This window comes from Onychostoma macrolepis, chromosome 07 (assembly GCF_012432095.1).
Source record: "Onychostoma macrolepis isolate SWU-2019 chromosome 07, ASM1243209v1, whole genome shotgun sequence".
Taxonomy (NCBI): Eukaryota; Metazoa; Chordata; class Actinopteri; order Cypriniformes; family Cyprinidae; genus Onychostoma; species Onychostoma macrolepis.
Genome location: NC_081161.1, coordinates 33,745,568 through 33,889,746, shown reverse-complemented (window position 1 = coordinate 33,889,746; position 144,179 = coordinate 33,745,568). Strand labels below are relative to the sequence as shown.

General features: G+C 37.3%; 2 protein-coding genes across 13 annotated transcripts; one reads left to right on the top strand and one right to left on the bottom strand.

The window, feature by feature from the left end:
• Positions 1-60,857: 60,857 nt before the first annotated feature.
• On the bottom strand, positions 60,858-138,403 carry dysf (dysferlin, limb girdle muscular dystrophy 2B (autosomal recessive)). Of its 11 annotated transcripts, none has more exons than XM_058781241.1 (57): positions 138,027-138,403; positions 132,677-132,732; positions 132,453-132,544; positions 130,661-130,766; positions 129,687-129,801; positions 129,331-129,548; positions 128,362-128,490; positions 128,202-128,264; positions 128,059-128,109; positions 127,802-127,832; positions 127,500-127,615; positions 127,271-127,397; positions 127,091-127,194; positions 126,937-127,005; positions 126,813-126,856; positions 126,628-126,710; positions 125,187-125,219; positions 124,783-124,898; positions 124,342-124,455; positions 124,056-124,233; positions 123,105-123,229; positions 122,883-122,989; positions 122,602-122,797; positions 122,051-122,197; positions 121,816-121,947; positions 121,246-121,412; positions 121,035-121,149; positions 120,743-120,848; positions 120,489-120,631; positions 118,525-118,698; positions 116,521-116,608; positions 116,345-116,422; positions 109,993-110,174; positions 108,875-109,015; positions 108,418-108,447; positions 107,873-107,908; positions 107,710-107,751; positions 104,761-104,862; positions 104,439-104,600; positions 101,868-102,033; positions 100,387-100,460; positions 93,381-93,437; positions 79,295-79,393; positions 76,529-76,657; positions 72,757-72,912; positions 72,063-72,154; positions 71,562-71,732; positions 71,052-71,194; positions 69,376-69,515; positions 68,858-68,946; positions 68,676-68,771; positions 68,251-68,392; positions 65,999-66,098; positions 64,992-65,164; positions 63,781-63,890; positions 63,487-63,634; positions 60,858-62,554 (listed from the first exon to the last, which is right to left on the bottom strand). In XM_058781241.1, the coding sequence occupies exons 1-57, from the start codon at positions 138,112-138,114 to the stop codon at positions 62,495-62,497; spliced, it is 6,351 nt and encodes a 2,116-aa protein (XP_058637224.1). In that variant the 5' UTR covers positions 138,115-138,403; the 3' UTR covers positions 60,858-62,494. The 11 variants fall into 11 exon arrangements, with proteins under 11 accessions (XP_058637224.1, XP_058637221.1, XP_058637222.1 ...); XM_058781238.1 differs by lacking the exon at positions 138,027-138,403 and adding an exon at positions 135,917-136,268; XM_058781239.1 differs by lacking the exon at positions 138,027-138,403 and adding an exon at positions 135,917-136,268 and having other exon boundaries at positions 79,295-79,390.
• A 2,013-nt stretch (positions 138,404-140,416) lies between these two features.
• Positions 140,417-143,704, top strand: LOC131544459 (E3 ubiquitin-protein ligase TRIM39-like). Of its 2 annotated transcripts, none has more exons than XM_058782666.1 (6): positions 140,417-140,998; positions 141,453-141,548; positions 141,674-141,907; positions 141,990-142,140; positions 142,498-142,848; positions 142,930-143,704. In XM_058782666.1, exons 1-6 carry the CDS (start codon positions 140,420-140,422, stop codon positions 143,463-143,465), a joined length of 1,947 nt encoding a protein of 648 aa, XP_058638649.1. In that variant the 5' UTR covers positions 140,417-140,419; the 3' UTR covers positions 143,466-143,704. The 2 variants fall into 2 exon arrangements, with proteins under 2 accessions (XP_058638649.1, XP_058638647.1); XM_058782664.1 differs by having other exon boundaries at positions 140,420-140,998; positions 141,749-141,907.
• Positions 143,705-144,179: the final 475 nt, after the last annotated feature.

Here is a 144,179-nt window from a genome sequence, read left to right as displayed (position 1 = left end):
CCACGGATTCAAATGTTAAAGTTGACAGTTTAACAGCTGAGCCCTTTCTCCATTACCAATTCAAAAATGTCACATTAGAACTAGTAACGAAGGAACATTGAGATGCTTAATTGAAAACTTATTGTATAATTGTATTAAAAAGCTCACTGTATTATGTAGAGTTAAGTATTATGAATGAGAGATGGACTGAGCGAGTGTGATTACCTGCATCTGATACAGCATTCATTCTTCAGCTCAATCTCATATTCACAATAATACATTAGTTTGGATGACCACTGAGGAAAGCGATAGGCTTTGTTGTACCATCCTTTCATCTGTTAAGGGTGATTTCCGATGACAGTGCTGCTCAATGCATTTGTCGGCTGCATCTTACAAGGTGTTGTTGAAAGTAAAAATAACTTTCTTGTTTACAACCCAGTTTTAGTCTCTTTTAACATAAAAGTCTTTACTGCTCACTCATAAAAACAGTCTCTTGTCACCATATAATGGCAGAATAATGTAACTAATCACCATCACAAACACACATATACACACCATTTCCCAAAAATTACTCAATTCTGTTATTAACTACTACTATTATTTATAATAAATATTATTTATTGAATAATAATATTTAATAAACAATAACAGCCATCATAAAGGCTGCTATGCAGTTCAGTCAAAAGTACAAAGGCAATGCTCTAAACAGCATGGAAATTAAGATTTTGGGTAACACTTTATTTTGATGGTACCTTTTGAACATTCTGTTGACACTAAGTAATGTTGCAACTACATGTCAACAAACTCTCATAAGAGTATTAGTAGACTATCTGCTTCATATCTACTAACTCCTTATTGTGTTGGTCTCCCAACAGATATTCTACTGGTTATAAGTAACTTTGCAAGAACGTGTCAACTTAATCTAACCCTAACCCTACCAGTCAACTAATACACTACTAACACTCTAAAGAGAGTTAGTAGAAATGTAGGTGCAACATTACTTATAGTAAACAGAATGTGTTAAAGGGACCATCAAAATAAAGTGAAACCAGATTTTGCCCTCAGCCAAAACTATCTGCTCTGGAAAAAACAACAGAGTAATGAGAGCAAAGACTGATTTATCCAAATTGAATTATATCACTTGTTTAACCACTATAGAGACATCAGAGCCAGCAGTAAATTCCAGAAGATCTGGCCGAGGTGAGGCCAAGCAACAGTGAAGCAACTGGAGTTCCCATATCACATGAATATCGCACTTCTCTCAGCCAATCAGATTCAAGGACCAGGGGCCGGATTCACAAAACATTCTTAAGAAGAAATGTCTTCTTAACTGCCATTTTCTTCTTATTTTTTAACTTAAGAAAAAAGTTAAGAATATTTTGTATTCCCAAAAATTCTTCTTAAGAATATTCTTATCTTTTTTCATAAGATTGTTCTTAAGACAAAACCTTAGAAGAATTAAAATTCTTGAAAAGAATCTTCTTAAAAATAATCATAAATAACTTTCTTAAATTTAGGACAGCCCCAGACTTGTCTTAAATCCAAAACAGTAAGAATTATTTAATAAATGTATTGGGTTATTTCAAATTAATTGTTATATTTAAGCATTACAACAACATTAGCTACATATAATACATAGTAGGACTATTAATAGGGATGTGCGCGAGTTTTCTGAAGTGACAGCGATGACTGATAATGTAAACAATGATCGGTCATGAATGACTAGCCTATGTGTGACTTGCCTATTTTTCTGACTTCAAAACTCAGTAGCAACTCTACAAAAACGAGTCAGATAGGAAGCTTTAATTGGACGCTTTTATTTTAGCCTATAAATACGACATAATCTTTGGCAGTATGCAGCGCATATGAATGCGCCGATACACAGGACGCGTTCGCTGTAGCAGCGCGGACACACAAACCGGAAGCCTTCACTCGGATGAGAGCACAAAAGCACAGCACAAAAACGAATGAAACAGATCGCTGCAGCTTGAGACAGACAGGCTGTTCAAAAACACGCCGCATTAAAAACATGAAGCTGAGCGCCAGTCAAAGTCGCGACAAAAAGAGTGTGCGGTGCTTATTATGATTATTATATGGTAATCTGCAGGAAGCGCAGTGAGTTTATCAGTGCATCATGTTTTCACTCAGATAAAGACTGTCATTTTCTTCTTACGAAAAAATTAAGATGTTCTTAAGAATATATTTGAGAACTTATTAAGAATTTTTCAAGAATTGCACATTCTTACGAACTTCGTGGAATTTATCTTAAGAAATTTCTTAACTTATTTCTTAAGAAGATTTTCGTGAATCCGGCCCCAGAAGGAACTGTTGTATAAATTAGTGGTCGACCGATATATCATCAAGGCCGATATATCAGCCCATATCTGGCATTTTTCAAATATCGGCATCAGTTTGGCCGATGCATTAGAAGCAGGACTTTTATTTTGACGGCGCTGAGAAAGGCAGCGCCTGAGCACACAGCGCTCACATTCTCCCTCTTTTTCGCTGTGGGTATGCCTCACACATCCTAAAAAGTGAAGCTGCGGGCTCTTTGATCGCCCCCTGGTGGCTGGCTGCAGTACAGGTCATAAACCCCACCCTCTCCATGTAAAGGAATGGGACTTGAGTCAAAATAAAAAAATAATTACACTTCCAATACAATTTTCAGATTTTTTGTCGTTTTTGTGATAAGTTTGATTTTAGCTAGTAATTTGATGCTATAAAAACGGGGTGTGACGTTATGGTTGATTGTGTCTGTGGGAGTTTGGGCGGAAGTTTGATACCGTGGCTCCACCTCACGAAACTACTGCGCAGACTCTGGCTCCAAACGAATCTCTGCTGTGCTGGCTCCAAATGATGTCATTTACTCAAGATGGCAGCGACTATACTGAGATGCTTTGGCTTCACTTCACTTTTCTTTTTTTTTATTGAATGCTTGAAAAAATAATAACAATTGTCATCATTGTCAAGTCATAACAATACAACAACAGTCCAGGGTCATTCAGTCTTTCAGTCCAGAGGAAGTGCCAAGTCCTTTAGCAAAGCCACTGTTCTTATTGATTTTAAGTTTGTAGAGAACTCGATAGATTCAAAATACATTTTCATTTCAAGTTAATTTCAAATCTTAAAAAAAGAGGTTTGCATTTAGAAAATTCACATTTATGAATATAATATTTAGCTAACAGGAAAATAAGGTTATTAAATAATAATCACATTCATGAAAGCCAAAAATTACATCTCTATAAATAAACTCAAAATTAAGATTCACATAACATTTGATAAATACAAGAATGTCACACCAAAATGATGTTGTGCAAGAGCAATTCCAGAATAAATGTAAAGAAGTTTCAGGGTTTTCTAAACAGAAAGAACAGTTGGTATTAATATCATTCTTAAGTCTTTTAAGAGAGCACTTATCCGGGTAAATTCTATGAATCAACTTAAATGTTGTTTCTCTCATTTTGTTAGTAATTAAATATTTGTGAGGTAATGACCAAACTTTCTTCCAGGGAATATCAGTTACAAAACCATTCCAATAAGAGATTACATAAGGCACAGAAATAGACTCCATCTGAAACAAAACTCTAATTTTCTTATTGTTTTTTTATTTAGTTGACAAAAGGCACTGTTTTGTCAAACATACGTTTTACAAAGATCCACTAAGTGACAGGAGATTGGAAAAGAAAGACCTCTAAAAGCATGAGAACTCCATGTGGCACTGCATCAGCAACAATTTCAAACTCTTTTGGACTAACAGGAATTCCATGCTTAACTAAAAGCTCAGAATAATTACAGATTGAACAATTTTGATTGAAAAGTTCAGACACAAAAATAATAAAATTTTTAAACCAATTTTCAAAAAAAAAAAAAAGAAAGAAAAAAGAGAGAGATTTGTGTTTATACAGTAGGTCCTTATTATTCCAGATTAGATACGAGTGAGGTGTGAAATTGTGTTTAAAAATGAGCGACCAAGCTAATAACATTTGCCTATGAAAAAGAGATAATTTGACAGGGATCTTCATGATGTTGTAGTTACATATTAATAAGAAACTTAAACCACCTAGTTTCTAAAAAAAAAAAACATTAGGGATCAGATTCCATATGGATGAGGGCTTATTGATACAGTTTTTATCCAATTTATTTTAAAGGTGTTGTTTAAAGTGGTGAAATCAATCAAGTTTAAACCCCCTTTCTCAATGGTGTTCATGAGATTTTCTAATAAAATGAGTTTTATTCTTCCAAACAAAGTTGAGAAGCATTGTATAATTTTTTATGTATTTTTTAAGAATGGCAGTGTCAACATTCAAAGAGAGAGCAGCATAAGTTAACCTTGACAAACCTTCAGCTTTGGCTAGTAAGATTCTACCCTTCAATGAGAGATCACGCTGGAGCCACATTTTAGTTTTTCTGAATACTCTCAATTAATGGATTAAAATTTAAGAGCATCTTTCTAATTCATTTTTTTGTTATAATAACACCTAAATAAGATACTTGATCTTTGATTTGAATATTACAAATTTCTGACAAATTACATTCTTTGATGGATATCAATTCACACTTTGAGAGTTCAAGAACAGGCCTGATGCTTTGGAGAATTGCTGGATATACTTTAGTGCAAAAGGAACTTGGTTAGCATCTTACAAAAAAAGTGTGGTATCATCAGCCAGTTGACTGATGAGTATCTGTTTGTCAGCAATAGAGATACCATGAAGACCACTACTAGAAATATAAGAAGCGAATATCTGGGAAACTAGTAAAAATAAATAAGGTGATAATGGACACCCTTGCCTAATACCACATGACAAGTAAAATCTAGGAGAAGAACCATATTTTAATCTCATTGTGCTACTACAGTTGTAATATAGAGTTCTTACTGCCTTACAAAAATATTCACCAAAACCAAATTTTTCCACTGATTTATATATAAATATAAACTGAATCAAAAGCTTTATAAAAATCCAGGAAAAGAATAAAACTATTATATTACAGCAAATCACTATAATCCAATAAGTCTGAAACTAATCTAATATTGTTCATTATATGTTGGTCCCTCATAAATCGAGACTGAGTCTCATCTATAACAGTATCCAAACAATCTTTAAGTCTTTTAGCAAATATTATGGCAAAAATTGTATAGTTATTGTTAAGGAGTGTGATGGGTCTCCAGTTGTCTAAGTTGGTAAGATCTTTCTTAGGTTTAGGAATTAATGTTATGATACCTTGCATCAGTGTAGGAAGTAAAGCCTGTTTTTCAATACTTTCTCTAAAAACCTGAGTTAAAAAGGAGTTAGTTCATCAGCAAATAATTTGTACAGCTCAGCTGTAAGTCCATCACACCCTCTTTGTACCTCCTCAGGAGTAACAATGCTATCACAAAAATTCTATCACTTCCAGATACAACCTTAACATAATTAACTGAGTCTAGAAATGAGGACGCTGTCTGCTCTGAATACCTTGTACTATAAAGATTCTTATAAAAACTAGCACTGTAGTTTGCCATTTCCTTTGGATCTTTAACAATTTTGCCATCAACACATAGTTGTTCAATTGTTGAGAGGGTAAAATTATGCTTTTCAAGCTTAAAAAAATATGCGGAATTGAGTTCTCCCTCTTCAAGTCATTTTTTTCCTGGATCTTATATAAGCACCCCTAGCCTTTGATAAGTATAATTCATCCAATTTCATTTGCAAATCTGCAATTTCAGATTTTTCCTCCAGAGACATGCAATCAAAATTATTAGACTGAGATAATTTCATGATTAGGCTGTCTTCAAAAACCCTTCTTTTTTTGGCTAAAAGTGTTCCAACTTTTCTTAAAGAGGTCATATGATGCGATTTCATGTTTTCCTTTGTATTTGGTGTGTTACAAGCTGTTTGTGCATATATAAGATCTGTAAAGTTGCAAAGATTAAAGTCTCAAACCCAAAGAGATATTCTTTATAAAAGTTAAGACTTGTACACGCCCTCCTAAAACGGCTCATTCAAACACGCCCCCACATGTCTACGTCATGGTGTGGGAAGATTTGCATAACACTGCCCAAACGTATACGCAAAGAAAGAAGGCATGACTTTTATTCTCGATGTAGTATTGTTGTTGCCGCCGGCCATGTCGTGGAGACGCTGTGTGTTTCTTTGTGAAAGCGAAAGCACTTTGTTTGGCCTTCCAAATGAGTACACGACTAGAAATCAGTGGTTAAGTTATATTTACAACACTGTTCCAGAACAGTACAACGCAAATATTTGAGTGTGTGCAGCACATTTTACAGAGGACTATTTCCTGAACCTGGGAGAGAGTAGCCTACAATGTGAACACTTTGAATGGCTGTGATAAGAAAACTATAAAGTAGGGCAATTCCAATGTTGCAAGGACAGTCTGGTACTTCTGACTCACAGCCTGAAAGTACGTTTCGATATTTAAAGAATTTGTTACTGACTACTCAAACGCGAGTTTTGAGAAGTGCAGACTAGTACTTGTTTGTTGTTCTAAGATCACAAATGTAGACATGGTGTTATGTTTAGGCGGCGTGGCGCAACGCGTAAAAAGACCATATGAGTCAGCCAATCATAACGCACTGGATAGCTGGCCAATCAGAACACACCTTGCATCTCAGAACGATGAGCTTTGTAAAAATCGGCGTGTTTCAGAAAGGCGGAGCTTAGAGGAGCATCAATAATGTACAGTATGTGGAAAATAATGAACCTCGAATCATGTAAACACATTGCATTACACCAAATACACAAAATAATGTTCTTTTTAGCAACATCATATGACCCCTTTAAATAAAGACCTATCTCAAACTTAAGAAGCTCCCAATTGGTACCAAAAGAATTTTGAATTGTGGCTGCTTTCCAATAGCTAGCAATTAATTCTTTAATTTTATCCTTTACATCTGGTAATTCTAACAGTGAACGGTTAAATTTCCACAAAGAAGCTCTGCATTGGCCTGTTGCATAATCTGTCATTAAAGGGGTACAATAAAGATAGTTTTGTGGTCGGTCAACAGGGTGCACGGGGTTTTCATATGAGCCAATAATCAATATACGAGTCTTGATCCAATTTTATTGCCCCAAGTAAACTCTAAATTTATAGGGAATCTATCGCTCCAAATGTCCACCAATTCAAACTAAAGCCCCCCTAAAAATGGCCTAGCGACGCCCATGGCAAACATTATAATACTTTCTCGTTTGCCTTCAGCATTCAGCAAATGCGCATTTATATAATTTAAACAAATCTTTGAATGACTAATGAACATTTAATTTCACAAACCTTGCAGACTAGTCGAATCCAGCTGTGAGATCTTATAAAGTGTGCATTTGTAACCTGCATGATCGCGTGTTCTTTGCGTGACGGTCGGTCCGTGCGAATTGAAAGCGGACAGGAGGAGAGTTCAGCTTCACTGGAGACGCGTGAACGATTTGATTTCAAATAATGCTGCACTTTATGCTTTTGCCCACTGCCATATTCATGTCATTTTCACTGTGTGCTGTAAAATGAGCGTTACCTTGGCTTTATTTGAAAAAATATGATTCCCAATGCACCTATTGGTTACAGTGTTTCGTTCCTTTTTAATTATATTTTTATTAAATTTGTGAAAAATACTTTGTCATCTAAAGTATAATTATGTTTATTTTACACATTTATTTTTTAATTTCTTAAATATTAATTAAAATAAATAAAAATATATCGGCTGTCAAAAAACCAATATTGATCGACCACTATATATATATATATATATACACATATACATTTTTTTGATTGATTTTATATAAATTAATTTGATACACACACATGCATATTACATATTTCAATATTAAAAATGTGTAAATGGTTCATAGCGATAGCATGTGTGTGAATTTTTTGAGATGGGAGCTATCATTAAAAAAATGAAGAAACAACAGTTCATGTTGTGTCATCATCAGTAGTTAATGGGTGACACACTGCCAGCATCATCCTTCTATAAACAGAAAGATTTTGTCTGACACTGAGCTCATGAGGCCAGGGAGAATTCTTTGGGGCTTGTTACAGAAGCTTGTGTTTTTGGACACAGCTTTCTTGGAGACTGTCATCTCATGCAGACTCGTCTCAACCATTGTTCTGCCCTTCCAAGGCCTCCAATGCACTGGTCAAGCTCCAGGCTCAATATTTTCTCTCATATCAGTCTGAATCGGGACGCATGTCCACCAGGCTTCTGTCTAACAGAAGAAAGATGACGTGGGTTTGAAGTCAAACACACCTCACTGTCCAAAGCACATATTCAGGAGGCTTTAGCGGCTCATGCAGCGTGAACTCAAGGGTAATGGCCATCACCAGGGTAATGGACATTCACGGCGGTTGAGGGCTGTGATCCGGGAAATATGTGGCGAAGCAAAGAGGAAACAGAGGATTGTGATCTGGAGAGAACCATGCAGAGATTTTTTTGGAAATCGCTATGACAGTATTAAGGCAGCAGTTCCCTAAAAATATTACATTTTGAATTTTGCCTCTAGTAGGGGTAAATATGCAAATAATGCCAACAGACTGGGTGGCCAAAATGAGGAATGTGTGCAAAAGCCAGAGTCTCATGCAGTTAACTAAAAATATATATAAAATAATATTACATAAACATACATAATTAACTAAAAATATTGGTCCCACTTTATATTAGGTGGCCTTAACTACTATGTATTTACGTTTAAGTTAATAATTTGGTACAATGTACTTATTGTGTACATACATGTTTTTACATTGTACTTATATTTTTAAAAATACCTATATGTAATTACATCTGTAATTAATTTATGTAATTACATTCATAATTACACCCATCCCTTACACCTTAACCCACCCTTAAACCTACCCATACCACCAAACCTGTCCCTAACCTTAACCGTATCCCACCTCAATAGCAGCAATAGTGTTTTGCAATACAGTATGACCACAATAAGTACATTGTACTTATTTTTTGATGTAAGTACATAGTAGATAAGGCCACCTAATATAAAGTGTGACCAAAATATTTATACATAATCAGTATAACAAAAAAAATACCTTGAAAATATGCATATAATATATACACATTTACATAACTTAAAATGTTACATTAAAAAATAATTTCACATTTAATACAGTCATTAAGGTATACATAAATTACTATAATATTGAATTACTATACAATATATGAATGTTCTAGTAACTTGTACTATATTATTATAATAAATATATAATACAAATAAAATAGTAATTTACGCATGACAATATCTTAATATACAATAATATAGTAAATAATAAATGACGGAATAATGGTTTTAAAGTATTAAATGTGTATTAATTGTACTTTTCATGGTATATATTTAAACGTTTACCTAACCTCATGTTCACCCCCCACAAGGTCATCATTTGCAAATAATGCCTGCATGTACCTCAGCTGCCCATACTTAAATATTAACTTTGCCTGCGTAACTGTAACTTGATACAACATGTAACAACTTTGAGTGGTTTTGCAAACATGATTGCTGACACATCTCTGGCCTAGTAGTGTAAAACTGCGGTAACTCTCAAGGCCATTCATTTCTGCATGGCCCTAATACGCCACTCCTGAGGCAGCTATTAGAAACTCACTGGCAGTAAGTGAGTCCCAGAAGACCCCTGAAAGCCTTGACTCTTCCACCCCCACCCCACTTTTCCTCTCTTCCATCTCTTTCTTCCCCCTAGTCACTTTTAACAGGACTGTAAAACTTCCTTGCAAGGGTGTGAGGTCGGTTTACTGGTCTCCTCATCAGAGTCATGAGTGTTTATTTAGGCACTGGTCACTTGAACTTACGTTTGTTACATTGAGAGTATCTCTGGTGTCCACACCTTCATTAGACTACAACAATAATACAATACATTACAGTGTGAAATTTAGATTAGCGATTAAGATAAAATGTTTAATGTGTGATTATGCAACGTAATTAAATTTCTGACTCTCTACATGTGCTCTACATCCAGCATTTCATATCACCAAGGCACTGAAGGATCAAGCACACTGACAAATGTCAGAAGATGGAACTATTTACAAACTATTCAGTTTTTCAAATGACTCAGCTTGGCAGGTTAACATAGGCTTTACAGCATATTATATTATTTCATCCATAAACAAGCTAATTACAAAAAGCAGCCATGATTGTGGCTTACTCATTCTACCCGTGTTCTGTCCTCCATGACTTTCCAACGATCAGGTCAAACTTTCATGAAGACACTAGGACTCTTTCACTGCAGTGAAATTACAGTAAGCCATCAATGACAAAATAGCACAAACATCTGTGTGGATCAGACCATCTAAATTGTACTTAATCTACAAAGTTGCACTGGGACAATTACGAATTTATTCAAAATAGAGAAAGAAATATGATAGAATAAATGATTTTTCAGACCATCAGTGTATGTGTTCTTGCCTAACTGGGTTAAGTTAGTGCCTGTCAGAATTACTTAGCAGCACGGACCGGCTGCTGTTGGGCCCAGCTTCTGGTTTGGACTGGTTAGGATCCGAGGGCGGATATTCAACCCGGTCAGTGGTTTCATGCAGCCTGCGGTCAGTCTTCAGTCCAATATACTGTAGGCTGCAATGACACACACTATGAACGTGTGTGTGTGTGTGTGTGTGTGTGTGTAATCCACAGAGGTCCCTGACCACCCAAGCACATCCATTCTCAAATGAGCTGAGAAATGTGTTATTGTCTGTCAAAAATGATACACATTTGACAGATTCAAGGTTAAGGGAGGGTGAAAGCTAAAGCACGCAAGCTCCTGGAAGTGCAGTGGTTGTTTCCTGTAATGGTAAAATACTTTCTCAATTCTCATGACCAAATCTGAAGAGAGACAAGCCGAGTTTAATCAGTTTAAAGTGTACCTGAAATATCTTAAACAGCTGATTTAAATAAAATAACCTTGAAGATTTTTCAGTGTTACACTGGCTAACTGTGACATTATTACTCCAAATATTTATATTCAAAATGTTAAAGTCTATATACCTACACTATTGTTCAAAAATACAGCAAAAAAAGTTGCAATTTTAAAATAACTTAAACTTTAATTTTTATACATTTTATATACCGTAATATACAATATATAATGTATTTTATTTTGATGGCAAAGCTGAATTTTCAGCGGCCATTACTCCAGACTTCAGAGTCACATGATCCTTCAGAAATCAGTCTAATATGATAATTATTAGAATAAAGTAACATTTCATATTATTATCGATGTAGAAACAGTTGTGATACTTTGTGTTCTTTAGTTATGTTCTTTTATGTATATAAAATGAAAAAGAACAGCATTTATTTGAATTAGAAATATTTATACTTTAATTTATTATTTATTTAATATTTGTAACTTTATAAATGTCTTTACAATTTTGAGCAATGTAATGCAACTTCACAGATTAAAAAAAGTTACATGAACTAACAGTTAACTAGAGCATCAGCTACTTGTGCTGTCACTAATTCTCTCCTTTGCACACTCAGACAGATAATGTTAACGTCTATATACCTATATACCTACACTCTGTATATATATATATATATATATATATATATATATATATACAGAGTCCACACACACATATAGTATGTAAACATGAACTTTTATTTTGAATGCGATTAATCACGATTAATCGTTTTGCAGCCCTAAAATACTGTAGTAGTATTTTGATGCCACTTATCTGTCTGAGTGTGCAAAGGAGAGAATTAGTGACAGCACAAGTAGCTGATGCTCTAGTTAACTGTTAGTTCATGTAACTTTTTAATCTGTGAAGTTGCATTACATTGCTCAAAATTGTAAAGACATTTATGAAGTTACAAATATTAAATAAATAATAAATTAAAGTATAAATATTTCTAATTCAAATAAATGCTGTTCTTTTCATTTTATATTCATAAAAGAACATAACTAAAGAACACAAAGTATCACAACTGTTTCTACATCGATAATAATATGAAATGTTACTTTATTCTAATAATTATCATATTAGACTGATTTCTGAGGATCATGTAAATACAGTATATATACTGTATATGTATGTATGTATACATGTATATATATATATATATATATATATATATATATATATATGTGTGTGTGTGTGTGTGTGTATGTATGTATGTATATATACACATACATACATACACACATATACATATACATATATACAGTCATGGGCAAAAATATCGGCACCCTTGGTAAATATGATCAAAGAAGGCTGTGAAAATTAATCTGCATTGTTCATCCTTTTGATGTTTTATTTATAAAATTCACGAAAATCTAGCCTTTCATTGAATAATAAGAATTTAAAATGGGGGGAAATATCATTATGAAATAAATGTTTTTCTCAAATACACCTTGGACACAATTATTGGCACCCCTAGAAATTCTTACGAGTAAAATATCTCTGAATTATATTCCCATTCATATTCACAATTTTGAGCACTCCAGGGTGATTATGAACATGAAATTATCCAGCCATGGCTTCCTGTTTCACATAAATATAAATAGGAGGGAAAACAAAGCCCAAATTCCCTTAATCATCCATCACAATAAGAAAAACCAAAGAATATATTTCTGATGTGCAGCAAAAGATAATTGAGCTTCACAAATTAGTGAAAAAATGACCATTTCCACCATCAGGGCAATAATTAAGAATTTCCAATCAACATAAAATGTTACGAAATTGCCTGGAAGAGGACGTGTGTCTATATCGTCCTAAAGTACGGTGAGAAGGAGAGTTTGAGTGGCTAAAGACTCTCCAAGGACCACAGCTGGAGAAATGCAGAAAATAGTTGAGTCTCGGGGTCAGAAAACCTTAAAAAAAAATTGTCATACAGCACCTACATCACCACATGTTGTTTGGGAGGGTTTCAAGAAAAATTCTCCTCGCTCAACCAAAAACAAACTCCAGCATATTCAGTTATCAGACACGACTGGAACTTCAAATGGGACTGGTTTCTATGGTCAGATGAAACTAAAAAATTAGCTTTTTAGCAGCAAACATTCAAGACTGGTTTGGTGAACACAGGGATGAAAAGTACCCCATGTGTACAATGAAATATACTGCTGTATTTTTGATGTTGTGGGCCTATATTTCTGCTGGAGGTCCTGGACGTTTAGACACATGGCATCATGGATTCTATCAAATACTAACAGATAAAAAAACAACAAGTGACTGACTCTGTTAGAAATCTTATAATGGGCCATGTTTGGATCTTCCAACCGTACAATAATCCAAACACAAACCTCAAAAACAACATAAAAATGGGTCACTGAGCTCAAAACCAAGCTTCTGCTGGCCATTCCAGTCCTCTGACCTGAACCCTATAGAAAATGAGTGGGTGAACTGAAGAGAAGAAGCACCAACATGGAGCTGGGAATCTAAAGGGTCTGGAGTGATTCTGGATGAAGGAATGGTCTCTGATCTCTTGTCAGGTGTTCTCTAACCTCATCAGGCATTATAGGAGAACATTTAGAGCTGTTAAATGGAGGTTTCAAAAAGTATTGAATAAAAGGGTGCCGTTAATTGTGGCCAATGTGTATTAGAGAAAAACATTTATTTCATAATGATATTTCCCCCCATTTTAAATTCTTATTATCCAATGAAAGGTTAGATTTTTGTGAATTTTTAAAATAAAAGATCAAAAGGATTAACAATGCAGATTAATTTTCATAGCCTTCTTTGATCATATTTACCAAGGGTGCCGATATTTTTGGCCATGACTGAAGGAAAAATCTATTAGATTTATATATACAATATTTATATAATAGAAATATATAATAGAAATATACATACAAATATTTTATTAAATATATACATGTGTGTGTGCATAATAAATATACACAGTACACACATACAGTATGCAAACATAAACCTTTATTTTGAATGTCATTAATCGTTTTGCAGCCCTACGGTATTTATTTACAGCACACAGCTCTTCTGTTTCAGTTCAGCCCAGAGATGAATTGAGTTCAAATTCAAAACTGATTTGATTTTACTTCTTTGAAATGTACTCAATTACAGTGAATGGGAATTTAAAATGTCTTGAGAATGGGTTTGGGAATGTCTGAATAATTATATCAACTTTACTACAGTCAGGGGACAAAAGAAAAACAGGATGAAAGAACATCACGTAATCAATAGTAGCAAAAAAGCACATACCAGTGGTAAGGAAAAGGAAAGGGATATCTTTAAACGTGTCACTCTGCCCCGGACATGTGGGAGACACGAAACTTCCCACCACTGTAAAACGAGGGTCATTTTCAGTAAAATCTACATCGGGATTAGTCAGTCTAAGAGTGCATGTTTTTGGAAGGAACACTCGGCCTTGAGGTCAGAGACCTTTTGCCCACACAACACAGTTTCATCCTGTACACGGGCTCAAAATCCCTCTGTATATTTTTCTCTGACATTTATGACCGCAGTTAACATTGCATGCAGTGAACGCTTACAAATGCTGCATTGCTTCCCATAACACCAAAGTTTATGGGCCCGGTCTATGAAAAATACACTAAACATTGGCTCTGATGGTAAAAAGTCACTTCCTATAGAGACAAAATGCTGCCCTGCAGCCTGGCACACGGATCAGAGGTCAACTGCTCCAACCGGGATTATACAATACGATTGGTTAGACTTACCGGAGCAGTTGTTAAAAATTAACCAATTACTCTGACCCCAAAATTACAGCTGCGGGCTTCCATAAATATGACCTCTTCACTTCTCCAAACAAGCTGTTTCATCCCCTCCCTCATCTCTCTCTCGTTTTTTTCTAACGAGAACAGGGTGAAAAGTGCAAAAACATACCACAACAGAGCAATAGCGAGTATTTACTGTGAGAACACAAGCCATTATTTTAGAGCACAGAGGCCTGTGAAATTCTGCCAGAGGACGGTGGCGATGTGTGCATGCGTTTGTGTATGCGAGCAAGCAGGGGGGTTACAGATTTACAGCTCGAGTCAAACGGCCCCAGTCTCTCATTAGTCCTTATACACACACACAGAGAGAGCGTTCCTCCCCTGTGATAGTTTTAACAGACCCCGGCTGTATGAGCCTCGTGAGGGACACCCGTGGGTCAAAGGCCAAACAAATTTTCTGTCAGATTTACAGGCGGAGCAAGGTTGGTGGCAGTGCAGTAAAAATGTTCAGCACAAGTTCAGCAGAGCAACCCGACCGTGCAGCCTGCAGAGGCCGATGGGACTGGGACAAAGGGTTTTAACTCCAAATAGATCCATAGCGGCATTTACCATATGGATTTACTGTCAAAATGGCCATAAAGTATGTTCGTAGAATGGAAAATACATGTTGGGTTTCATAAGCACGGGTGTTCTGTATGTTAACATTATGATTATGAGTTGGTGTCTACATTAATGAGCGTCTGGTGACCTGCCTTTGACCACAGTGGACCTCTGATTTAGACACGGCCTATTGCTGACCCTGACACACACACACTCATTCACACACACACACAGATCTGTTAATGGAGTGCTGATGAGGACATGGGTATAGTGTTAACCTATCGCTGACCCTCGCCAGATTTCTCTCATGGGAAAGAGTAACACACATGGATACTCACACACACAGAGACATTTACAGTTTTCATACTCAAATAAACCTAAACCTCACAGAAATCTGTTGACATTATTAAAGGGACAGTTCACCCAAAAATAAAAATTCTGTCATCATTTACTCACCTTCATGTCATTCCAAACAAATTATTTCCTCTGTGGAACACAAAAAAAATGTCAAAGTATGTCAGGGTCCAAACAACACTGGAGCCCACTGACTTCCACTGAATGGACAAAAATTGTGATTGTCCAAAAGTGATTTGGCCAATTTATGATCATTTCAAATAGTGAGAATAACAAAAATCAAACAAAAATCCATTTTTGACATGTTTTACTATTTGTGAGGACATTTTCAAAAATATGTCCCTCTTTTTTTTCCCTCTTCTCACAAGAAAAAGATTTTACATTATTTCTGGCTCTCATGTCTACACTTGACATCACACAAGAATTTGTAAAAAGCAAGTAAATGGTCCCAGAGTGAAAGGTCAAAAGTAAAAGGTCACAGAGAAGAAGCCATCTAGTTCAAAAAATTCCTCAAATTGTGGATATTACATAAAGATGCTGGCTGCTAACACCAATATGCAGATTAACAATATGAATAAAAAATGTATATGCTCATTTGGGCTGCATCTTTAATTCATCTTTAATACAATGTAAACAAACACACACACACAAAAAAAAAAAGTCTGACTTTCAGTCAAGTGACTAAATTTGCTCAGAGAAGAGAAGAACAGAAAATACGTTGCTCTGGGATGCATCTCCCAAAAGCAACTATGGTCGCATGTTCCGTCTCTAACAATAGAGTTCAACTTAACTTTGATTTTGGGAAACTCATCCCGGACCCTGATCAATCTGTATTTAATGCCTAAATCAAAGACTGTCATCAAAATGATCCTCCCTGAAGTGTCTGACACTGACACAACCAGTTTTGCTGCAGATCACTAGAAAAAGAGTTTTTAGAGCACTCAAAATGCAATTTATGTTAAAGGGATAGTTCACCCCAAAATTTAAATTCTGTTGTTAATTGCATATCCTCATGTCGTTCCAAACACAAATTAGGATATTTTTGATGAAATCCGAGAGCTTTCTTAACCTGCATAATGCAACTGAAACATTCCCAGGCCTAGAAAGGTAGTAAGTGGTTCAACCGTAATTTTATGAAGCTAAGATAATACTTTTTTGTACTTTTTGTATGAGAATACGACTTTATTCAACATTTCTTGTCTTCCGTGTCAGACTTCGACACACATTCACGACAGTACCATGACACATGCATGAGTAATCCTCTGCTTGCAAACAAGCCGCAGTGTATCAGTGTTCCACATCAGAACACCGGCTCCTGTGTCAGCAGCCTCACATGCATGCAAAGTGGTACACTTGTGAATGGCGGCGAAGACTCACATGGAGGAGAAGAATTGTTGAATTTTTCGTTATAATTCTTCTGCGCTTTAATGTTTGAAACATTTGTTTCCTTTATACATTTTTTGTGTATTGCTTTATTACATTTAAATGTTCAGTTTTTTTTGTCATAAGAAAAAAGTTATTACACTAGTTATACTGTATTATGTCAACACTTTTTTTGTAATCTATTTCAATTTCGTGAAAATACTGTACACCGTGATAAAAGCTTTGACAATTATCACAACATGAAAATTTGATATAGTCACGTGCCTGTCTGTCTATGCAGGGTCAGAAAGCTCTCTGATTTCATCAAAAACATCTTAATTTGTGTTCCCGAAGATGAACAAAGGTCTTACTGGTTTGGAATGACACGAGGGTGAGTAATTAATGACAGAATTTAAATTTTTGGGTAAACTATCCCTTTAGATAAAAGAGCCACATTTCTATTTTGCACATATATTTAGAAGCAAGGATTTTGTTGTGGAATGCTTCCTTGGTCAATATACTGAAAATCTTTTCAAAAAAGTACAGGGGGGAAAAAACCAAGAGAACAGGGTTCAAATATCAATATTTCATCCATTATTTCAAATGTTCTGTACATCTTAAAAAGGCCGATTCAGGGCATAAATCTCCTGCTTGTTTTTAAATTTCCTGACAAAAAAAAGCCTCTATGGTCACAAATAGCCAAGTTTGGTTTTGTACAGAAATATTTCCTTTGTTTAATGATTAGGATTGATGATGCATTCGAGCTACAAAGCCTTACAATGATCAGGAAAACTTTTTAAGTGTAAGGGCCAGCAATTACCGCAGAACCACCTTGGGCTAGAGTTTACATCAAAATTCTAAATGTTTGTCTGCTTGTTTATTTGCATATGTGTGCATAAAATAATGAATGTGTGGTGAGAATCCTTTCTCTTTTTTATTGTCTTCTAGTTAAGCACCCACCACCGTTATGCTGACTGGTCTGGCCAAAGTAAAGACAGGAAACACATTTCCATTGACGTCAAAATGCGAATCTTTCCCACAAACTGTGGTTTTGTTGTGGGATTCTCATAGACCACCATTATTAGAGGTTTCGGAAGGGTGATATATAGAAAATAAATATATAAATAATCGATCCTGCATCCAAGAGCCACAACAAAATGCTTCCATTAGAAATAGAACAAAATGATGAAGGAAAACAATGACGCCAAAGTCATTTTCAATTAATGGTAAGAGTTCACGTGGGATGCTGAGGTCCCAAAGGACAACTGGGTGAAGCATGCTGTGCTCATCAAATAGCAATAAGGGAAGGAACTTCAAATCAATATGGTATGTTAACTAGATGAGCTGAGCAGTACACGCCAATCTGTTGTTTTGGCTCAGACCTTCGTCTTGAACAAAGTAAAAAAAAAAAAAAGTTAAATCATTTCCAACAACCAGTCCCAAGTTTTCAAGTTTTTTTGCCTGTGGTCTATGCTAAGATTTGTGTGCGGTCTACAGACATCCACAGAGACTGTAATCACATTGCCTCCAATTGACAGACTGGCTGATAAGGAGTATTACAAAAAATATAATCTTCTTATGTCTCATGTCAAGTCCTGAGCGAGAAGGCTAATAAGAAAAGATTGACCTCTGTGCTGCTTTGCAATCCCCATCCTCCCCTCAAATGCCTTTATCTGACTCTCACACCTGGGCAAATCATCTTTACATCACTCATCATCTTGGCATATTTCTAGACACCTGCTGAGTCTGATCAAAACAGCTCATCACAAGAGGTTTCATTACAACCAAACTATTTCAAGTCGAATACTCCTCTTTGATCACTGGACTTTTTTGTATTATGTCAGCACTCCAGAGATGGTGAAAGGTACATGAGAGGGGCCGCCAGGAGTGTTTTGTAGGTGAGCAGGTGGAGTTGGAGCTAGCACACCACACACAAACTGTACACATGCACATAGTAAAACCGCTGAAATCCTACTCCACTTACACCTTGTCAGCCTGCTTCCATCCCAAAAGCCTGGATCCAGTGTATAAACTCAATAGGTCTCCAATGTTGTTTTGGATCCCAACTGATATTCAATTTATGGACCGTTTATTTAACCGTTACTGATAATAAAATTATACTATACTATATATTACTATAATTTATTGTATTAATATTAGAATTTTATTTTTCAGTTCATCTGAATGGATGCGCAGTGCAGCTGTATTTAACGTACCATAAACTCTAGTGTGTGAAGGCGCACGGCTCGCCGTCGCTGTCTCACACGCGCAAAGAAAGATACAGAGCAAGAGAGTCTTTCAAAACATGCAGAATTGACGCGCTACATGTAAACGATATTCTTTGTTGTATTTTCCTGTCAAAATAACGGAGTTCCTTTGGAATTCTTCAGCGTTTCAGAACAGCCGGGTTCCCTGGTAGCGGGCGGAACTAATGCGCAAAGGACAATCTCATTGGCTGGCGCTCACCTATTATCGTCCCTGTTTTGATTTCAGCAAATCAATTTGAGTGAATGCAGGCTACGTGATTAATATTCATGAACCCACCAACTCATTAATCCTCCTCAGTGCGTTTTATATTGTTATTAGTAGTAGAATTCGTAGTAGTTTTGTTATCTTATCAATTTATTCCACCTTTTTTTATAGAAATACTAAATGACAAATAATATAGTAAGCACTACCACCAGTCCTAAGTTCAGTCAACATGACAAATATGCATTCATCCCTGGTTATTCTAATTACTAAAGTTCTATCATCATATAATGCTAAATTATCATAATATCATATTATAATGCTTGACTGACTGATGCTAAGTGTCAGTAGATAAATAGTGTAGATTAATGTACAATGTTTTATAATAATAATTTATTCTATTTAGTGTCCATTTCATTTATTTAACATATTTAATATTGGGGGCATCAAAGTTATTTGACATTTGAACTTTTTTTTTTTTTTTTAAGTAATGCAATAGTTTCTTTCCCTGGTAATTAGTTACTTTTATAATGATGTAACTCAGCTACTAACTCAGTTACTATTTGTGACAAGTAACTAGTAACTATAACTATTTACCTTTTTTAAAGTAATATGCCCAACACTAATAATAATCTGATCTCAAAAATGGAAGTGTGCTTAATGGGTACGTGAGCTTAATAGGTACGTTTACCCTAAGTAACAAGTCTGCCACGTTTGTTCTGACCAACTGAGGAAAAAAGCATTACAATAAATCGTGCTACCAATGGTAATTAAATATAAGGATCGGTTAGCTCATATCACATCAAACCGTGCAAATTATTATTATTGTAATACTTTGTTCTCAAATTATTAATGTTAACAAGTTAACAACATCAGCATTGCGTGACAATGAGTATAGTGTGTATTAGAGTGTAGATTTCAATTTCTGTACAGTCTAATCTCTAATTGTCATACCATTCGAATTTCATATTTTCATATAAAGACATTATTTTAACCCAAAAAGCAAACTATGCTCCCTTCGAACTGGTTTTCTTTAAAATACAATCTTGTGTAATCCCAGGCTATCTGTAATCAGAAGCACATTTAAAACTGGAATATAATTTAATTTCATTCACATGTGTTTCATAAACACATAATCCTTTCTGGATTACAATCCGCCATCAAAATGATACATTTAATTATTCTAGCTGCTATGAGAAAAAGCTATAAATGATCCGCCACCTGCAGGATCCTCACATGCGATAGCCTACTAGCCGGGACAACTTCTTTATCTTTACAGATGTGACGTAATGACACAGCAGCATGCTCGAATTTCCCGCAAAAACCTACCCGTACCACTCAAATTAGAATACATTATTATAAGCTAACCATTGTGAATCGGGCTAATGTAATGTGATAGTTTTGAACACTGGCTGGTTATGTACTTGCTCAAATATTGATTTCGGATCATTTTTAACCCAAAAAAGTTACAGACTGCAGCTTTAAGTAACGCCACAAAAATGTCATTAAAAATTAAGATTTACAATTAAGTTTAATTACACTGATACACTAATTAAACCTAAAAGTTTGGGGTCAGTAAGATTTAAAAAAAAACGCTTATTTGATCAAAAATACAGCAAAAGAGTAATATTGAGAAACAGTATAACAATTAGTTTTTTTTTTTGTTTTTTTTTGTTTCTATAAAAAAAATTGAATTTATTCCTGTGATGATAAAGCTGAATTTTCAGCAGACATTACTCCAGTCTTCGGTGTCATGTGATCCTTCAGAAATCATTCTAATGTGCTGAAACATTTATTATAATATCAATTACCAATAGAAAACAGTTGCACATCACAGGAAGGGAGATTATTTCTACTTTTGCAAAAATCCTGTACGCATTTAGTTTTTAAATAATTTTGACATTAAGAAGATTTGTCTCTGATAAAGTGGATTTGTGGACATGAAGCAATCTATTTACTAATCTCCTTCCATCCTCCGTCACTACAGTTCAAGCTGATCTGTGGTTAAATGTCTGCTGCAGACTTCTGCTTGAGGAGAAATGGTGAAGCACGGTCAGCAGATGTTTACTAGCCACTGGTTTCTCAGATCAACTGTGAAATGTAATATTCCATTGAATTCCGAAGATGCTGAACACAGTATTTCTTCTGCTGTTTGTGGTATTTTGGGAACTAAGCAACTACGACAAATTGTAAGCAAACATAACCTGCAAAAAGCAAGCCGCATTATTTTGAATCTTAAGTACCTCATATAACCAAGCACAAGCAGTCCATACTAGATCAAATGAGGCCAGTGTGTCTTATGAAAAGGATATTTTACTTTAAACATATTTTAGAGTGTTAAAAGAAAGGCAGAGATATTAGTGAATAGTAAAACACAAGAAAAAAATCCTACATGGTTCAATTAAACAGCTGGATAGATGGTTCAAAAGTATAATAGAAAAAATAATATCTGAAAGAATAAATCAGTGAGAGCAAATTCCAGCATTTCAGTGGGTCATCAGTAAATGTTTCAAGAATATTAGTGAACTTAGCCAATTTTATTTAATAGACAAACATTGTGTACTATTGACACCCATTATAATGGTTAGCTTACTGTACATAAACCTTAGAGTAAAAGCATAGTAAATGTAAAGAATCTTCCTGGTAACATCAAAGATCTAGATAAGACTTCTATTTATTTTCAGCCTGATTCAATCTTTAACACACATAATTAGCAGAGCTATCAGTTAATGATCTTAATATAATTTAACACAGGGAATCAGGCACTGAGGATTTACAATCCCTGTTTTGAGTGAAGTAAATAAATGGAATGTTTTAATTATGTGGCTCTGATTGGGTTGGTAATGAAACCACAGCACAATATTATGGCTGGCAGCAGGTCAAAGCACTGATGACTTAATCCTTGAGAGCTCTGACTTATTTACTTTCCTCCTCCTGTTTCAGGATTGAGGGAGATGGAAATGAAGAGAGCAATGGAGCTGCAGCCACCAGTGCTGCGGAAGCCCACCCTTTAGCTAAGGCCACAGACGGCATGTTTCAACAATAGACAGTTATTCGGTCAAATGATGTCCACAAACGCTGGAAAATCTCATCCAAATGCAGCTTTCTGACATTTGATTCATGTAATATACAGATCTTCCTAAAGGATTCCTTATCAAAACACACTCAGGCCTCTTGATGACGGATTGCAGCGTCACAGTTGACTTAAAGAGAACGTCAGACTTGCGGTCCTGGTTCTTCTCAGCAACCACTCCACAGAACAAATCAGCGATCAGAGAGGAAGGAAATGAGTTTAAAAGGCAGATTCAAAAAGAGGACGGGTTCAGAAATAGCCTGGGGAGTCTGATGGAAAAATCAACAGAAGCGGTCTACCAGAACTCATCTAGATGTACAATTAGTGCCTCAACAAAGGTGAGAGAGGGTTGAGAAATTCCAGCAAAAGAACCTCGGTTCAAATAACAAAATGGTATTTAAAAAAAAAAAAATGGTGTATGATTTACTTTAAAAAAAAAATGTTCACTCAGAAACCAATAGTACATTTCACAAATAATTACAAGAAAAGGCAAGTAACACATTGAAATTAACATTACTTTTTAAGTAGAAAGACTGAAACTGTATTTTCTTCCAAAACAATGGAAGAAATAACCTTAATTTACAACTTAATTTAAATTTTTTTTTTTTAATTACAGTGTAAGAGAATTAGAACCAAATTGGCCAAAAATTTATGAAATAAATTTGACAGTAAGTCTGGAATGTTTTATAGATTTCATATAGATTTTTGTTAAATACCATGATGTTAATGTGTGCAGAATTTTCCTTCATTTAAAAAAAAAAAAGACAATATTTCTCTTCTGAGCCAGTTATTTTTAATGATTCAGTCAAATTTACTGCCTGGTGGTTAATAATATACTATAAAGAAATATACATATTCACAGCAGGTTTTTTGGTGTATAAAATTAATTATGGTATTTTATAATAAATTAATAAAGGTATTGCTTCATTTAAATTTTTACAGAAAGAGAGATAAACATTTCTTCAGTAAGACATAAATGATATGAAAAGAGGGTGTGATGAGGGCAGACACTGGACAGCACCACAACCCAAATTTAAACCAGTTTTATAACTTCAGGGGATGAAGGTTCCTTGCTGGAGCCTTTCTCCCTCTCTCTCTCTTTCTGTGTCCTCTCTTCCTGCAGGGTTCTGGAAAGTTCAGGTTTAATGCTTCATTGACTGCAGATGTTGCAACCATTGCGAAATCTGGAGTCTCCTTTCTCTCAACGCCAGCTCATCTCCATTCTTAGTCTGGCTTGGTCTCCTCTCAAAGCTCCTCTGAAGGCTGATTGAGCTCAGCCGCTCAAATCGATTCTCAGCTCGTAGGATATGTTGTTGTGGTAATGATGAAACAGCATGTTTGCTGTTTCAAGTCTTCACTAGCTAATGTGATTCTGGTAAATGAAGCCACAAGCCTAATTAGGTTCTTTAGTCTGTATAGGGTCATCTTGAAGTAATTTGTGGGCATTTTGAGGAAAATATATAAAAAAAAGAAAAAAGGAAGAAGAGGGTCGAACAAAGCAATGTTAACGCTTATTAAAAGAACATTCAAGTTAACTTGATTTAAAAAATAAGATTGATAAGCAATCGGATAATTATCCTAATGCAAATGCCAATTTGTTTGGCTTTAAATCCATTTAATTAAAGGTAAGACTGAAATTTCACAGAGAACGAATCCATTCAGCTAAGGAGAGAATGACTCACATCTTTTGAATCTGTTCACCAAAAAGATCAAGCAGTTTCATTGAACAAGCAGTTGAATTACCTCCTTTGAGCAGATTTCACAGATTTGTTACAAATCATTAAGTTGTTCACTAGGGGTGGGCGATATAGCCTCAAAATTATATCATGATATTTCAAGAATATTTGCGATAACGATATTTATGACGATATACAAAAAATATGGAATCATTTCGGCTGCAGAACAATCGGTGCATCCCTAGTAAATACGTCATCGCGTCGCTATATCACTGATATCGCGATATGACACTTTTTTATCATGTAAAAATACCAGTATAGTGCACGGTATGATATGGCACACCGTATTATCCTTTGTTAAAATGTGCATGTCTACAAATCTACTAAGTACGAGCAGGTTCACAAACAAGACGCCCCAGTTATTCAGTTTGTTCGCTACTGCAAATCGTGTTCGGCCCGAAAACACTGGCTCATTCAATAAATGCTGTCCAGAAATACAAATTAGTGGATGGACATGAAATTAGTTGTTAGTCTATTATACAGTTTAGTGCCATTTTTTAAATACATTCTCAAATATTTGACAACAGAATTCTGTGACTGACCAATCAAAATCAATTTGTCCAGAAAGCTGTGTAATTAAAATATTTAATGTAAAGAAGACGTGACATCCATCCAGTTCATGACTCCTTTAGCAGTTTGTGTGAGAGTCATGGAGAAAAAGCCATACCTCAAACTTCTCTGCACTCCGTTAAATGTTGGGATAAACCTTCTTTGACTCAATCTGGACTCGATCTAATCTCACTTTCAACCCTCAACAGCTTTTGTAAATTCCTCAGTACCCCCTTCTTCGATGCCACCCTGCACTGAATCCATTCACTGGCAAAATGCCTTTTGCGTTTTTACATCTCTCCTTTCTTCTCGGCTCCCTTGGCCTTCTGGTTGTTGTTTTGAACTCAACAGGGAATGCCTAGAAAAAAATGTTTTTTTTACTGCAGAACATGCCTTGAGCACATTGTTAGTGAGCAAGATTTAAAGGACCCTTTTAATCAAACCCAGATCACGGTTCACGGCAGGGTCAGCGGTCCGTCTCTGCAGGGCACCCAGCGCTACACCACGCCTACAAGTCTCTCAGAAACTGCAAATTTGTCCTTCGGTTGGACATCCAGGTGTAAGGATGAGATTTTAGGTCGTAAAAGCTGCCGTGCTCCACGCCGCCCAACAGTCCTATGAACTGAACTCAAACACTGAAATTATATAGCTCCACTAAATACAGCCTACTGGCGTAGTATTTTATCAGATGCATTTTACTAACCATATTAACAAGAGGTGAATAAAAAGGAAGAATGGTAAAACAACAGTTAAAAAAAAAAAAAAAAAAAGTGCTGACAGGCTCCAGCCACTAATGAAGGTACGATTTGTTCCTGACTGTTTGTGGGAATTTTGAGGGTGTCAACAAGTTAGCATCCAGATGGACTGCAACTATTGTAGTAAGCAAAGATTCATTTTTTTTTTCGTCTATGGATTAGCCTAGATACGTACTGTAAATAACCCACATTAACACATTTCAAAGGACTTAACAGTTTTAGTAACTAGATTGAGGAAATGTCTGCTACATCAATACATTTAGGAGCTCAGGTAACATCAGTAGTTATTATTACAGCTAAACAGCTCCATAAATATATTGGGCCCTAAGTGAGTAAATTAATAACTGCAAATGTTCTGTTAGTGTCACATTCCTCACCTCCAGCCCTCCTGGGTGAAGGCGTGAGATACAGAGCCCATGTACCAATAAAGAGTAAATGAGATCAAGCCCCTCAAGCTGGCCACTTTTCCTGACAGACCTATGTGAGAACCAGATGCATGGAAAGCCCCCAAATGGAGGTGATCATTTAGAGCAGAACTTCTGAACTGCTGGGTCATGACCCAAAAATGGGTCACAGGTCTGTTCTGATAGGGTTGTGAAAAATAATGAATAAACAATACTAAATGCAATGAATAAAACAAAACTAACCAAATAATTGTGCATATTAGTTACAGTGGCAAAATAAACAGTCTTATCAACTTTAAAAGGGAGGGAAAACATATTCATATCAATCTGTATACTGATTTATGAGCATCTGGCCTATGTGAACAACATCAACAATAATAATAATAATTATTATTATTATTATTATCCAGCTTATTTTTCCCATAAGAGCAGGCACGACCATTTGTAAAGAGCTTACTTCTGTGTTGAAAAATATGGTGGATAGTGTTGACACTTTGCAATCTATTACATAATACAAAAAAACTGCCTAGAAATTTAAGAATAGTATCAAATACACAATATAATGTTGAGTTATTGGATATAATAGTGAGAGTTGCTTTTGTGGTTACCAAACTACAAAATATTTAAAGCCTGTGTTACTTCTGTTCCTGCACTAATGAAAAAAAGCACTGTACTAGTACTATGGTAACGTGATTATTTAAAATGGTATTACCATGGTAATTTGATACATACCATGTTATTCAATGAATACCATAGTCATATTATATGTAGACAGTACTCCATTGTACTGTAGCATTACCATGGTACATGTAAACATACACAACACAAGGGTGAGTGCTAGTAACCTAAAATTGCCCTCTTGATTACTGTCCTGATCCATAACATATGGCACACCTTGAGTAGGGTAAAACTAGTAGACTGAGAGGTAAAAATAAAAGAGAGAGCGAGAAATGGAAAAACGTTCATACAAAGTTCTCTTTCTAAATCTGCTGTATTCAATCGAGAACAGGCGCCTGTGTCTCAGGTATCTTGGATAGTATAGTGGAAATTGAATACCTTGCTATACTGTAGTATGAACATGAATAAGAGATGTGGGTTTGAGAGCTGCATGTGTAGCTAGGGTGATGACAGGTGGAACAGAAAAGAGGCATATGGATCCACATGGAAGCCTGCAAAGCACTCAACACAGAGAGAAAATCCAGCAGTGTAACTTTCCTTGACTTAAGGGGGAAACAGATTCAAAAATATTCCCAAATGCTAAAAAAAAAAAATCCTCTAATAATACAAGTCTAGACTGAGGAGCCATCATTGAGGGATGTACAACTGGCACAATATTATGTAAAATAAAGTAACAAGAATTATAATGTCTCGCAGGATATGTTTATATATCATTAGACCATATTTGGTATGATTTATGATTATTAGCACACACACATCCGTCTCCGACATATGACATTCATACCAAACACACACACACACACACACACACCTAAGGCCCAATGCGGCCAATGGCGCAACTAATCTTAATAAAAATGAAGTAGAAAACAAGCCTTACCACACTCACAAGGACAGCATGTTTCTGATAAACACTTAATCACCCATTATAAAATTCAATTTGCTAAAAACTGAGTCGTATCAGCAATGTCACGCAAGTAAGGAACAATTGAAGAAAATCGGTTCGTCACAAGTGAAATTCGTGTACTTAGATATCAGATTTTTGGATTTACTGCATAGCGCCTGACTTTTTAAACTACTCTCATGAGTGGAATAAGAAAAAAAAAAGTGAAAATGGAAGGTTAGTCCACACATTACCACTTTTTCTTAAATAAAATTGACCCTACATATATAGCACTATAGCCGATGTCCAGACTAAACGTTTCTTTTTTTCTCTCTCTCTTCTCTCGAGGTGTGTATTATAAAAGTTGTGATATTCGCCTACTAATAATATTAACTGCTGCTGTGCTTTGATAATAAAGCGTAATTTTGTGGCAAAAACATGGACATGATCTGTTGTTTTTATCACTTTGTTTACTATATTTATTTGTTTAGCCAGTGTCCTTGTGGGTTTTAGTTATTTTGCTGTTGTAAGACTCCGCTGTCTGGTCAAGAGCTGCCTGGAACTACGTTTGCCGTGCGTTACCCTGAAAATAATTGCACACCTTAGAACGTTGGTCAGCCAATCAGGTTCAAGCATTCAACGGCCCTGTAGTATAATGTGAAATAAACAATAACCCGCATAACCTACCTCTAAAAACGTTGAAGGTTCCACGTTCGAAGTTAAGGTCCTCTTTAAAACATTATCCTTCCTGTTGTGCATTTTCATGCTACATTCTTTTCAAAGTCCAGCGGAACTAACTGCACCTTGTTGGAGTCATTAAACATTTTGCAAATAACCATTCTTGGCTGTTGAAACACAGAATGCGATTAACTGATACACCAGTAGGTGGCAACAGTGAATATATTTGTGTTATGTGTTATGAATGAATCATTAATAGAACCCTTTAGTGAGCCATTCACTCAACGATTATTTAGAAAAGCCAGAGTCATTCAGGACTGAAACCAGTGAATGAAAAATAAGAGTAATTAAAGATTTGTTCGTTCTTTCTGATTGGTTACAAACTAAGTACTTAAGTGCGAAGTAGTGGTTAAGGTTAAGGCTAGAAGGGATACAGCTCTGACCGGAAACAAACAATTAAATTAATTTTCTACCTATTAGATCGTGTTTTATTAACATCTACACCTACCCCAACCCTAAACCTACGCCTTACAATAATGAAGAAATAGTTTATTGTTGTACAGTGTGACAAAAATTACGCTGTATTGATGTGCGCATGCCCAGTAGCGCCATACATATCCCTTCTAGCCTTATAAATTACGTACCCTAACACTAACCTAGCCATAACCCCAAGTAGCTCAGCGAGGTCAGGTGTTCTAACGATTTGTGTTGTCAGATTTTGCTACTTCCCATTAAAATAGTTGGTAGCCGTGCATTTTACACCTAGGCCTTCAATGGCATCCTACATGAATTAATCCACATCTTAATACCATCACAATGATGCCACGGCTACAGAAACCATAAATATTACACAGAAATGCAGTGTAACAGGGCATTGCATCACAGACAGGTATCTTATGTTGCGAGAATGAATGCTATTACTAAATCTAGAAACCCAATTAACACAATTCAACTAGTTGCCGAAACTGCGCAATGCATCATCTCTAGCTGAGGCATTAACCTGACAAAATGACAGAAATTGAGTCCACCTGATGTTCTTACAGACATTTATTAACTCAAACGTATTTATACCTTACAGATAACATTGGTATAAAACAAATAAGGCAATTGCATGTGTTTTAAAGTTGGCCTAACAATTTAACGAACTCGTACTGCTTTTTGTCTTCACAAGCCTCCCCGCCGCTCTGCCCGCGTACTGCGGGAGGAAAATACTAGTTAGCACAGCTTTACTGGGAAAGTGAGCAAGTAACATTAAAAAAAATCATACAAGACGATGAAGAAAAGCGTATACATGTGTTTTTACGTACCCCTAGGACTCTCATCTTCAAGCCGAGTCTCCCCGTCGGTCTGCCTCTCTGCCAGCGGCGCTGCGGCCGGAGGAAAAGTCGGAAACTGAGATATTCTTACGGAAACTTAAACCTGGTTTTATATCTTGCAAATAACACCAGAATACAACGCATAAAGCAATAAAAAAAGTCAAAAATGAAATTTAACCTACCGTACTCTAGTGGTTTTTTCATCTTCACGAGTCTTCACAGAGCCGGTGCTGAGGAGGTGTGTGGTTGTTTTTCATGGTCATTTAGTACTTTAGTATTTAGATTTACAGAAGGCGAATATTTTTCAGAATGCACTGAAAATATACAATAATGCACTGTACACCGCATATACAGTAAGAAACCTGAGAAACATTAATAATACTGTGAAAACAAAATGATTTACAGTGATGCTGTTAGCTAGCTTTGACTACACTCTCTGAGCATCCAAACAAAGGACGAGAAAATGCTGACGCTATCGTAAGCCTACTAGATGGCCCTGGTGCTGCCATCTCGGAATCTGATTGGTTAAAACAACGGTTTCATTGTCATTGATTTTAAGCTACAGACGCCTGCACTGTTGATTCTGAAGGCCTTAGGCAGATTTCTTTGACCCTGGCAACACAATTGCTGAAATATGATTGGATAAAAGCTCTAATATAAACATTCACTACTGGAAACAGCACAACCAAGAGAAAAGCTACACTGTAAAAAATGTCAATGTTAAATTACAGTAAACTACTGGCAGCTACTTTCACCAGTATAAAGCTGTTATTCTACAGTGTACCTACTGTAATCGGCAACAACAGTTTATTACTGTAAAAAATATTACAGTACCGTGCCATAGAAAATATAAGCTTTACAGTATAATACTGTCATTACACTGTTATTTTAGTATTCCAGCTGTAATTTCATTAGCTCTTTATTACTGTAAAATGTATTAAAGTACTGTAGAATGTGATCTTAACATTGTTACACTGCTAGAAGCTAATGATTTAAAATTTACATTCTAAAATTAAATACAACTTAAAATTACTTGAACACAAATTGCTCAGACAAGAGATGGCTTTAAAACATTAGTCTTTTATTAAAGCATTATTAATGACACTGTTTCCACTTAACCAGTGAGACTGGACTGAACAGAACAAAATGCTATGACTTGACATGAACATATGGTTGCAGAACATGTGACTTCACCTTACTAAATACCGTCCCACTCAAAGTTCATAAGGTTTTTTTTTTTTATAAAACCTTGCCCTGTCTTCTTCGACACCACCGTCACTTGGCTGGCTTTTGTTTCCCTCTCATGGTTCACACCAATGAAGTGCCTAAAATGTAATAATAGAGGAATATGGGATGTTAGGTGTGGCAAGTAAAGATTAATTGAGGTCCTATACTGTGTTTGAGAGAAAAAAAAAAAAGAGAGAGGTGGGGTGGGAGGTAAAAAGAGATAACGACAATTTCTGAACAAAGCTGGGAAGAGGGGCAAAAAAATCCAACAATATTTACCTTTGAACAAACTCCAATGTCCCTGTAGCTTTCTCTTGGTTTTGTAAGTTGAAGATAGCAGCTGGGGAAAGCTGCAGCAAGCTCTGTGATGAAGCTTTGCTGGATGCCTTCACATGATGTGGCTTTCAATACTGATCATCCAACCACTAATTGTGACTTTGTCACCAGCAACTGATGCAGACAACAATAATAGTTAATGTTCAGAAACATTATGAAATATAGGTATCAGCCTACACACCGTAAAGGCAAAATCATTTTACTAGACCAACACAGACAATCTTTAAGGTTCTCTCTGACAGAATAATAAAATGAGTATGGTATAACTATAACTGTTAGCATAACTTTAGTACACATTTCAATAAACCCCACAACAAATGGTAAAATAAAGCCCAGTTTATCACATAGATTTTACCCAAAAAAAAAAAAAAAAAAAAAAAAATTCAAAGGATGATAACATATACCACGGACATTTGATTAGATTTTAAAATAACAAAAGTTAAACTCGAATGAACAAGCTATCTAACTTAGTTTGCTGATTTGTTTACCGTTCACTGGATATATATATATATAAAAAAAAATAGAATTATTATTGGTATCTTCATTCAATAAACAGTGTTTAAATAATATCACAGGCTAAAACTGACTTTGATAAAAATCGCAACTACCTTAGTCGGCGAGTAGAAAAGCAAGCCGGTGAATGCGTCGTCCATTTCGATGCTGGCAGCACATAAAACTCGTCTTTAATTCTGCTTCTTATTCCTCTTTCTCTCGTTAATAAAATATTGTAGATCAGTAATTTGAAACCTGCATGAGTGCACACCTCTTGACAGTTGATGGGAGCTGATGCGTCGTGGTCGTGGCTCAGATGAGTTGTGAGCGGACTCAAGCAACAACGTGACACATCTAACTAGACTAAACAAATACTGTATTATACCGTTAAGACTGAACAGTAGATTGCTGTTAATATTTTATCATCATTTACAGTATTTAACTGTATTTAAATAGAACGGTACATTACTGTAGAAAATTCCCTGTATTTTTACAGCAATTTTTAGTGTATGAAATGAAGAGAATAGACTATTGGAAATAATTTAATACACATTCATGGAAAAAATATATATATTAAAACTAAGTCAGTGATTCTGATAGTGTTTAGGCCAGCAGAGAAGGCTTTGCTGGCCCTGACGGCCCACCACTGGTTGGTAGCATAATTTGACAGCAAAAAAAAAAAAAATGCTACCTATCAGATTTTGCTTCCAGCATGATGTGGTGTGATGCTATATTAACGTGTGCACCTACCCCAATCCTAAACGTTCCCTTACAGTGGGCTATTAAAAATACAGTGTTGTAGCATAATCTGACATTGTTTTGTCAGAACACTGGCCTCTCTTGAATGTTGAAATTATAATCACCCAACTATCAATTAAATCTTACTTAACCTACACCTTGTACACGTCTTGTTGATTATAATGGGAGCATATTCACAACAGTGTCTAACTCAGTCAGTGACCACACACTGAACAAACCGCTGGTATTTGGAATGATATTGAGTGGATCTCTTCCACATTGTAAGGTAAAATTTCCTTCTGAGCAAGGCCTGTTTCTTAAGCATTAATTTACACGTATCTCAGCAAACACAAGGGAAATACCAAAAACAGCATGAATCTGTGAATCAGAGTCGAACACATCAATAGAAACTGCTGTAGTTACAGATTGGCTTATAGACCTTTTTAAATGTCTCTGATTGGTCATTCATGGGACCAACAGATATCTCTGTGATTGGTTACAATGCCTTAAAAACACGTTGTTAATTGAAACCTGTCCAGGGCAGTAGAACTATTTATTCTGAATGCTGCAATGCACACTTTTTACAAACAGATAATGGCAGCAGATGCAAATCAATTGTACAAAAAGGCCACTGACAAAAATCATTAAGTCTGAGTTTAACCAACCTGACATTCAAGAATGTGGACATGCTTAAACATGCAACCAGTGACACACTGCACTTGTAACCCTTTGTCAAATGTTTTCTCTCCAACAACCGTAATCACTTCATCAGAGTGCCAAAAATGTTCCTAGTCTGTAAAGACATGCATTTAGTTTATAGAACATCATATTGATTTAAATAGATTGTACAAACAATATTTTCAGAGAGATACTGTATTTTAATTGTTTTATTTAGAACACACAATTGAACCAATGCCTTACCTGGAGAATTAAAGCCTGCAGTGATGTCCATCTTATGTATATTTTTCATTTATGACTTTTTCCGATCACAGAAGGAGTTGAAGGGGAGGGCACATTTAGCCCATAGGGTAAAGGATGGGCACAAAGTCCAAATCACCAGACCAAATGGGTTCAACCACTGGGATGCACAGCGTCTCGGAACATTTAAAGAAGCAAGAAATCAAACAAAGCCACATCTGACTGGGAGAAGGCTTTTACGGGGCCCTCAGGAGGAGTTTTAAACCATACAACAGTGTGGTCTGGAAGAGTGACCATCCAAGAGAGGGATTCTGTCATTGGTGGAGAGAGAAAGGAGGACGTGAAAGAAAGGGAAAAGCCATAAATCATCCTTACAGGGATAGCCTTTGTGGTTCAAACCTGATGGGAGACTGTAATTTATCAAATATCTTATAGCAGAATGATGGACCTGTGGTGGGCTGAAGAGTTTTAATGACTGATTTTACTTTATACGTTATGGGTGTGGTTTCAACCTGTAAACATGAGGACAATTGACTGAAATATTTGGAAGTCACCGAAGACCTACAAAATCTTGGCATGAGATCTGTTAAGGATGGCGGATTAGTCATAAATAAAGACTTTAATCTCTGCATGTCAGCATAGGGGCAGTAATAAATGTCAGCTGAGGGTCAACCACCATATCACTTATCACATAAAGTCATCATTGTTATTGTCCTTGTATATCATCTAACTGAACAGAATGACAGAGAGAAATGACCATATACATGTATGTGTAAGAAATAAAAAAACATTTTTTTATTATTGTGTTGGTCAGAGCCGGATTCCTTCAACAAAGCTCCAAACATTTTACTTGTTCAGCCTATGCTTGTATTTGCAAATACATTGTACTGTGGAAAAAAGTAGGGAAACAGCTAATGTCCTGGCAGAAAATTACCAGTTTCCCTATGGAAAGGTAACTCCTGTTGCGTCGTCATTGACGACTGCTTTGGGGAAACTCCTGTTTTCTCTGTTACTGAAGCCTGATTGGTTAACGTTTGTGTACTGCACAAACCAATGGCGCTCGAGCCCGCCAGAAGGGGTGGAGCCGACTTCTACGTTAGTCGGCCCAGAGCGCCATGTCATCAGAATCTTCTCCTTCAGTGACGAGACCATCTCTTTGCTGACTCTGCAATTAAGAAGCCGAAGAGAAGCTCAGCCTGCAGCTCGCCGCCGTAGAAGAAATCTCCCGGCAGCGGAAGAAGCGAGAAGCCTCCCCTGCGGCTATCCGGCTGGTAAGAGCAATGCCTGAGCAATTTCTCTGCTATATTTTTGCAAATGTCACATCGCGAGTGTGCAGGGAATTCTGCACGATGCAGAAGGGCAGTGAGTGCGTCACCTGTCTGGGCAGCGCCCATGCAGAAACTGTGTGCTCATTGAGACGGAATGCTCTCACAGAGAGCACGAGTCTTGCTCTTCTCCGCTCGCGAATCGCTTCATAAATGAGGCAGCCCCGCTCTCCCGTTTCTCCTCTCTCAGCGAGCTCGGAGAAAGAAACGGTGGAGTCACGGAGCTGAGCAACCGGGTTTGAATGATCTCATGCCGACAAGAGCCCGCGTGCTCATTCTCCCCCGGCACTTTGATCCGCCGGTGTGTGTCTTGCATCAAGCGGCTCAATCCTAGGCGGATCAGAGTAAGAATGCTGTCACCAATGATTCAGATCGCTGACAGCTTCGCATTTGTGTGTGCATTGCTGAGGCTGCGCTCACTGAGACGGGCTGCTTTCACAGACGAAAGCGAGAGTTTGTCCCTGCATCGCTCACGGATCCCATTCTTCAATGAAGATGGCCCTCCCCTGCTCTCGCGTTTCTTCTCTTCCAGTTACCCCGTAGAAAGAAACGGCTAACCCATGAGTTGAGCGATCAGGTATGAGTGATTTATGCGTGTTTCACTCTTACCGCAGCAATTTGATCTGCCAGCGTGTTTTATACGTGAGGATCAGCGTCCCTCGCTTACATCGAGCTGCTCAGTCCTTCTAGGCGGATCGGAGTAAGGACTGTCACCAGTGATTTCACATTGCTGACAGCCTTGGATATGAGTGTGCCACTCGCCTGGGTCATGCCCATGCTGAGGCTGCACTCACTGAGACCGATCATGAGAGTGTGTGTCTCACTCTGCTGCGTTCGCGGTTTGGCTTCTTGTATGAAGGCAGTCCCGCCCCTCTCCTCACGTTCTCCCCTCCCAGCTGCCTCGGAGGATGAAACAGTAAAGTCACGGGGCTGAGCAACCGGGCTTGAATGGTCACACGCCGGCGCAGTTCCCGCACGACCCACTCTCCCCGCGGCGCTTTGATCCGCCAGTGTGCTTTGCCCATGAGGATTAACCCCTTGTTGCACCAGCGGTTTTATCCTTAAAGGCGGATGCGCGCAGCACTTTGATCTGCCAGTGTGTTTACACATGAGGATCATCAGCACCACTCATCTAACGAGCGGTTTGATCTTTTTAGGCGGATTAAAAAGAGAATACTGACAGTTTAAGATTAGACTCATCTGGACCACGGCCACTCTGACGTTGCGCTCACGGGGGCTGGCTGCTCACACTGAGAGAACACTGAGTCTAGTGAAGCACACTTTTGAGAGGAAAAGGAAAGGATAAATTCTCGCTGAGGCCAGAACTTCATCGAAGAAAGTTCACACTCGCTCTCCATCTTTCTATTCAAGCTGGGCTTTTCATTCAGCGCGTGCCCAAGCAAACTACCACTGTGATAGTGGACCCACAAGAGCAATTCTCCTCGCACTGTGAAATGCCAGTTCTCGCCCTGTGCCGTGAACTGCCATTAGTAGGAAAGTAACCACTTGCCGACTGGCTTTTGGCTTGGAAAGCCATCCCTGGCTTGTCAAGCTGGATTCTAAAAAAACCCCCTAAAAAAACATGGAATGAGGTTACTCGCTCCAGTTCGCTCGCCGGCCACCTCGCTTCAGAGTTATTATTCACACTTCAGTACCGGACAACGCATGTTCTTCGGTCCGAAGTACATACTGCTTACAAAGGTGCCGTGGAAAAGGTCCCCTTAGTGAACAGCGAGTCGGGCTTTTACAGCCGATACTTCCTTGTTCCCAAGAAAGACAGCAGACTCAGACCGATTCTTGATCTCAGACATCTGAATTGGGCTCAAGCAGACCTCAGGTCATTCTCAGGTCTCTTTGTAGCTCAGGCTTATGGAGCCCTCGCTGAGTGTTCCTAGGCTCAGCTCACAGAGCAGGCTTAGTTCTGCATCTGATTATAGCACGCCGTTACTGGATGCGCTCCCCAAATCAGTCGTCAATGACGGGAGTTACCTTTCAATAGGGAACGCTCCGGTTACTCATGTAACCCCGTGAACTACCAACCCCTTGACCGGTTACTTTTAGACAAAACCTACGCTCCCTTTCTCCCTCCCATCTTTCCTCTGTAGTATCCTCCTCTCTTCCCTCATCTACCCATTTCTCATCTTTGGATGTGAATACAGCTACTGACACTTTACACTCTACTTTAACCTCTTGTCTAGACGACATTTGTCCTCTCTCCTCCAGGCCAGCATGGGCTGCCCCTTCTAACCCCTGGTTATCCGATGTTCTTCATGAGCATCGGACAAAACTCAGAGCAGCAGAGAGAAAATGTCACAAATCAAACGATCTGTCAGACCTGAGTTGGTATCAGTCTTTGCTCTCATCTTTCTCTGCTGAAGTCCACACTGCCAAATCCTCACATTTCCACAAGATCAACAGCGCTCCAGTTCTCTTCAGAACATTTAATTGTCTCCTCTGTCCCCCTCCACCACCTCCTACCACTTCTATAACAGCTGATGACCTTGCCACTTTTTTCACAGACAAAACTAGAACAATCAGTAGTCCAGTTCTCACCTCCACACACACACGACCTTCAACCAATCACATCCGCTGCTAAAACTCCCATCTTCTCCTTCTGTTCCCTCACTGAGGCGGAAGTATCCAAACTTCTCCTCTCCAGCCATCCTACAACGTGTCTTCTAGACCCAATTCCCCTCATACCTTCTCCAAGCAATCTCTCCCACACTCTTACCGGCACTCACACACATCATCAACACATCAGCAGGCTCGGGTAACCCCACTGCTCAAAAAACCTACACTAAACACTTCTCTGATAGAAAACTACAGACCTGTCTCTCTCCTTCTTCTTGTCTTCAACCAGGTATCATTGTTTCTTTCACAGAACAACAAACTGGACGCTAAACAGTCAGGTTTCAGGAGTGGCCATTCAACTGAGACTGCGCTACTCTTAGTCACTGAAGCCCTGCGAATTGCAAAAGCCGATTCCAAATCATCAGTCCTCATTCTGCTGGATCTATCTGCCACTTTTGGCACTGTCAATCATCAGATCCTCCTGTCCACCCTCTCATCACTGAGCATCACTGGGATTCCACTTCACTGGTTTGAATCCTATCTCACTGGTATGTCTTTCAGGGTGGCTTGGGGAGGGGCGGTATCCAAAGCACATCAACTGGTCACTGGGGTTCCTCAGGGATCGGTTCTTGGATCCCTCCTCTTCTCCACATACACTACATCACTGGGTCCCATCATACAGGCACATGGCTTCTCCTACCATTGCTACACTGATGACACACAGCTCTATCTCTCTTTTCAACCAGATGATCCAACGGTAGCTGCACGGATCTCAAGCTGCCTGATGGACATCTCGGCATGGATGAAAGAACATCACCTACAGCTCAACCTGGCAAAGACTGAGCTTCTTGTCTTCCCTGCCACTCCAACTCTACAGCATGATTTCACCATCCAGCTAGGTCCTTCTACAATTACCCCATCAACTTCTCTTTGATGACCCCATCAAAAACCTTTGATGACCAGCTGACCTTCAAAGAGCACATTGCAAAGACTGTTCGATCTTGCAGGTTTGCACTACACAACATCAGAAACATCAGGCCCTTTCTGACAGAGCATGCTGCACAACTTCTTGTCCAGGCCCTTGTCATTTCTAGGTTGGACTACTGAAATGCTCTTCTGGCTGGACTTCCATCAAACACAGTCAAACCTCTACAAATGATTCAGAATGCAGCGGCACGACTGGTCTTCAACGAGTTCAAAAGAGCCCATGTTACACCTCTCTTTATCTCCTTGCACTGGCTAACGGTTGCAGCTTGTATCAAGTTCAAGACATTGATGCTTGCATATAGAACATAGACTGTAAAAAAAAATGGACGTAGTGTCCGTGACGCTGCCATCTTGGAAGCGCGTCACCGCGCGTCACTCCCGGATAATCGAAAATGGGCAAAAAGGCGGGACGTGGGTGAAGCTGAGCTGAAACCACGCCCCTCTATAGTGACAGCAGTGCTGCCGTGCAAAGACAAAACACCATAACTTCGTTTTTGGTCGAAAATTTTTGGGACATGTGTATAAGTATCATGGAGAAAAGCCCCGGAGAAACCAAGGCAGAACACAGTATAACATCAGTTACCGCTCTTTGATTTTGTTTTGGAAAGCTCAATTATTTGTTTGCATTCGTTCGTCAATACTGTGCCGGCCTGGAGTTATACGGTATTCTGCCTTTGTTTTACTGTCCATTAAAGTCTACCGCGTTTATTGTGTACTTCTATATCTGTTGGCACTTCATTAGACAAACAAATGAGAGCGATCGCGATCTCCATATAACAAAGCACTGTAAGCAATAACGATTCGATAACTTGGCACCAATAATTAATCGTAAATAATCTTTAAAGTGTCTGGGGCTGCACACTTCTGTACATGAGGACTCAAATGCCCTGACAGCGTATCACACATAAAATCAATAACTGTTCGCAATTAAATCCTTTTCCTTCCTTTTCTTGTAAGTCGACAAAATCCATTGCAATGAACGCCATCGGAGAGGTTTAATTCACAATCATTCGGTTATCCCTGCTGGCGTTCACATCAATCCACAAGTCGTTCTTATAGGTTAAGCTATTTTAATTCAGTTCGATGTAAAAACAATAGGCTAAGTATATCTGGCATCCTTTAATGTTAGCGAACATTGCAAATAAATTAGTTGCAAAACGGTATCCACTCGTGTTTAACTTTGTCTGGTTGTTATGGTCAGAAAAAAAAAACCCTGAATCACATTACTAGATGTTATAGCCTAGCCAATGATCACTAGATTTGATCCAGATGTTACTATAATGATTCTATAAATGGTGATCAGCACCCAAATATAATGTGGAAGAGTTACTGCCTTTTGCCTTGGTGTGACATCTCACTTTTTGCAGACAGTGCAAAAGCAGAGTACAATATCAATATAGCCGTAAAAATCAAGTTTGAGATCATTTTCATTAAAACATCTAATTGCCAGATTCCCAGTGTCCTACCTATAATTATTTTTTCTGTACAAATACAAATCTTTAAAGCCAGTTTTCTAAGTTTCACACTCTGGAGCAGAGCGGCAGTCCACCTGTCACTCAAGTGGCCACGCCCTTAATTATGCAGAACTTTAAGGCTTAATATAATTTAAACGGATGAGTTATAAAAAAATTCACCCCCCTCACAGTTGTCACGAAGGGCAAAATTAGCTAAATAGACCAAAATAATTTTTTGTACCAGGCTGTAAACATGTTTTTTTCTGCTGTAAAGTTGGGTATTTTAACATGGGGAGTCTATGGGATTGACTCCCTTTTGGAGCCAGCCTCCAGCGGCCAGTCGATGAATTGCAGTTTTAGTCACTTCCGTGTTGGTTTCAAGAGAGGAAGCGGGAGGTTGCCGCTTGGTATAGAACAACCACAGGCTTAGCACCCGCCTACTTCCTCTCACTATTACGAATCTACATCCCCTCCAGAAGTCTGAGATCTGCTAGTGAGTGACGCCACGTGGTACCATCACAGAGAGGCTCAAAATCGCTCTCCAGAACATTCTCGTTCACCGTTCCTGGCTGGTGGAATGATCTTCCCACCCCTATCCGGAATGCTGGATCCCTGACAATCTTCAAGACAAACCCGTCTTTTGGATGAGACGTTAAACCGAGGTCCTGACTCTCTGGTCACTAAAAATCCCATGGCACTTCTCGTAAAAGAGTAGGGGTGTATCCCCGGTGTCCTGGCCAAATTCCCTTCACTGGCCCTTGTCAATCATGGCCTCCTAATAATCCCCATCCACTTGATTGGCTCTATGACTCTCTCTCCTCTCCACCTGTAGCTGGTGTGTGGTGAGCGCACAGGCGCCGTTGTTCTGTAGCTGCCGTCGCATCATCCAAGTGGATGCTGCACACTGGTGGTGGTTGAGGAGAGACCCCCCAAATGATTGTAAAGCGCTTTGGGTGTATGGCAATACACAATAAAGCGCTATATAAATGCATCATTCATTCATTCAAGCAACATCTAAAAACTAATCTCTTCCGACACTACTTGACTTCATCCTAAACTTAAAAAAAAAAAAAAAACTTTATCTTTCTCTTTATTTATTCCTTCCCTTGGTAGCTTGTACTTATTTGAACAATGCCTGAGACTTGGTGTTACGAGCACTTCCTCTGTCTGATTGCCTCTTCAAGATGAATCACTTTATGTATTCCCCAATTGACTAAATGTTCCCTGAGATAAGGGAACGAGCATTGCGTAACTGGCCGTGCTATAGCTGCACGTGAATCGATGGCTGTCGCTTCAGCCTTTGATTTTGATGAAATGGCGCTCTGGGCCGACTCATGTAGCAGTTGGCTCCACCCCTTCTGGTGGGCTTGAGCTCCATTGGTTTGTGCAGTACACAAACGTTAACCAATCAGGCTTCAGTAACAGAGAAAACAGGAGTTTCCCCAAAGCAGTCGTCAATGACAACGCAATGCTCGTTCCCTTATCTCAGGGAACCGAGGTTACGTGAGTAACCGGAGCAATCTTTTCCATTCCATTATGGATATATCCTTAAAACACAACACAATGCAACGATTAACTGAAACACTGGTTAAAAAAAGAAAGAAATATTAGCATGGTATATTGGCCCTTGTTATATTATTACAGATCTTTCTGTGAAACTATTACAAATATTTACTGTATATATTTGTATTTATAAATTGTATGTATATATATGCCCCTGCCCTCTTTAACACCCAAAACAGTGTTGAGTGACAGCCTACTGCTGTCAAATATTACACTGTAAAAAAAAAAAAAAAACATTTTGTAGACTAGAAGTTTATTTTGTGTGTACTGAACAAGTATACTCTAAAAATGTTGCTAACAAAAGTTGCTTTATTTGTTCAAAACCTGTTCAAATTTTGTCCGGACTTTCTAAATGGAGTCATCTGAACAAACAACTTTATATTGAACAGTCTTTTGCAAGTTTTCAGCATGCAGTGCAGCTTGTAATAATTATGTGGTAATATTTTACTGTTTTACATTTTACTGGCTTAATTTATGCTTCTGTTCTTGTCACTGTTCATTAGTTATCACATCATTCAGAGTTAATATTTTTATTGAATTAAAATTAGTAATATGTTAGCCTTAAATTTTATGTCATTGTCTTTACTTGTATAATGCCAACAGCTTTGAAAGTCAAACAAAGAAAAAAAAAAGTGGTTTGAAGCTCCTTGCATTGCTAAATGTTGAACAATATTTAAATGCCTTGACAAGAAGTTCATTAGATGAACAAAAGTTTTCAGTTGTTAACTTAAAAAACTGACTTTAAGAAGTTGCTTTATTTTTTAAGCTATAGGTCAACTTTTTGTACAGTGTTCATCATGAATACTGAAGATGATAAGTGAAAAATATAAAGAAAGAAACACTGAAAGAATGAAATACTAAAAGGTAAAAAAAAGAAAGGATTAAGGGGGGAAAAATAGAAAAAAACTTTTTTTTTTAAAGTTCAAGTCTTGCGCAGACAGAGAGAGGCAGTCAACCACTTGCAGAGATGGTAGATTTTTCCATTCTAATTTGTCTGTGAGAATGACAGCTAATAACTTTTGAACTGAAGCTGTGTGCATTCACTTACACACACTTACACTTACACACACACAGGGCCAGTTTGTTAAAAGGCTTGTCTCTAATGGAACTGGCTGATGCGTGGTCATAACCTGCTCCAGCTCTTGTGATTTTCCTCTCTGCAATTATCATCCTCTATTCAAATCCACTCTCCCTCTCTCTTCTTCTGCTTCTTCACGGGCCAGTGCCGCAGCAGCCGCAACAGTCCATGTCTGGTTACCACATGGAACAGTGACCTGGGGTAATATTATAGTTCAGCCAAATACAGATCGCTTCTCAAACAGTGTGTTAAATATCCCCTCATATTCTTTTAGCCAAGCGCTGTGGCTAATTTGGCTTGCTAAATGACAGATATTGTTCCTGAATATCCATGCTGGAACATCAATGTTTTATTTTATCTGCGAATCATAAGTATGATGAGAAGGTACTCGGGTCAGAGGCATTTTGAGCTTCCATGCAGACATGACCTTTCATTACTCGCCTAAAATATGGCTTGTGATCATAGTGGTTTAAAAGTCCTCAGTCTGCTAAACAGATGCCTAATTACCTTGCTCCTAAAAAGATTCTGTGTCCCACAAAGGTACAAGTTTTTATTCAGGCGTAGAACTTTGTCATAACAAGCCACTGCTAATTACCTAAAAACAGGGTAAAAAAAAAAATGGTCATTGACGTCTTTCTAAATCTCTCTTTTGGTATTTAATATAATCAAAAATGTAAATAATAATGACATGCTCAGATGGCAAAATTTCCAAGGGGGTTACAGGCAGACTGTATGTAACCTCCTGTAACTGTGGATAGTGGTAAAAGCAGTAACACTGTTGCAGACATCATTTTACCACAATATAAATTTTGCAATGTAAAGTATAATATGAACAGCATGCATTTATTTCATAGGCTGAGGTAAGTACTTTTCTTAAGAGTATAGCTGCCTTCATTGTGGTGAAAATCAAGCTTTTGATATTGAGCATATGTCTATCTTGTTTATTTAATATGCTTAAAGGACCATGTGAACATGGTTTTTAACATTAGCAACACATTTTTAGTTGATAACATATTAGTTTGATAACATAGTCAAGCCAAAGGCATGATATCAATTATGTCCGATACTGTAGAGAATGCCAAAATTCCTTGTGGAATTATCCGAGTGAAAGTGGAGTACAAGTCAGAGCTGGTGTGACTGAGTCAAGGTGGGGTATCACATCCAAGACATTTAATTTAAGGCATGGAATTTTATAATTTTTTTTTTTACAGGGGAAAGAGATTAGTTTTAAAACAATTAGTGACTCCAGGAGGACTAAAAACTATAGAATTGAGCCTACTTGGAATTTATCTGTTAACAGCCATTAATTATATACCACTCATTTTTGGGTCTTATCATATTTCAAATGTAAGGCATAAATATCTTTTCACTTTTTTTATTTACTGCTATTTCAGATGTTTATTATTTAGCTATTTTCCTTTCAAGGAAGGCATTGATTGAGGACTTTTCAAAGTCCCCATTATGTTTTTATGGTGCTGAAGGCATGGCTTCTATAGGAACAGAATTCATTAATTATTTTCAGGTTACCTAAAAGGAAAGATCGACTTTTCCTCTTCTGTGAATGAAAGGAATTACAGACCTGTTTTACAAATGATGTGGAAATAAAACATCAAACAGTAAGAGGTAGTTTGGAAACAGCATGACTTCATGGGTGTGTAGGTACTGTCCTGGGCCTACTAACTTCACCAAGAATGGCATGGCTTATAGAGAAAGACATAAAGAAGGAACGGAGTGTAATGCAGACCTATAGGGAGGGATGAATTTGCACACAACTGTTTGGAGCACTGTGAATGGCTTTTATAAGAATACACTGAAATCTGCAATACGCTGGAGTTGAATAAAGACACTATTGCTTTTTTTTTTTAAAGCTGCTTTACAGCAGAATTTAGATTTGTCATGTATTTGATGAAGTTTGCATCACTGATTCTGTTACATCCCTGTTTAATACCGTGAAGCTGCTTTAAAAACAATCTCTATTGCATAAAGTATAAATAAAGGTAACCTGATTTGACTCTTAGTTTAAAGAAAGACATTAACTGGTGCTTACACAGATGAAAAGTGTGTGATAACCTTTAACTTTGAGGTCCAAAGTAACACTTTCTTCTGGGTTGCTCTCTAGTATAGAAAAAGCATCACTCTGCTAATGTATCACTTGAAAGATTTGTACAACGTAGGGGGAAATATGGACAGTGGAGTCGAAGAGGAAATACACTGGGCATACTTGTGGAAAAAATGTCTGTTGATTAGAACCAGTTCTGAACATGCTTCTGCAAACCACCTTACAAGAACAACATGAGTTCAAAAAAGACTGGAATACCAAGTGAAATGTCTACAGGGAAAAATCATTAGTATAATGGTGTAGATTTAGCTGGAGGAGGCTAAACCCGGGTCAATATGTAGGCGAGGAGTGTACTCATTAATTGAAAGGGACAAGTGGAAAATAGAGTGACTGTTATTTACTATTATATTATTTATTGCACATAATGGTTCTAAGGCTTTGGCTTTGTCCTGTTCAGAATAAAGTTATTTTAGTACAATTTAGATGTAAAAAAAATTATTTAAAAAAAGCAAGAGAAGGGTTGCTTTGGGCATTAAATAATAAAAGTCATTAAATGAACAAAAGTCCAAAGTCCTGCTCTGACTACAAAACACATAGATTTTTCCATGCCTTTTCTGAAATTTCTGAATTAAATCTACACAAATAATATTTATCTGCTTTGAGATGATCCACCAATACAAAGAAAACATTGAAAAAAAAAATAAATACATTAAATAAACAGCATATTATGGATGCACAAGAAAAAAAAAGATGACATGTGTCAATAATTATGAGAGCTATATGTTGGCAATGCATGTTATTAGTCTTACCTTAATTTTTTCCCAATTGTTCTTCAGTACAGGTATACAGTCTGCTTTCTGAATAAAGAAAGTCTTGTTCTGCAGAATGTGGGTGGCTAACAGGCACTTCTACACCCTCATTCTACACCCTTCACTTCCCCACAAAAAAAAACAATATTGGAGACTTGGCAAAATGTGAAAAAAAAAAAAAAAGAGAAAATGAGGGAGAAGAATGAAAACAGACACCCAGTCATATAGTGTCAGAACGACACGTTTTGGGCTCCATACTGAAGCAAAGTAGCCTGTAAAAATGTCAGGTCAGGTTTTCTTCACCTTTTGGTTTTATTTCTGTAGAAAATGGGAGTGTATAGTGATGAATGAAGGAGAAAGTGGCAAGATTTAACATCACATATAAAGCTGGCGATACACTCGCTAATTTTCCACAAATTTTTTACCTTAAATTCATGCAAGAGAATTTTTGTTTGTTTGGGGAAAAATAAATATTTAGTATAGCAATAAGGCCCAAGAAACCGTGGTTTACAGTGAATTTAGAACAGCTAAAGGGCGTTCACCTGGTTTATTGCTTTTATGAAACCGTTAGCATACACTTAGCCCACCCATTAGCCTACGTCAAAATTCACAACAAAATCTGACATTTTCAAACTATTTCTTTGGCGCAGTAATACTGATGCAATCCCTTACGAAAATGAACCATGGTTTTGCTACAAAAATAAATAAATAAAACGGCACTATTGTTAAACCATGCACAAATTAACTATGGCTTGTTTTTATTGAAAAGATACATAGTTTATTGACACATTTACCTGCTTATATAGTTAAAAATATAGTGCATATATATTCTTGGCCTATATACAGTATTTTCATTTTTCTTTCTGTTTTAAAAAATCAAGTTATCTATTCATAGCTTCTCCATATATTGTGTGGGAGTTGAAGGGTTGTATACTCTATTGCAGTGCTGTTGTTTCTTTGATTTATACTGGTCTTGCATCAGCACAGCTTTCTTGAAATACCATATCGCAATCAATCATTTAATCTCAGACACTCTGTGTTAAAACAAAATAAGGCTCCCTATTGGCTATTGTAAAGTTATAAATACAAAGTTTGACTTGATGGCTTGCCATATTAAAATTAAAAACGGTGAATATAATGAATGTACTGCACTTGTTTTGACCTTGAAAATACATGCAATCGGAGGCCCAGGACACAGTTAGGAAAACAACACTTCATTACCCAGACATCCTCAGGGTATCATCAGTCACTGTATGACCAATCGATCACCTGCTTTTGGCCTGAGTGCCTTCCCCTCTCCACATACACATATGCACACCTGTGTACTCTATGCATGTAAGTGTGCAGTATGCATAACCACATACACACACTGGCAGCAGAGGACTAATCAATTTTTGGGATTTAGCACATAAACTCGTCTCCCTCATTTATACGCACACTACTAACACACACTGAGACAGACACACACCCTGAGTAATATCTCAGCATTAATTTTCCTCCTGAGACACGACCTTTCTAAGTGGAATAGAAAACAAAGGCAGCGCTTATGCGCGCTCTCTTTTCCAAGTTTCACATGTGATTTATTGTGATAACAGCAAAAACGTTCGACTTGGCAGTCATCGTTGTACATTTTTTTACAAAGGTGATTTTTTCCCTCCGCTGTTTGTTTTGGTCGTAAGCTAATAGCAGGGCCTCCGACCAGGGTGCTTTGAATTTCCAGCTACTGAGAACATGAATTCAAGTATTTTTCTAGCTACACTGGTTTCTATCAAATAAATGATTATTTTCAATGGCCATTGTATGAATTTAATCATGCATTTCAACTTTTTGGGGCAAATTTTCCCAATATTTTACTTTTGTTTTTTTACCTACTACCCGAAAGCAGATACTCTGCATCTCAAAGATCAAACAAGGAGATGTTTTCTGCTGCCACGCATATTTGATTTGAGGTTAGAGCAGAAATAGTTCTATGACGCTGAAGATATTTATGTGAAAACCTCTCTATGGCCTGAAATATGAATACTTTATTTTATTATAAACTTGGAGTTCAGACAAGCTTGCGGTTTATTCCTACAAATTTACAGCCATGCTAATATTTCATAATTTCTAAGGAGCTAAAGCACTGAGAGAAAGACTGGGAGGTCCTGCAAATATAACTATTCTTAGACAGGAAGAGAATGACAGGAGGGATGAAATTGAGGTTAGGTCTCTAGACTGAAGAGTTGGTTTGATTTAACGCACACAGGCATAAAAACCATGCCATTTTTTCACACCTTACTTGGTTTTCTCTTTCTAATTTGCACACATCATAAGAAACAATTACTGCATATCTTCTAAATCCTCAAAAACGCATGGCTTTAAGTTATTATTCATTCAGAATTGATTCAACTAGCATAAACAGCTACTGCGCAGTCCCTGGAGCTCTGCTTCTTCCACTTAGTGTGTCCTGGCCAAACATGAGAGCATTTCAACAGGCCTGATTGAATGAGGATTGGTTTTGAAGATTGGTTTTGTTTATGCTGGCTTTCCATTCATCGTGCTAATGGTCCATAGTGAAATAGCTGAAGAGACGAGGGCATGTTCCAGACATACTGTAAGACTAAAGTGAAGAGAAATATAGTCTGAAATAATGATTTTCTTAGCCAAATGCTCTGTTGCCCCGAACTGTGACATTTCCAAAGACTAACAGTGACGTCTGTCATGTCACTCACTTTTTGTGGCGGTACATTTGGTGGTATATTCTTATATATTCTATATTTCTCTAAAAAAATTGGATACTTTTCATCACATGATCATTGATGATCATTGTGATCATGGACATGGAAAACAATTCACGCGAACATAAAAAGTAATCTTGTTCCAAACCTGTGTGACTTTCCTTTTTTCTGTGGTTCTGTGGTAAAGAAAAAAAATGAAATGATGTAGGCTACTGATAGCTCATTTCCACGAAATTATACAAATGGAGCCCAGAGCTTTCAAGTTTGAAGAAAAGACTCAAATACACAATAAAGGTATTATTAAAGTGGTCCACATGATTCATGCACTGTATTTCTAGTCTTCTGAGATATACTGTACATACAAGATACTTTCCGTCATTTGATAGTTTTGTATGATGAACAGACCAAAAGTCATTATTCATTGATAATCAGCCCTTCCAGCATGCTGTTAACTACTGCAAATGGGTCAGTAGGTCAAAACATTGAGATTAACTCAAGAACCAAATCACTCTGATTCGTGAACGACTCATTTGTAAAGTTTCTCCGTTCTGACTTAAAAGAACAATTTGTACAAACATGGCATGAATACTACTTTTATGATACTTTTTTATGGTACTTTTTTGTTTAGTTGACAGCTCCAGTTCTCATTCACTTCCATTATATTGAAAAGAGTGATCATGATATTCTTAAAAAAAAAAAAAACCTTTGGGATTTACAGAAGAAAGAAAGTCATACATGTTTGGAACGACATGAAGGTAAGACTATTGACAGAAATATTGACAGAATTTTCCCTTTTGGTTGACTAAAAATATTAATGTCAAATAGACCTCTCATTATTTGTATAATTTATAGCCTAAACCACAAAACAACTGAAAATGTGAGCACGCTGCATTTTTTTTAAAAAGCCATGGTCCAAATCAAACATACAGTAAAAACAAAAAATATTTCCTTTTTCATTCTTTGTAATGACCATGCTAATCTTTATATGTCTAGCATATAATGTGAATATTATGACTCGACTGTAAAAAGTACACACCCAAGTCCAAACTATAGCATTTACAGAGCTGTAACAGATTAACTAAGATTTGGTTTAGCACTGAACTCTAATAAATGCCTGCCTTATTAAGAAATTGCTATTTGTGAATGGTTCCAGAAATCCAGGAGTACCACCCTGTGAGAGGGCAGTTGCTGGGACTATGAACACAACTGTGAACCTTGACCCTGGCATCCATGTTGATTGGTTCTCCGGGTTGATTATTGGGTCTCTGCCAGACTGTAAAGGACCATATTCTGCACATTACCTCGACTTCTAATGTCTTAACCCAGCATGCAATGAAATGTTTTGTGGCCTTTTGGGAACGACTTACGGAAAATCAGAGGAGGCGAGTGGCCATTAGGCCCGCTTTGCAACCAACTGGTGCCAGAATCGCAGCTTTAGAAAGGCCGACTCAAATGAGAAAAAAGGAGCGAGACAGCAAAGAGATTTTGCTGTTTTCCAGCCCCACCGGGACCAGGACTCTCTCCCTTTCTGGATCCATTTCTTGGTGAAAAGTTGTCTGTCATTTTATGCTTGGCATTAAAGGTTCGTCTCACCCTGTTTTCTCCATCCCTCATGTTTTAACATGCGGTAAAAGAGATGCTGTTGTCATGAAGGATTCTTGCGGATTTTTCCATTTCAAAAGTCCATGGCGTCATCGTAACCACACAGATTCCTGAAAACAGAATGTGAACGCTAGCACACTGTTCGAGTCGGTGGGGTCAGTGTTGCTGGAGGATGATGGGCTTTGTTTTAGATTGAGGGGGACAAGACAGTGTTGAACAGTGGTTTGAGTGCATAACATCAGCCCCGGGAGAGTTGGGAGTAGGATTGGAAACCGAGAACCCGTTCTTATTTAAAACCACGGTTCCACTTTTTAAAAAAATGTATTAAAAAAATACCAGAAACGAATGATTTTCATGACATTCAGGTCCAGTAACGGTTTTCGAGCTTGCATTATTTTGCCAATGTGGATGGAGCACCATACCAAAAAACTCTGAAAGTGTTCTTGGCATTAATACTCTGCGTGTAACATACAGTGCAATCAGAGAAGTCTGATTCTGGAGCAAAAGTGTCTGCCCTTTCTTTTAGTGAAGGAAAGCATATAGCGTAATCAGTGAAGTCCGATTCCTGAGCAAATGACTCTTAAGTGACCAGTGAAGCCAGTTCTTATAGGGTGCTTATCAGTGTTGGGAAGTAACTATGTAACTAAATTACGTAAATTAATTACAAAATAAATGTAATTGTAATCAGTTACAGTTACAGAGGAAAAAATGTGTAATTAAATTACAGTTAGGCCTTCTTATGAAAATGCTAATGATTACAAAGGGGGTTACATCTGATTTTTTTTTTTTTTTTCAAACACACCTACATACAGGTTTAATTGATTTCTTTCAGAAATTGCAGTAAAATATGAGACACCAATGTTTCAGGTGTTTAGTGCACAGAATAGGACACAATAGTTTTATTTCCTATTTGGGTTTATGTATATATGCTTTATTTTTTCAGATTAACTGTTTTTTTCCAAGCCATTGTTAGATGCCAGTGTTTCCTGTAATAACTATGCAAAGATCTGATTTCAAAAACATAGCTACTAAACAATTTCTTGTTATGGTTTTAAATCTGTATTTAACCTCAGAATAATCTCAAAGTAAGTGTGATTTTCTGGTGGCTGTGCTTTAAAATTAAATTATTATTTAATTCAAGTGATTTTGACAGTGATAGTAATAAGTGTAAGTAGAATACTGCTGTAAGGTTAACCCTGCCTGGTTTAAATATTTCAAAATGATTAACAGTTTAAAACATTAGAAATTTAGAAAAGTGACCAAAAAGTAATCAAATGTAATCAGTTACATTACTTTAATAAATTAATTAAAATATTTACACTACTTATTTCATTTTAGATAGGTTACACATTACAAGTTACCCTATTATATTTCCAGAGTAGCCTTGCTGGGTGCTTATGAATCATTTTGAGCTGTTTTTCAGTTAATCTGGCTGAATTACTGAACTGTCAGTTATGAATTATTATAAGCAAATATTAAAATGATTTGGCAAGGAAATTCCATTTCTTTTATTTTTTCCAAAATTTCTTCCCTTACGCTTCACAAGGTATAACCGGATTTCTGATTCCTCGTTCTTTTATTGAACAAGTAGATTTCAATAATGATGCCATAATTGCCATGCTTTACCTGCTTTGACGGACAACAAAAAACCATTGTGACTTTTTGATTTTAGATGTGGGATTTTATTTTTATTATGTGCTCATATGGCTAGCATTAAAGAAATAGCTTCTGCTACAAAATACGTTCATGTCTGTAAGGTACAGTTGGCACACAGAATATTGTTACTTAGCTTTTTTATGAGTGTAATTGACAAGAGCAATTACAGGGTGCTTTATAAGGCCCAAGTCTGTAGGGAACAGCTCACACATATAAAAATGACTTTCATTCAATAATTATAATTTGGAAACACTCACTGTAAACCCTTATTAGTGAATGATGGTTTTGCAATAAAAACACACAGAAACACAATGGAGCTGTTTTGGAGCACCAGCAGCACTGTATGTGCATATTCCTTCTGGTTTAACTTTTTATACAGGGGTATTCAACAAAGATACAACTCAAAGTCAATCTAATGTGCTTGGCTGATAAACTGTAATGCGAATTGTTGTTAGCAAGATGCTGAAAAGGTTGCACAATAAAGAAATAAATAAATAGATATAAACATCTGGTGCAACATGGAGCAAGAAATACAAGCAAATTCTTTTAGACAGTATTGTGCCAGTACAGACGTGATACTGACAGTGTGTTGAGGACTAAATAGCAGAAGGGTGGTGCTGTTTCTCGCTTCTAAACATGACCGCAAACAAGTGTAATCCCATTATGGTTTTAATGGGATTTAATTTGATTCTAAAGACATTGTTTGATTGTTTGGTAGAATGGAGGAAAGGGTGATTGTGCGGGCAGCAGAGGTCATTATGATTTTATAGTTGTGCGTAGAGCTACGATTAGCTGACACTCTCCTTTTGAGCTCAACACTCATACAGCTCATACTTTTGATGTTTGAAGCTTGGTAGAAAAAAAAGCACTCCTGGTTATGATTTAACAACCTCTGACACGTAAGGTGTTAGTCTTTTTCATTATGGAAGCACTGGCTCGAGGCGAATTCCTTTGCTCTGGATTCAAAGGCATTCTTTACAGGTCAAACACTAACTGTTGTGGAGGAGTGACAGATTTCGCTGCCATTATGGAATCAATACCTTGTTTTTGATCATTTTTCAGCCTGAACACCATGCCTTGAAAGTCTTCTTTGAAAGTCAGAAAATTTTAACTTTACAAGCTCCACATACCAGGCCCTAATGATTCTGAACAGGGAATAATACCAAAAGATTTTCCCCCTCTAAAATGAGGGGAAATGAAGTAGTGGGCTCACTGGTTGGCAGATGTAACACACAAATCCTAAATTAATTTATTTTATGAAACATAATAATCACCACTATAAAATCCAGAAATATTGTTTTTGACATTTTTTCACTGATAGCATTCCCCTCGGTTTTATAGAGGTGAATGAAAGGTTAAGGAAATTTGGAGGGAACTGCATTTTTGCAGAACTGGAAACAAATGTGAAACAAAAAAAAAAGAACATCAAACAGCAACAGGATATTATATCACAAAGTAATGCGAGTTGCCAGTCATTTGATCTATTAAAGTGTTTTGCGATGCTATGATTCATAAAGTTCACAGGTCATCTCTTTTTGGAGGCAGCATACAAGAAGAAAGAGTCACAGAAACTGTAATAAATTGATTAGAAAAATAAAAGTGAAATTAACATGACTCACAAACTTTTCCAAGCCACATTTTCAGACTGGACAGCGTTCCAGCGGATTCCAGTATTTCTCTGAATGGTAATAAAGATGTTAACCACTTTATTACTTGAAAAAACAGTTCCTTCGCCACACTGTATCATTTTCGTTGTTTTGCATCAGTAAAATGGAATGATTAAAATGTCCTGTCCAGAAATGATTGCAAAAATTGCTAGTAAAACACCACTGATGCCATAGTCTTTTGTCTTTGGTTTAGGAAAGCTTCTGAGAAAATTGTGTGGTGGATTTGGAAGTGTCATGCTGACCAAACTTTAGGTCACGAAGAAAGCCAATGGTACACTGGCTTTCTACAGGTATCAATATGTAGACACATGTTCAGCTTATCATTAGGAATAGGAATAGTCAAGATTTGAATATTTCTGGTTCTGGTTTTTAGTAATCAATAATTTTGGTTCCGCTCTCTTCTAGGAAAAAATATTTGAAAAATGTTTGAAATTTATGGAAAAAAGCCAAATGATTATATAATTTTAATAGTAAATCCATGTAAAACATTTTTTTTTCTGAAAGGACTTTTCAATAATTGGCCTTTATGTAGAAAACTCAACAAAGCTGCTGCCATATAGGTGGCAGAAGTGACAATGTGTTTCATTTACTAACTTCTTAGAGTCATTCATTCAACAACTAGACTGTAAGTTTTTGATTAACTTAAAGGGATAGTTCACCCAAAAATGAAAATTCTGTCATTAATTACTCACCCTCATGTTGTTCCAAACTCGTAAGACCTCTTCATCTTCGGAACACAAATTAAGATATTTTTGATGGAGTCTGAGAGCTCTCAGACCCTCCATAGACAACAAGGGTCCTTACAAGATCGAGGTCCAGAAATGTAGCAAGGAGATCGGTAAAATAATCCATGTGACATCAGGGGTTCAACCGTAAGCTACGAGAATACTTTTTGTGCGCAAAATAGTTTCCTCCACGTCACCCTAGCATCATTTTGGAGAATATCCACTGAACGCAAACAGCGTATGCTCTTCTGTGTCAGCTGCACCACACGGATACGTTGTTTTCGCTCAAATCAAAGTGTACGTACAACGTAGAAAACATATCCGTGTGGTGCAGCTGACACAGAAGAGCATACGCTGTTTGCATTCAGTGGATATTAGTGGATATAAAGATGTGGCTAGTAACAGTCTTTTGTTTGTGAATTGAGTTACACTGGTCTATAGATTCAGTAGCTATGTCAAAATATTTCAGTAAGGCATTCTGTCCATAACGGCGGAAGAACCGTTAACAGAACTGAACATCATTCATAATGGGATTTGCATGGAGAGGGTAAGAAGTAGATTAAAAGTAGACGCTGGAGGTCATTTTTATGATCTGTCTGTAGAAATACAACATGAAGACGACATACTTAAATGGCACTTTCTCCCTCCCAGCTGATCGGAAACCACCAGAATGTGGTGTTTATGAAGGTTTGGTCAGCTGCTCAGATGTTTCCCTAATTAAAATGAAAATCTCTGTAAATTTAATAGAGGGCTTTCAGCTGTAATTGTAAATGGGAACATTGTACACTACTGATGCTAACTGTTATTTAGCGCACTGTTTTGCTGGAAACAAAAGAATTGTGGGCACATTTGAAGCTTGGGTAAAAAAAAAAAAGTGGTAAAACCAAATACCACTGGGGACTACAATGCAATTTCCCACAACAAAGAAACACATTGTTCTGCCTGAACAAGACGACGCAAAAGGCTAGATGCTTGAAGCTGGAGTTTACTCTCCCGCATTATAACTTCAAAGAAACGGGCATTTTTAACTTCCTGTTAGCTGACCTTTAATGCTTCCTCCTGCTGCAATGAGAGGAAAGAGCCCGTCTGTGTGGAGTTTGGTTCCCAGACATCATAATGCCTTCACATCTGAAATACAGCCAGTAACAACCGAGTGGCCACAAGCCACACACTTGTCTTCCATCACTAAAGGTCCTGTAAGGACTCATCGTTCCTATTGTCATTTAACACCCTCGGACCCTTCCGCCTTCATTAACTTGGAACCACAAAAGGTTTAATTCAATGTCTTAATAATCAGCATCCTTTGCGTTCCTCAGATTGCTTTTCTGTGACTTCATTTCCCAGCATTTTTCTCCTCCCTTCCTTTTTTTCTCATCACGTTCTCTGCCGCTTACTGTCAGGCACTGTGGTAGGTCCAGCTAATAGCCGGTTTTGTGGATGAGAACTAGGCAGACCTGAAGCAGGAGCTTTTATTGTCATGGTCCAAACTCAAGGATAGGCTGTGAGCCAGACGCGTCTGTAAGAAATACTCAGTAGGGCATCATGTGCGTACCACCCTGCTGCTCGCAGAATGCATGAAGCAGGCAAACAATTATGCACACTGCTCCATAAAACCCACCTCCATTGTGGTTCCCATGTGTGTACGAGGGTGAGAGGGCACTGTAAGGCCACCCGGCCTGTTGTAATGGGAATAACTTAGAATACAGAATCAAATGGCTGCTCCCAATATTAATTAACAAACGTGAAGATCCAGTCCAGTAAGTCAAAACATATGAAAAAAAAAAGTCCAGTCTCATTAGTATTTGTATTTATTTATATTTTTAAAGCACATTTTGTATGTTTGGATATGCTGAATAATGTGCAACATGGATGTACTGACAGCATTTACAATATAATTACAAAGTAAAAATACGTGTATATGCACAGAAACATAAAATATATCTGTGCATTAAAATATTATACATATTATATTATATAGATACAATTCAAGTCACAGTATGATATTATATAGATATTTGTAAGCAAGTATTTTGTGATTGATATAATGAACATAATTAATCTAATTTAGCAAATAATGAGATTATGTTGGATGATCAATTAATGTCCAAAACTTTTTTTTTAGTAATTCATTTGTGTTTTTACAACTTTTGTTAGTTTTTTAATATAGTTTTAGTTTATTTCAATTAATGAAAAAAAAAAATGTTTTTTTATTGTTTAGTTGCAATTAACCCTGCCTGTTAATTTCATAATTTCGTATTATATGAAGCTAGAAGAATTTAACTTTTTCACGTCAAACTTGTTTTAAAGGTTCTGTCTGTGTGTTTCATTGTTCCTATGATAATTAATTTGATTATGTTGGATGATCAGTTAATGTCCAGAAAAACTATTCAGATTTAAAAAAAAAAAAAAAATACTCATTAAAATGAAATGACTTGAATGTTTCGAAAGTGCATAATTTCACTATTCATAGAGTGCAAACATGCTAAACCTCAGGCATTGTCAAAACAAAGGCAAGAGAAACAAAGGTGACTCAACACATCAAAAATCTAGTGATTGCTCAGCTTGTAAAATTATATAGCTTTTTCCATTTCGCAGTTCAAAATTCCACCTTGTTTATTCAGTTGATAATTAAGTGTAAAATGAGATAATACATATGTATATGCTAGCAAAATGCACTTTAAGAGGCCACTTAGCAAGACTATTATGCAGTTAGCTGCCATAAAGGCAGAGAATAAACATGCAACAAATGCAAATCCAAAGATGGCTAATTATCGAGAACCCACGTCCAAAATCATCTATTTCTTAAAGCACCCATGATGTTCCCATAGTTCTGGTGTTATTAATCCATTAATGCTGTCTACATGGATTTGGTGAGATAGCGGCTGGGGGCAATCTTGGCAAGGTCAGAGCAGTCAATGCAGATGTGGTTTTATAGGAAAGGCTTTTTGATGTCGACTGTCTGAATTTTTCCATGTTCTCACTCAAAAAACATTAAAAATAAGTTCTGTTAAGCCCAGTGATCCTTTTCCATGTGGAGAACAAGTCACGCCTTTGCCTCAAACATAGTAAAACCCATTAAAACGCAAAAACAAAGGCCTTGACTTTCACTAAAAGGCCTATTTTAAACCAGGCTAAGATGTATTTAGTATCGATATCACTGTCAGTTTAAGCAATATTGCCACATTTTTCCTTGTGTGCATCAGGGGCCTAATTTGTAGAAACCCCTCAGCTGATGACATCTGATATTTCCCCAAAACAAAGGAGAGACCAAAAGTGGTGACAAGGGTCTGGCTCCTGCCTCCCACCCATGCAGAATGTGGACAGCGGTCAGGGAGCACAGGAAGTTCACAGAGGCTGAAATAACACACCCAAACCAAGCCTGACATTCACGTGCCTTTTATCTACACACGGCGAAGTGAAGAAACAGAGAAAGCGGGAGAAAGGCAGGAGCAATTAAGGAAAACTAGAAGACTGTTGAAACAAAGTTACAGTCAACGTTTTGCAGACTTCACAAGTTCACGCACAGGTTAGTGAACAGTGCAGATTTCACCTCTTTTGCTCTTCAAGCGTTAATTGTCTTGAATGTTTGACATGACTATGATGTCACTTCCTTTACAGAAAGCTACAGTCATGACCAAAATATCTGCACCCTTGGTAAATATGATCAAAACAGGCTGTGAAAATTAATCTGCATTATTAATCCTTTTGATCTTTTATTTAAAAAAAATCACAAAAATCTAACCTTTCATTGGATAATAAGAATTTAAAATGGGGGGAAATATCATTATGAAATAAATGTTTTTCTCTAATACACATTGGCCACAATTAACGGCACCCTTTAATTCAATACTTTTTGAAATGTCCATTTGCCAGTTTAACAGCTCTAAGTTTTCTCCTATAATGAGGTTAGAGAACACCTGACAAGAGATCAGAGACCATTCCTTCATCCAGACCACTTTAGATTCTCAGCTCCATGTTGGTGCTTCTTCTCTTCAGTTCACCCACTCATTTTCTGCAAGGTTCAGGTCAGAGGACTGGAATGGCCAGCAGAAGCTTGGTTTTGAGCTCAGTGACCCATTTTTGTGTTGTTTTTGAGGTTTGTGTTTGGATTATTGTACGGTTGGAAGATCCAAACATGGCCCATTATAAGATTTCTAACAGAGTCAGTCACTTCTTGATTTTTTTATCTGTTGGTATTTGATAGAATCCATGATGCCATGTGTCTAAACAAGATGTCCAGGACCTCCAGCAGAAATACAGGCCCACAACATCAAAAATACAGCAGTATATATTTCATTGTACACATGGGGTACTTTTTATCCCTGTGTTCACCAAACCCATCTTGAGTGTTTGCTGCTAAAAAGCTCATTTTTTAGTTTCATCTGACCATAGAAGCCAGTCCCATTTGAAGTTCCAGTCGTGTCTGATAACTGAATATGCTGGAGTTTGTTTTTGGATGAGCTAGGAGAATTTTTCTTGAAACCCTCCCAAACAACATGTGGTGATGTAGGTGCTGTATGACAATTTTTTTTTTTAAGGTTTTCTGACCCCGATACTCAACTATTTTCTGCATTTCTCCAGCTGTGGTTCTTGGAGAGTCTTTAGCCACTCAAACTCTCCTTCTCACCGTGCATTAGGACGATATAGACACACGTCCTCTTCCAGGCAGTTTCGTAACATTTTATGTTGATTGGAAATTCTTAATTATTGCCCTGATGGTGGAAATGGGGATTTTCACCGCTCTTGCTCTTTTCTTAAAGCCACTTCACTAATTTGTCTTTTGCTGCACCAATTATCTTTTGCTGTACATCAGAAATATATTCTTTGGTTTTTCTTATTAAGGGAATCTGGGCTTTGTTTTCCCTCCTATTTATATTTATATTTCTGTGAAACAAGAAGCCATGGCTGTATAATTTCATGTTCATAATCACCCTGATTAACACACTCCCCATAACACATGATGTACTCGTTACATCGTAAGTAGAATGGCATCTACGCTAATATTTGTCTGTTTCTTTCCTATTCTGTTTCTCAGTCCATATCCGATCAGATGGTGGATCAGCACCAAGAGATGATGTCTACAGCCCTGATCGTCAGCGGAGACCAGGACACCTAGATGAGCCCCAGAGACATATCCCCAGTGAAGACCTCGATTAAAATACAATAAAACTAAAAATATAACAAAATAACTAAAAATATAATAAAATACCTAACTACATAATACTATTATTGTTAGAAATTGCAACAAAATAAAAATAGAAATATAAACTTTTGAACTGCAGGTTTCGTCTGGTCAGAGGAGAACTGGTCCCCTGACTGAGCCTGGTTTCTCCCAAGGTTTTTTTCTCCATTCTGTCACAGAGGGAGTTTTGGTTCCATGCCGCTGTCGCCTCTGGCTTGCTCAGTTGGGGACACTTCATTTCTAGCGATTATCGTCGATTTGGTTGCACAGATACTTTTTAAACTAAACTGAGCTAGACAATAACATCTCTGAATTCAATAATGAAATGCCTTTAACTGAAAATTGAGTGTTTAATCTTGTACATTACTGACACTCTATACTCCGATTTGATACTGTTAAGTGCTTTGACACAATCTGTATTGTTAAAAGCGCTATATAAATAAAGGTGACTTGACTTGACCCTGGAGTGCTCAAAATTGTGAATATGAATGGGATATTTTACTCATAAGAATTTCTAGGGGTGCCAATAATTGTATCCAACGTGTATTTGAAAAAAACATTTATTTCATTATGATATCCCCCCCCCCCCCCTTTTAAATTCTTATTATCCAATGAAAGGTTAGATTTTTGTGATTTTTTCAAATAAAAGATCAAAAGGATTAACAATGCAGATTAAGTTTCACAGCCTTCTTTGATCATATTTACCAAGGGTGCCGATATTTTTGGCCATGACTGTAGGACACAAATCAATACCTGAGCAAGACTGAGTTGATATTGTACATAAGGAAATTGCCTTTACTTGAAAGACTTTTTTTCCCCTCCTATAAACAAATTTTTTGTTTTCCTGTTTGTATTTTTCAAATGTCAATGAGCCTGATTTTGGGTAATTGTACATCAACTCTTGCCTTGATGAAGTAGTTGTTGGGCCGAATTAAATCCTAAATTCCACAGATTTGATTCTACATTCAATGTATATAAAGACAAAAAAAGATATTCTTTATAGACTTTCTGAATGAATACATTTTGTGCTCATGCACTAGTACACCAATAATGTGCACTGACCTGGTTTTCTGATTACTTTTAACAATACAAAAGTTTATATCCACAAGATTATTTTATTTTAGTCTTTTTTTAAATTATATATGCAGTATATGCATGTTTAGTGAGGATGCATTTATTTGATCAAAAATATATATATATTTTTTTTAAATATTATTACAATTTATAACGTCTGTTTCAAAATATTTTATTTTATTCTTGTGATGGCAAAGGTTAATATTTTTTCTTATTTTTGTGGAAAGAGTGACACGTTTTGGTTTTGGTTTTTTTTCAAGCAGAAAGTTCAAAAGAAGATATTCAAATAGAAATGTAAATATATTCAAATAAAAAATACTGTCACTTTTAATCAATTTAATGTGCCCTTGTTAGATAAAAGTATTCATTTTATATATAAAAAAGGTGTCATCGTTAGTGTAATTATACATTTAAGCACTGAGTAATATTAATTAACTACATGTACTTACTATATAGGGTTAGGATTAGGTTTTGTCTTAGGGTTACTTGCATGTAATTATGCATAATTAATTGTTATTATAATAGTAACATGTAACATGTGTAACAAGGACAATTTAAAATAAGACTTCCAAACTTCCAAAAGTCACTCCTTTCATATACATGAACTGGTGTCCATGGTCCCATTCAGGTTGGGCTGTAGCAATACACAGAGGTACAGTGAGGATGTGGTTTCACTGGGTGCCAAATCTATCACTCTGTTATAACTTGCACTGGATACTATGATATGGCCATTTCTATATTTTGAAACCTTGTTACAATGAGTGAGAGAGTGTGAGAGACTTCAAAACGGTGTCATACTCAGCAGATTTACAACATTATAACATTTAACATTTCCTCCCTACATTGTTAAGAGTTAACAAGACCCATGTACTGTAAGAGTACCCTACACCAAACGAAAAGTGAGCTCAGAACATTGTATCAGAAATATACTGTATCATATTTTAAATCACTCACTTTACAGAACAGCTGGTAGAAATGCAAGAGTAAGTTGCCCTTGGCTCCATGAAACCCTGGCTCGGTGCTGGAGTGCTTCTAATTTGCTCTCAAGTCAAACACCCTGACCAGTCTGTTGTGGTTTGGCTTTAAAGGTTAAATCTGCACATAAGGTGGTCCGCGGATCTGGTGAAAAATTCTAATAAAAGCAACACAGTTCTGCAGAAGAAACTTCAATTACATCTGACTCCAAATGAACAGATAAATATATACAAAATGGTATATATAGGTATATATTTGACCATGGCATATTACACAGTGAGATACAAATACAGTCGATTTAACACAGTGAATTCATCAGAGAGGACAGCAAGAGCTTTAAGGCAATTAGACGACGTGCCTCATTAAATCATTCAGAAGTTCAATAACAGAAATATCCATTTTGATTGTCAAATTAAAAGACCTACTTCAAAACTTGTATATGAATGACAACTATTCATAGATGCTCAGCATAGGGATTCGTGTTTTGCATAAATCAGTTATTCAGCTATATACTGTACAATATTTGGCAAGAGATCGCTTAGGCAAGGCTTTTTGGTTTATGTTTTATCTTATTCACTTTCCTTTCATAAATCAGTGATATTGTAGATCCATGCACAGATGTGCAGAAAATAGCTATGATGAAAAAAGATGTAATCGCTCATATTTTTCTTTCTGTAACAGAGATAGGAATGCATCCTTTTTACTGTCAAATCAGTGACTTTATGGAAACATCTAATCCCTTCTTCACTACTTTTGCCCTCATTTTTTAAAATAAAATGTAAACACTTCCGGAAATCCAGCAGGTTAGGTCAGATTAACCCAGATTTCCTGTTCGTAGAGAAGCTCCATCACATAAATGTAATGTGTAATGCAAAGAGTTGACGTTTTGAGATTCCAGTTTCGCTAAATGTGACTCCACAATAGTTTCTTCTTACTAAACTAAGCAGAAGAGGAGCTCATGACCTGGTCATGGAGAGAAAACAAGTAATTTGTGTATTTTATCATGTAACAGCTCCTTCACAGGCATGTTTAGAAGTCTGGCAACTTCTTCCAGATGCGCCTGTTCATTTTCATACTTTACAGAGTCAAATGCAAAAAGGCACAAAGGCACCGGGGCGTGAGTGTAACATTCGCACAAATAAACAAGTCTTTTATCTCTCGTTCTCGTTCGCAGCCCACATTCCACACACATACATACATTCACACACATGTTGCCAACCCACAGTTGACCCCGAGTCCATTTAGTGGGGATTTTACTAAAGCAAAATAACAGAGTGTGATAGTAATCAGAGAGGTGGGCTTGCTGACAGCGGGGGCTCAGCTAATAACCGGCCTGTCTCGGATCTTACAGCCTAACGGTACAAATCAGGGTTTAACCTAAAGAGCCAGCGCTGTTGAAAGGAGAGGAACGAATGGATGGAAGGTGGTGCGACGCGGCTTGGTCTCCCTCTCTCTGCGTGAAGGAAGAAGAAAGAAGCATCTGGCTGTGAAGAAAGAAGCCAGTTTTACAGGAGACATGAAAAAGGATTAAACCGGCAGAGAGATGAAAGTGTAAGTGGGAGTTAAAGAGAATAATGAGAGAGTTCAGGACCGGGTCAGATACAGGGCAGCGAGCGCGGCGTGTAATACATGTACAAACACACACAGACATTATGCAACTTTCATGCATATAGGACTAGAACAGGCTAACACACAAATAAAGACTTCAAATACTCTCAGCCTGCCTTCAGTTTGCTCTTGGCTCGTGAGACACAAGGACACGTGCACAAGCAACGCAGATGTCTCCAATAGGATGGACGGAGATGTGTGGATGGAGTTTTGGTGTGGTTGGTAATTGATGTGAGGGTTTTTGTCCTTTTTCTCATCACAGTCTCACTGTGTTCCCTTTCCCACTCCACTGAAGGGTCCAACCATCTTCATAGCAGCATAGTTCTGTAAAAATTATAATAATAGTTAAAAAATGCTAATATAATATATTCATATTTTTAAATGGATATATTTATATAATAAAATAGATTTTTTTTATGCTTCACTTATTTATAAAGAATTAATAAAAGAAAGTTTGGGGTCAGTAAGTTTTTTAATGTTTTGAAGGAAGTCTTTTATGCTCACCAAGGCTGCATTTGATCAAAAATACAGTAAATACAGCATTAGTGTGAAATATTACCATTTAAAACAACTTCTTATTATTTTAATATATCCTAAAATGTTTTTTTGTTTTTTTTGCAGTGATGGCAAAGCTGAATTTTCAACAGCCATTACTCCAGTATTTAGTGTCACATGACCTTTCTGAAATTATTTTAATATGCCGATTTGCTGCTCAAGAAACCTTAATATTTTTTGGAAGCTGTGTACATTTTTTCAGGATTCTTTGATAAATAGAAAGTTCCCAACTTTTTCTTTCTTTCCAAACTTTTGATTAATATAATATGATATAATATATGATATGATATGATATGATATGATATGATATAATATAATATAATATAATATAATATAATATAATATAATATAATATAATATAATATAATATAATATAATATAATATAATATAATGTACACATACGGTTGTTTTTTCATCCTGTATGTCTTTTGAACATTGTTTATATGGCTAATAGTTAAAAATGTCATTTCAACAAATGTATGTTACACAGAACAGTGTGAAATGTCTTCAGTGTGCATGACTGTGTGTGTATGAGTGTGTCTGCAGTTCTGAATAACACATGCCGCATTCCTGAACTACGATCAGAGACACGCATCTCTGATCAAACACTTCATGATCACAGAAACCCCTATTTAAACTTTAATCATGTTCTTTTATCGACACAGTTAATACCATCACACACATCCACACAGATACTTACAGGGAAGGCGTAGAGAAAGACTCCAAGGAAGAGAATAATGAAAAAGAGTACAAAGAGGCCCAGAATAAGCCACTTAAACCTCCTCCACACAATGAACTTAAACGTCTTATATGGGGATGAGAACCATAAGAATGACGTCTCAGGACGCCTGGAGAGAGAGAAAGTATATTAGCAACCTTATATTAAATTCTGTAATTCCCACCTTGAGCTAAGGGCCAATAAAAGGATAATACTACTGAATACTTTTTGGTTATTTGGTGAAGGCAATGATTGTGATGGGTGCGCTTGACTTACTGCGGCTCATCTAGATGGGGATTCATGTTGGGTTCATCTCTGCCGAGTCCTGCAGGCCTCTCATCCTGCTCCTGCTCAGAGACGATTTCCAGTGACATTTCCAACTTTCCCTGAATGACAAAGAGCAGCTCAGTTTACTGTAGCTCAAAAAGTAAAGCATGGCACTGATCAATTGTAAACCTGCAATGCCATTTTAAGTCACTTTGGATAAATTTGTCTGCCAAATGCATTTTAATTGTAATTTTTTTAAAATTTAGATTTATATATATATATATATATATGTTATAAAAATATACTGAATTATTGGTAACACTTTGCAATAAAGTTCCATTTATTAACATTAGCTAACTACATAAGTTAACATGGACTAGCAATGAAAATACTTGTAAAGCATCTCACCTATATTTGTAATACTTGTAAAGCACCTCAGTTAATATTCATTTCAGTATTTACTAATAAATGATTAAAATTTGTTGTATCAGTTAATATTTTATTAATGGACCTTATCGAACATGAACTAACAATGAACAGTAATAGTACTTTTATTAATTAATGTTAAAGTTTAATAAAAACTGTAACAAATGTATTGCTTGTTGATAGTAATGTTAGTTAATTCATTAATAAAATTACCTAATGGACCTTATTGTAAAGTGTTACCAAATTAATATTAACTTTATACTTTATATGTAAGATGCATATTTAACTAAAAATGGAATTAAATAACAAATGAAATAAATGTTATTTTTAATATTATTATAATATATTTAACTAATTAAATTTAATTTAATGAATATTAAAAATAAGAATTTTAAATAAATATTGATCAAAACTAAACTGAAACTATAAATATGCATTGCAACATAAATACAAATTTTACATAAAATGACTTCAGTTTTCATATTTTTAATCAGTGCAGGGCAGTCCGATATATTTATCCTCCCAAAACATAGTGCATGTTGTATTGTGTCATAAATAACTGTCTAAACACATAGAGAGGGTGCAATCAAATTAACACCAGACATTTGATTTTAGTTATGAAACAAAAAAGGTGTAGTATGTCATCATAGAAAAACAGAACAGTTTGTGATGCTGATTCAAGACAAAACATGCTAAATAGAAATAGAAATATGCTAAAAAAAATTCGAAAGAAAGAAAGAAAAACTGTGAATTACTCAAGACAATAATAACCCTGCTTTGTGTGTAACACTTACTGCAAGTATCTTTTCATTTTCTCTGTCACACACGCAAGGCCACCAGCCTTTTACTGTCTTCTGCTCAAACAAAGACACCAGTTTGTCCTGGGACTGAGAGAACATCTCTAGACCACACTTCTCTGGAGACTTTGCTGGACTCAGCATATGGTTCAGATCCATTTCCAAAGAGCCTTAGAAAGAGATTGAGAAGAAATTGAGCAAAAAGTTCAACATTTTATTTGTCACACACAATGATACACTACAGCAGAGAAACAAGACTGCACATTAAATAAAAGAGAATATCTAGAAATTTAGCAGAGAAGAATATATGTAAATGTAGATTATCTATGCAAAAGAAATACAAATAGAAGCAATTGTCCTAATCTTGTTTTTCCTCAATCATTTCCCATAATATCAGTCAAAAAAGTCTGTGACCTTCAGACTTTGTAGCTGGCAGTCAGTCGTTTTCTTTGAGGTTTTCCCATTGTGGTCTGATGCTAATTATTTTACAAAAGTACATAGATCAGTGTATTTTATAGTGGTCTTTAAGGAGTCAGGTCATAACTTATTTCTCTTCCAGTTGTGCTGACATGCTGGAAATTAGGTTCAGCTGATAATAATAGCATTAGCAGTAAAGATGTTATAGAGCACTCATGTGATCTGAATGATGTATTTGCGTTAAGATTGTTAAGTGCATTTATGCTGACGGTCACGCTACACAGCAGTGTGGTGGGTAACCTCACACAGGTTAAGGAGGTTTTGGTAGCCATCTCCCTGTACGCACATATCCATATAGACAGAGGTATAGGTTAATGACAATAAACCACACACATGGTCCTATCAGTGTGGTCCACTTCCACAGAACGTTTTTCTTCTGTCATGTCAAGGCTGAGAAATATGCTTGAAAAACAGCTTTGTGGTACTTTGCAAGGTTAACACGACTGAATTTGCTGAGAGTGGCAAAGCTGTGGAAGAGAGCTGAGGAGGAACTGGCACGAGGGACTACTATTGGGTTTTGGCCTTACCAAGGAAATCATCAAAGGAGAACTTGTCATTGTCCCAGATCTGGATAGTGAGTTTAGGAGGAAGTTTTGTTTCAACTTTATCCAGACTCCAAAAATGCTCCTATAGAGAAAAAGAAAACAAAAAAAAACAGAAGAACTACTTACTGATTTGTAATTTCGCTTTTGTAACTTTAACTGTTTATTTCATTGTAACTGTAACCATGAAAAGTGCATTTTCTGCTGTAAACAACATTATGCAGCAAATGTTGTCGAGTGAGCCTATTTTGTACTGAACCCGAAATATTATTTTAAGCAACCCGGGCTAAGTGCTAGCGATGTGCAATATTTCCATTCTGTCTGATAGTGACAAGCAAATAATTATTTTCATGTTAGAGTTGATAATACATATATATATATATTATGTATACATATGGCAGGTAAGAAAGTATATTTTAAAAATATTTTTATTTATATTTGTAGAATATTACGTCTAAATACATTTAAAAAATATTCAAAATCAACCATTTTAAATGCTACAAGTGAATTTAAACATCAAAACGCCATCATGCACAATATGAAAAAATATATATTCATTTTGAGATTTGCTGAAGGTAACATGTAACAGTGTTTAATTATTAGAGTGTAAAAAACAGGGCAAATGAGCTTGTACAAATAAATATCCAATATTGAGCGATTCTGGTTAAAAGAAAAAAAAATGTAATACTGACAGATAACCTGACAAACAACTGATATTAAAATTATACTAGATTTTGTCTAAACAAAACTAAACATAAAACAAAAATTAAAATAAACTATTTTAAATGGCATAAGTGAACTTAGGTAACGCAACTTGTACAGTATGAAAAATGGATATTCCTTTTTGATATTTGCTAAATCTTAAATTTAACACTTTAAAAAAAAATATTAATGTATTAAGGATTAAGTGAACTTAAGGTCATCTAAATGTAAAAAAGAGGAAATGAGCATTAACAATTAAATGTTCAGTATCAACATATAAATAAATTAAATAATCTCAAATATCATCCAATAATCAATATATCGTGCATCACTTCTAAGTGCCTTGCTTGTGAAATCTGACCCAACAACCTATTAGTACCCAGCACCACAAATGAGCTACACCACCTCGGAAATAAACTGACAGACCAAGACAGCGACTGAGAAAGACAGAGTGAGGAAATGATAGCGTGAATGTGCGAAGCAGAATTAGAAAGAGGGTGAGAGACAGAGAGTGAGTGAGAGCCACCGAGAGCGACAGAAACGTCCCAGTCAGAAAAGAGTGTTAGCGACTCCCACTACAGCCCTGAATCTGCACCCCACCGCCAGACAGGATTCCATCTGCGTGACAGCATTCCCACCGTACTGTACCCGTGATGGATGAGCAGACAAACACAACGAGGATAATGAACTCACGCTTCACAGAGCTGCACTGCTGCCGTTCACCGGTAAACAGGCCGCGTCGGTCTGCACATCCTGCCTGACAACCGCATACAGCTACATCAAAACAAACACTGCAAACAAGAACTCGCTTCTAATTTATCACCGAGGGCTGCGTTTCATGCAAGAGAATCCATTTCGCTATGTATCGGTTCTATTGTGTGTTATGTCCAACGAACTTCAGCCAAAGCGGATCTATCTTTTGACAGCTGTTGTGGGCCGCTCTCAGTTTAATGGGTGGAACCGCTATCTTCAATCTTACCATAACTGATCTCTTGACTGCCAAAACCTCACTTTAAGTGCCTTGTCCATCACAACTGTTTTCCCTGAGATTGCTTGGCTGAAGTCTGAACTGTCTCACAGTTACAAGATGTTCATGTACCACGTTCAGTAAGTGGAAGCATGCCAGATGCAGCCTGCAACATATCTGGCTTTGAAACATTGCATTAAACACCTGCCAACTGCAGTGATATCCTTCAAAATGTGGGCGTTAGACTAAACCTCTGCAAATCATGCAGCATGACCTGCAGATCACCTATTCAGATTCAATCAAGGCCGGACATTTTCGTTTCAGCAACATAGCTGAAGCGCAGAGTGCGGATATAAATGTCGACAGGCCTAGCGTCACTAGCTAACCACTAAACAAATCTGGTTCGAGTTTTCTTTTTACGTCTTTTTCAATTGACAATTGACATATTTCCACTAAACTCACAAATATAGATTATGTCCTGCTTTCTTATCAACAGTTCAGAGTTTATTCATTTTGAGTTTTCCTTCGTGTCTTTCCACTTAACTTACAAGCTCAGATTACTTCTCACCTTCTTATCGATGGCGCAGAGCTGTTCTGCAGGTAAATAGTGGAAGGGGAAGAGGAAGCGCCAATTAAAGTTGCCTTCGCCGCCCATTGATCGATAGTGCACGTCTGTTTTCTGCTTGTTCTCTTCATGGCCATGCATCCAGCTAGGATTGAAAAAATAACATTCACAATTACCCGGCACATCATTTCCAACACATTAGAAGACCATGCTGCTTAGCTGTAATGGGCCTACAGCTTGGGTCTATGGTTGCCTTGCAACTGTGTGTTTGTTGCTACTGATCGATAATTTTTGCAAGCCGTTGTTACTATTGGTCACAGTGGCAACAGACAAGCAACAGGCCCATGACATAGGAAACAAGAACAACTTCATTTAACCAGAGCTCATACACACAAACCCAACAACACATTTATGACACCCAGATGTACCCTTTCACATAAATGTCACTCATCTTCTCCCCAGTAACACTGACATCATCCAAGATAACATCTCTTGTGTTCCATATAATACAGCGCATGAAGAACCTATGGGAGAAGAAAACATGGACGTGTTATGCTTCTAGATGGGTTTTGAGAACAAAACTGATACTAAACCAAGGAAATGCTCTTACTTTTTAGCTTTGCGTGGCGTGATGTTGAATGGAGGTCCTGGTGGGCCTAAAGATTTCGGGAAAATGTCCACCCACATCTGCAACCGCCCCTGGGTTTTGATAAATGAAATTACTCAGTAAAGAGAGGCTATATCAAGAAAAACATGAGACAAGCATAGAGAAAGCTATATAATATAACATGGCTCTGCTAAAAAAATTAAATTAAAATTAAATTAAATTGTATTACATTTTTTAAATATTAAAGAATGAAATAAATTTCATTACAAAATTAAAATAAAAAAGTAAATAAAATTAATTCTATTACTTTTTAAAATTTAGTCTAGAATGAAATAAAATACATTGTATATTTACTATAAGATAAAATAAACCGTATTACATTTTAAATTAATATAGAATAAAATATGCAATTCTGCATAAACTCTACAAAAATAAAAAAAATACATGTAAATGATAAATATAAAATATTATAAAATAATAAAAATTGGAATTTTGGGTAAAGGAATATGAGACTTTGTAACCTGCTCTATATCTGGCTGTAGGGGACTATAGAGGGGTCGCGTCTCTACATGTTCGGGAACCAGACCCTGTCTCCTCAACACCAACAGAGCTAGACGCTCCATCACTGGTCCCAGGAGAGGGTTAAGATGTTTCCCTTCATCTGAGGGCCAAATGCAGTCAACAATAACGTCACTGTAGTTTAAATTCATATTGACACAAAATGTTGAGGCACTTCAAACTTTTATGTTTTTTCAGCTTTAAATTGTTTAACAGTTATAAGGAAGATTCCTCACAATGTTAACCGTTAAAACCGTGAAATGGAAGCACTATGTAACCTCTGATTTGATATGAAGAACATTTGGGCATCAAGTTTTATTAAGTCATAACCGAGAGCAGAAAAAAGCCAACATTCATGAAGCATTCCACTTAAATAGTCGGAAATGTTTATCTTTCCCCGTTCCTCAGATGATGCGTTGATTTCACTGCTGTTGCTCTAAGAAAAGAGTTTCCCCTTGTCAAAAAGCAAAAAGAAAGAGCGAGGGAAGAAAAAAAAATAAACGCTCACTGTTGAGTTTATGGTTTGAAACCCTGTGTCACGTCCCTGAGGGAAACATGGTTGGAGTGTGGAGAAAAGAGGAAAAAGACTGAAGTGGAGGAAGACAATTTCTGCCACGAAGTTAGATGCCCGAAAAGGCCACCTGATAATTGCTTTGACGCGCGGGTTGCGTGGTTACGAGGGCCAAACAAAGAGATGTAGTATTCCTCCGCGGCGAGACACGGGAGCAGGAGGCTGAGGAGCCCGCCGCACTGTTGACCTTGGCTGAACACGCTTGTATGCTAGTTCACCATAAATCTGAAGCCGACCTCGTCCCAAAGCATCATGGAAGGGAAAATGGCTGGAGAGCTTGGCTTTCTGCAGGCCCTGCGTGACATCTGACTGCTTGAAAGGCGGCTGTGGGACTTGAAGGGCTTAGAGGTCAAACCAGAATTGCTGGGAGGATCTGATGGAGGTTACGCATGAGTAAGATCAACATAATACACACCTAACGGTGAACTAGCATTAGTTAGCATTATCTTCCCCAGGGCACACTTTAAAACAGGAGGGAACGTCAGGTTGCTGTGGCAAGAAGTGATAAATTTGCTGTGAATGAATGACTATGTCAGAGGTGCTGTATGTTTACACAGGTCCTTCGTCTTTACAATATCGCACTTGTTTTTCTTCGCACAGAGGAACAACTCATTCTTTCCGCTCATAGCACCGAGCAAGAACAGCCAAGCGGCCTCCCCGACAGCTCTGTGATCCCACACACACAGATATGATGTATGGCACAAGCCGAGACATATATCGTTATTCTTTTTCTGTCAGTGTTTTCACAGAACCGCAGCCGATCTCGTGCTCGACTCGCTTTTTTTTTAATGACGGAAGATGTGATGGAGTCAGGCTGCTGCTTTGATTAGCTCTTACTCGTGACTAATGCTTTCAGCAGCTCCAAAGAAAAGACTTCCACTTTCTTTTTTCGCCATCCAGCCCGTGGGTTTCATAGGTCGCGATGCCTCTGTTTATTCGTACGTACGCACCCACGTAAGAAGCTGCTCTCGGTAACGACAATCGCAGAATTAATGATCAAATATCATGAACATTAAATTCAGTGATAGGAAACTAGGTCTAGTTGGAGTGTGTGTTTAGGACACTGACCAAGGTCTGCAACTGTGTACTCCTGTCCTCTGAAGTAGATTCGATCCTGCTTGTAGACGGGCAGTTTGTAGTTTCGCCTCTCGCACAGACGATGAAGTAACTGGGATGGTTTCAGATGATCTCGCCACTGGTTAACTCCAGACCTAGAGCCGGCACAGAGACAAAAATGTTCATGTATAATGCAAAACTAAGAAGAATATGTTATCACAGTTATCGTAACTGTCAACAGTTAATCAAAACTTGGGGACCAGCGAAACCAGCTAAGACCAGCACTCGACCACAGGCTGTTTGAAGTTGATGTTTTTTTAAGCAGGGATGTGTTTCAGAAATATATGACACTGGAGTTAAAAGAAAAATGGTTTGCTGGTCTTTAGAAGATCTTGAGGATCACAATTGGATCAAGTTATATTTTACAACATTCATTTCCTGTTTTTTACAGTTTTCATAATGACTCCTAATAATACCCAGTAGGTGAAAGGATATACAATCAGAAACCGAGGCATTTCTTACAAACAGTAGGACTGTGGCAGGCCGCAACGAGCACCATGACGTGACAGGAAGCGATTCTCCAAATCAATGACTGTCTCTCCGATTTTCTCGTCTTTAGTGACCATGTCATAATCATACAGCATGATCTTTAGGTCTTTCTCAATGGGCAGAGAGCATGTCAGCTCAAACATCCTAAATGAGAAACAAAAGACACAGTTTAATCTTTGAATACTTCCTTTGGTCAGAAATGATTTGGCTTAAACGTTTTCAAAAGCAGTAATTCACACTATTCAGTCATCATTTAGCCATCAGATCAAACCTTCCTTCTCGCATGTATTCAACATCAAGACTCTCAGAATTAGGGGCGTCATCATTATTATGAGTGTGGTGACCCCTGCTGGTATAATTGATCCTTGCAATGACGTGTTTCTATATCTGTATGTGTGTATGTGTGTGTGTGTGTGTGTGTGTGTGTGTGTGTGTGAATCTGTTCAGGGACAGAAAGAAAGAGAAACAACTTACTTTCCAAAGACAGGGTCCAAAGTACAGGGTATGTAATTGTCGTGGTCATCGACTGATTTCTTGCCAAGTGTGATCTTAACATAGGGGTCACACTACGAAAGAACAAGCAGTGCTTGTTAATATGTGTTAACATAGCCACACACTTGCACATATATGCTATAAGCGACAATATCCAAAACAGCACGCCCTCTTTTTGTACTTAAAACAACCACTCTTTGCTCTTTCGGTGGAAAAAAGCATCAAATCTCTGTGATCAGTGTGTTTCATAGGCAGCGAGTACATGTGTGAAATGTTCCATATCATAACTCCTGGCCTGAGTAGGTGATGAAAGGACGTCATCTTAGCATATTCGCAACTAATGAAGGGAAAGCCCATCTGACGCAGGGCCAGCAGTGGTGGCGTGTTGGCCAGGTCTCGGGCAGCAATTGCGAGTTTATGGTTGTGGGTAAAAGGGTGGCTCCATGTTTTCATAAAGCAATTTCTCAGCTCTCTTATGACTCTGGCACTTCGCAAAGGACTCGTCTGGCTGATGAAAAAAAAAAAACTAGAGATTTGTGAATGCGTCTAGTGAAAATACAAGGGCTGTTGTAACAACCTCTCTCAACCCCGAGCCATGTACAAGGTCACTGAAAAGCGACTGCTTGTTCACGTGTTCCTTTCCTTTTGTGCCTTATTTTGGTTGTGTTGTACCTACCTTGCCATTGGCATCTTTGGGCTGTAAGTCATAGGCCTGGATGATGTAGACGCGTACCAGGCACTCCTCTAAACCGTTCCGGGGGAGTTTGCAGAACTGGCGTGGGGGTATGGGCATCGAGGGATCGTCAGGCAATGGATAGATCTTAAATGAGCCCTGAAGGAGGACAGGAGTCAGTGTAACTCATGGTGCAATTTAGCTTCACTTTTTTCTGGAGACCTGCTGTCTGGGGCCTCCAGACAAACCTCAAATTACACTTAAATCCCTCAAATTTAGTTCCCTCAAATCCTACTAGAACTAAACCAGTTGTAATCCAAATAAACCAGGAAAAAGCATCTAGACTCTTTAAATTAAAGGTTCCAATTAGAACCGAAATGGGTTTTACAGCCATATGCCGGATGCCACAGGAGGGTATTTTTAAAAGTTCCAACCCCATATTACTGTCATACTTTCATTATCTAAAAAGATAAACATTAAAATAATAATAATTCTACAACTGACCGAATAACATAACAAATTTACTAAAACTAAATCGATCAATATCAAATAAAAAATATATACATACATAAAAGCTATTCAAAATATCCCTAAATACTACAATAGCATATAACCAATACTAAAACAACATTGCTTTGAAATGCTGCAAAACATCATATGTGTTCCACAGAAGATAACAATGGCAAAATGTTGACAAAATGATGACAGTTTTCATTTTTGTGTGAATTTTCTTTTTTCTTTTCTTTCTTTTTTTTTAAATTATATTTTTAAAAACTTTAAGTTCCATAAAAACCTTTTATTCCTTAATTCTTTCAAAAACATCAGTGTATTGGTGCTTTAAAGGTGCACCAAGCAATTTTTTAAAAACGCTTTTGACTACAGTGTTGGACCATGTCCCAAAACATACTTGCAGCCAATCAGCAGTAAGGGGGCGTGTCCTGTAATGATAGCGAGGAGAGAGCGCTCACAGGACGGATGTTAGAAGACTGACTATAGATAGAGAAAACTGGAAAATAAAAAAGAGGAAAATAGAGGAACAAAATTTTGAAAAGAAAGGTTGCGATCAGGCAAGAGCAGTCCCGGCGCCATGGGCGGGCAATGGGGGGCCCCATTGAATAGTACAGAGTAAAGAAAACGCTGTACTATTCAAATATCAGTTATTATTTATTTACCCTTGCATTGCGAAAAAGCGGATATCTGTCTCCTCCAGGCTGTGCGCGGCGCGTTAGTCTGAAAGGAGGCGGGGTGAAGTTACGAACTTTCGCTGAGAGCTTGAGGATCCACTGGCGTTACGAAGTTTTACTGACAAGCTCTTTTTAATGATTGGCATTGGTTAAACATTTTAAAACCCTCTGATTTAAAATAATAATGACAAATTATAATAGAGATATGAAGTATGGATAATTTTTCACGGTACACCTGACTGGGCTAGGGTATGGCAAGAGGCCAGCGTCACCTTTTTTAATCGTGATGGTATTCAGCACTCTTGGTCGTGTGATGTTGCTTAACTGCAGTGGTGCCTGCGCTCAGACTGACCTGAGATTTGCCCCGCAAACATTTCAGCAGTAAATTATAGGCCAGTGTCCCGTATTTCTGTTGACTGAACCAGCCATGCCATTAATAATGAATGTATCAGTCTTTTGCATGCCAAAGTCAATTTCTGCTTATAAACATTGCGTCAAATAGAAAGAGAAAATTGTGCTACACGCACTTTCATGAGATCGGGTTAGACTACAACAATTAATTTGTAGCCTATTTTACAAATGGGAATACAACGAATTCATGACAATGTTTTACATTCAAGCTACCTGTAAAATTTATAGTGAAAAGTTCTTTAAAATCATCTGGAATGCAATAAAGTAATTTTAAAAGCTGTTTTGCTGCATGGATTAAAAATAGGCTAATAAATAATTCACACATCAGACAAAATTGCGTTCCAGAAAATCCTTTAAATCTTAAGGAATTCAGAGCAGAGCAACATAAAAATCAGAAAAAAATATAATCGTGCCTGTTTTAGGCTTTTCCTTATTTTTATATTTTAGATGGTGATGAAAAATGACTCGCCATCTCCTCATTGGACGTGCCTTTAGAGAGAAATGCATCTTTACGGATTACATAATGAAATAGTTTTTGTTTTCAATTTGAATTATTTTGTTTTAAAGTAGTAATTTAAAGCTTTCTATAGATATATTTATCATATGTGACTCAATTCGTTGAGTTTCGGTTCATCATTGTGAAGCGCTCATATTCAAGACGAGACGGCAAGCGCATCCTCTGTTTTCCTATTTATTTTATAAAAGCACAACGTTTTGTTGATATTGTGAATGCACACAAATAAAAGTAGACCCTTTACAGTTCCGATGATAGCGTCATTACATTATGCACTATCGATCACCATTTAGACTAAATGATGAAGAATCATTATCGCGTTTTGGTGATTGTTATTGGCGTTTTAATCAGACTAGGCTACTTGTCCGGTCAGGCAAGTAAAATTCTCTTTCAGTTGGCCTTTTAAAAAATCCACTTGTCCCGGATAAGCGGACAAGCGTTGATGTCGAGCCCTGCGATGTGTGTTTAGACTGCTTCAGTAGGCTAGGTCCAATCTTTACGACTCCTCTGTCTGTTGTATTGCATCAGTGGAGTGGTATGTCAATTTTTCCTCGTTTTTTTGTCCATTTAATTCATAATTAATGATATTATGCATTGCAATGAGGTTGATCTCATTTGTGCCCCCCTGAAAAAATGAAATGCCCGTCCGTGAATTTGTGTCTGGTGCCGGGTCTGGGCAAGAGGTAGGACTCGTGTAAATATCAAAGCAGCTTTCCAGCGGTAGAGAGAACTCAAGGAGCGGGAAGGGCTTGAATCGGACGCCGAGGCTGCGTTTTTTTCTTTTTTGATAGGTGAGTAACGTTGATTTTGCATTGTTTCACACGACTTATCTATGTTGGCTTTTGTTTGAATATTTTGTTTGAATATCTTTGCTTGTTTCCGTGATCGTCATTATGCCAGGGTTGTGTACGTACGTGTGGGGTGGAGATATCAAAATAGGGGTGAGGTCCTGTTGGGGTATGGGCGTGTTTGTTTTGGTGCTTTCAAATATCAACATTGTTTGGCAAAAATCGCTTAGTGCACCTTTAAGGAACATAGAAATAGGGTTGCAAAGGGGTGGAAAATGTTCTGTAAATTTTCAGAAACTTTCCAAAAATTCCTGGAAAGTTTCCTAAAATTTACCAGAAATATTCAGCTTCTTTGCTAACCTACCCAGGAACTAATAAAATGACTTAAAGGAACCACAATGTATCTTCAAGAACATTTTAATCTCCAATAAAACCGTATAGCAACCTCAACAACCCTATAACATAACATGGTTCTTGGTAAGAGGCTTAGAGTGACCTAAAGGTCCCAGAAACATTAAAGAACCTCTATTTTTAAGAGACAGTGTCTGTAAAGGAGGCAAGGAGGCACATTTTTTAAGTTCTAGACAGTTCACCAAAAGAATGGCATAAGACTCTGGATCTGTTGCAGAGCACTCTAAATTAACAAATTGTTGAATGGTAAATTTGACAAAGTACAGACTGAACCTGCCAAAGGCAAGTATGTGATCAGTTTAAATAGAAGGCCCAATTCAAATGACTTTTCATTAGGTTAGCTAATAAGGAATGACTCCCATCCATTGCTTCATCTGCCGGCGTCTGAATGTTTTTCCTCTTGGAGACTGAATGTGAGCACAAGTGATAGCAGTCGATAGTAGCTGAGAGGTTATGAGTGACCCTACCTTGAACTCTCCAACAACAGAAGGGTCTTCACTCTCGTTCTGGACTCTTCCACGGTGAAGTTTAAACGTTTGACAGAAATCAGCCAAATGCTCAAGGCCTTCAGCCTTCTCCAGTTCCCTGTCATACACCTGAGAAAGGAAGCACAAGAGTGTGTGTATTTTGTTATATATGATTTGCATGCAGATCTAGTTCTTTAAAAACGTGCCGTAATCAACTGAAAGGACACATACTATGCACAAGACATCCATTGTTTGTCTTGCCAAAGCAGTTTTCTTTAAGAATCTTGGACTCTGAGATCTTTAATTGTGGGTTTAACATTTCAGGCGCAAGTCAAACAACCTCAAAAGCATCATTAATGCAAAAAGATCTGGAAATTCCTGATTATGAGAATGTTTAAAAATGGCAATAAAAATGCGCAAAAACGATTTGTGCCAGAGGAAAATATGCTTCGCCGTGACATTACACAACTTTTAACTAGCAGCGCACAACTCTCCAACCAAGCGGCCACCCAGGAGACAACTTAGTGACAAAAGTATGAAGGAATCCTCATAAGCAAGTCGCTCTGTTTTTCTAGTTGACTCACTCAGGCCTGGTCTCTGAACGTGTGACACGGCACACATCACATGAAACCCTCTCCCAGTCTCTTTTGCTCTTTCCCTGCCTTCAATCTCTCCCTCAGGCACCATTAGCCCAAAATAACAGCTAATCTCAGCAGTTTTAGGGAAAGTGTTTCTGTCTGCTGCTCCTCCCGGTGCGTGGGACACTCTCACACGGTGGCAGCCAACAATCGAACCCGGGCCTCGCAGGTAGCCCTGAGACCCAAACCCCTGCCAGATGACTAACGGACACGTTTAGATCGTAAAGGTTGGAAATAGTGGCTAAGGCAAGTAGAGAGAGAACGTGGTGACAGGGGAGATCGCTGACAAACCGGCCAGAGATCGAGGGATGATAGGGAGGTGTGGGCTGGGGGGAAAACGGGCCGATGACGTCAGTAACGGAGCCCTTGTCTGCACTTGGTTATCCCCTGCGGCAACCCCGACATGAATTCATCGGAAAAGTTGGAAATCTGGCAGCCACGGGCTCTATTATAAATGGATAAGCTTGTGGGAAGTGGGCTGGAGTGGACTGGAGTCGGGGTGAGTGAGCGTTTGAAAGTAGGCATGCGCACTCCCGAGAGAGACCACAGGGCTTTGAAGTTCTGGCATCACTATGTTTGGTTTTCTTTGGGCACTGATAATGTCACTATAGTTACGATGAACTTTTGCTGTTAATCTCCATGTACAGATTTCATACCGCTGGGATTGTGGTGGATGTGCCTTTGCGGAGACATGAGGATGAATAAACAATGACAAAATGTTCACTTTTCGTTAATTATTCCTTCACGTTTCACAGAGAACTTTTTATTCTCTAGTTCTGTAGGAAACCATGTACTGGGTTCTTCTCCCCAAAATGTTCTGTCATACCAAACCAGCATGAATACAAAATAAGTAAAATGTTTTGAAAAATGCCTTAAGGGCTGTCAGTGTCATTGATTGGATGAATGTCACCACACATCCTTGCCCTGTACTATCAAGTTTTCGTTCTTGGAGCTTTCGGCCTATGCAAGTAACAATAAAACAGTTCTTCTCCCAGTTCTCATGTTTTCTGTCAAATGCTGAATTCACTGTTTATAGAACGCTTGTTGTTTCTGTGACTGTCCAAAGCATGTAAATATGAGGAACGTGATTGGGTGTCTATTAGCAAGCATCTAGCCATTACATTCTAACACCACATTGTTTCACACTGCACAAATTTGGCACCGCAATGTGCGGTTAACACTACAAAAGCTAACCCTTTTCTGGGACAGTGTTTCGTAACTTTGGGTAAAAAGCATTGTTAATGCTGTTTATAAGCTAAAAGAGTGAAACATTCCTTAACTGGGGAACTGTTAAAATTGGAATTTACTATCCCGGGGTTAAAGGGATAGTTCACCCAAAAAGGAAAATTCTGTCATTAATTACTCACCCTCATGTCGTCCCAAACCTGTAAGACCTTTGTTTATTTTCAGAACACAAATTAAGATATTTTTGATGAAATCCGAGAGTTTTCAGCAATGTAACTGACCTGTTCAAAATAACAACTTTATTCAACTATTTCTTCTTTTTTCGTGTCTTCGAAGCGCATTCACAACAGTACCACAACGCATGCATGTGCATTCCTCTGCTTGCAAACAAGCCGCAGTGCATGTTCTTTCTACGTCAGAACGCCGGCTCCTGCGTCAGCAGCATCACACGTATGCGTCGTGGTACTCTAACATGGAAGAGAAGAAATTGTGGAATAAAGTCTCTATTTTTTTCTTTGCGCACAAAAAGTATTCTTGTAGCTTTATAACATTACGGCTAAACCACTAATGTCACATGAACTATTTTATAGATGTCCTTAATATGTTTCTGGACCTTGAACGTGTAAGTTGCATTGCTGTCTATGGATGGACAGAAAGCTCTCAGATTTCATCAAAAATATCTTCATTTGTGTTCCAAAGATGAACGAAGGTCTTACGGGTTTAGAACGACATGAGGGTGAGTAATTAATGACAGAATTTTCATCTTTGGGTGAACTATCCCTTTAAGTGTCATGTGAAAAGCCCTTTACCCCACTGATTTTAATTGTATGGACAAAAACAGTTCTAAAAAATGTCTTTTGTGCTTATGTACAGTTTGTATTAATGAAAGTCAGTTATACACATTTGGAACAACATGAGGGACAGCATTAGTTCAAAGCCTTACCTGCAGTGTATCAAAGCCCTTCTCCAGATAACTGCCACATTTGTTTCTCTCACCCGTGGAGGCATAAAACTTGCTCCACCAGTCCATAAATTCATCCTGCTGCAGACACAGAGCAAGAAAACAAGAGGACGGAAAGAAACATTAAAAGCAAGGAAGGTCAGAACGCCACATGTGTGTGTGACACCACATCCCTCATTTGTTAGACTGTCGCTTAATTAAATAAATCATTTCATGAACAAGAACATCTAGTCTGAAAGCAATAAAAGCCTCCACTTACCCATTGCCCCAACTAAAGCATGTAAGACAAATTCAACACAAACAACAAGACAAGGTTAGGAAAAGCGAAGAAAGGATAAAAGTCAAGAGAAAATACACTCAAGTGTCAAAACATTTTAAGCAGACACATGCATGAGTGACAGTGACACCATCCACAGACCAAACGACCAGTGGAAACAACCTTTTCCATAACTTAATCTTTTCCATAAGTGACTGATAAATCATCCCTCTGCTGAAATGCCCGTAAGCGTAAGCATATCAACAGAAACTAGAAGGAACGCTTTCAAATTGTCATTTTCCTGGTACTTTCATGGGTATGATTCAGGAGCGCTGATGTTCTGTTGCAATTTGATGTGCTAATCGCCACTGATACAGTAAACCTCGCCAACGCTCACTCACTCCATGTGGAAAGTGTGGGAATTTTTCGAAAAGGTACAAATCAGGCAGGTCCCAACTCAGCCAGCACCACATTCCCATCCAACCGAAAGACAAAAGAGTGTTGTTAATATAAAACACCCTCTGCAAGTGACACTGCTTCAAAATGAGAAACAAAAGCGTAGTCTGATTATGATGCGAGTATTGTGCAAATACATGCCTGTGTTTGACATATGGATGAAAGACAGACTAAGCCACCATGGCATAAAACACAGTCCGTTTGAGAGAGCCGAGAACCCTCCGCTGGCTGGACCCACACACACTGCTCACTCTTCCAGAAGGCCAGGTTCAAGTCACCCAGAGGAGAGACTTCAAGTTTCGCTTCCATCGTTCTTTAAACTTTTACGATGAGGGAGAAAAAACAGTAGTGATGGAGCAATGCTGGGCTCCACTGTTTTTTTTTTTTCCCGTCTTAGTGGTTAGTGAGTGTGGTGGTGTGTCGTGTGTTTTGGTGGCCAGGCAGGTGGCCGACAGAGTTGTTTAAGTGGCCCACATGCCACTGCCGTGCCAAGGAATGTGTGTTTACTCGTGTCACAATGTGTCACACGACACAGCTCTACAAGACTGTGTTTTTATGTCTGTGAGTGCAATATCCTGTTTACGGTCACAGACCAACAAACTGTATACATGTGTGTGGCATAGTTAACTCCACATAGGAAAAAACATGAACATACATGAACATAAATTCTCTCTAAAACTGATATTGGAGCCATGGCGTATAGTGCACATCTCTGACACATTGAGTTAGTGAGTTATTTGTGGATGACACGAGTCTGAATCTAGTTTGCTTTGAAAAGCCTCCCCAAAAAATCTTAGCAAGACTAAATTTGAATGAGGTCTTTCATAAGTTTTTCACTATCCAGAATAACAGGAATACATTAGAAAAAAGGCATGCCTATGAAAAAATAAAAGCAGACATTACAGATGAAAAGTTTGGGGTCAGTAAGATTTTTTTTCATGATTTTGAAAGTCTCTCATGTTTGCCAAGGCTGCATTTATTTGATCAAAAATAGAGCAAAACAGTAATATTGTGAAATATTATTACAATTTCAAGTAGCTTTTCTATTTAAATATATTTTAAAATGTATTTCTCTGATAGCTAATGCTCAGCAGCCATTACTCCAGTCTTCAGTGTCACATGAAATCAGAAATCATTCTAACATGTTGATTTGGTGTTCAAGCAATATTTCTTCTTATTATCAATGTTGAAAACAGCTATGCCATTTAATATTTTTGTGGAAACAGTAATATATTTTTTAAGGAATTTTTTTTTTTTTTTTTGATGGACAAAGTTTAAAAAACAGCATTAATTTGAAATACTATCACTTTTAATCAACTTTATAAGTTCTTGCTGAATAAAATTATTAATTTATTTTTTAAAAACTGGACTGACCCCAAACTTTTAATTAGTAGTGTACTTTATATTTAATAACTCAGAAGATGGTATTATTCAAAGCTACTTACAAAATGACAGTAATACTTCAAGTGAGATGAAGTGTTACAATACAAAGCTTCAGAATTGCACAGAAATATATGAGACTCTGTAAAACAATGACACAACAGACAAAAACGAGTAGCTTTTTTTTCTTTTTTTCTAAAGAGTAATTGCTTTAGGAGTCAAGCACTTACAGAAGAGACGTGTGCAGTACATGTGCGTGACCAGAAATCAGAACAGGTTAGAGGACTGCCAAGTTTGGTGGACGCCAATCGAAAACTCACAAAACTCACAACTGTTGGAGGAATTACAGTCATAAAGGTTTAAAAACAGTAAATCCAATCATTTATGAAAGACATAACACATTTAGACAACTGGCTGTAACTTGAAAGCTCTAGAGTCATTTTGGTATTCAGGTCAGAGATTTTGTAAACTCAGAGATTTTGTAAACTTCCTCAAGCCAATAAATTAATGACTCAACTCAGATGAGCAGAAGGTTAAGGTAACATGAAGCTACATGTTTTTAGGGGACAGTCCCCTAGTCCAGCCCGTGAGTCTACCCAAATGCAGTACACAGGGTAAATGGGGCTGGGTGTGCAGCACAGATTTGCAAAGTATTGTGAAGTTGCCTTCAGAATCACTTAAGCTGAGTTGGCCTGGCTGTGTGGCAGTCTAACCGGCCCTGAATGGTGCTTTTCATAGTACTGCCACATGTCTCCTCTCTTTGTCTGACAGAGCTATTAAAGCGGAGCCTAAAGACGCCGTGACAGCCATGTTTCCATGTTAGCTACTATGTGTGTGCGCCTTAGGTGTTTGTGCACAAGTTTGTGTTAATCTGAGTGCTTGTGAGTAAGGAAATAATGTTCCATTTTGCCTCTGAAATGATGTGTAATGAGCATGTGCGTCTGGTCACCCAGACACTTTGAGTGCACCAGATGTATGCGTTTAGTTATTCTATACTCTGCCCAAAGGTTTTAGGGCTTAGGTATATTATTAAAATAAGTACTTCACTAGAGAAGACTGCACCACATAAACCTGGGTGTATATGTGCGTGCACGCTCGCAAAAAGGGAAACACACCGTCAAAAGTGATGTTATACAGATGAAAAGATAATGTTATGGGTATGATACGATTTCAGACATTGGGAACCTAGACATTTCTAAAAATGAGAGGATTGATAATGGCTGCTGTGCCCCTGGGCGGCCTGGTACTGGAACAGGGTGGTCGGAAAGGCTGAGGGAAAACAGTGAACTTCACTGCTCCTCCAAAAATTCATTCATGCAAAACCTGTAAAAATGGCTGCAAACATTCTCAATTCTTGAGGTAAAGGTTACTGTAGGGCACTGGTGGTGTTAACTTTGGGTCTGAAAGGGCTCGTGTGCACTACTGGTGAAAAATAACCAGAGTTGGTAATAACTGAGCACTGAATAGACTTTCAACATAAGCTTTGTTTAGAATATACTGAACAGACATTCCATGTGGTTTGACTGACAGTTCTGTCAGGGTTCTGTCACTTCGGTCTAGTGTTATTCATGGTTTTGTGACAGAGCCCTGATACTCCTGTCATGTTCTGTTTTCATGTGAGCGCGTGCCTTGTTTCGTGTTGGAGCGTGGTGTTTGGATCCCAGCACTCATGTCTTGAGTTTCGGTTTTGTGTTGGGGTTCAGACACTCACGCTCCATGTTCTGTCTTGTGTGAGCGTGCGGTCTCGAGTCCGCTCGGCCTCGCGCTCTTCTGTCCACGTGTGTTGTGTAGCACACGGTTCGTGTTTGGCCTCTTTTCTTGTCATCTTGTGTTGTTGCATGCAGTTCGTGTTTTTATCGGCTGCGTGCATTCATGTTATGTCTTGTGCTGTGTGGCACACAGCTTGTGTTTTTCATTGGCTGCGTGTTTTCATGTTGTTGTGTCTTGTGTGAACACGCGGCTTATGAGTATTCTCATTAGCTCCGTGTTCGTGTCCTGTTTTGCACATGGCTGGTGATTTGTTTTGCTAGCCATGTGCTTGTGTTTTTGTTTTGTGTAAGCACATGGCTTTTGTCTTTGTTTTCTGTGTGCCATGTGCTCTCATGTCAATTGTCTTGACCGCACCCATCTTGTTACCTGATTATTGGTTAATTTGCCCCACCTGTGTATCCCTCATTACCCTCATTTGCTCCCTATTTATTCTCCTTGTGTTTGCAGTCCTGTGCCAGTTCGTCGTCGTACCTTCCCCGGTTGTTTCCTGTTCCTGCCTTGCCTTGCCCTACCCTGCCCTGCCTTGCCCTGCCCTGCCCTGCTCTGCCCTGCCCGACTGTTTCCCCCCTCGGGGTAGTTTTGGTTGTTTGTTTTGTTTTGTTTTATTTTTTGATTAATAAAAGCCCATCACTCTGCACAACTGAGTCCTCGTCTCATCCCTTTACCCAACCCTGACAAGTTCATTCAGAAATATAAACAATATCCAAAGCGACCTCTGGAATTTGTGGGTTCTAGAAGGTTAAATTAGTTTCTAAAGCATGTTAAATTAATTTCTAAAGCAGGTTCAATTTCGTCCATGACTTTACAATCCAGTGTGCTGCCAGCATATACATATAACACATGTACTGTACAGTATATATAGTACTTTTGAAATATGCTGGTTCGGTACTGTTCTACCCAGTCAACCAGTATTTATGTGCTTAAGTGACAGTCCCTGTGTCTGAATATGCCTACTTTCCTACTACACAGTAGGCAAAAAAAACAGTGTGTTAAAAGAGCAGTATGTCTCAATTCATAGCATTCATAAAATTGTAGGTATAGGATTCTTAATGTAGTTACAAATGAATTGTACATGTCAAAGATGGCATTGTACAGTAGTATATCATATGGTATATCTCATCAAAAGTTAATTTATCAAATCTTCAATGTACAGCACTGGTTCACAACCACTTTGATTCCAAGGCCCCTCAGGGTCCACAACAATATCCAAAGACTTACTTTACATGATTAAGCATAAGAAACTTTTCTAAATACATATTAATCACAATTTCTACCTCATTTAATATTTTAGAGACTACATAAATGTATATTCATTATAACACATGTATGGCATTTCATTCATTTCATTGACTTTTTCCAGGTCTAGAAATCACACTTTTAAAATGTAGTAACATTTTAAGTTTTAAAACATTTTAATAATCTTGAAGTTACTGGGCCCCTAGTTGAATACAGCACAGCTGTTGGGACATAAATACTCCACAAAACTGATGTGAGTAGCTTCAACTGAAAGACAGCAACTGGATCTAAGGATGACCTATTCTATTCTTTGCTTCTCAACTCTGCTCTAGTTTGTTCCTAGTCTAGCTTTCTAATAAAGCTTGCATTGTACACTATAAATATTGTTAGCACTGTGACAATTCCTCTATTGTAAGTCACTTTGTATAAAAGCATCCATAATATTACAATATCATAAAGTCAGTGCTGGCCTTCTCAACCAGGATTTTGGATAAATGCTAAAGGGACTTTTGAATGTATGTGTCATGAATTCGGTCTGTGCCCTTCCGTCAAATTGCCACCAGAGGTCGCTCACTACTATGGACTCTTGCACCACACTAACTGTTGCACTTCACTCCAGACTACAGTTCCCATCATCCATTGCACTGATTACACATACACAGCTGAATGCACTGAGTACACATACACAGCTGAATTCAATCAGACATGCTACATAAGCCATGGACTTCCTCTTTCTCACTGCCGAGTATTGTCTAGCATTTATCGCTCTTCTTGTGATAGCTGCTTTACGGAGCCATTCCGTGTTTTCTATGACCATGTTACGGAATAAAAGCTTGCACTTGCATCCGCTCGACTCCCGTCTTGTTGACTCCGTTACAGAATACTCGGCCACATGAGGATCCAGCAGCTTTTCTATGGGACCCTGTTCAGGTATGGACCCGGTCGACCAGCTGCTCGACCTGCGACAAAGGAGTTTATCCATTGAGGAGTACGTCACTCCATTCTGTGAGTTATCTTATAGGGTGCCTTTTGATGAGTTCATATTAAGAGACATTTTTCGTTTCGGACTAAGTGAGCCCACAAAGTCATGGTTACCGGAGGGGAAGTTTAATTGTAGTTTAAAGGACTTTATGGACTATGCTTTGTTGTGCGCTGGAATCTAGCATCTTGTCACTCCCTGTCTGTTACACCCGGATATTCAAGGTCAGTCCTTCAATATCTCAGTCTGGTATCCAGTGTGAGGGATGCACCGCTGGTGTCAGCACATGCAGCTGGTTTCCCCAAACCCACTCACTCTAGCCCTCCTGTTCCTGAACTGATTCCCCTGTCTGAAGTGTGCTTCCCATGATGGGGATCGCTTTTTGATATGTTAGGGCTGCATACACCACAGAACTCCCAGACGCGGCGGCGTCCACTGATATCTCCAGAGGTGGCGGCTGACACTGCAGAACCTCCTGAGGTAGTGGCGCTCGCTGCTGTGATCCCCAAAGCGATTGTGCCCGCTGCAGTTTTTCCAGAGGTGGCGGCGCATACTGCAGAACCTCCCGAAGTGGCGGTGCTCGCTTCAGCTCCTTGCGTGGTGGTGGCGCCCAGCAATGCACTTTCAGCCTGTCATGCCACGGCTATGGAGGCCATCTGCGACTCTTCATCCTGTCCTGTCACGGCCCTGCTCTGAACTAGGCAAGGAGGCTATCTTTGAGCTCTCGCCCCGTTCTGAACCAGCCATGGTGGCTGATCGTGAACTGTCTGTCTTGCCTGTCTCTGTCAAGGTATCTAAACCTGAATTGTCTGTCTTGAGCCCAGAAATTATAAATGCATCCCAAGTCTATCCCGTTAACCCTGTCACTGCCATAGAGACCATTCATGAACTATCTAACTATCTGGTTATATTTAACAAACCTGGTTTTGAACTTTGTGCCTGTCCAGTTTCTATTAATGGGTCTGAGTATGAATCGTCTGTCTACCCAGCTTCAACAACTGAACTGTCTGCCAATTGTGAACTGTCTGTTGGTTTAAACTCTGCAGTCAAACCTGATTCTGAATTGTCTGTCTGTCCAGTTTCACTCAATGAGCATGATGTTGAACTGTCTGCCTATCCAGTTTCAATCTGTGAGCCTGCTTATGAACTGTCTGCCCGCTCAGCTGTCACCAGGCAAAATATTGACACTTTGTGCAAGGAACATTTTGCATTCCTTGCCTCGGTTCTTGATACCGTATATGCTCTCTCTGTTTGTGTCTGATTTCCCTAGGTCCCAGTCTCTACTAGGGGTCTCTGCTCCGCTGTGGTGGTCCTCTGCTCTGCTTTGGTGGTCCTCTGCTCTGCCGTGGGGGTCTTCTGCTCAGCTGTAGTGGTCTTCTGCTCCGACTGCTCGGAGGTTGTCTTCTGTTCCGCCCTGGTGGGCTTCTGCTCTGTCCTGGTCTCCGGCTCTGCCTTGATTTCCTGCTCCGTCGACCCCGCCCTGGTTCCCTGCTCTGCCTTGGTGTTCTGCTCTGTCTCAGTTCCCGATCTCTCCACTCCATGTGGACCTGGCCCTCCGTCCGTCCCCCTGTTCCGGACTACAGTTCCCATCATCCACTGCTCTGATTACACATACACAGCTGAATTCAATCAGACATGCTACATAAGCCATGGACTTCCTCTTTCTCACTGCCGAGTATTGTCTAGCGTTTATCGCTCTTCTAGTAATAGCTACTTTACGGAGCGCTTCCATGTTTTCTATGACCATGTTACGGAATAAAAGCTTGCACTTGGATCTGCTCGACTCCCGTCTCGTTGACTCCGTTACAGTACGTATACATTTATAACTGGATTTAATTTGGTTTAGGGCAGCCCTTGTTCACTGAGACGTGTGCTGTACTGCTTCACTGTCTGCACATTTCAGCAGAGTCAAGGCATTCTTTCAAATAACCTTCAGCATAGTTTCATGGTCTGAAGAAAATTTAAGCCACCAACCAATATTCCATTTTATGAGCAACCACAGTTCTGCATGTTTCTTTTTTCTCCTCTCAAAACTACTGATGCGTTTTGGATGTCAAGTACTAAGACTGGCACAACTTTTGAAATACTATTTGTCCTCTGGAGTGTCTGAAGGCTTGGCAAAGACTTCAGCAAATGCTGCATCACCACAGTGCAGGCCTGTGTGCATAACAGTTCTCAAAAAAAAGACTGAATAGAATAAATAGATAAAACAGGGTTTTGCAAACTTTTTGATGACAATGACTTCATAATATGATGACCCCCTGTGTGAGACCCATCTGAAAATATAAAGGCAATTATAAATTTCATGTACAAAAAAAACAAAACAATTAACTAGTAATACTGTAGTATGCAATATGCAAAGAAAATTTTGTTTGCAAAATTAATTTTAAATTAAAATGGTTACTGACCTTTAAGCAAATTAAAATATGATCTGTATATATATATATATATATATATATATACTTTTGTTTTAAGCTGAAGGTATACCTTTTTTCGATGCACTATTAATATTAGACTTATAAACATTTTCAATTAAAAATTTCCCCATAAAAAATGCGAGGCACTTTTCACAAATACTACCCCAATTTTTTTTTTTTTTTTACATATTTAATTAACAGATTTTATGTGAACTTTGACAGCCCCAAAACTCATTTTGTAAAATCTTTACCTTTCAGTTTTTTTTACTGGCCTTCTAGCACCCTCTTGTGGATCCTAGATCCCAGTTTAAAAATCCCTGAATTAGAAGACCTCAAAATAATGAAGCGTATCTCATTAAAATTACAATGAGAAAAAAATGTAGATGAACATCTCTCTCTTCCCCATCTTTTTTTCTCTCCCTCCTGAAAGCAACAGGACAGGACCATGGCTCATAGAAAGTATCTACAAAATTTAATTAGAAGAAAACTGATTGAATACACATTTTCGTCTCTCTCTCTCCCTTTCACTCATTCTTTTTCTTTCTGTTCTTGACATTTGGCTATGAGGGGAAATGCACTGGGAATCTTTTAACAGCCCTATTTACTTTGGCTCTGGTGAGAAAGAAAATTTGGGTTTTTGATCATCTGGTTTGAATGTTTTCTAATAAAATAAATATCTTTGTTTGCAAAAAAAAAAAAAAGAAACCTCTATGTTTGGGCAGGAGAAGGGAGAGCGTACTACATTTAGAGTGTGATATAAACAAGAAGTTATATAAAAGCATTCTGCTTAGTCCTAGCCTGGTCTAAGATCTAGAACCAAAGCCCTAAATCTGTGGAGATCATGTAACCAAGACCAAATTGGACCATGCTAAGACCTAAGACCTCCTATATGCTTGCTTGCTTTTTTCATGGTCTCTCGTTCACGATCCAGATTCTTTCTCTTTTAGAAATGAAATTCCTGTATCAAAAAAAAAAAAAAAAAGAGTAGAAAGAAGGATAGTTTGAATCCATTAAATCTCCTTGATCTTAACACAAAACAGGATTCATCTCCTGGAGGAACTGTGTTCTGCAACCAATCAGAAGCGTTACTAAGAGAACTTTACAGAGTCAAAGACAAATATGAGAGCAAATTAGCTTTGCCTCATAAATAAAAAATTAATTAAAATAAATCAAAATATTAAAAAAATGTCTCTCACACAAAGTTCCTACAGTCAGTCACATGCACAAATCCTTCCTAGAGTTAGAAACATTTGCGTAAGCACTCACAAAGCCAGCTAGGTCTCCTACTGGCATATATCTGCCTGATTAGAGGCATCCGTTAACCTAATTAGACTGGTGTAAATATCATTTGGAAATACTCTTTATGGTCAAAAGTATGTGGATTCCCAAACACCACACCCTTATGAGCTTATTTGAGCATTTAATTTCAAAACCACGGGTATTGACAGGAAGTTGGTCCTCCCTTTGCAGCTATAATAGTTTTCGATCTTCTGAAAAGGCCTGGAACATGCTGTGGGGATGTTGTGGAATATGGAAGATGTTGTAACATGGCTGCAGGGATTTACTCTCATTCAGATACATCAGCATGAGGGAGGTCAGGCGCTGATTTTGGGCAATGGGGAGTGACTCGAAGTTGCTGTTCCAATTCATCCCAAAACAAGTTCAGGTCTGGACGTTGTGTAGGCCAGTCAGCTTTTTCCACAACAGACTATTTCTACATTGACTACATTTTGTGCACAGAGGCATTTTCATGCTAGAGAAGACAAGGGTCTCACACAATTGAATGCTTGGTTTTATGCACCTAATAGCCAAATCCATTCTTAAAAAAGGATGGCCACTTTTTTTCTTTTTTTTTTTTTTTTTGTCTATGTAGTGTACTTTACATTGCAGTGCCCGTATTTACATATTAGAAGTTAATACAGTTACTTACAGTAGGCGATATTGTGTAATTGTACTGTAAGTGACTTTAATTGATGACAGAAATTTTGGGTGAACTGTCCCTTTAGGAAATTTGTGCTTTATTTTGTTAATCATCCTCAAGTCATCTGTAAGATTTCCCTGAAACCTGTAAGACTTCCTTTTTTATTATTTGGAAATGGTGTTGTGATTGTTTACTAAAATTTAAACTATTAAAAATCAGGTAATTTTGGTAATTGAAATAAATCTAAAATGAAATAAAGTAAAATTGCTTAAAGGGGTCCTATTATGCTCTTTTACAAAGTATTGATTTTGTTTTGGGGGTGTACTAGAACATGCTCTCATGCTTTGTGGTTTGAAAAACGCATTATTTTTCACATAATTTACATTATTACAACACCTCTCTCCCCAGTCTGGCACAAACGGCTCGATTAGTTCCGGGTTTGATGAAGGCCTGCCTTCCGAAAAACAAAATGTGTTGTGATTGGTTAGCTGTCCCAGTGCGTTGTGATTGGCAAACCGCTTAGACTGTGTTTCAGTACTGCCCCGCCCCTTGCCAATATTGTCAATATCGTCAACATTGCTATATCAATTTGAGCCGGATTCAGACCCCAAAATAGGAACACGCAGCGCCGAATGAAGCTCTATGAAGACTCTGGGCAGGTGGAGGAGAGAAAAGAGAAAAGGAAAGATAAAGGTGTTAGAAGATGGGTTGGGAGGTTAATTAGGAGATTGTAGGTAGAGTGTCAATGGTCCATTTCAGAGATAGGTGGCGGTAATGCACTTATAAGTCAGCGATCCGCCGTAAAGCTAGTAGTATAGTAGAAGAAGAAGAAGACGACGAAGACGAAGATGAAGATGAAATATTGAACAAGAGGATCGGTAACGCTGTACACAAAGCAGAGCTCCGCTCACAAACACTGCTTTATCAGATATTACATGCAAGATGAAATGAAAATGACATCCAACATTTTCTGAAGACAGTCGGTTTTCTTCAGAAATACAGTGATATAAAAATACCCACACCGGGTTTAGATTTTGACAGCGCTGTAGTCCAAACGAGCTGTTCGTTGTAGTTCTTGAAAAGGGATTTTTAAAAAACGAAATATCTCCCTTTGGAGTGGACTTTGAGATTTGTAACTTTGTAGATCTTTTTATGCCCAAACATACACACTGACTAAAATTCAAAAAATGAAAAAGCATAATAGGACCCCTTTAAATTACCAAAACTCAAACTGAAATAAAAATAAAAAAAAGCTATATAAATATAAAAAATAATAATAAATGACAAAAATACATTAAAAAAATCAAATGAAATTAATAGTATGAAATAAAAGTATGCTTAAAATGTATAAATACTAAAGTATTTAAAAGTATACTGAATAGTATAAATAACACTAAAACAACACTGTGTGAAACACAAAAGAAGACATTTTGAAGAAAATTCATGTCCATTCAGTGAAATTCAGTGGGGTCCAATCTGGACAAAAATGTCTTTTTGTTTTCTACAAAATTAAGTAAGGCTTGCAGGGCAGAAATTACAGAATTTTTCAGTGAAATACTGAAATATCATCTTGTTTCAAAGGAAAAAATATCTTAACATCATAACAGTAAAAAGAAGGAAAATTGCTTAGCGATATTGAGAAATGTTTTTAAAAAATGCATCTTACATCTTTTTAATATTTGTTTTTTAATTTTCTTTCTTTAAATAAATAATGTAAATGTCAAACCTTGGTCTGGGTGATGTCACTTGTCCTTGCATCGTGAAAGTTAAAGTGAAAGTGATGTGACATGTGGCCAAATATGGTAACCCATACTCGGAATTAGTGCTCTGCATTTATCCCATCCAAAGTGCACACACACAGCAGTCAACACTGAAGCCCAGGGAGCAGTTGGGGGTTCGAAAGCAGGGTGGAAAGAGCGCTGGTTATTCACTCCCCCCACCTACAAACCCTGCCGGATCTGAGACTCCAACTCGCGACCTTTTGGGTTACGAGTCCGACTCTCTAAGCATTAGGCTACAACTTCCCCTGATGCTCTTGGTGTATCATCACCAAGAGCATGCAGTGCAAAACACAAGTGCATTTGTATGAATTTACCACAGCCATGCTGATTTGAGCCCTGCACGGGCCTCAAATTTAGGCCCTAGACCGAGACGCTCAGGCCCTAGCCCGGCCCGTGTCTGACAGCTTATCAGAATTACCGGCCCAAATTACCGTCTTTTTTCCCCATTCTCCCAAAACAGCTTATAGGCTACTACTGTTTCAGCTATTAAAATAGTTCAGGTTTGTATGTAATGGCAAAGTGATTATATTTCGTTTCGTTTAGTTAATTTTTAAAAACATTTGAAGCATAAGATTTTGTTTTTTAAAGTAATGACCAAGCGGCCAGCGGCATACAGTAAGCTGATCATAGTCTATGTTTCATCAATTTAGCCTTCTCAAATCATCACGACTTGCCTAAAATAAAATCTATAGATATAAAACAGTTCAAACATATAATAATGTTTAAACGTTAAACCTAGATAAATGTGCGCTGTATCCAATAGTTTGCGTGGAGAATGGAAGCTAAAGCACGCTTTGCAGGACATGGAGACACCAGCGCAATCACTTGCATTTTTTTCAGTGGATACGCCATCATTTTTCTTCATAAAGGTAAGAGTAATACATCATTCGCAACTGTAAAGGGTCTACTTTTTTTTTGTGTGCACACACAAACGTTGTGCTTTTATAAAATAAACAAACATGATGCACTTTCTGCCGTCTCGTCTTGAACAGGAGCGCTTCACAAAAGCGAACCGAAGCTGAGCGAATACATGCCTCACAGACATGATAAATATATCTATAGAAAGCTTAAATTACTACGGAATAAAACAAATCAAAAACTCTTTCATTATAATCATAATAATAATCCATAAAGATGCATTTCTCTCTAAAGGCGCGTCTAATGAGGAGATGGCGAGTCTTGATCAGCAACTTTATACTTGTGAAAACGACTCAGAAAACACTAGTTTATTAGTAAATAATTCAATTTCTCCTTGCTATTTCCCCCGGACACATTCATGGTAATTACTTTTGCTGGGGCTTTGCGGCAAGCTTTAGCCTATTGCATGTATTTGAACGCAGAACTCTTCAGCTGCGCTGACAGCACGCATGCTGCTGCTGCTGGACACTAAACCCAGTCGAGCCGCTCATGACAATCGTGGTAGCACGATTGGTAGTCTCGTGTTGTTTCCACCAGCGCGGCAATTTTTTTTTTTTTTTTCATCACTAATTGATGGATGTCTAAAATATAAAAATAAGCAGAAGCCTAAAACAGGCCCGAGGCCCGGCCCGTGTCTGAACTATGATGTGAAAATTGGCTTGAAGCCCGGCCCTAGAGGCGTAAAAAAAGTCGGGGCCCATTGGGCCCGGGCTGAAATGCAGGGCTCTAATGCTGATTGATTAAAGGTGACATTCCATAGGCCACAAAAATAAAAGGAGACAAACTATATATATATATAGATGGATAGAAACATTACATTCTTACTTATTAAGGGCAAAAAACTTTGGATTCAACCCATAGCACTATCACTCAATGAGCTCTAGTCAAGATGAAATGAAGGTTACAGAAAAATGGAAAGAGATGGTGAAAGGGGTGATGAAAATACATACGTACATGGAGGCTGGACTGAGAAGGCGAGATGTTAATAATGGCAGAGCTGGTTCCGTCTGCCTGTTATAAACCAGAAGCATTGGTTAGTTGGTTAACGTTAGTAAATATCTGTCATTCACTAATCAACACACTTTCAAAGTACGAGGAACAATCATAGACAAAAAAGCCAAGTCTTTCAATTTCGCTATTCAAAGCCTAAAGCAAAACAGAGTTTTTATGGTTTATATAGTAAATGTTTGATGTTGTAATTGGAATGTATAATATTATTGTGTTCCTGTGTTCCTGTGGCTCAGTGGTAGAGCATTGTGTTAGCAGCACAAAAGGTTGTGGGTTCAATTCCCAGGGAACACAAATACTGATAAAAAAAATGTGTAGCCTGAATGCACTTGTAAGTCGCTTTGGATAAAAGCGTCTGATAAATGTAAATGTATATTAAATATATTTATCAAGAAAAATCTAACTGATGTACACATTATACAACACTCTACCAGTCAACAGTTCAATCCTGGCCCTAGTTGTAATTTTCTGTAGCATTATGAGGAATGACATGAAAACAGAGCAACACATTAGATCAGCTGTATATGTGGATGAAGTAAGATGACAGCATATGTTACAGAGAAAACAGGGGATCGGGTCGCCAGGTCTGGAACTCCCAGACTAAGATGCAACAGAGAGCGTCAATGAGGTACAGATGGCAACCCTACCAAACGCTCTGACTCGAACCTGCGGTTTGTGAACTCAGACAGGACTGTTTCTAGCTGATAGATAAATCATTACCAAGGTCAGGACCATGAAATGTGATTCCCCGATGAAGAATGACACCCCAAGATTGTTGTTTTTCCTGGATGGGACTCAAAAGTGGGTTTCTCACCAATAATAGCTCTAACAGATGAAGAGAGGGTCTCTACAGTAGGATGAGTTCATGCTGCAATGCAAGCGCTAACGCTAATTAGCTGCAGACATAACACACATTCATATTCCACAGCACTGTGCCTCCCGATGCTAAATCAAACCATTGTTTTATATGGGAACGTGTCGCAGAGAAAGTACCACGCCAGCCATAAAACAACACTGGTGAAAATGCACTGAACAATGGAATAAAATAATTAAATTCTGAGGAGAGCTCTCCAAGGAGTAAGAATAATTTAGCGTAACAGTATATGTTTCATTTTAAAGATGTACGCATTATGAAAGCGTTGTAATAAATAACATGCTCAGGGCAAATATTTAATATAATTCAAGCACAAATCTTATTACATCTATGTCAACAAATTCTCCCCTCAAAAGGATAATATATCATGCAAAACACAACAACAATTCTGCTGTTACATGGAAAATATATATATATATATATTTGTTTTTTGTAGTTTGTTAAAGTCTGGTTAACTTGTGTGTGTTTAAGCAAAGATAAAACAAAATAATGAAAAAGTAGCATTCATTTAAAATTAATAATAATACTCTTTATATAATAATAATGGATTAATTGATCATGTTAAAAAAGATGTACCTATACAAAGGTTAAACAAAACAAAAAAAAAAGACTAATATGTAAACTGTACTGTGTATACATGTAATGATACTGTATATCAATAATAACTGATTGATATGACATTAACTGTTTTGTTGTTGTTGTTGTTTGGAACAAGAAATTAAGTCAGTTTCCTCAAAGCTGATTCTTAAGAAAAAAATAATAATGTAAAATGTATTTTATCCAATACCAGTTCTCCTTTTGATATCGCATGCATAATTCTGCATAATTTCTGCATAATTCATCAATTTAAATAAGGGTAAAATAAAATAAAATATAAATATTAGATGAAAAACTCAAACTAAACAAAAATTAGAAATGCTGCATTGACAACTAACTGAAATAAGTTTAAGTTGAAGCAGTAAAATTGCTAACTGGGAAGAAATAAAAACTAAAACTGAAATAACAATAAATTAAATCTGAAAAGCACTATTAAATAAATTATACAAATGTTAAAAAAATATATAATGAAGATATAGAAATAAAAGCCAATTCAAAATCTTAATAAAAATGATTAGTAAATATTACTAAAATATCTTGTGTGAATTGGTGAGAAGCACTGCATAACAAATTATTTTACAGACATATATGCTGAGAAGTAATCTAATCCAAAAATGTATTGCGATACATGACAGCTTTAGCCAAAAACACATTTTATGCAGAGCAATTTTACACATCCCACCCTGATGAGCCTGGGAGATTACATTCCCACACTGCATCTGTCACAAGCTAATCATGCCGAACCAGTCCTGATTCCTCCGTATTATGATGCACATGGTGTGGCTGATTACAATGCTATGCTAGGCTGGTGTTACAAACAGCAGAGCCGTGCCAGAGCTGTGTCTTCCCATGCAGCAACCACATCCTGCTGAAATTATGTGAAATCAAGCTTGCTCTTTTACACCGCAATCTAAATACAATCAAGAATGCTGGATGTAGCGTTAAACATCAGGAAACAAACAGGCTAACTGTTCTAATAAGTGCAAGACGTGATCTTCTGCACCAAAACCATTCAAATAGACTCTCAGAGTCGTATAAGAAACTGGGCTCAACAAGCCATCAGACTGGCTGCTCATAAACAGGGACCTGGTCGCGAAGGCCTGTCATCGAGCGCTCTCGTTCCCCTAGAGTCGACCCCTAGCAGGGGAGGTGTGGGGGTAGGGGGTGGCAGTTATTGTGGCGCCGGTGGTGAGCAGCCAGGAGCGGGGGGATGCAGTTGCCCAAGACGAGGACTTACCACATCAGAGGGAGGACTGAACCCTCACAGCGCCTTCTGCTCTGTAGTGCCAGGGCATAATAAATACAACAAGAGAGAGGACTCCACGCAGCCACTCAGTAGAACAGCTAATTAGGACCAGGCCACTTTGTTTGCTGTTGTCCTCCAACTAGAGGAGTTGCATTACAGAACATTTTGAAGTACACACATTAGTGGGACCGTTCGCCTCTCTCGCTGTCTAAAGGCCTTTGGGCGAAGCCACCAAGACGTAGGATCAAAATCAAACCTTTTCAGTAGTTCTCCCTCAAGTCTAACCTCAGAAACCTCTTCAAAGCTCCTCTACATGGGTACTTGCTTTTAGCGCCGTGTTTCAGAAGTATATCATTTAACCCGCTCAAAACCGTAGCAAATCCACAAAGCCACCGGATTGGTGTTACTTTCCCCTACGAGGTTGTGTTTGGCCTCATCAAAAACCTGCTTTAAGTGACGAACCTGATCCAGGGAGCATTTTTTATGAGACCGCTAGGGAATAGTATTGGGGTCTGAGCCAAGCCGAAGCAAAGGCTTTGGGGAGATGATGGGGATCAAGTTTCATTTAATGCACTGGGGAGTTTGGACCAGTACTGCTCTGAACACCACCAACACCAAACACAAGATATTAGAAGTGAAGATATAACAAGTTATAGTGCTTACGAGGGAATACACAAAAACAAATTGCGCACACTGATACCGCACGCAGTTCACCAGCACTCAAATTGCATGCCGCAATTCCCAATCTCGGAAGCTATGAATGCTAGCAGCAACTGACTTTCACAATCTAGCATTATTTACCGGAACTATACAGCATGACTTTACAGCTGCGAACCAGGCACCTCAATCAGCTCTGTACTTAATATGTTTTCTTTTTTGAAGGAAATTTAGTTTATTGTCTACTCTTTCAGAGTAAACAGCACAACAGTAACTGTAAGGTCAAGAGTGCTACGTTTGTGAATAGGGCATCTATTATGAGCCTAATTTACATAGAAAGTGTTCATGCTGAAAGGAAGTGTCTAATTTTATATGCTGCAGCACTATTTCAGTATAATTAGTGACTAGTTAAACCAATTGTGATGGTTTTTAATAAAATGTACACAACCATTCAAAAGTTTGGGGTCAGTTTGTCTAGCACTTTTATTCAGCAAGGATTAATTAAATTGATCAAAAGTCTTAGTTAAGACATTTATAATTTTATAAATTTCAAATAAATGCAGTTTACTGAACGTTTTATTTATCCAATTTCCATTGGAACTTTATATTTATCAAAGACTCCTGAAAAAATGCTTCAACGTTTTCACAAAAACATTAATCAGCACAACTGTTTTCAGAATCGATAATAAAGTTTCTTGAGCACCAAATATTTGAGAGATTTCTGAAGCATCATGTAAGACTTTAGTAATGGCTGCTGAAAATTCAGCTTTGCCATAACAGGAATATATTACATTTTAAAATACATGTATATTCCAGTAGAAAAAGATATTTTAATTTGTCATAATATTTCACAATATTTCACAAAAGTAATGCAAATGTTGCCTTTAGCTGAAATGTTTTGTGCCTTCTGCACTCTTGCAAACTGTCTGAGTTTGATTTGTTTGGCCGATTGTGTAAAAACGTGGTTACTGCAATCATTCCCTAATTACAGTCGCAAGACAAGAGAGAAGATATGATCTTTTCAGTAGAGTTGGACATGCAGGTTTGCCATTTTCTGCTGTGTATTTGTGTTCGGATTTAAATATTCAAACACTACTGTGCACATTGTTAAATAGGGAATTTGATTGGAGATATTGCACTTACAGAGCAAGAACTGGAGCTTTTACTGCCATCAGGATCCAAATAGTAGCCACAGGAAGACGAACAAATTTTCTTCTTTAGCTTTCCCTGCTTTTCTTGGTTTCCTGAGTGGATCACAGCAGCCTCAGGCTCCCACTGGAATACTAGAAGTCATGCGGGATTGTGGGCCGGGGATCAAACTCAGACCCCAGAAACTTTATTCTGATCCAGTGCAGCTGACCAGTACTAATGACTGTGCTACTGTGCATCAAAACTACCTGAGATGTTGTCAATGAATGCTACAATGCTATAAAACAGAAAACGTACAGTGAAATGTAGATGAGCTGCCAAAACTGCAAATCAAGTGCATGTTCTGCATGTGCAAAAGAAAAGCAACTACACCCTCAAGCTAAAACAATATGTGATGAGTGTGCAAACCATGCAACAAAAGCCCTTCTTCACCAAAAAAATGAACAACTGACATACCCTTTCACCACAGTTCCTTCACTTCCTATATTCCATCAAACATTTCTGATAGACAAAAATGAGGGTCACTGGGGATTCTTCCACAGATGACTGTGGTTGTGGTCCCTCTTTTATTTATGTTAGCCAGAACGAGCCATTTCATGGCAGTCCTCATACAAATACGCATTTATAAATAAAGCCCATAGTGCCGTGGTCACCAGACATCTGAAATCAGGAGCAGAACTGGAGGGGATGTTTACTGTGTATTCAGCAATACATTTTCAGAGTCAAACATGCGGTTACATTCAACTGATTTCAGTCAAACCGCAGATGGTGTGCCCACTGATGCCGTCTACATGGCCTTGAGCGTTTGGACTGACGTCCAGGCCAGTGGGCACTGTGTTACGTGACATTTCTGGATCATCATTGGGTTACTAATAGATGAATGTAAGCTGACCGTGTCACACACTGTGGAATACAACGAAACCGAATCTTGCTCCCAGATTAGATCAACGGAAAAGGTGGCAAGTGCAGAAGAAAAGAGCCCCATTAATGGCCCTTAACTAGAGCTGGGCGTGGGCTTATAAAACCGAGCTCAAAAGGGCAAGCGTGAAGTATTCCTCTTTCCACTCTGCAAACGACAGAACACCTCACATCCACAGGGAAGCACTGCCAGCCGGGCTAGAAGGTCGAAGACCTAAATAAACTGGCTTTTGTGAGTATGATCCATTTCCAAGGAAACCAAGTGGGCCATGCGGTCCTGAATCTGATATTCTAGTCTTGTATTCTTCCAGTGACTGAACAAATAAAGGCTGAGAGGTTAAAGCTGAGACATGGAAACAATTTTTCAATTTTCCTAATCCCCCTTGATCATTTTTTATGTTGTTTTTATTTATTTTTTGGGAGTATTTTTAGGTCGTAGTTATGAGAGGGAATTGATGACAGCTCGAGGAGGCGTCATTAAAGCTGGCCTCTCTTTTCTCAGAAAGCGAAGCGTGTCATTGTCTCAAGATGGTGTGAGCCTTCATCATACATGCAAGCGCCAAACAGTATTCCATCATGTTCCTGAATTCATGATTTCATCAGACACCCACCCCCAATTATGCTGTAAGTTGACTAACATGGCACCATAGCAACATCACAAGGCTAGTTTGGCCAAAATCTTACATCTCATCTTGAAATCACAGCCTAAATTTAAGTAATAGATCATTTTTTTCAGCATTTCTGCTAATAATCAATTGAACTCGAGTCGATACTATGAGACCCATGGTCTCTCAATCCTTCAAGAAACCGCCTTCCTCTAGTCACCATCTACAAAGCAATGCTTTCTTAGAGTCACAGACACTGTGTCCCACTGGGGCAATGCTGTAACCCAGACATTATAATGGACAGGATGTGATTGCCATGTTTCACAACTAGAATCACACTTAAACTCCACCAATAAATGCATGGAGAAAACTACCCCTAGAAGACCTTATAAAGTGATGTGTATGCTCAGAAGTGCTTAACCTTGCCATGACAGCATACCTCATTCTCTAACAAGGCTCTAAAGAAACCTGGAGAAACCCAAGCTATGTGACCAACGACCTACTGAATAGCAGCCAAGATGACTAATATCATCACAGACAACAAAAAAGAGTGTGTATTCACACTCTTCACAGCAGTTCTCAGCTTTTTGACTCCATTGTCCACAACAATATTTAAAGGCCCCATGACTTTTACATTTCATTTTTTTGTTAAATATTTACTTCTTTTTATATATTATTGTTTTATTAATTTAAATTACTTCTCCAGGTCTAGAAATTACACTCTCATAATTTTTCAAATGGGATTTTTACAAAAAAAAATTGAGGACCCCTCATTTTGAGAATGACTGCTATGAAGCAAGTCTTCCAAAGAGCATTTCTGAGGAAGTTTCAGAAGAGATCTGGAAACAGCACTACATGTCACCTTGTCAATCAGCTAAGAAATAGAGGTAAAAAGACTAATCATACCTGTCCAGGAATGAGAGGCTCCTTATCATCAATATCAACCAGAACGTCATCTCTAGGGGTTTGAGCAATTGCCTCTGTTGATGGAAATATACCATAAATAATGTAAGCATAAAGTATAATGTTCATCCACATTATCAAAAGAATGCACTTTTAATAGAACTGAACTATTAATAGAATTGAACACCAAGAAAATAATTTGATTCTTGCCATTTTTGTATTGAATAACTGAATTGTTCTAAATTAGAGCAGGTTACTATACTTTGGGTGTACTTTATATACCCTAAAAAAGCTTGAAATAAATTTACTTTTCTCCAATATTCTTTTTTCCTTTCTGTATTTCCTTCTTTCCCTAGGCAGAACACACACATTTTCAAACAAAAATTGAAAAAAATTAAATAAATGAATAAAAGATTAGTATTTTACTAAGAATAACCCATAGTAAAAAAAGTAATATATTTAAGATACATTTATTTCATATTAAGCATAGTTCAAATTTATTAATATTAATAATAATAATGTTTTATTTATATAGTGCCTTTCAACAACCCAAGGACGCTTCACATAAAGTTGATAGATAACATGAACACAAATACAAACATAACATATTTACTGATATATCGCTACTGATTTAAAAATTATAATTAAACTTTATTTGGGGTACTACTTGTTCACAATGCACATTTCTTAATATTTAGCCTATTAACAATTAACCTCTGCACACCTGACAGCAATAAATAGGTGCGTTGGAAACAAAGACCAGCCAGGTCAAAAACTAAAAAACAAAAAACAAATCCCGCACACCATCTATGCAAAAAGTATCAAAATATTTATCAACAACGACATTTCCATAACGTCCTTGTTAATAAATATTTTGATACTTTTTGCATAGATAGTGTGCGGGATTTGTTTTTTGTTTTTTAATATTTAGCCTAAAATGTGTTTTAATGTCATTATTGATGATGACTATATGATCTTTGAATAATATCAGTCTTTAAATGCAAGATATTTAAAGTATACCTGAAGTATACTTGCAATAATTCCACTTTAGCACAATCAAATCTACTTCACGATATCTTTAGTTGGACTTCAGCACTGGTCCTACTTCCTCACAATTAAAGTGCATTATGTACAAAATGAGTTGTTCCAATTCAGCAGATTTTAAGTATACCAGTTTAGTAAACTAAAAGTATAAACTGCAGGGTATTTTTATTAAGTACATAATAAATGTATGAAATAAATGTATTTCAAAAACATTTTAGTACATACTTGGGAAGATTCACACTTTACTAGTATTTGACTATTTTATTTACTTCATTGTTACTTGCTGTTCCTTTGTAACTATTTATGAAATTTACTAGTAATTTCTAAGGGAAAACAGTTTCAAAGCCAATTCTTGTCAGTGTATCTGTTGTGTTTACAATATCTCAAATATACTTTGATGCAGTTTAAAAAGGTATTTAGTCATTCCCTCATTTCCTCACCAAATTCTTCTTCTGTAGGGTCTCTGTCCAGGCTCTCTGGCTGGCAGCGGAACTCATTCAGCGAGTGGACTGTGCACTGGCCCACTACAGGCTTTCTGCCAAACTGACGGTTGTCTATAACCTTGATCACCAATGGAGGCATGTAGAGCTCTTCCTTGGGCAGTCGCTACAGTGGAGAAGAGATTACGAATAACAAAGGTATGAACATAAAGAGATGCAAGGCTTCCAAACCTTTAACTCATAATCTCTTGTTTATTTCTCCATTTCAGATATTGTTCCACAGAACCTTCCTCTCTCTCCTCTCATACTCTGTGAAAGTATTTCACACCCTAAACTGAGGCAAACATGACACAGGGCTGACCACGACTGACAGTGCAAATAACTTTGCAAGTCATTCAGCATTCTTTCCATGCGATGCCTTCCAGCCTTGGAACGGAATCCAGACTATCTTACGTTTTAGAATTAAGAACTGACGCTCATTGCTGGGGAACATTTTTACTGTGCCAGTCATCACTCATGAAACATCTACCATGTGAAGGACATCGTGACCACATTGTATATAAGTCTGTCTCAACTGGTTAGCAGCATGCTGTAACACAACATTTGATATCTTAACTGGATTTTTACATAAAGAATCTACAAGAAATCTGAAGAGGGCTCAGCCAAAGTTCAACTGTATTTATTAACCTTTGATAGGTACAATAGATGCGTTATTTTTGCCTTGATGAATGCCCATAAAAGTTCAATGAAAAGTTTACCCAAAAATTAGAATTTGCTAATGATTTATTCACCATCAGGTCATCCAAGATGTAGATGAATTTGTTTCTTCATTAGAACAGATTTGGATAAATCTGGTATTGCATCACTTTCTCACCAATGGATCCTCTGCAGTGAATGGGTGCCGTCAGAATGAGAGTCCAAACAGCTGATAAAAACATCACAATAACCTTCAAGTAATACAAGTAATCAATAGGCTGCATGTTTGTAATAAAACAAACCCATCATTAAGATGTTTTTATCTTCAAACATTGTTTTCAGCTAAAAGTCATCTAATCATCCTCTGATCAGAATATTGTTTTCTACAATGAAAAAGTCGGTAACACTTTATAATAATTGCACACTATGAATCATTAGTTAATCATTAGTAAATAGTCAGTTCATCATTTATAAAGCATTGTTTCAACATTAATAGGCATTAGTAAGCAGTTTATAAATACAGCTATAAATGTTTTGTTCTTGAGCATATCTATATAATTGTATTCTCATACTTTATTAATGATCAGTTTATCATTTCAAAATTATTATGTTATTTACAAACCAGTTATTTAGGAATTGTCAGTGGTTCATAAGATCATTTAGAAAGTGTAAGTAAATGATTAATAAACTATTTAAATGTACATTTATGAATCTTATTATTTAGACACATGATAATAGTTGCTCAGTGTGTTAATAAATGCTTTATTAACACATATTCCTGCTGTAATTCATGATTAAGTCAGGTAGTTATAAAACATTTAGTAGTTGCCAGCCATCTATTTTTTGTGAGCTCATCTAAAGTGAGGACTATTCATACCTGGTAAAGCATTTACAAAGCAGATTTAAAGGCTCATTTATCTTCCAAACAGACAAGTTAAACAAACACAACACAGAGGGATACAGAACACAGAAATATTTTTTCATGATGCAAAAAGGAAACTGTACAACTGTACAACTAAAAAGAAAAATTAAAGTGTACAGTTGGACAGTTTAATTTTTTTTTTCATCTAGAAATAAATATTTCTGAGTTCTGTATCCCTCTGTGTTGTGTTTGTTTATTTTTTTTTTCTGTTAGGAAGATAACTGAGCCTTTAAATCTCCTTTGTAATAGATATGCTTATAAATCAAGAACAAGGCATTTATAGCTGTATTTATAAACTGCTTACTAATGACTATTAATGTTGGAACAATGCTTTATAAAGGATGAACTGACTATTTACTAATGCTTACCTAATGATTCATAGCGTGCAGTTATTATGAAGTGTTACCAAAAAGTCTTCTCTTCTGAATCAGGTGAGAAATATGAACAGACCAAGCACTCTTTTCAAGCAAAAACAGTCCAAAACAGTTCTAGACAAATATGTCGGTGGATATTGATATGAGGGGATGACAGGGGATGAATTTTTTTCACAAGAGAAAGCATTAATATGGATTCAATGAACTGCGATTTTGTCCAGAAGTGATGGTTTAAAATTAAAACACCTTAATGATGGGAGTTGTTTTTCACAAGGATGCAGCTTTTCACTTCACAAGACATTAATTGCCGGACTGGAGTCTTGTGCATTACTTGTGGATTTTTGTGATGCTTTTATCAGCTGTTTGGACTCTCATTCTGACGGCACCCATTCACTGCAGAGGATCCACTGATGAGCAAGTGATGTAATGCTAAATTAAAACTAAAAAAACTCAAATTTTCATTTTTGGGTGAACTATTCCTTTAAATTATGCATAATTTTATCTAATCTTACCCTACTTGACCTAATGTTGAACAAAATTATGTACATAAAAACAAACAAAACAAGATCCAGAGCTTACGACATCAATGAACATGGTGTTGACTTCAAAGTTGGGGTTCTTCTTAGTATTTCGAATGACGCACGACTGAACCACATTTCCTCCACATTCCACCTGAAGACTGGGAGATGTCACACTGGCCAGCTGGAAACTCTTCAGGTTACGCAAACCCCACGCCAGTATCTAAGATTTAAAAGGTTAAAAGGTTAAGTCGCACGTCCTAAAGTAATCATGAATGGTAAAACAGCCATGTAAAATGAATGGTAAAAAAAGCGATGTCAGTGAATGTCACTAGAAGCTTTAAACTATAAATGGATAACCCGAGGAAAGGTTTTGGGCCCACCTCAATAGCTGTGCGTTGTAGGACAGGTTTTATCCCCTGCGGCACCATGTAGACATTAGGTTCCCTTTGTGGAGGTGGATATGGCAAATCAGAGTCCTCTGGCTAAGAATGAAGAGCAAAGCATAATATGAGTAAATATAAGTTAATAAGGATCAGGGTTATTATTGTTAAATACAACTAAAGCTATAAAAAACTATAATTTTGTTAATTAAAAAAAAAAAAAAGCTGAAGGAAAATAAAATATAAATATTAGATAAAAACTTTGAAATGTTGCCTTGACAAGTGAAATAGGTCAACTCAAATAAGTGCAAGTTAAAGCACTAAAATTTCCGGAAATAAACAAAAATGTATTCAACCGGAAGCAAATAAAAACTTTAAAATAAATTAAACCGTAATATTCATAACAACAAAAGCACATAAAATTATATAAAAACAATTTAATTAAAACTAAAATGAAAACTGAAAATACAAAAATACAGTTAAAGCTAATTCAAATATTATTAAAAAGTATAAAAGTACGTAAAATAACATTGATATGGATATTCTCCATTTAATTATATATACCGTAATAAGCAAGCAAAGAAGGCTGAAAATGCATTCGCAGTTTCAAAAACCATTCAAAATATTATCTTCACAAAATTGAAGGAGACATAGAGTACATTTAGAGAACTCAGCATCACAAGCACGATGTTTCCATTCTTCTCTATAAGTACATTTGCATGACGCACCCAAATTTGAAAATGGGTGTGAAAACAAACAAGGAATTGGTTACTAATAGCAGCTACAAAAAGTCAAACATCATGACTTCACATGCCAATCAAAGTTAGCAATCAAGCCGCAACACACACACACACACAAGTATTAGCCAGGACTGTGTTGTGCCAGTGCGATTGTTTGATGAATGGTATTACTGTTGAATACAATGGTGCTCTGTGCAAAGGGACCTTCGGAGATACGCTTCAGTCATGGAGAATTAGACTATGTAATGTCTAACTTCATTAAGTTAAGGCAAGGATTTGAAAGAACGTCATTAAAACAGACACACCTTCAAGGAAGCATGGCTAATCTACTTGATAAATGAGAACATTTCCGACAATTATACAAACTCGGTACTCAACATGCTCAAGTCTTTAGATACAAACAAATCATTTTGGAAAGGCAACTATATTCAAAGTTCAAACAGAATTAATAAGATCCTATATATATATATATATATATATATATATATATATATATATATATATATATATTGCAATTACGTTTACATTTATGCATCTGGCAAATGCTTTTATCCAAAGCTACTTACTGTACATTGCATTCAAGTTATACAATTAATCAATGTATGCATTCCCTAGAAATCAATCCTATGACCCTGGTGCTTATAGCACTAATTCTCTTCTGTTTGGGAATTAAAATAATAACAATAATAATAATAATAATGGCAAATTGGTACCACATTTCGCCTATTTTCACACTGTAACAATTATATGCTCAGTAAGTAATGGGAACAATATGTTTTTCCAATATTTTAATTCAAATCAAATCAAATTAATTCAACCAATTTTAACTTCATTTTTTAAGTTATTCATTATTCAACTCGATTTTTTTGAGTCAGTTTAATGTAATTTCAATTTAACTTACTTGTACAGTGTATATGTTAGATTACATGTGCTGTCATCTAACACTCACTTAAGGTTAATTTCTAATAATTTAATAACACTGTTAACTGTAAAAATGTTCCAAATTGTATATTTACAGTGAACATTCTTTTTTCATAATGTACATTAGAATGCTTTGATGCCTAAATTCAGTTCTAGAGTCTAATTTTTAATTTTAGTCAAAATAGTATAGAATTTTATTAAAGTCGAGACAAGTCACCTTTATTTATATAACACTTCATACAATATAGATGGTGTCGAGCTTTACAGTATTAAACAGAAAAATAATGTTTCAATGATGCAAACAAAATTCAATTCTGCTGTAAAACGGCTTTAAAAAGAAGACCATTCTTCAGTTAATGCCAGTTTATCGTTGATTCAGTTGAGTTTAATAACTGTGTAAAATTGTCAATCAATTATGGGATTAGTTCAAATGTTATATAAAGAGACTCTAGAGAAATAAGTGATGTCATCATCCAGCTCACTTCAGTTCTCATCCAATAGCGTCTGTGCATTTAAGTCCATAACGTTGCCAAATATTCTGTTTTATTATTTTATAATACTATATATTATTATTGTATTATTGGTCATTTAATATCAGTGCATCCCTACATCTTAATGATATCATGCTGTTATTTCCAGCAAAACAAAGACAATAATGTGGAGTGCAGAGGAAAAGGGAAAGTGCAAGACCGTGAACCATGTATTGCCAATGTTTTCCTTTACTATTGGCGACTTGTAAATGTTTACGTCCCTAGTGTGTTTGTATCTAATGAAGAGCAGCTATTATGCAGTCTAATAGCAGCATGTTAGTTCCACCATTAGTCTATCACTGTGTCTTTTTGAAATGCCACTGCAGAACAATACAAATCTTTGTGCAGATGAAGCGGAATCCAGTAGATAGGAGAGCTGGGAATACAGCCGGATCAGAAAGGCCTCTTAATTTCCAAGCCGTCTCCCACAAGATCTTGTCCTTGGCAGGCCTCATAAAAATCAAGGAGGTGCGTAGAAGTACACAGAGTTCTGGAGGAATCTACCCACTAGCGATAAAACAAAAATCTAGATCTCAACACTCCATATCCACAGCCTAATGAAAACCAGTGGGAATGACATGTTGGAGCTTTAACTATACTGGTTCCGGCTCAGTATCTTCCACATTATAGGCCGCTATAAAGGTCATTAGCTCTGGTTTAACATGGTGGAACCACATGTCCTGTGTTTTTTTCATTGTGTTTTGTCAACTAAATACAGTGAAATGTGCTTGTGTATGTGCATGCATGCTGAATTGTACCCATTGCTGTTGACTCTCAGAGAGGAACCCTGGAAGCACAAGCTTGAAGATGCCCAAAATAAACAGAGAGGGAAAAATGAACGAGAGAACAGGAAAGAGACGCTTTAGAACAATTGAAAATAAGATTCATTGTCTATTCACAGAATCCTCCACCAACACTTACCTCATCCATGATATGTGAGGGTGGTATAATATCCCCCTGCAGAAAAAAAAAAAAAAGACGACTTTTAAAATCAAATAAATAAAGTGTTACAGTGTGGGCATTTGTTTGTGTGTGTGCGTGGGTGGGTGGTTTGACTGTTCTCTAAGGGTTCACTTTAATTCAATTTCCCTCTGATTATCCCACTCTAACTGATGCCAGCTGGACAGGTCTGGACTGGGTGGGGCCTCTGGCACTTTTAAACTCCACTGGCATCTCCAATCAGTCTCCTGGCTGTCTGCATTGCCCAGACAGGGCTGCTTTCCTGAACTGAGAGCTGCTGAGCGGTGCCAGTCTCCAAACAGACAGGGCTAGTGAAACCGGTTCAGATACAGCAATGTTTATGTCATTTACAGCAGCTCTATCCAATTACTCAGTCGTGCTTGACTGAGAGAACAGGGAGTGACGATGACTTGGAGGACAGGAAGTGTGTGTCTGTGCATTTTTTAAAGAAAGCAAAGGGAAAAAAAGGGAAAAAAAGATGGGCAACTTAAAGACATATTACTAACCTCTTGACCGGGGATGTGATGAACTGCAGGCTATGAAGAAAGAATGAAGAGCAACGACTAAATTACTTCGTACTGTACAAACTGCGAGCGGTTTTGCATTTTAAATCATATGTTGTCAGGCGCTATGCACACAAATACAACTGAGTGGGTGAAGGAGCCACTAAACTTCCTCTGCGGTGCTGGAGAAGCTGTGATATGTGCCATGGGTTAAACTCTTAACAAAAGCATTTCTTTCAACAGAGATGCTTCAGACAACAGCTGGGCTAGATGTGTCAAGAAGACGCAAAGAATCCCACAGAATCATCACTCAGGTCATCTTAATTGTGACCTTTATAGCCTTATGTCATGTGACATTCACAAAGGAGACTGAAACTGGGAAAATTAAGGCCACAGATGCCAGTTACAATATCACAAGTGATACAATGTCTATGAGGATGATAATTCACATAACTCTTACTTTATCTCTACGGATCAGTTCGAAAGCAGCAAGCAGTTGTCCAGCAGGCTTCCCAGCTTTCTGGATGGGATACCAGGCGAGGCGAGGGGAAGACACCATTGATGGTTGGCAAACACAACGGCCCATAAACTCGTCAGCACCCTGCAGGGGTCAAATAACTTATCAGGCATTTTCTGTTTCACAGACATGAAACGAATCAGCCCAAGCTTCAGACAGCATGTCATTCAGAGATTTGTTTGAGGCATTTAGGCACAAGCAAACTTGATATTTATAATTGTCTTAGCTTTCTGTCTGTAAATAATCATTTATCACTGTCACTACTACTTGACTTTATTTCACTTCTTTTTTTGAATTAGGGTTTCCATTATTAGTCTACTACTGCGGCGCCAGGGATTTTAAAATCAACCTGTACTTAAATGGCACATACAGACAAAAATAAATAGTCATAATGCCTAATATATTGTCTGTAGCCTTGCCTATACATAAAACCTTAATTAATGCAAAAAGCAAGATAGCTGGACTGTTTTTTGTTTTTTTCAGTGATCTTATTTTAAGACAGGATTATTTTAGTATCATTTACTATCTTATTTATTTATTGGAGTTTTCATTTTCATTTTAGTTTATGTTTTAGTAATTTGTTCTATGGTTTTGTTTTTGTTTTTAATATGAATATTTTGCATTATTTTTTAAAACAGTTCTAGTTTCAGTAATGTTAGTACTTTAGTTTAAACATTTTATTTCAGTTTGTTGCCAAGGCAACATTTCTAATTTCAGTTTCTAAGTTTTCTATGTTTTTCAAGTTTTCTATAATTTATTTTATTTTTTTATTTGTGCATTATATAATACCACCATTGTCAGACTTTAATCATTTCATTCTAAATACGTTACTTAAACATAATTTTGTCAAACAATTACACAGACTTCAGTCTTTCCTCATTCAAACTGATATGAACTGTCAGTTTGGTGTTATGGTGTTATGAATAAGACAAAATTAGTGGTTCTTGACCTGAACAAACTGTAAATTGGACTAGACTTCATTTCACTGGTCGAAAGTCTAATTAATTTGACAATAAACACACCCATTTATAAAATAACATACCAACACAATGAAAACTCACATATGTGTCCTGATCGTACAGTTCCACCACAATGCACGGAGGGTTCTTCTCAGTCACAAGATGGTCTCCAAATATTTCCACTTCATAAAAGATGAGGGTCTGGTCCCATGTGGGATTGAGCGTGTTCCGAACAGTCACTGTCTTCTGGCTCTGATGCAGGAAGGACACGATAGCATAGGGATCTAATCAAAGAGTCAAAGATCAATGAATTGCATCACATTTTCACGTCAGAATAAGTGATGAAGTATGGCAAGAGTTGCAAGTACACATTAAGGGGAATAGCATGGGTAATGTGCATTTGTATACTGTCAAAAACAAGATCTAAACTGTCAACTGAAACGAGAAAGGCTTCGTCAGGTCAAATGGAGGTTATTGCCACATAGATGGATAAATGAAATGGAAAGAACTGCATCAAGAGTTAGGAAAGATGTGCAGCCATCAACTCATTGAAGTCTGTTTGCCATCAAGACTGAGGCAGTGATTTGGTACATTCTCCTCAGAACAAGACTTTCAATGTATCAGTAAACACAATAAACACAAGCATTTCTGTTTTTATTTGGTTCTGTAATGAGGGTGACTTTGCCAAGAATATAACATCAATTATGGAAGTGAAAAGAACCAGAGATACCCTGAGTTATGGCGTAGGGAGGGTGAGAGCATTTTTGAACTTTAGTAGGTCTATGTAATGTCTGAAAGATGATGTGTGGTTGTGAGACAGAGAAAGGGGGGAAAGATGAGTGAGTTAGCCAATGCATGTGCATGTGTGAGTGTTTATGTATTTAAGTGAGGGTTTTAAAGAGATAGTTCACCCAAAAATGAAAAATCTGTCATTGCCATTCCAAATCTGTACGTAATAATATAGAAAAAAATGTAATTAAATAGAAACGATAAAGAATGTGCGTGCTTCTCTTCTATAAAGTGATACAAGTTGATATAAGCTGATTTAACACCATTTAACCATCATAAAAGTTGTCCATATGACTCAGCTGCTGCATTCCGAGTCAAACACCACAATTGTGCGAGGTATAGACTGAAATTTAAGATGTTATTGTAGCTCTTAAATTAAACTTTTTCAACAAATAGGCATATGTGAATCTAAAGAGGCCAAATTTGAATGCAAGCACAAATTCGCATTCAAAACATGAATTTGAACAAAAGCTTTAATATGACTTCAGAACACTAGGAAAAAGTCATTCGGATTATGTTTTTGTCCTTTTTAGAACAAACCATCACTGAAAATTGGGATGTGTACATTCTTCCAAATGTCTCTGCAAATAATAACAGCATATGAGTTTTTAAGAGTAAATAATGGCAGACTTTTTATTTTTGGTAAACTCTTCCTTTAAATGACACAACATCCAAACATTTAAATAAACATATATGCACTTAAGGTGCAGAAAAATAAGAGAGTGACATCAACTACTTAGGAATGCCAGAAATTGGAGTGACAGTCAAAGTTTATTATTTCAGTCGACGTAAAGCAGCCTCAGTGGGATAGTTTCACTTGGGAGGGAGAAACAGACACTTTTCCCAGCTCTTATTAAACTAGCCCACTTACACACACACACACACACACACAACTTCCTACTTCCCACAAACAGTGGCTCAAATAAACAAAGGGATAAACAAGCTATGGGGAGCGTGCACTGTTACCCAGGAGCCAATGGGAAATAAACACAGGCAGTGTCTAATCTGGCTGCTTACAGTGAACAGTAAATAAACTGTCTTTCCCAAGGGCATTGTGGGACTGGACATGTCGACGGCTGCCCACGTGTACGACTCAAACATGATGCATGACCCTCGGGAACAATGACATGCTCAAAGAAAACAGGGAAAGGCAACCAAGAAATTTGGCTATGGATCATTTCCCATATATCAATACTATGCAGCGTATAACTGTTCAAAAATCATATTCGAAATGTCCAGAGAATGACAGAAAGACAGAGAGATAGTGAGATGATAGACTGAGTGAGTGATAGACAGACAGACAGACAGACAGACAGATAGATAGATAGATAGATAGATAGATAGATAGATAGATAGATAGATAGATAGATAGATAGATAGATAGATAGATAGATAGATAACATTAGCACATAGGGCCCTAAAGCCATGTAGCATCTGGCCCAAACCTCTGACTTCCTCTAATCCCCTCCAGTAGTCAAAGCACTGATGCAGATCAACATTTTTCCCTCCTTTATAAATATTGCGGTCCATCGATCATTTCCCTTTACCAAACTCCATCTCAAGCGCACAAGGACAAGTGATTTCTGCCTCCAACTTGATTTATTCATTTTCCTCGGAGCTCAGAACCCTGTAAAAGATCTAGGCTGGGTTTTGTGCATCAGGAGACTGACCCAAAACTATTTGTAGATTTGTAATCAGAGCGCCAGACTGGCCTGATTTATACCAGGCCTGTATTTTTAAAAGGATCCTCAATGTTTTTTCATCTGTGCTTGCGGGTTCAGAATGAACCTTAAACGCATAGTAGCTACACTTCCAAGATTTTGCAAAAAACAAAAAACAATATACTTCAGATCTTTCTCCACCTTAATGTCATTTTTCTTTTTTTAATTCTTTTCATCCTCATCCGCTTTGTTCCCATTTTTAGACTATGGTTTTTCCATGCATAGGAGATTTATACCAGACATTTCTAATGGGTGATAACCAGCGGGCGTATTTTGCCTGCATTTTAATGATGTGGAGCACTCTGGGTTAAAAATTTCACTACCACAACTTAGAGCTTTAGACCATGGCAACAGACTCGCTATGGTTTAAAGGGGGTGAAATACTGCTCCGGCGTTGCCAAGAAAGCTCTTTTATATTTGACTTTTTAAGTGACTGTTTTTTTGCCAACATCAATAATCAGTGTCACATTTTGAATGAAAACTCACTTCATGTTTATTAATATGTAATATTAATATAAGGTAATAACAAGGCCCACACGGAATCTGCACATTTATGAGGGGAATTCTGTGGAATGGATTTAAATATGGTAAAATGGCTTAAACAGAGCCGAGAACACTGAAATCCATTTATGAATAACTCTTTCAAATTATAATTCTAAAAAGAAAAAAACAATAAACACACAAATGGCAAGGTGGTGTAAAACTTTGCAAATTACAAATTTTGTGGATCTGCAAAGCTTTCTGTAGAATTCTGTGGGCCTAGATTCCATATGGGGCAACAATTCCATATAAATAAAGCATTATCCGTTTTTTGTTGCTTTCTTTCTCTTTCTTTCTTTCTTTTTCTTGCTTTCTTTCTTTCTTTTCCTTTTTCCATACATCATTACTATGTTAAAATTCATTGTTAAAATATAATTTGCATACATATGTAAAAATTTGAATTGGAATTTTTGTGTCAATGTAGAAAAGAGAATGTTTAAAAAAAAAACATCTGGACATGGTGGGTGGGATGTTGTAAAATATTTTTTATGTTAGAGAACAGCATTTTTTTTTTTATTCTATAGCCAATAAACAGCAAAAACATAATTATGATGAATACAGAAGAACTTTTGCTACTAGCAACGACTGAAAAACCAGTTTCACCTGATGTGTGTTTTTAGACGGTTTACATCAGCATCGTCTGCTCTAACATCAATCCCACAGTTAAATCCCTTCCTTTTACCCAAAAAAACATCACACGTGCATCTAGAATGAAAAATACAATACCTATTTTTCATACAATACAATATTTTTCATAAGAAATAGTCTTCCATGACTTGTGTCCTTGGAAAGTATCAAAACAAGTGCACATAAAGCATGTGCACTTGTTTTGATACTTTCCAAGGACACAAGTCATGGAAGACTATTTCTTATGAAAAATTAGCTTGGCAAAAGAGGAACCAGCGCCAGTAAATCAAAAAGAAAAACGGCAGAGTAGAGCAACAAATTCAGCATATAATGTCTCATTTTGATTAGCCTTCTTTTAGGGCTTTTCACTTTTTAAAGTTCAGAAAGTCATAGGGAGAGAGAGAGCAGGGTAATGGGATATGTTGCAAGCTAGATTCAAACCTGACTCGCCCATAAGAGCACCGGCATCAGTGCTCATGAATTAACCGCCAGACTATGGCTCTGACTTGATTTGTTTTACTCTATGTACTTTCTCTTCTCTATACAAATGAAATTTTTTACATCTTCGCTGCCAACGTCTTCTCTCATGGACACCACAGTAAATCTACTTTATTTTGTTTCTCTCTGGGCTACACTTGACCCGAACTGCCTTGGGCTGGTCTGTGCCAGGCACAATATTTCACCCCCTCTGACGTAAGCTCAGTTATGGTTCCTCTACCATTACATCTCAAAAGACCTCACTTTTATGATTTTGTTATTTATAAAATGCTCCTATTATTCTAGGCAATACTGAGCTTTTTTTTAGAGATAAATTCATAAAATCGTAATTATGTCGTGTACGCTATCGCTCTCAATATGCTTCACATTAAGACTATCTGTTGACCTCAATTTGTGTCACCACATGACCTGGAAATATGTAACTTATTGTATGGCAAAATATCATTGCAGCTGGCAGAGCGCACTTCATGCCATGTGGTATTGTAGTAAATGTCTTAAAAAGCAGATTTTGCCGATGCCTGCTGTGTGTCTGAATGTCACGCTAGTACTGCATTCAAAAGGGTATGTTACTCAAAACCCATGCAAATAACCACAAGTTCAAGATCTAAGAGGTCACAGTGCAAGACATGTAGATTCTGCCAAAATAAATGCAGCTGCTTTACAAAATGAATGACTGCTGCATATATTTCTTGGTACTATGCATAGCTTTGATCAGATTTTAAGCAACAAAACTGAGTAGCCTACACTGTTTTTGTTTATTTTTTTACATTTGACCTTGGAAAACCTGATTTACATCTGGGTTGGTCAAAATTCTGAATTGAAAAAATGGCTTCAGTTTAATTTCTTAATATCTCCTTTTGTATTTTATTTTTAAGCAAAAAGCTCAAATATACACTACCCTTTAACAGTTTGAGTTTGAGTTTTAAGTGTATTTCTGATACAAATAAATTTTTCAGCTTTGGTGAGAATTTCAAAAACATAAAAAATCGTACAGATCCCTAAAGTTTGAATGGTGTATTCATATATATAAAATAATAATAATAATAATAATAATAATAATAATAATAATATAAAATAACATTTAAAAAATTTAAAACATATTGCATTGGAATAAAATCTTCATTCAATTTTGAACTGTACACAACCCTTCATATGTCTATAATAATTAAAGGGGTCATATGATTTCAAGTTTTCCTTTCTCTTTGGAGTGTTACAAGCTGTTTGTGCATAGATAAGATCCCTGAAGTTGCAAAGACTATAGTCTCAAAACCAAAGAGATATTCTTTATAAAAGTTAAGACTTGGCCACGCCCTCCTAAAACGGCTCATTCAAACACGCCCCCACATGTCTACGTCACGGTGTGGGAAGATTTGCAAAACACCGCCCAAATGTATACGCAATGAAAGAAGGCGAGACTTTTATTCTCGCTGTAGTATTGTTGCCGCTGTCGGCGCCATGTCCTGGAGATGCTGTGTTTCATTGTGAAAGAGAAAGTACATTGTTTGGGCTTCCAAAAGAGGACACAACTCAAAGAAATCAGTGGTTAAGTTGTATTTACAACACTGTTCCAGAACAGTGTTCCATTTCCTGAACCTGGGAGTAGCCTTCCAGCTGTGCACAAAGGCTGTTTCTATAAAGTGGGGCAATTCCAACTTTGCAAGGACAGTCTGGCGCTTCTGACTCAATGCCTGTAAGTACATTTTCTTATTTAAAAAATTTGTTACTGACTATTCAAACGCGAGTTTTGAGCAGTGTAGAGTAGTGCTTGTTGGTTGTCGTTTCTCCGATCACAAATGCAGACATGGTAATGTTTAAATTGACGCGTAAAAAGACAGTATAAGTCATTATAATAAGTAATTATGTCCCCACTGGATGCAACAAATGCCTCGTTTATAATGGATTTTATTGTTTTTGTCTTGTCGCGCCGAGATACAGCATCACAATACGGTAAGGGGCGTAAACATTTCTGTCACACGCTTGAGGTATTCAGCCAATCACAACGCACTGGATAGCTGGCCAATCAGAGCACGCCTCGCTTCTCAGAACGATGAGCTTTGTAAAAATTTACGCGTTTCTGAAAGGCGGAGCATAGAGGAGCAACAATAATGTACAGTATGTGGAAAATAATGTGTTTTTTGAACCTTAAACCGCATAAACACATTGCATTACACCAAATACACAAAATAATGTTCTTTTTAGCAACGTCATATGACCCCTTTAAGTTTGGGTAATGCATCTACCTTTTCTGCTGTCTCACAGTGAAGGTGGTATATGCTCACCTGAGAAACTGTCCTTATCCATTGCCAGCAGGTCTCTGGCCTGATACAAATAACATCGCAAATGATACAGTGTCCCATCTAAAGAATCAAGAGGAAGAACATCAGTGCAGTTTCAGCTATCATTTAAATCTGTCATTATTTTAAATGAAGTGAGAAAACTGGCATGTTTGACTCACTATCGAAGAAGCAGGAGATTGTCGGGCGGTTGACACCAAAGGTTGTTGTAACTGACTTATCATCATTCTTTTCATCAGTAACACTGCTCTGTTGACAAAAAAGGAAAAACACTGTGAGTGTTATTATGCTCCTTCAACCTAAACAGTACACTCACACATTTGGAGATGGGAAAAGATGGGGCATTCATGTTGGATCAGATATCACAATATTCCGACCAAAAGGATAAACAGAGTATGTGTTAATGATGACTCTGCTGTCAGTTGTGGAAAGGGCAACTGTATATGCACCACAAACCACTGGCATGAAGTGATTACATGTCACGCCCCAAGACACTCGAATATCATTTTGACACATACAAAATTCTGACCTTCTCTGAAAAAAATGTCTGATTATGTCTCTTAACCAGAGTGAAACTGCTATGTCATTTGTGGTTCACTATATTTACATAACCCAATACCCTTGTACTGTACGGTTTTGAAGAAAAAAAGAAAAGAAAAACACCCTCCAAAGTGCCCTCTGAAACAAGAACAGAATGTGGAATTTAATTCCAATGAGTAGCTATGTAGTGCTACCAAACGCTGTAGCAGTGGAACGTCTGATTCATTCTGAATCAGTTTGTCTTAACTCTCTATCTCATATATAGCAGTGAAAATCTATTTCATTCTAATGAATCCTAAATGCTCTCTCTCATATGCAGAAGTGGAAAGTCAGATTTTTTCTATTGAATTTTTTATAGTTTCATCCTAAACTGCTTTCTATCTCATATGTAGCAGTGAAAAGTCTGATTCATTCTAGTGAATCAATTCATTCTAAATGGCTCTCCCTCCTATGTAGATTCATTTTAGTGAATCATTTGTCTTAAACTGCACTCTATCTCTCATATTTGGGAGGTCTGATTCATTTTAGTGAAACAATTCATGCTAACAGCTCTCTCTAATATTAAGCTGTGTAAAGTCTGAAAAGTGTTTCTATTGAATAGGTTCATCTTAAACTGCTCATATATAGCAGTGAAAAGTCTGATTCATTCAACTGCATCAATTCATTATAAATGGCCCTCCTTCATATGTAGATTTGCTGATTCATTTTAGTGAATCATTTGTCTTAAACTGCACTCTATCTCTCATGTGTAGCTTTGGAAAGTCTGATTCATTTTAGCTAAACAGCTCTTTCTTATATTAAGAAGTGAAAAGTCTGATTCATTCAAGTCAATTGGTTGGTCCTAAACAACTCTCTCATATGCAGCATTGAAAGGTCTGAATCATTCTAGTCCGATTCTGATTTAATCAGTTTGTCCCAAACTACTCTCTCTCTCGCTCTCTCTCTCTCTCTCTCTCTCATACAGTAGCTTTGGAAAGTTATTCCAATGAATCGGTTTATTCAGTTATAATCTAGCAGGAGAGCTACAGGAAGAGCATGATAATAGGTTAAAAAACTCAACGTCATATGGGAATAACTGAAAATGAGAAAATTAACTATTTGAAGCTTAGAATTGATGTCTCTGGGTCAGAGTTTTCAGGTTCACCTTTGCAAGGCACTGGGGCCTTTCACTTGCACCATGGATTCATTCCAGACCCTCATCAACTCTGAGTTCTCAAGCCAGCCAAGCCTACACGACATCTCATGCCAAACTGCCTGGAATAGATCCGCAACAATGGACCCAGCGGACCAGACTATGAGTAAAAGAATAAGCATACTAACTAGGCTTTATGCATACACCGTCTTTCACACTCACTGTTCCATCTCTGTCTCCCTGTAAATGATATCCCATGATGCCCTTATTTTACCAGGCTGATTCCACTTTGCTTGCCCAGTCTCTCTCAACACCTCCAATTCGTCCAAGCTCAAAGCCCTCCACACCCATTCTCGCCTTTGCCTTGTCTAAATTGCATCTCACCCTCGTTTGATTCTCTCCGACTACTTTCCTTTTCTTCCATTACTGTCTCTCTTTCTAAATCTCAACCCAATTCCAGCTCCACATCACTCAAATAGTCAACCCTCATTACCAGCGAACACTCCAAGGAAAAGATGGCCGCCGGCCCTGTCTTTTCTAATGGCTCCATACGGCATCTCCAGCGCCGGCGACGGAAGGAGTCAGTCTTCCTCTGCTTAAGGTGAAACTTCCAGCCAAATAAAGAGGCATATTCCCAGCCCTCACGCTCTGACTCGTCCGGACGCTGCTGTAGAAGAGTGAGCACACACAGAAAAAGACAAATGTATATAATTGAACTGGATTATATTAAAGTATTATTTTCATTATGCGTTTTCTGTATGATCCTAACCAGCGGTGCACAGTGCAATAAAAAGTACAAAAAAGACAAATAGCAGACACCAGGATCTTTAGGGTAGTGAGGAAAGGATTAGTGAGGAATTAGAGTTATCTAATAGAGCAGAAAGATGGGAGGTACGACTAGACAAATGTTTTTAAATCTGTGCTTGAAGAGTGCCACCATGAGGACAACTGATTTAACTCACAGGGACCCTAAAAATTATATGGACACTTAAAAATATACTGTATGATACTGCATTTAATCAAATATCTAAATGGTCTAATTATTGCTATTATTATTTATTGTTTGTTTTTTTTATTACTCTTTTCAAGCAAAACATTTTACAAATAAGTTACTCAATTATAAAATGATGGATGGATGGATGCTTGAAATTAGGACAAAACTGCCTAAAATTAGGATAAAGACCCAATGTAAATAATTGCAGCGTTCTGGAAAAAAGTCTAACATCATTTGTGTGCAGATGTCATTTGGTTTAATAATGATTTCACTGCATAAATAATGTTCACTACTGTTTAAAAATTTAGGGTCAGTACTTTTTTTCTGTTAAGCAGGGGTACATTATATTGATTAAAAGTGATAGTAAAGATATTTACAATCTGAACAAGAAATGTTTCTTGAGCAACAGATATTGGAATGATTTCTGAAGGATCATGTGACCTTTGCCATTACAGGAATACATTTTAAAATATATTTAAAAATAATATAGTAATAATTTACATTATAAAAAAGAATAGCTATTTTAAATTGTAATAATATTTCACAACATTCCTGTTTTATTAAAAATATTTAAAAATCTTACTGACCCAACACTTTGAATAGTAGTGTATTAATATATTTTTATCCGTTATTTGGTTGTCCAAATATTTCATTTTTGAAGTAAATAATATAATCTAAACACTTTTTCCTCTTGGTTCTTTACTCACTTTTAGCAGTCCTACTTGTTGCTTGCACAGAATCAAATATAAACATAATGAGCTTCATTCGTGCAACAAATTTGTGTGCAAATCATTTGTAAATCCATTCTTATGTAAACTGTCTCATTGAATTGAATGCGACATTTTATGTAAGAATGGATTTACCAATGGTTTAACACAAAATTTATTCCGCCCGTGTTTCATGAATGAGGCCCAGACTCCAGAAAGCAAATATGTTAATGTTCTTCAGTCTAACATAATTATTATTATCCGAAACAGTGATCTCAAAAATGTATTTTCAGATGTTTATTAACAAAGTGTGTTTTTTTGCTTATTGGATAAAGACTTTCACAGAATGAAACAAAAACTCTTTATCTCTCTCTCTCTCTCTCTCTCTGTTACACACCCTCACACAGATGATGAACATTAGGCATATTTGCGGCAGGACTTTATAGTTGGACCCAGGTTTTCCTGCCAAGAGGATTAGAGGTGTGGGATTGATTTCAGATTATTCTCAGATGGCATGATTAATTAGGTGTCCTCTCAAGCTCCGTCTGCCTCTCACCAGATGCGTTCAGGGACGGGGAAGACCTCCTGAGACTGCACAGAGCTCTTAATGTCACGCCACCCTGAGCTTTACCAGAATCCCCCACAATTCAAAGAGAAAATGAGGCCAAGATTCTTCTTTTGTTTATCGCTCTCAATATGAAACTTTGTTATTTCTCTGACTGAAAACAAACACTTGGCTAATGACTGATTATGTACTTTTCTGAGCGCCTCCATTTTCTGCATATCTCTGCGGCGGAGTCGGATCCAACGTCTCCGGCGGTTGGTGTGGTACATCTTCTCGGATGGAACCCAGGACTTTGGCCGGCGGTCTGGGGGGAGGGTTATTCCATATTCCCACCCTACAGGTAGAAGAGGATTTATTGTAAAGGCACAATATATTCAAAATAACGACGCGCTTAAGTCAGAGGGTCGTATGTGTGTGCAGGAAAGACTTCTCAAAGTTTCCATACCTTGATCATCCACTGCACGCTTCAGGTCCTCGCTCCACTCAATATCCTCCCACACCCAGCCGGGGGGACACTCGATCTCATCTTTAGGCACGGCTTTTTCTCCATTCTGCCCCCCAGTGGACACATAAAGAACAAAAAGGTCAGTTCCTGCCAACTGATTTTAATGTAGAACATATTAGTCCACTTTTTAAAGTATTTTTTAAATACCCTTTGATTAACTACTGCTCTGCGGCTCATGAATAAGACTAGGAACTAAAGGTACAGTTTTGTTATGATGCAACCACACACTGACCACATCTGTGTACCCCTCCGACATGCCAATCCACTGTCCTCCTGGCAAACGCATCTGATTTTCAAACACCTCTTCCAAAAAGCTTACATGACCCGCATCAGTGTCATACAGCAATCTGGCCATCATGGGCAAAAATACAAATCCATGTTATGCAGTTTCAAAGGGTGTTGAATAATGCTGAAATCACAGATGATGATAAGATGGTACTCACGTTTTCTCTGGGCTGATGTACCAGTCTCCTGCCCAGCTCCATCCTGGAGTGGGTTTGAAGCTCTCCTTTGGGAGTTTGATTCTGCCAGTCACGTCACTGAACTTGGGGTATGTCAAACCCGTCGTACCCCAGTTCCCCACCAAAGCCAATTTAGTCTGGTTTTCATACTGTAGATCAAAATAAATCACAGCAGGATTTTGAAAAAAGTATATTATGCTCACCAAGGCTGCATTAATTTCAAAACATATTATTACAATTTAAAATAACTGTTTTCTGTTTTAAAATGTAATTTAGAAGGCATCATCAATGTCACATGATCCTTCGGAAATTATTCTAATATGCAGATTTGTTGCATAAAAAACATGTCTTACTATTATCAAAGTTTAATATAGTTGTGCTGCTTAATATTTTTGTGGAAACTGTGATATCATGATTGTGTGAAATGTATTTTTAAGAGATGTTATTTAGCAAAGGCCCACAGGGCAAAAGTGCTAATAGGTGAAGCAACACACAAAAAATATAATATTTAACTAATTTGTTAAAGTTGCATGTGGGTAGCTGCCCACTCACCGTTTCTGCAAACACAGAGAGTTTGCCCTCGGCAAACTGATTAAAGGATTTGACATCAGCAGTCAGTCCGAACCACACCTTGACCCTGAGCTGAGCTGGGATCTTACTATATCCCCCGTCTTCCTGTGGATACTGAGAACAAATTACACGCAGAGATAGAGAGATTTATCAGAGCCCCTATGGTTCCATTCATCATTTGTACTGTAGCTTTAGTATGTGCTTTGCCTGTGTTTACCTTCATGAAAACTGTCTGAAGTTGACCACAGTGCTTTCCACAGTAACCGTGGGAAAAGAGAACTTGATGGGCAGGGATTCTGTGGTAGGCCACTCGTCTGTCTCCCTGAAGCATCCAGATTATTATATCTGGCAGACTGTTCTGGGGCTGAAAGAAAGATTTATGGAGTTACTATTTGAACCTGGAGTAAGTAGCGCAAAATTATCAACAAAATAATTTATAGGCCCTGTTTACATCTAGTATAAAAAGACTGTTTTGCCAATCCGATCACAAGTGAACAACACTAAATACAATTGTAAACGGGATCTAAAATGTTTTGATCATTATTGGCCACCAGAAGCGGTCAAAAACGCATTCGACCGCATTGCTTTCACAGTGTAGATGCTCATGTGGTCGAATGTGTTCAACAACTTGAAATTTTATTTTATTGGTGAACTATCCCAAAACTAACACCAGGTGTAAATTGGATCACTTGTGATTGGATCAATGAAAACGATACTTTATACCAGGTGGAAACAACACTTCAGACATTAAGGTCACATCTCCCTTACCTCCTCGGATAGCTGGCGTAGTCTCTGGGTCCAGTCCTCCGCCTGCTCCAGCACTGCACTCAGCTCGGTCTCTGGTCCATGTTTAAGCGCCAGTGCCGCCTGCACTATCTGCTGCATGTTAATCTTGCGCAGATTCCTCAGAGCTTTATCCAGCGCAGTCACACAGGGCCATTTATTCAAGTTGGGGAGCTCCTCACTACAGCACATACACACACAAGGGTGCTTTAGTTTGTTATGGTGAATGCGATACAGCTTCATAAAACACTAGAGCACATCTGCACCTGCAGTCGGCAATGACATCATCAAGCAGCTGGATAACCTTCTGCTCCACTTCCTGTTCTTCACTGCTTGCATTGAGCGTCAGCTGTACCTGCTCCAGGTTTGATTCCTATTATGAACAGCAAAAACCAATAGGCCTATTAGGTTACAGTTATAACTGATTGTGCTTTGATATATTTTGATGTGTTGATTGGAGCCGTATCTTAGATGTTTCTGTTTCTCACCAATCGGTCGACTATGCTGAGCAGCATGTTTAGGGCCTCTATGCGAGGGCTGACATCCTCCCACTCTGAAGACAAGACCACCACAGGTTTCACATTTCCCCATGGCAGGTAATAGTAATGGCAGCCTAAATAACAATAAAACGTAAAACAGTGGAAGTCATGTCAGATACTTGAGTGAATGTGACTCATTGGCTTACAGGTATTGAGATCCATTTTGTGTAATATAGCTTCAGTCTTGCAATGTTTTGTATTATTATTATTATTATTTTTAAATACTTAAAACTCTTTTTTCACAAAATCACATAGGTATTTTTCCATTTACTTGCATAGATATGCACTACAGTTCAAAGGTTCTCTCTGATATTTTATTAAATATACAGTAAAAACAGTAAAATATAATTACAATTTTAAATAAATGTTTTCTATTTGTCATTTATTCCTATGATTGTAAGGCTGTCTTACTCCAGACTTTAGGGTCACATGATCCTTCAGAAATCATTCCAATATATTGATTTGGTGCTCAAAAAACATCATTATCAATGTTGAAAACAGTTTTGCTGCTCCATATTTTTGTGGTAACGGTGATACATTTTTCATGATTCATGATACTTTAACGAATAGAAATCTCTAAAGATCAGCATTTATTTTAAATACAAATCCTGTGTAAAATTATACCAGTTTTGAACATTATAAAAATGTAATGTATTTTTGGTGAAAAAGCTGTTTCCTAAAATTTCTTTTAAAAAAAACTTACTGATTCTAAACCTTTTAAAAGTAGTATATATTTACCCATCAAATTTATCTTAGAGGATATTTAGTAAAACAATATTATACATTTTTACTGACAACCTTTGTTTCTGTTAAAACAAGAACAAGTGCCACAAAAATCCCCTTCAAAGTGAAATCAAAATCTGAACATTTTCAGATATAAATCATTATGTGGTTTCTCACCATCAAACACGGCCCTGCTGAACTGAGTGGTGGAGGCCAAAGGCAGACAGGTGTTGTCAAACTTGTTGCCGTAGTTGCCAATACTGACTTCAAACTGAACTGCATCATCCACATCATGAAGAAGAGTGGCTGAGTAGAATGCAGCAAACAGGGAGAACTTCCTCTTCCGCATGAATTTCTGTATGACAAATAAAACAGAGGTCCTTCACTTCTATTGAATGATCCATCCTGTGTCACACAATCGCATGTCTGGTGTCAAACCGAGCCAGAGTAACTGTGATCTCACCTCTACCACCAGCAGGTCATCAGGGTGTATGTCGTCAGTCTTTTGCTCCGCCTGATCAGATAGCTTTGTAATGACCTCCAACAGCAAACGTCCACGATAGGCCACACCCTCTCCCTACGTCAAAAAAAAAAATCAAACACATAGCAACTTCATTTCTAAAATTGTAAAAAATGTTAAGCATTAAACGTAATTAACTATAAGTTTGTAGTCAGTCAACATGCTGTATGAAGGAGCACTTTCCAAGTTAGATTCGAGGGATTACATATTCCAGACAAAATTTCTAATTAAATATGGATATATATTATATATAAATAAATATACATAATACAAAGGTTTAATATGAATCATAAAAACATAAATAAAAATGATTTGATTATGCAAAAACATATATAAACATACATACATACATACATGTGTATATATAGAGAGACTAAATCTCACCTTTCCAAAGTTTAGTGCCTCATGTGGGTCTGAGAAGGCCGTGAATTCTCGGGGGCTCCCATACATGTTGACGTAGCAGGGGCCAAATGACGGAAGAAAGCCTATATTGTCGTCCACTAATTGATATAAAATGGAGAACAGCAAGAATTAGACACACAGTGGTCACCTCCACCTTTAGGAGCAGTAAAATGTATGACCATATTGCCATATTGCTTCTTGAGATAAATTCAGTGGCATTATATATTTCCATTTAGTCATAGAAGACAACTTCTCTAAAGGCCAGCCGAACAAAACTATAGACAGCAATTACTACAGCCCAACATATGGCTAAACCTGACACCTGACATAGGTGTGATTTACAGGAAGGATAGCACACAGATTTGAGATCAGAGAGACACACATACTGGTGCCGTGGAAGGTCCTGGGAGGAAACTCATCTGAGTGCATAGAGAAATAAAAATGTTGAGACACAATAAGGATAGGAGAAGTGAAAAATAGCTGATGCTATACAACCTGACTCATGCATTAATCACGTCTGCACCAGGCATAGGGTTAGATTTGCACACCAAACTCAAACTCACTCTCAGAAGATGGTGAAATCAGCAACCAACTACTAACATACTGAAACCAATGCAATGCAACACTACAATTCTGTCAACCAAGCCACATAATAAACCTGAACTGTCATGAATGCTAAAGTAAAAAGAAAAAAAAAAAGTACTTTGTCATCCTTCCCTCTAATTCAGATTAGGACACACAAGCCAATTTTACACAACATTCCCCAAAAAGCAGCGTTAATTTCATTCTCTAGTTTCATTTCACAGCCAGTTCAAGACATCAAATCAGCAATCAAACAAGAATTAGTGTCACACTGGAACCAGCACATTATTGAACTAACGCAACATCTTTCAACATTGTAAACTTAAAGGATATTTTTACTGATACTGAGAAAAAAATTTCTGATACCAAGTTACTTTTTCCTATACTAACTAAATAGACAGAGACTACAAATGAATTACTTAAAGTTGTTCAATTTCCCAAGGAGTATGGAAATCATTGTGGCACAAACACGGCTGTTTGCTTGAGTGAATCAAGGCGTCAAGTTGTGGCTTAGCCAATGACATGAATTTTGGGAAGGACTGATTTTAATAAGCTTTTGCTCTGGGTATCGATAATATCTAAAGTTTAAAGTTTTTAGTTGTGCAGAAATAATTAACTTCATCATATATCATATATGGTAGAGCAGTGTTCTCAACCAGGAGGCCGGGGCCCATTAGAGGGCCTCAACAAACTTCCAAAGAGATGTCAAGATTTAAAATATGCATAAAAATAAAACCACTAAAATGTACCCCCTCAACAACAGGTTTTTTTTTTTCTTTCCTCTTTCAAGAACCAGAGTTCACACACTGCCTTAAAAAACCTGGATGAAGTAGCCTAATGTTAAAAGTGTGATTTTAAAAAATCATGAAAATGAATTAAATCTTAAAACTCTATTGACATTTTTACAATGAATATACGTTTTTCTAATTATGCCATGCTCTAAAATCAGGTAGAAACTGAGTAAAAACTATTTTTTTTAAAATCTGTATCCTTAATCCTTATCCAGTAAATTGACTGGAAAAAAAGTGGGAACCCCAAAGAACATTTAGCTATTAAAACTTCTAGAATCCTGAAATTTATTGTTGTGAACAGTGGGTGGACTTGGAGTCAACAAGGTTGAGAACCACTGGTACAGAGAGTAAAAAAGCTGTAAAGCAGGACAATGACCTAAGGAGCCCCTTAGATTCGATACTACCATGTAACAACAGCATTAAACCAATCTGCATGCCACAAAGCACAGCCTACCTTCAATTTCTCCTCCAGGGGCTGAGATTTTGGAAATACACAAGTGTGTAGTGCCAATCACATCATTGTGGCTGGCTCGATCCCTGAGAGAATCAGAATAGGAAGGCATATAAGATAACATATTTTTGTCAGAAATTAAGCAATCCATATTTACATATGGTGGCTAGTTTAGAATTTTAACTGACCAATCTAAAATGCGTATCCTCATCTTTTCACACATGGATGGGAACTGGAGTGAAAAACAGACTGTTAATAGACCTAATGAAGGACTTGTTATGAAGCTTTGTGAGGTGAGTGTATGTCCTTTACCCTGATGGGCAGAGTGAGGCTCTGGTTCCACTGAGGGTTGGCGTTTTTCTCCAGAATCTTACTACTGATCTAGGGATATAAAAATATAATATCAGTACCTTTTCAGCAACTTATGAATACCTCATGATTAAATGAATTATGAAATCAGAAGTACCGTTTTTCCTGCAAAGTTGATCTCCACGAACGGATCCACCAGGTTCTTTCGATTAGTTTCAAAACCAAGGAACTGTTTGACACCATCCATAAGAGCATCATCCACTGTCCGAGGAGAAGAGCAGATTAACAGAGGAAACAGAAATACACAGATCTACACACAGACGTGTTTGATACTCACTCTGAGGCAGGTCTTCTGCCCTGAACACTCTGAGAGTAAACGTGGCTCCTGTCAAGGTGAGACCAGCTGGTCTCAACAGGTTCCCCTCTATATCCTCCTTTTCTTCCAGACCCTCCTTCTTATCCATCTGACACACAGCATTGGTGTTTTCAAAAGAATGAGAGAAATCTATACAATAAGGTTTGATTCGTTAACATGCTGAATCACGCTCGATCTATCTCTCACTTACTGGAGGTTCATCACCTGCAGCCAGCACAAACATGCTGACCTTTAAATAACCTCTGGCCCCTGCAGAAAGATCATCAGGGTCTGCCAGCAACAACCATTTCCTGAGAATAGCATGGCCTGTTCAGTGGAATAGAAAAAAAAGAATGCTAAATATAAATATAGCTTCAAATTTAAAGGAAACAAGCTTAATTGAATTTCAGTCAGACTCAAGATTCAAAACAGTGTCCAGGTCCAGAGGTTTGTTTGTTCTGAGGAACAATCAAATGAGCAATTAATATCACATTATGACTACGTGGCACTTACGGTGTTCATTATACACCATGCCGACATCCAGCTGAAAGACAAAACAATGAAACTAAATTAGCACTATTATTAGCAAAGTCTGAAATAACAGACACATGTGCCTTGAAAATGAGAGATCAGAGGGGAAAAAACATGGCTGTAACCAGTAAAGAAAATAAAAATAAAGAAATCCTGGAACTCGTTGGAAATGAGAAGAAACCACCAAAAGAGGACAATGATTAAGAAGGAAGAAAAATAATACATAAGAGCAAATCTACCTTGAATTCTCCAATGACATAGTCTTTCCGTAGTGACTTGGAATCAAATACCTTGGAACGGAAATAAAGATGATAACTAAAGGTTTGTGTTAAATGAAAACAACGGCATCAACTACGTTCATTAGGATAGTAACATAACTTACGGTTATAAATATAGGCTCATCAAAAAGATCTGAAGGTTTCTCATAGAAGTTTAGAAAGAAAGTCTGAAAGTAAAGAATTACATTTACTGAGCATTATCTGAATTCATTTACATAATTTTCATTCCCCCAGTAACAAAACAGTGGGGGAAAAAATAGTTACCTCATCATAAAATGGATTATTGCCCTTCTTGATGCGCGTTCTCTTTGTCTGTCCTCCAACTGTGACCTTGACAACTGGTTTAATGTTGACACCAGGGAGCTGCCTTCCCTCAATGATGCGCAGCCGTACCTAATATTAACATACTCTAAATTAATGCTTCTAAAAATTCAACCGCTGACAATATCAAACACTGATATATCAAATGCTATATCAAATTACAATATCAAATGTTGACATTATCAAACAGGAAATTAAAGCACTTTTTAAACGTTTCTTTGGATATAATCTATTGTCCATCTATATAAACATTACTATTATTGTTTTTATTATTATCATACTTAATCTAAATTATCAAGCACATTTCATCTCCATGCTGGAATCTGCCTAACTCAGCAAGATTCTACCAAAAAACAAATTAATTTATTCCAAGAGTCTGAATAGATGCATAGCCTTTAACATCAACGGAAGCATTTTCTCCTTTCTTCTAAAGGTTTTTATTTTTTCCATTAAACTATCGTTTGTTTTGATAGTTGGATTTTAATATTTATTTATTATTTAGTATTTTTCTCAAATATTTCAGCTGAGATGAGAACCAATGGCTTATGCAATGCTTTTTGCTATTCTTGGATCTATTCTAGAAAACAGTGCTCAGATTTGTTTCATTAACACATAGATCATATTGTCTTGCCTAGAGCAAACAAACGAGTTTAAAGCCAAAATTGATTTTTGGTTTACTACACCTACTTTGTATAACCACAAGGTGGCACTATTTTGAAAGCAGAAGCATAGAATGAAAATGATAGTGCACTTAAACTGAGTGGACAGGGTTTGACATTTAATACAGATAAATATAATTAAGGAGTCCATTCTGTACGGATCAATAAGAAACCACTATTAATCTGCTTATTACAATTTTTCAAGCCATTTTTGTTGTAGTATAATCACAGAAATATACACACACATACATACCTGGAGGTCCTGGGGTTTGTCAGACAGGGGATTTTTGTTGCTGTGGCGTTTCTTTTTTTTAAGGCCATGGTTAAAGTTTGGTGGGGCCTTTTTGGGTGGTGCTGTAGGGGACCCGGTGTCCTGACCCTGGGGCCCTGGCACAGGTTCAGGCTCCTCCACCACCTCCATCATCAGCATGCTCTCAGTGTCATCCTCGCCCATAGTGTCCAATGAGAAAACTACAAACAAATGTGATGTCACACTGATGCAGCCCTCATTTGACAAATATTAGTGTAATCAAATTTAGGCACTTACGGTAAGAACTTACAGTACATGTGTTTACGAATGGGAGCTATATTCAATGTTAGCAGACTGACCTGTAACCGTGTCCAGCTCCACTGGCGTGTGCTGGGCTTCTGGCTGTGGAGGAGGCTGGAAGATGGGAGCCATGCCTGGAGGAGGGATGTAGGAAACCTGCAGGGTTACTGTGGCCTGAAAGAGAGAATAACAATTGAAGATCTGAAATAATGCAACAACAGTGTAAAAATACGCAACAAAAAAATTTCCAGAAAAAAATAAGAAATGTCTCTTGAGCAGCAAATCAGCATATTAGAATGATTTCTGAAGGATCACACTGAAGATTGATGGCTGCTGAAAATTCAGCCTTGCCATTACAGTAAATGATATATATATATATATATATATATATATATATACTGTTTTTATATACCTGTTTTTTACCCTTTGTTCATTATTTTGTAGAGTTTTGTATTTGTGTATCATTGCTAAATGACAAATCACTTAAAAATACTTGATTTATTTTGAAATTACTATCAAAGTTTGGAGTGAAGAGCTGTTTTGGGAAGGGTGGGAAAGAAAAGTTGCATGCTGGAGTTGTTTTTGAGATTAGACCGGCGTCAGGGTGATACCTTATAATGTACTTTCCTGAAATTATTTCCGGAATCAGCTATTTCAAGAGCACACGGATGCAAAGGAGCTAAGAAAACCAACTCCACCTTTCCCTCTCCATCACCCAACGTCAACCTACACGCATACATATATCCACACACAATGCCAGGAAGTGGCACTCTGTTGTGTAAGACATAGCTTGGTAGTATTTCTTCAAAATGTCTTTCTTAAATTACATGAGGGAAAAGGATGACGTGAATTTATGATGGAAACTATTCTTTTCAGTACGGATAGGGGAAGTACAGACTGTAGTAGACATGAAGGTGGGATGCTGCCACCAACAGTAAAGGTCCAGGCTGTATGTTGTTCAATCAGTGAGTGTGAAAGTAAATTTGACAGATGTTTAAGTCAGTGAAAACAGTGAAAAACAGATAAAACGCACCCCTGTGCTGTTCCTTTTGGTGTCTACCAGGGACACAGTGAAAGTGGCAGCTAGGTTGGGAGAGTTGAGCACATCTCGAAGAGCAACCCGACACTCCCCCAGAAACCTGTAAAGATGCACAAAGGGCAATTTAACAACAGTCATGCTATTTAAAGATAGCATTGTATTGCTATTGCCAAGAAAAAAATACACACAGACATACCATTCTAAGCTAAACAATTGTGAGACATGACTATGCATCTGACCCTGAATGACAGATTTTTCACTGTCTGGCCAGCTTTTCTAAAGATTGCAGTTCTTCTGTTTCATTCTTAGGCTCAGATAAGGTTTGAAAGGAAAGAGGAGACATGGCAAACCACCCTTTCTCACTTCCTGTGGGCATTCCCCTCTTCCTTCCTTTTCTTTCCCTCCTCTCCTATTACAGTACTTTATTCCTTTATTATACTGATAATATTTCACCCAGTATTCAAGTGTGTCATGCTAATATAGCATTCATTGACTCTATGTTCATCTCTGTTATTTATCTGTGTGTTTATTTGACTAGTAAACAGACAAAACACAAATAATAAGATAACGCAATGTTTTGGCATGAAGATTACTGAGTCCATTAAAACATATCGGTTTTTGTAAAATAAATTGTTCACTACAGAACTTCAGACTTCATTACACTTAAATGTGACAACATTTTTTTGAAACACAATGAGAACAAGACATTTTAACACATTCTTTTTTTTTTTTTTTTTGGTTTCCAGGTTTTAAAGACAACAATAGCTTGGAAACCATAGCAAAAGCAGTGCGTGCTGGGACATAACCTACTGTTCAAAAGTTTGGCGTCAGTAAGATTGTTTTTCAAAGAAATCAATACTTTTATTAACAAAGATTACTTTTATTAAATGGATCAAAAGTGATAGTTAACACATTTATAATGTGACAAAGGATTTCTATTTCAAATAAATGCTGTTCTACAGAATGTTCTTTTAATCAAAGAAACCTGAAAAAAAATTATAATGGTTTCCACCAACATATTAAGTAGCAAAATTGTTTTCAGCATTCATAATAATAAGAAATATTTCTTGAGTACCAAATTAGCATATTATAATGATGAATTGATGCCAAAATAGGAATACATTTCAAAATGACATTAAAATAGAAGTCATTTATTTTAAATGAATCAATTTATCAATTAAATGCAGCCTTGATGAGCATAAGAGACCTTAAAAACATTACAAATCTTACCAATCCCAAACATGTAGACAGTTACTGTATGATTATGATTTTCTATTGCTTAGAAACTACAAATGTGTCAGAGTGGGATGCTGTGTTAAAGAAATTGAATATAAATACTAACGTGATAAAAATATTAATGTGATAATGAATTTTTAAAAACTAATTTAAATGAAGTTGACATTCACTACTGTTACAGGTGGGAGAAAAAAAGCACATTTAGTATGTTCTATAATTTCATGGAGATTAGATAAAGCGAAAGGCCAATAAGGAACCACTTTTGGTCACAATGAGAATATGGGAACGCACAGCAAATTAAGTGGATGTTTACCACGTTCCGCACTAATGCCCCTAGTCATTTAAACAATGGTGCATTCCATAAATTCTACAGCTCTCCCAACTGAATTGTTGAGCAATTGTTTCATGTCGGCAGAGGAGTTGCTTTTGCACAATATTCTGAGAGACACATACACTCTTATGAACAGAAAGAGAAACAGACAAGTGAGTAGTGAGAAATGAAAAATGAGAGTGAGAAATGAGAGTAAAAAAAGAGAGAAAGGGGCCTTACCTATTTCTGCCCATTTTTTCATGGTCCTTGACCACAACATGAAGCTCTGCTCCAGAATCTAAAGGAACGCCCTTCAAGTCCCACTCAAAACCCTGGGAGAAAGAAAAGAGAATGACGAAAAAGGAACAGAATCATGAATTGGCAAAACATTTATAAATTTCATTATAGTAACAGTAGTGGTTAATTAATATTTGTGAGTTAGATGTAAGAAGCAATTAACCAACCTCATTCCACACAGGATTGACATTATTTTTGATGACTTTGGTCTTCTTCTTTGTCCCTACAAGAAAAGAAAGAATACAGTTAGTGTTTGTCATTGAGTTTTTCATGAGATATACACTAATGTTCAAAAGTTTGAGATCAGTAAGATTTTTTGTAAGCAAATTAACACTTTTATTCAGCAAGAATTTATTCAATTGTTCAATGGTGCTAGTAGTGGCAGTATACGGTTTATGTTACAAAAATATTATTTACTTTATTACTTTATTTACATAAAGTAGCATTTAAATGCATTCCTGACATGTAGATTTATATGCAAGGTTGTAGGCAATGAAAATGAATATTTATTTAATCAAAAGCTTCATTGTTCAAATTTGGAAAAAAATAAAAGAAAAATGGAAACATTATCAGAACAGGGCATGCGAGGACAGTGTTTCTGACGTAATATTCTGCAGTGGCTGGCCTCCAGTAAATCCATGATGAAAATGTTTTCAGTGAGAGGAAGATGGACAATGGGTACTAACTTCCACCTGACAAATACAGATGAAAGATTTCCACAGGGACACAGATTAGGCTTGACATTGAGCCTGTATTGGTGAAGGACAATTTACAGCTGATCTAATGAGCAGACACACGTTTTTCAAGGTGTTTTTAGACCTTGCGCTACAAACAGTAGTCGCATGCACAAACAAGTAAGCTACCAATAGCATGGTGTATCCATTCATATCGCCACTGGTCTGTCACGCTATAGAGTGTTTCAGGAAAGAGCTCTGTTTATCTTCCTGTTTTGGTTGTAGGTGTCAAGAGGTGTGAATAAAGAAAAAACAAGCTCCTTTGGCACATATACACTCAGTGGCATTGTAGGAAAACCCTCTTTGCCTGCCTGAAATAGACCTGGAACCTGAAAACCTTTGCACAAGCCAGAAGAGGACAACAAAAGATGGAGGATAAAGACAAACACTGGCATGCCATGACATCCTCCACCAGAATGTGACGGAAACTGGCTGGAATGTTCTTAACCGTGACCCTCAAAGTCCTGGGCTTTATTTAGGGTGCATTTCAAAACACATCAGATTGTAATCGATGGGTGGATACAACTTGAGAAATAGCCAGGAAACCGTAGCTTTGATAAGTACGAGTTAAATATAACAAGACTGAGATCCTGGAGTTTCAGGCCTAGTCCAAATGCATACATTCGATTTGTGTTAAACATAAATTGGATCCGTGTCTCATCTCCAGATACTGATACGGCTTCAGTTTTGCCAGAACAGACTGAACAGAATTGGGTTCTCTTGACCTTTCTCGGTCAATACCTTTCATTTTAAAAACACTTGCCTTCTGCACAAAGTCAGTCAAATTCTCATGCTGTATCTCTCTCTCTTGCAAAGTCTGCATGTATTATTGCTTACTCAGAGCTCGAACTAAGGACTCTGGCAGTTGGGAGGATAATTTGCGTCTGTGATGTCTATAAATGGAAATGGTATTTGATACCGTGCCTGAGGGAAAAAACACTTACTGCAGCTAATTTTATGTCTTCAAGTCTCATCTCCTCTCCTTAACGTTCACATACAAAGGAAGACACTCATATAAACACAAGGAAACACAAGATCCCTCTGATTAGAATGGAATCAGACTAATTACTATTAAAACAGAAGCTGTCTGAAACTAAAACCCAAAACGCATATCTAACGAATTATGGGAACTAAATGGAAAAACAAATAAGAAAAATAGGTGACCTCCAGATGTGTCACAATCACAAGCTCTAATGCAGTTACCTACTCTTTGTTCAACCTAGAATAAAGGCCAGAACACCTGATTTTCCTTCAATTGTTTGGTGTAATTGTTTATAGAGTGGATAGAGTGACTCAGTATCTGTTTCTGTCAGAATGAGGGGAAGCCTTTTCATCACATGGTGGAAAAAGAGATGACCCTCAGTAATGATACACTACATAGAGGAAATTCACAACTGTTTTATGTCAAGATATGACATAACATGCACAGATAAGGCGGTTTAAGAAATCTTTCCAACATAATGTAAATAAATGTAATGAAGAAAATTGAATAAAAGTACAAGAGAAAGAATGAACGGATGAACAAACAATTGAACAAATCAATGTAGTTATTGTTAACTAAAACTATTGTTAATTGTAATAAAACTGAAATAAAATAAAATGAAATATTAGATGAGAAAAATCAACAGACGTTAGAAAGGTTGCCTTGTCTTTACAATCTGAAAAGCTAAATAGAAATATTTTAAAAAATTACAAACATGAAATTACTACAACTAAGTAAGCACAAATGAAAACTAAAATATATTGAAAAAAAGCTCATTCTAAAGATAAAAGCTAAAAACACTGGAGCACATGAATGAATGAACCAGGTAACTCTCTTTGAGGGGAAAATGATACATCACAAAAAGTATCCAATTGAAATTTAGAACTCTCTGTTCTCCTTGATATTTTCCAAAGCGGTTTGCCAGGATAATGATCACTAGTGATCTGCTAAATAACACAAAGCAGGAACTGCATTGTTTCTCTGAGCATCCTGCAAAATGAAGTCATACTCAAAACAAACTACATCCTTATTAACTTAATATTTAATAACTTAAAAATAATTATATCTTAATAATGTGTTCTTGTTTTCTGATAACTTGGACAATCACATAGGATGATTAAAGGAAGAAAAGGATTTTGTTGCCATGGAAACTCAGCATACAAAAACACATCAAGCTCATCAATCCCACATGCTCACAAACGCATGTTCCTGCACATCCCTGCACTGGAACAGGAAACATGGAACAATGAGAGGAACTGCCACGCAGTTTGCGAGGTAGTCTAAAACTAGTGTCCGTCACATTCATTCATTCAAAGCAAGAACTAATAAAAATAATTAATCAAGCTCAAATCTATCCAAAAATCTAGATTATGTAGCATCTTGCAGTGATATGAGCACTCTGCTATTAGCTGTAATGATCCACCGTCCTAGAGTAAAGTTATCACAACATTTATCACTTGGCAGAAATCTGCTATTTCGACCGGTCAAAAACGTCCCTCTAACTCTTTTACATAAAATATTAATATTGTTAGTAAACAAATGCAATTTTACTATAATAGTTTGAGATAAACAAATTATGCATCATTAGCACTCATCTACTAAATCGTCTCAATGACTGAAGTCTGCATCTGATCCTACTTTTTCATGCCCTCAGCTGGATAGACAATCACATTTTCGATGTCATCTCTTACCTCTGAAAGTGATGCTAGCAAGCGGGTCACTATGCCTCTCCCCTTTTTCTACATTTCTCAGATTGGTCGCCCTCTGTAGCAAACACCTCAACATGCTGCCTTGATGCCCAAACTCTCCAACAAGAAGCAGACCAAACTACCATCAGACCACAAAAGAGAGACAGATCCTGACAGGACCTTCGCAAAGGTTGCTCTGAAGATAAACAGGTCCAAAGCTGAAGATGAGTGTGACGTCCAGAATGGAATGTATCGGGGAATGTATATCTTGAAAATCAATTTCTGTTTGCGTCCTGGTTAAGGTGTCCGAATTGATAAATATGTTTCACAATCTTCCCTTACATGCGTACACAGAGACTGTCATGTAGGAACTTATGGAGCCAAACTTAGTGTGGACCACACTTTCCTCTCCAGTGACCCAGCCCATAACTCCAGAGGAAATTTAAACATTTCCTGCAGCTTGTTCTTCTCTCTCCTCATCCATCTTTTCTCAACAGTCTTTTTATTAGAATATAAAACATTAATAAATATAAAATCTCTATACGTTTTACAAAAACTTGGATAATGCAGTGGACTTTGTGAGAACAACATCTTGTAAGAATTAGTGTAAGCAAAATATATTTTGGAATTTAATGGCACCTGTAATTGCCTACATCAAAATCCACGCATTTACAAACTTACAAATTGTATTATTTTATTATACTGTACTACAAGAGTCTCTGTGTAGGCTCGTTACTTGTTAGCTGACGTTTCCAGGCGAGGAGCACCACCTACTGCCATGACTTGAATGCACATCAGTACTGTGAGTTCTGAAGAGGCATTTAGGTGTCTTTCCACAAACTGTTTAATGCTGTTCAGAGCTGGTATGAATCCATTTACACAGCAATTACAACTGTATACTTTTATACTAGCATGCAAAATTTTGTCAGGCTATTATCCAGCATTGCAACTTTACACTGAATTTTGGGCACTTGGCTGTATAAGATGCCTATTTGAAAGATTTAGTAAAAACTTGGGTCATTAATATCTGAATTACTGTATTTAAATGGAGTATTTTCATGTAAAGAAATGTCGGTCAGAGTCCTTTTTTGTTAGATCTTCCAAAGCCTCAGCAATAAAAGACAGTATAAAGCAACCTAGTAAAACTGAGAACACAAGACTATGCTCTCATAATAGTTTAAGTTACTCTAAAATGCATCACTGAATGGATGTAATGGAAGGTAATGCTGTATTGTATTGATCTCATATAATGATTTACTGAAGCACTTTAACATAGCCATCTCTGCTTGCTGGTATATGATTGCCTCATGACTACAGCAACGACAAGCCCTCTATTGAGAAAACAAACTGCATTCCCCAAGAAACACAGAGGGTTTCAACCCTGAGGGTGACCGAGCTCCTACGCATATCTGTTGGGGGTGGGGAGACCAACATTGAGCAAAATTCAGGTCAATGTCCTCAAGTACTTGAATACAAGCAAATATTAAAACAGCAGTTTGAGCTATCAGGATCAGACATGCGCTACCATTCAAAAGCTTGGGGTTGGTGAGATTTTTTTAAAATATTTTTTGAATCCTCACCAACCAATTACCAATGTAATTTATTCCTGTGATGTAGTCTTATATTTTTATAAATTCTATTTAATAATTATTATACATGGTTTCTCAGGCAGGTACAAAATAAGATTTTTTAAAAACACAACAGAATGCCTGGTTGACACAGAGGAGCCCTTCTTACCCATCTCACATGAATTATGGGCCCCTAAAAGCTTTGAATGTAAAGCAAACAGGAGCCCCACATTGACCCAAACTGTGATGACATAGCATCTCTTAGAAACACAGAGCAGACCTGCAGCACTCTTTCACACACACATATTCAAAGTGCAACAGGACACCCATAAATATACACAAGAGAGAGCGAGAGACTGCAACTGCTTTTCCAATAATAACCCGCTTGATGGAATGTGGAAAGTAGGAAGACTGACAACAAGACAGTGAGAGAAGAGAATGAATGTGATTGTGCAGAAAAAAAAATGGCATTCTAGCAAACTCTCTACAACATATTCTATACATGAATAAAACTCCTTACTCGTTCACCCTGGTCTGGCCCCTACCTTCATAAGTGACGGTGCAGTAGGCATCGCTAACGTCCTCATCGTGCGTCAGCACATTCTGGGCACACAGAATAAACACACGCAGCATGGGTGGACAGTGGTTACGGCAGGATCCGCAGCTAGTAACACTTGCAAGTCACAATACAGCACACTGTGGTCCCAGACAGAGATGGACCACTGGGGGTGTGTCAGAGATCCCAAATAAGTCCCAAAGAATCAGTCTGGTTTTCACTCCAAGAATAGAAAATGAAAAGAGATGACAGGAAGAAGAGAGGTAGAAAGAAAGAGAGAAAAGCTCTGCCACAGACTGCGCATAGGACAGCAGTCTAATAGGACAGTAGCTGGTGTAGTTGCTGCCCCGCTTCCTGGCAGCCTGCACACACTCACACACAGCTGGCTCTAAAGCCCCTGACTCATATACATGCTGCCCTTTCAATCACAGACTGCAGATCCTCTTAAAGGGACAGGAGACTTTTGGTCAGCACCTGTTAAAGCAACCGTGACTCACAAGTTTTAGGAAGTTCACTCCTGCTGCTATCTATGTCTCTGGCAAAACAGTAAGGAAGATTTAAGTACAACTGGCATTGCACAACACTGTACAGATGTATGGAAATTGGAAAAGGTTTAGACAAGAGACCCTTTCCCATGATACTTCTAAGAATAAGATTCAAACCTAAAATAATAAAATAAAATAAACTCAAACTTAAAAGCATCCTCATAATTTACATAGCCTACTTTATGACTTTATTAAGAATGTGTGGCTCCAATTTAAACACTTGAATTTGAGTATATTAACATTCCTCATCGTGAGTCTGTTATTGCTAAAACAATGAAACATTGATTGAGCATTCATTTTTTTCAGGTTTTACTGATAGTAAACTAGTATGATTCTGCCATGATTATCGTCCTGCAATTCTGGAACATGTGGACAACTCAAAATGCATAGCTTTTATTTTTTTCCTGTCTTGTTTTGTCATGATCTCATTACATCTGCACATTTTGTTTATAGATCAACATCGATTCCACAGAGGACAATTTCAGTAAATGGAAATTTGCACACACCTTTAAAAAAACGAAACTTAACTGGGGTGGGGCAATTTAGCCTAAATAGTCAAGAGCTACTACTGTACAGTAACTGCATCTGTCATAAATGCCAACAAGGTTAAAAAATACAACTTTTTTATTTAAACTTCACATTTTTTTTTAAATATCCTTTAAGGAGCCCTTTTGTTTGAATGCGCTTTAAACATAATTTAACACCTAACATAACAGACTACATACTGTAATCAGTCACACATGGTTATCCTGACATTTTGTCTAATGATATTCACAAAATGATAACTATAACAATAAAAGAAAAAAAACCATTATTGGTCCAGTCCCAAACCATTCTCAAAGAGCGACAACCTTAGCCTTATTATTAGAATAACAAACCTTGCCAAAAGAAAAAGGTGTGCTATCAGTATTATGCAATATTTTACAGTGAAGTGAAAGTGAAACCTATTTCACCTCACAATAAAACCTGGTCTGATCTTCGTTGTACTGTATTTTTCTCCTGAGCCAGAGACAACACTAACAGACAGGTAAGATTTCATAGACTAAAAATGTAAAGCAATGTATTGTAAAGCAATTAGCTTAAGAACGATACTTAAATATAAACCTAGATTATATAAATCCTGAATAGCACCACATCAATCATGTGAAATTTCACATGTAAATCAGTCATGTACAGTAAATTCATTATTTTAATATATTTCACAGAGTGAGTACTACTGGCATTCAAAAAGATTTTTATTTTTCAGCAACATTTCACATGAAAGTCAAATTAGACTGACAGTGAAGATTTGCTAAATCATACTGTACACTCTTAAGAAAAATGGTTCTAAACAGTACCAGAAAAGGGTTCTTCAGCTTGTAACAATAGCAGAACCCTTTTTGGTGCTAAATAGAACCCTTTTTATAGGGTTTCATAAAGAACCACGCTTTGAAAATGCTATATAGGACCTTAATGGTCTTTTTGATGATAGTTTATTTTCATTAATATTAGTACATTAGTATATTTATATATTTAATAGTATTATTGGTCACACTTTATATTAGGTAGCCTTAACTACTATGTACTCACATCAAAAAATAAGTACAATGTATACATTGTACTTATTTTTTTATGTAAGTACATAGTACTTAAACTATACATATATAGTTTAGCATAAGCACTGTGTGCATTAAGCTATTTGTTAGCTATGCTGCCTGTTAGTGCTCACTGCCTGAAAATAAAGTTTTAGATCACAACGCAATGCTCATTCTACTTTTCTTCGTTTTATAATATAATTTCGACCTTTGGTCACTTCTACGCAGAGCCTCATGGTGTCCCTGTTTCTCCACTTACAGTCATGACTTCCTTCAGTTCATCACTCTCTGATGAGCTGTTCCATTGCCATATATGTCTGGAGGTGCTCAGTGACCCAGTCACCACTCCATGTGGACACAACTTCTGTAATGTTTGTGTTGAGGCATGCTGGGAGAGTGGACAGCTCTATCTATGCCCTCTCTGTATGGAAGGATTTGAAAGTAAGCCAGAATTGAAAATAAATGTAGCATTTCAAAAGGTTGTTGGCCGTTACAAGGTGCATCAACAGCCGAAGAAACTTCAACACCAAACAAAAACTTTTCATCAAATTGTATGTGATGTCTGCTCTGAAAACAAGCTAAGGGCAGTAAAGTCTTGTTTGCAGTGTGTAACATCTTTCTGTGAGACTCACCTGACCAATCACAAAACTGCACCAAGGCTCGTAAGGCACAAACTGATCGACCCTGTGGACAACCTGGAAGATTATATCTGCGAGAAACATGAAAAACCACTGGAGATGTTCTGCAGAGATGATCAGACCTGTCTGTGTCTGTTTTGCACTGACACAGAACATAAGACTCATAACACTGTCCCTATTGAAGAAGAAAGTGGACACAAGAGGGTAAGACAAGAGATATGAGAGATTAGAAGATATTTCAGTATGTTTGCTCAGTTCTACTTAACAAACTGTTCACACAAAACGAATTTACTTATCTCCACGTCAAACTAAGAGCAGCTATTTTTCGTTCCACAAAAGTCAATATGTCCACATCACTCACATTTTACAATTCTTTCTAAAGCAGATCAATAGCCTGTGAGACAAACACATCACAATTTAAGTTACTGGCCAATCATTTTCAGACACAAAACACTCAAATAAACTAGAAAAATATCAGTTAATAAATCACATTCTGGCTTATTCTTTACAAAATGATACACACACAATTTGAGTGTAGGTGTATTGGTGAAATCAATAACAACAAGCTCACTGCAAACACTATTTTTAATATTGTAAGAGAACAGTTCTATGCATGTTGATGCATGTGCTTTAATAAAATATTGTTTACTGTCCTCAGATTCACCTGGAAAAAACTCGGGCAGAAATAAAGGTTATGATCCAGGACAGAAGTAATAAGATTACGGAGATAAAAAACTTAGCAAAGTCCAACAAGGTGTGTTGTTAGTGAAAAATCAACAGATTTTTTTAACACAACTGTCTACTGTATAGAGGTGGTGGAAAGAATGGTTTGTAATCTGATTTGAATTCAGTGTCTATTATTCTTCTCAATATAACTAGAGCACCAATGAGAGAAATAAAGCAAATCAAGTTGAGCTGTTCACTGATCTGATCCGCTCTATTGAGATACGTCAGTCTGAGCTGCTGGAGGTGATGGAACAGAAGCAGAAAGCAGCAGAAACACAGGCAGAAGAGCTGATTAGAGAGCTGGAGCAGGAAATGGCTGAACTCGAGAGAAGAGACACTGAGCTGGAGCAGCTCTCACACACTGAGGATCACCTGCACCTCCTACAGGTCAGTGTTTCTCTTACTGCTCACATCACAGGACAACACTCCTCATTCTGAAGCATTTCTCTGCTCTTCTGCATTGCACCAGGTCTACTCATCTGTGTGCAGCCCCCCAGAAGTCAAGAGCTGGACGAACATCAACATTAACTCTGATCTACGCAATACAGACATTCTGGATAAAGCTCTTACTTGCCTCAAGGAAAAAGTCAACAAGCAACTAAAAATAATCCATGATATCAGTAAGCAGTATAGATGTGAATTTATATATGAAATATACAGTTCTAGGCAAAAAGGGGCAAGTTTATTTAGAACACTGTATCCACAAAAGTAATTTAAAGGGACAGTTCACTCAAAATAAAATTTCTGTCATCATATACTCACACTCACGTTGCTCCAAACCTCCAAACAAACGAAGGTATTTTAAAGAAAATTGGTAACCAAACAGTTGCTGGTAGCCATTGATATTTATAGTACTATTGTTAACGCTTGTTACTATTTTCCATAATACAGAAGTCAGTGGCTACCAGCAACTTAAATAAGGCTTGCATCAGTCTTGTTTTTTTATTGTATATTTAAACATTTTCTTTCACATGCAGCTCAACCTTCTGTTGTTCACGGAATCAACTTCAGTCCCCCAAAATCACAACCTTCAGCCAATAGGACATTTGACAACACTAACACAGATTCTGCTCCCTCCCAACATTCACTGGTACTTAAAAGTTCATCAGCTATGGAGAAAATAGATGCTTTGAGAGCACAGCAGGGCATCCTGACAGAGATTTCAAATATTAAAACAAGCAATGTTCAGACAGAGGGCAAAATCTACTTTACTCTGGGTAAAACAGACTGCGGAACTCGCTCATCGAAGAAAGCAGAAAAGATTAAAAAGCAAGTGAAGGTCTCATGGTTTGGTCTGGGTCTGGGTACAATACAGCAACTTTACGCAGGTAAGAGAAATATGACTAATATTAACATGAGCTTAAGGGCTGCTTCTAATGCATTCATCACTTTACGTGTTTTTCTTGCAGTGGATGTGATTTTGGATCCTAACACAGCTCATCCTAAACTCATCCTGTCTAAAGATGGGAAACAAGTGAGTCATGGTGGATCATGGAGAGATGTTCCCAATAACCCTGAGAGATTTGACTCGTCTGCTTGTGTCCTGGCAAAGGATGGATTTTCCTGTGGGCGGTTTTACTTTGTGATCCAAGTCGGTGAAAAAACTGAATGGGATTTAGGTATGGCTCGAGAGTCCATTAAGAGAAAGGGTAAAATAACAGTGTGCCCAGAGAAAGGATTTTGGTGTATTTGGCTAAGAAATGGAGGTGAATATGTGGCTAATGAATCTCATCCTATTCCTCTTTCTCTGAAAGACAAGCCCCAGAAGGTGGGGGTGTTTGTAGATTATGAGGAGGGTCTGGTCTCCTTCTACAACGTGGAGACCAAGACTCTTATCTACTCCTTCACTGGTCAGTCTTTCACTGAGAAAATCTATCCATTTCTCAGCCCTTGCAACAAAAGAGGAGATATTAACTTGAAGCCTCTGATTATCCATACTGCCTAATTACAATGCAGTCTATCGTCCTTTAAAGAAATAGTTAATACATCAACATATGTGGTCGCAGTAGCTGGTTAAGTGTTTTGTTGTCATGTGTGTGAAATATTAATTTCATGCCTGGCTATAGGTAAATGTTAAGTTCAGTTAAGAACTTCTTCACTCTTGTTTCTTGCTCCAACTTTTTCTTTGCCCTATAATCTGTAGTTTCAAGAAATAGAAAGAATGAGTTGCTGCATTTCAGAGTAATGGACGCTTGTTATATCATAATGTAATTGCTTAGACATCAAATAATAATTATCTTGCTGATTGTACATTAAATTGATTTTCCTTTAATTTTTCTTTCTTCATTTTTCTTTATTTATTTATTCATTTGGAAAGTGAATAAAATGTTTTATTGAACAAATTTGTGTGTTTGTTTGATTGCTTAATGCCAATTTCAAAGTAGATTGATGTGATTGTAGTATTTTTCCAACTTTTTCTTCTTCTCAGACAAAATATTGACTTTTTTAGTTTACATGCACTTGCAGTGAAATTACGGGAAAAAATACAATTGTAAATCACACAAGGAAAACAGCAGAAAGAGTAAAGTTTGTGAACAAACTTTGGTGTTGGTTTGAGAGAGCCTGAATAGAAAGTTAGTAGTTTTAAAACCTTAAAGTATTAAGGTTTTAAGGCAAGACAATATTAGACAGACAGATAATCAGATAGATAGATGTTTTA

What these genes read in the sequence shown, in the direction of transcription:
- LOC131544459 (XM_058782666.1), top strand. Translation starts at nt 140,420, where the DNA reads ATGACTTCCTTCAGTTCATCACTCTCTGATGAGCTGTTCCATTGCCAT. An exon ending in AAGAAAGTGGACACAAGAGG is followed by an intron (nt 140,999 to 141,452) that starts GTAAGACAAGAG and finishes TACTGTCCTCAG; the next exon opens with ATTCACCTGGAAAAAACTCG. An exon ending in ATCACCTGCACCTCCTACAG is followed by an intron (nt 141,908 to 141,989) that starts GTCAGTGTTTCT and finishes GCATTGCACCAG; the next exon opens with GTCTACTCATCTGTGTGCAG.
- dysf (XM_058781238.1), bottom strand. Translation starts at nt 136,010, where the DNA reads ATGTTGAGGTGTTTGCTACAGAGGGCGACCAATCTGAGAAATGTAGAA. An exon ending in TGCTAGCATCACTTTCAGAG is followed by an intron (nt 132,733 to 135,916) that starts GTAAGAGATGAC and finishes CTTTTCTTGTAG; the next exon opens with GGACAAAGAAGAAGACCAAA. An exon ending in TCAATCCTGTGTGGAATGAG is followed by an intron (nt 132,545 to 132,676) that starts GTTGGTTAATTG and finishes TCTTTCTCCCAG; the next exon opens with GGTTTTGAGTGGGACTTGAA.